At 50.8% G+C, this 127,553-nt stretch overlaps 3 protein-coding genes across 7 annotated transcripts; 2 read left to right on the top strand and 1 right to left on the bottom strand.

Annotated features, from left to right (window-relative positions):
- Window positions 1-5,981: 5,981 nt before the first annotated feature.
- Window positions 5,982-38,476, bottom strand: Acox3 (acyl-CoA oxidase 3, pristanoyl). Of its 4 annotated transcripts, none has more exons than XM_040746957.1 (19): window positions 38,330-38,476; window positions 37,553-37,681; window positions 31,084-31,244; window positions 30,493-30,726; window positions 30,115-30,189; window positions 29,627-29,716; window positions 28,008-28,151; window positions 25,431-25,519; window positions 21,880-21,976; window positions 19,936-20,118; window positions 18,405-18,527; window positions 17,046-17,166; window positions 15,113-15,235; window positions 14,417-14,530; window positions 12,992-13,107; window positions 11,741-11,915; window positions 11,084-11,151; window positions 10,355-10,495; window positions 5,982-7,877 (listed from the first exon to the last, which is right to left on the bottom strand). In XM_040746957.1, exons 3-19 carry the CDS (start codon window positions 31,225-31,227, stop codon window positions 7,758-7,760), a joined length of 2,157 nt encoding a protein of 718 aa, XP_040602891.1. In that variant the 5' UTR covers window positions 31,228-31,244; window positions 37,553-37,681; window positions 38,330-38,476; the 3' UTR covers window positions 5,982-7,757. The 4 variants fall into 4 exon arrangements, with proteins under 4 accessions (XP_040602891.1, XP_040602893.1, XP_040602892.1 ...); XM_040746959.1 differs by having other exon boundaries at window positions 10,355-10,441; XM_040746958.1 differs by having other exon boundaries at window positions 31,084-31,239.
- Window positions 38,477-43,928: 5,452 nt separating this feature from the next.
- Trmt44 (tRNA methyltransferase 44 homolog) lies at window positions 43,929-71,482 on the top strand. Of its 2 annotated transcripts, none has more exons than XM_040746956.1 (11): window positions 43,929-44,431; window positions 48,214-48,328; window positions 49,546-49,759; window positions 51,474-51,542; window positions 52,581-52,688; window positions 53,368-53,439; window positions 56,935-57,041; window positions 62,888-63,071; window positions 64,386-64,815; window positions 66,457-66,573; window positions 70,785-71,482. In XM_040746956.1, exons 1-11 carry the CDS (start codon window positions 43,939-43,941, stop codon window positions 71,012-71,014), a joined length of 2,139 nt encoding a protein of 712 aa, XP_040602890.1. In that variant the 5' UTR covers window positions 43,929-43,938; the 3' UTR covers window positions 71,015-71,482. The 2 variants fall into 2 exon arrangements, with proteins under 2 accessions (XP_040602890.1, XP_005068912.1); XM_005068855.4 differs by having other exon boundaries at window positions 49,546-49,765.
- Window positions 71,483-94,704: 23,222 nt separating this feature from the next.
- Window positions 94,705-114,280, top strand: Cpz (carboxypeptidase Z). The gene is made up of 11 exons (XM_040746955.1): window positions 94,705-94,956; window positions 98,603-98,635; window positions 100,167-100,541; window positions 101,585-101,797; window positions 103,886-104,082; window positions 104,670-104,831; window positions 105,370-105,528; window positions 107,935-108,070; window positions 109,440-109,579; window positions 112,655-112,754; window positions 113,811-114,280. Exons 1-11 carry the CDS (start codon window positions 94,869-94,871, stop codon window positions 114,155-114,157), a joined length of 1,950 nt encoding a protein of 649 aa, XP_040602889.1. The 5' UTR covers window positions 94,705-94,868; the 3' UTR covers window positions 114,158-114,280.
- Window positions 114,281-127,553: the final 13,273 nt, after the last annotated feature.

The following is a 127,553-nucleotide window of genomic DNA, read 5'->3' as shown; positions in this document are numbered from 1 at the left end:
CCATCCTTCAAAAGAATGCCTCTGTGACCCGTTCCTTCTAACTGGGTCCCACCTCCTAATGCTTCCCCTACTTCCCATAATGCTGTCAAACTATGACATCATCAGTGGATCCTTCAGAAGGGGGAGCACTTGAGAGTCAATTGCTGCTCTATTGGGACCTATCCTTCAATCAGGACCTATCCTTCAAAGTGGTAGTTTTCAGGATACAACTCACATTCAAACAGTAATACTGTGCCTCTACATATCCCCAAAGGCTAGCATTGCTGTCCCCAGTGACAAAGGTGAGGACATTGAGCAAGCCTCCTGCAGCATTTCAGGGTCCTCTCCAGTGCTGTCACACTACACAAATTCTATGAAACAGAGATGCCTTTAAGGCCCTCTGGAAATGGCATTGTTCATTTAATAGGTCTAGAAAGGAGCAGTGGCTTTTGGCTTCTCATTTCTTACAATGGTTTTTAAAGAATTTGAATTCCAACAATAACAGGATGAAAAACACATCCTCCCACTGGCCAAACACTCCATCGGGTCATATCTAATTCCAACATTATTCTGAAGCCATCTACACCTCCTGCCCACTGCAGATCTGGCTCCATCCCTCCTTGAGGCAATAGGGTCTACCCTCTACTTACCACTAAACACCCCATCTATGGTCATAAGGGGCAGCACAGACAGCTCTATCCATGGGTAGAGACTACATACAACCCCTGCCCTGCTGTAAAAGAGCCAGCCAGCAAGGGAGGAGGAAGGTATGGTCAAAGCAGTCACACACACACACACACACACACACACACACACACAGAGAGAGAGAGAGAGAGAGAGAGAGAGAGAGAGAGAGAGAGAGAGAGACAGACAGACAGACAGACAGACAGACAGACAGACAGACAGACAACACTCAGGTCTCCCATGTGGAGTAGGGTATGTATTCTCTGTCCTCTCCATGATGAGATCACAGTATACCTAGGGCATAGTGCCAAAGTGGTCCACACTTCTCTCTAGCATCTGGACCCACTCATATCACTCCTCTAGTAATTATGTGTTTATTCATGTGTTCATTTATTTACTCACCCATTCACTCACTCACCACCTAGCTACCCACCCACAAATCCTCCATCAGTCCATTCACCCATCAACCCATGTGTCTACTCATCTACCCATCCATCCGCCCACCTACCCAGTCATGCATCATTGGCTCATTGCCCATCCTATCCACCTACACCCTCTTACCTACCTACCCTTCATCTGTCCATTCGTTCACCCACCCTTCCAGTTTCTCCTTATTTACATGCACTGTCCATGGCTCTGATGTGAGGTGGATGCCAGTCCTCCTTGTAACCCTGCAACCATGGCCACTCAATGCTGCTGAGTGGGGAGTGGAGAGGTGATGAAGGGCAGGTGTCTGTCTGCCCCGAGGTGCTAGCCTAGGCTGGAAAGGCTGTTCTCCAAAGAGCAGTGTAGAGATAACAGTCAGCAACAGACAGAGTTGGGCACCAGGGCCACTGCCCAGGGCAGGCCTCAAGACACAGCCTTCTTAGTGGAAACCACACAGAACCATCCGATGGCAATTCTGGTCCTGGGAGAGGAGGAAGGCATGGGGGAAGCTGAGGGCAGAGCTATGTGCACTAGGCAAGAAGGAAAACAGCACAAGGCAGGGCCACTCATCTCCCTTACTTTGAATCGCCATCAGGTCCAGGGATAGGCCCTCGGCTCTCCCTGTCCCAGAACCATTGACTGCTGACTTCCTCCCCAGATTCAGGTCTAGAAGCCAGAACTGCCCAGTGATGTGGAAAGAATGGGTTACTCTGGCCCAAGATCAGTTCAGTGGGCCATAGATCTTCCCTGTGTCCCAGATTGTGTTGGGGATGCTGATGCATACTGTCTCAATCAGTTCTTATAAGCCAGTAGGAAAGCCTTGGAAGCTTTAATATAGAGGAAGTGCAGAAAGGTTAACACCAAGGCACCAAGCTTGGATTTGGACCTGGGCCTCCTGCTCAAGCCACCTGTCCACTCAGGGGCTGAAAGGAAAGATGCCTACCTGGCAAGTGTCTTGTCATCAGAAGATCAGCTAAGTTTTAAAATTTGAATAAACACTAGGGCTTTTTGCAATCTGAATACAAAGTTCTGCCCAGTAAAGTGGCCAGGGAGGAGGTGGTGAGTGGGGCTCATCCTGGGATTTTGTTTTCATACCCTGAAGCACCCAGCCTTGTAAGTCTATCCATGGTCTCCTCCTGCAAAGCAAACAGTGCACCGGTCCCTGATTGACTGTATTAAAACACCCTTGTGAAACCTATTCTCCAAGCCGAGCACCAGTGGCTCAGGACCAAGCCACCCAGGAAGGAGGGCGGCCTTCAGTGTCACGAGCCCAAGCGTAGGCAGAGGGTCCACCTCATGCTTCAACGTCCCTTCGTGCATGCATGCCTTTCCTGCCAACCTTTCCTGCCCACTGTACTGGAAACTGCTCTGAGCATCACACGGCAAACTGAGTCACTTTCCCAGCAGTTGCTAGGGTGAGGGTGAGGGGCGGAGGAGAAGGTGGTAATGTAGAAACTTGCTCTAGTCAGTCTTTGCACTTGCCTGGGAACAGGGCAGCTGAGCATTCCTGGGAAGCCACGGGGGACTCTGGATGGGCTCTCCCACAGAGCCGCCTTGATCTCTTGGATTTAAGATCTAAGCCCTGAGCCTGAGGGAAATGCCCTGATGTAAGTTTCCATGACAGAAAGTGGCTGCAATGCAGGATCAGGACAAAGCAGAGACTGCCCCAGGGTCACTGGGCAGCTGGGGTGACTGAGAGTAAGGATACATCTATCCCCAAGGAGCAGAGGCACCCCTGTGGGTGCCTGTGCTGGGCTCACCTTCTGAGCAGCTTAGGTGCTGGTAGTCAGAAGGTACCTGCAGGGGAAGTGAGACACAACACTCACAAGCAGGCAGAGAAGTTTTTCTACTCGTTGAAGGCCGTGAGTGTAACAGAAGGCAGGGCATAAGGGCACTGGTACCCAAGGCTCAGTATGCAGCCAGGGGAGATGGGTTCTCTCTCAGACATGACCTTGAATTACACAGAGGCTCTGCGGATGCTCTGCTCTGGCATCACATAGCTTACTGAGCTTAAGAGTTGCAGAATAATATCTGGTGGCAGGGCTACACAACCTGGGGATCTAGATCATCTCGTCTTAGAACACCGTATTCTCTCCACCTTTCACCTGAGATCAGGAGGCAAGCTGGACAGCTAGGCCAGTGAGGTCTTCCAGGACCTACTGCCCGAGCCTCAGCCTGCAGCTGTCCTACTCCCTACGCTCTGACACTCCCAGGCTAGGTGGGTCTTTGCTCTCTGACATCCCACAGACTGGCTCAAGTCTTGGGTTCACAGAGGCGACACAGGAGCTCCTCAGAAGAAATGAGGCCACTTCCATCCCAGCATTGGAGTCCATCTTTAAGGATACCCAGAAGCCCTTATCCTTGAGACATAGTGACCAGAGTCCTTTCAAATTGTTATCTTGTTTCTCACAATGTCACAGGAACCTACCAAATGGTGGAGCAAGAAGAGGTTTTCCACCACTAGATACTGAAGTTAGTCTATACACTTGCCCCTAGAAAAGGCCAAAGAGCTTCCAAGGTCACATGATAACACTGAAATTCCTGAGCACAGCACAGAGAAACAGAGGCTGGACACATGGCTCAGCAGTTAAAAGCACTGGAAACCCCATGTAAAGGACCTGGGTTTGGTTCCCAGTACCAACATGGCAGCTCACAAAAGACTGCAACTTCAGTTCCAGGCATCTGACACCCTCTTTTGACTTCTGTGGGCACATACAGGCCTGTGGCCCACAGACAAGTAGGCAGACAAAACACCCACATACATAAAATAAAATAAAAATAAATAAGACAGCCTGAGGAAACAGCCTTGGATGGAAAGACAACCTTCCTATAAAGATAGATTTTCTCCTGGTGTTGGCCTGTCAGCTAAACAGAACCTCCAAATAAATCCCAAAGAACTCTTTGGATATGTGGGCTGAAGGAGTCAACTTCAATTGCCTAAAAGATTTCTGAATGAGATGAGAGTTGAGCATTTCCTTGCCGCACTGAAAACAGAAAGTTGAGAGCCAGAATACTAGAAGCAAGAGATGCTAATGTCAAGGCAGGCAGATCTCTGAGTTCCAGGCCAGTCAGGGATACACAGAGAAACCCTGTCTCAAACAAAACAAATGAACAACAAAAGAGGGAGTCTCACCTTCAACAAAGCGAGAATTCAGGCCTGTGCATGACTCAACAAGCTAGCCAGCTAAGTCTATCTGAACCCTACCTCACACCAAGCCCCTGACAATGAATCCTGAAATGCAGCCAAAGGCAAAATCATGCAAATGCAAACGATCCTGGCCTGTGATGAATTCCTAAGTGTGAGTTCCAAGGCTGGAGCACACATGCTCTTGGGCTTTAAAGTTAGAAATAGTTCTGATTTTTAAAGCTTAAGCTATTTTAAGTTAAAATGAAAAAGCTAATACATTACAAGGCAAATGACTAATAAAGGAAAATAACTTACAGAGGATATCCAAGGCTTTCCACTTTTAATATGTAAAAATGTTTTACAGATAGCCAGGTGTGGTAGTTCATGCCTTTCATCTCAGCATTTGGGCAGAGGTGGGCAGATCGCTGTCAGTTTGAAGCCAGACTGTTTTATGTAGCAAGTTCCAGAATAGCCAGGGCTATGTAGACAGACCCTTTCTGGAAACAAACCAAACTAAAACAAGCAAACAAACAATTTACAGATACAATACTTGAGTTTAACTTCTCCATTAGGCAAAGAACAAAACTGGGGGATAGGGAGATCCCTCAGTGGGAAAAGGGCTGGTCACACAAGCATGGAGATCTGGGTTCAGCTCCCCAGAGCCCACATCAAGCTGTGTGTGGAAGTGTGTGTCTACAGCCACAGTGCTTCTACTGCAGGTGGCAGGGAGACACAGACATTAACTTTCCTGCTGTGCACAGCAGCTCTAACAGGATGGAAAGCCAGGACGGATCCCAGAGGTCATCCTCTGACCTCTACATGCTCACTGGGCACACATATACCTGCATACACACACACACACACACACACACACACACACACACACACACACCAACCAACCAAACATTTTTAAAATAACCTAAGGACAGATGCCACCACAGGACAGCAAGGACAAATGAGAATGGGTTGTGAGGTGAGAGAGGACATATAGGTGACCCACTCAGGCAGTATCAAAGACAGATGATATGGTATGTCAGCTGCTATGAAATGCTTCCACCCTGAGGACATGAAGTTTCCTGCCTTGCTGGGGAAGCAGCTGGGGAGGAGACTGACCAAGGGCATCTCTTTCCAGCCTCTGCTGATGTTTGTGCTTACACAATGCATGCACCAAGTTGCTTTCCATAAGTGAGACTGCTGCACAGATAGTAGGCTCAGCTGGCCACTGCCCATACTGTCTCTATTCTTCTATGGCAGTTTGGTATCCAAAGTCCTACAGCAGAGCATACAGAGTGAGTCCCAGCCAGAGCTAGCCACATACAGGTGCATATGTGCCACACTGAGATCGGAGTGCAAGCCTCTAGACTCAAGTCTCTCAGGAAGAGGCCGCTAACCTTGTGGTTTGGTGAAGGAAACAGCCACACCATCATTTCAAGTGGGAAAATATGCCCATCCCTCCCCCCCACACACAAAGAAAAGCATCCAATAGGATGCATGCTAACATGACACCTCGTGATACAAAGCCAGGTGATGAGGGGGATCCTTGGGAGAGGCAAGATGACCACAGAACACAGGTCACTCCTACTGCTCAAACTTTTGGGTGAAGGCAACTTGGCAGGAGACAAAAAAAACCACAGTGAATAGGCTCTGTGCCTTGTGACCAAAGTAAATGAGTAAAAGGTGTGAGGTCACCAGAAACATTTGTTTTCCTCTTTTGAACCCTGCTGTTGCTCAACAGCATCCATACACAACAGGAGAAAGCAGGGCCTCAATTTCAACACTTTATTGCAATTACTCAAGTTTTTACTGCTGTTTACCAATGTTTCATTTTTAAGGGCCCTTTACAAGTTTGTGTTAATTATGTGGCCCCTGCCCACAGGCCTGTTTCCCATGCCACCACCCTCAGGACTGAGGAGTGAAGTGCATGCACACAAGCAGAGACTTGGGATGCAGGCTTCATCCCCTCAAGTCATGTGATGCCTGCAATCTAACAGGACAGCCCTCAAACTTCGTGACCAGAGAGCCAGTCTCTGCCCCAGGGACAAAGACATACCCAATGGGTGGATATGAAAACACACATACACACATATTTTTTAAAAACTCCCTCAAGACCACTTTGTGACTGCACATAAACTCTTGGGTATGTGAGCGTGCAATGGAGCATGGTCAACCCACCAGTGGCCATTCTTAGGGAAAACTGACTCTCCGCGCCCCCCCCCCCCCCCCCCGAAGCCATAGCTGCTGATACATTTTTCTATCATTTCAAATCTGTTGGCACTGGCTACCAAGGGAAGCTCTGCAGTCAGACTGCCTGACCCTGGGAACCGTGTGACTTGACTTAATGTAACACTCTTCTGACCTTGGCCACTTCTGTGATATGCTGGCCAGTCTCCGGTCAGACAGGATAGTAAATCAAGCTCCCACACAAAAGTATGGTCAGGTGAACAGGTGGCTGAGGTGACCACTGTGTGGCAGGACCCAAGAAGATCTAAGACTTATTCTTCATTGTTGGGAAAAGCCACAGATCCAGGTGAAGGGGATCATCTGTGAACGCACGGCCCCCATGCTCCACAAGGACTCCAGTTAGGTTAGCGGTCCCCAGAGCCAATCCATGACATTGGGCTGGGGTGGAACTCTGGGGAGTGGGGCTGAGCCAGGATGGGGTGGTGGTTAACTAAGATCAAGGTGGTGAAGAAAGAGGCTTTTGGGCTCAGCAAGCAGCCGGGGCTCAGAACACCCCATCAGAAAGGTTAAGGGTAGAAGATCCTTCCTAAAGCTGGAAGGGATGGCAGCATGGCCCCTGTACCTTTCAGAAGCACAAGGATCTTGCTGTGGCCAGTGTAGCAGGGTCATGCCGTGCGAGTTTGCTGAGGGATACTTGGTGGGGGACAGATGGCTCTGAGCATTTCTCCTGTTATAGAAATAAAAAGGACTGAAACCATTGCCAATCAGTCACTGACACAGTGGGGATGTCATGATGAGTAAACTAGATGTCCCTACCACCACCACACACTTTCTCTGTGGGAGCACGTCCTCAATGGAAACTTCTGGGGCCACCAAAACAAATGATAAAACATTTTCCCCCAAGAAAATCTCCAAATTATGTCATTCTGACGGTCCATGGTATGGAGCCATAAGTGGTTAGTAAAACCAAGGTATAGCCATACCACAGAAGGATTAAAGAATGAGAAGGCAGAATAGAGAAGAAAGCTTTGTAAAAATCTCCCATGGACCCCAAAGTTCACCTGAGCAGAAGCCTTCATTGTGAGCCCTGACTTGACCTTCCTAACTGTGTTCCCAAGAAGGCATGGATAAAATCCTCTGTTAAAATCCCAAGACCTGCAGGGGGACATACATACTGTGCAAACTCCCTGGCCCTGCATGTGAGGCATGGCCTTTCCCCATTTGAGGATGGGTATGACAGGTTGACCAGGGGCAAGGAAAATATAGGGTGTGTGTGTTTTTCAGCATGGGCATCTTGTTGTCTCCCGGGTCCAGGCCACTGGATCGGCTGCTTCTGCTGCGGCCACCTCTCCCACCATGTCTACAGCTGGGACTTCAGCCTGTTGGCCACAGGCTTGTTGGCAGTGAACTCAGGCCACCAGGCGGCACGCTCCAGCACACCGTGCTGCTGCAGGATGGCTGACCACAGGTTTTTATAGAGCTGCAGGTAGAATGGAGGCTGTAATTAGCAGAGGATAAGAGGCCAGTGTGATAGCGTGATAGCCGCTGGTTTGTGACAACAGGAAATTCTTCACTATCTCTTTTTTGTTTGGAGATGTTAAGATAATGTATGTTTGATTTATATAAGCTTTTTTTTCTAGTAGGAAGTAATTAAGAAAATTTAATTATGAAGTACCATAAAAGCGTTTCTGATGGGAACCATCCCGCTGTGAAATGTTCCCTCCCTGGGAAGTCTCTGACTACAGCGGCCACCCCTACAGCAGCATAGGCTCCTTGCCCCCACCCCTACCCTCACCTCCCACATTTGCCAGGACATGTTATCTTTTCTGAGGCCTGTCCCCAGCTACCCTACAGCTCAGGATGCACAAGCCAGGAGACCGGGGCAGGGGCTTGGGTCCCCAATGGCCCCACTAGAGTCTTAGCTGTTCTTAGCCACAGTTCCTCAGTGAAAACAGGTAGAGTGGAAGCTATCTGGGGGGAAGGTACAGACCTGGGGTATGATATGCCAGCTGCAGACATGGACACCTTGGGCGGAGTCAGCTAGGGCAGAGCCATAACAGAGAAGATGGCTTAGAGGGACCCATGGCACACAGCTGCCCTCTCACACTGCAGACAGAGCCTGCTCCCCCATGAGTGTGAACTTGGCACATTTCACAGTGCTGAGCACCGTGCTGCCCTCGGTGCTCTCTCAGACCCCAAGTTGAGTTTGCACATCAGAAGCTGTGTCTACCTTTAAGAGCTGGGTCGGAGCACCTTACTTATGCTGGAGAGTGTGTGCAGTTCATCACCCTGCCAGGCAGTGACTGGGGGCCATGGGCTGAGCTGCAGCACTCAGACCAGAAGTCCCTTTCCATCCAGGGACAGCTCCTCTCCACCTTCAGCAGGTCCTGATCACAGGGCACAAGCTGCCGTTCCTTCTTCAGGTGGCCTGTAGCGTCCTATCATGCAGGTCCTTACGGATGCCAGAGAGGCCTGTCTGCCTGGGGGGATCCAAGTGAGGCCTGCCACACTCCTCAGTGCTCTGTCCATCAACTCTAACACCAGGGCCCAGATCTCTGCCCATGACTGGCTGTGCTGTGCACAGACCACCTGGCAGGCTTCTGGGCACCCTGGGCTCTTATAAAAATGATACAGTAACACAGTGGGCCATTGGCCCTGCCTGCAGATGCTCCCAATGCATCTGGAATGCTTTGCTCAGCCCTGGTTCATATCTGCTCCCTGGATGCCCATCCCAATGCACATGAAGCCTGAGTGTGCCGATCTTGGGATTCAGGCCGTCCCCAGACAGGCTCCTCCCAGGCTTATGCAGCACCGAATCCAAAGGTGCTTGAAGACAGTGAGCTCCATCCCCTCACAATCGCTCTCCATCTCACAGAAGGACCTGTGGTCCTGGGATGAGCTGGTTCCCATGCCACAGCTCACAACCATCAAACCTCAAGCACGTGGCTGGAACACCTTGCAATGTCATGCTGCCAGAATAATGGAGCCCCGTGGGTAGCAAGGTACTGTGGGAATGTCAGGCTATGAGTTTCTCCCTACATGAGCATCACCTTGTGGTAGGGTGTCACACAGGAAGTTACTTCTGAGCTGGCAGGGCCACCTGACAGAAGCATGGGTGCTTGTGCGAGGGGACAGAGATGGTGGGGCTGGAGCCAGGCCCAGTGAGCAGAATGGTACTCCAGACAGTGTCGTAGCATATGCAAGGGCCTTGTGGTGGGAACCAGCCCAGCACACTGGAACAGAGGGGAGAATGGGGCTGGGGCTGGAGGGCCGGAGCAGTACAGTATAAGATGACAGAGTAACGGGGGTGGGCAGGGCAGGAGGGCGCAGCAGGGGCAGAAGACTTCAGGACATCCTGTGGATGGAGAGGTCTAGCCCACTAACTGCTTCTGAAGAAACCATTCTAGAATTTGGAATTGAGTGGGCTAAGGAACTTAAGTGAGGGCTGTGGGGGCTGTTCAGGTAGGCACACAGGGACAACGGTCCCCTCGACTGGGATGACCAAGGGGTAGTCAGCTGCGCTTGGAGGGCAGGCTATGGGAGAACTTGAAGATGCTCAAGATTTTAAAGCAGAGAAAGCAGTGGAGTCACGTCTGACCTGAAGGGCCAGGGCCAGGGCCAGGAGGGGTAATGGTATCTGTGACTTAGCTGCAGGGCCCATGTGGAAAGCAGGCAGGAAGGGGCAAGGAGGCTGAGACCTCAATCCTCACAGAGGAACTGTATGGCACCCCAGCAGTGAAACTTCCTTGTTCCACAGGGTAAAGGGCCCCCAGGAATGGGTACGCAAGACCACAGAGCTGGAGGGGCAAAGAGCTGTGATACCACCTGTTTTTTCTTGGCCCCAGAAGGCCCCCCATTTGAGACAATTTCCAGGAAGGCATCCAAGACTGCTCACTACCTTAGGACCCGCACAGACTCCAGTCAAGCCTCAATGGTCACAGAGGGCACTCGCCTTACCTCACCATCAGCTCTGCCAATTGGGGAGCCCAGAACAAAGTCAGAAGGGGCGATCACGTCCACTAGGGCCACCGCATCATCTTTCAGCTGTTGGGAAACAAAGTCCGTCCACTTGGTAACACCCCACAGTCTCCAGGGCAACTGAGGAGTAACAGAGCCACTCAGCTGGTTGCTACAGAGCACTGGAAACCTGAGCAGGCGCACAGTGCTCCGAGGCCTCACCGGCCTGGGTTGTAGACTCCCTGGGTGTGTGTTTGCATATTTCTACCATGTCGCCATTCACTCGGGACAGCCAGCGCTCGCTGTTGCAGCAAGGCTGCGAAGTTGGCAGAGGTGAGAGTGCAGCTTGTGAGTGTGTCCCCTGAGGCTCATCCCCAGCCTGTGGCCAATCTGGCAACTGCTGTTCTCAAGCAGGAAAGGAAGTCCAGAAGCCACAAGTGCCCCTGTGCCCCTGTGAAAGCTATCACACTTTCAGCTGAGGTGGTGCTTTTGTGACCCCTGCTTCCTCACACAGACTATTATTAAGCCCCATAGAGCAATCTGCTGTGGAGACGCCCAAGGATTTTCTTGAAATGAAAACAGTCTTTATTTCTTCACAAACTCCTGCCAAGCACACTGAAGTTCAAGCTAACGTTTGGGGGATGGCAGAGTGCAGGCAGACAACCTTGGGATAATGCTGGGGGCTGCAGTGTGGACACAGAGGGACCCAACACAGGTGATGTGACTCACCTGCATACACAGTGCCAAGATGGCATCCTCCATGGCTCTTCCTGCTTGCTCACCAGAAATGTAGCCACCTGCAAGCATAGAGTTGTCACACACCCCTCAGCCCTGTGACCACAGCCCATCAGAAGTGGCTTTTCCACTCAGCCTCATTAGGCCTTTTGGACAGAGGTGTCAGCACTGGCTAGCCCTACTGTGTCACACAAGGAATGTGCTGGCTCAGGCCAGCTCTGAGGGTCCTTGTCCCTGGGCGTGTGTCAGTGCTGGTTGAGAAGCTGTGAGGGAGGCCAGGCCCTGAGGCCTATGGCTGGGTGGAATCCTATCACAGGAAGGGCACGGAGTACACAGGTAGGCATCTGTCAGCATCAGACTGCACAGGTGCCCAGATGCGCTGCAGGTGGGTGAGAGCTGGCAGCCAAGGGGGTTCATGGGGGCTGTGGTGTGGGGGGCACACAGGCCTCTGAAGCCACCAGGGGACAGAGTAAGAGACCCAGCCCCTTGGTGTCACTTCAAGCCCACAGCAGCCTTCCTGTAGAATCTCTCCAGTGATTTGTACAGCTGGGAGTATACTGGTGGGAGGAACTACTCTGTGATGGCTTTCACTAGAGAGAAAGGCACCTGGTCACTAGACTTTCTCAGCTGAGGCCTAAGTTCCAGCCTCACCTCGGTAGAGCAGGGCTGTATGCTGGCTCAGGGACCACAGGCCATAGAGTGTGCTGAGCCGCCTCAGCACAGCCTGCAGAGATGGAGGCACGCTGGAGCTGTGTGTGTGCTCATGGAATCGCTGCACCACAGTGAGCTCCAAGAAGACCAGGGCCAGGGGCCGGCAGTAGTACACCTGCAAACGGAACAAAGGCCTGGTGTGTGCTGGAGGTTGTCAATCACTATGACTGTACAACTGGGTCTCCTATGAGGAGGGACCACAGGGAACTGTAGACTCAAATCCACATTCAAACATTCATCCTAGGTCAGTTCTGTGAGGCTAAGCACCATGCACACAGAAACACACACACACACACACACACACACACACACACGCATGCATGCACGCACGCACACGCACATCCTGGAGTGAAGCTAAGCCCTGTGCAGGGAAGGCTATAACATTTACACACTCCAAGACTTGGCCCCATGCCCAACTCTCAAGAGACTAGAGACCCAACAGGCTGTCACTACATTACTGTGACACCAACAAGTGGTCCAGGGCACAGGATCTGTCTTCCTGTGTGGCAGAGGAGCACAGGTTCTACTGGACAGGGGGTAATGCTGCACTGTTCTCCAGGGCTTCTGAAATGCAGTCCCCGTTTCTATACTGCATGTGAGATTGGCGAGCGGCTGCAGGCCCTGTGGGATCCCCTCTCCAGCTACAGACTGATGACCTCCCTAGGGAGGCTAGCCAATAAAGACCCCTTGGGTGGCCTTCTCTGATAACCTAACTGGATGCTGATGGCTGTCAGCACATCTTTCCCTGCTTGCCCCTAATGCACTGCCTCACCTGAACTGCTTGACTATGAACCCAAGCACAGCTGCTTCAGGGGTGGGGGTAGAGGATACCAAGCCAGGTGGCCAGAGAGTAGGAGGTACTGCGGCCTTTCCCAGCTGAGGACGGTGGCTGAGAAGTACTGGACCGAGGGTGAGAAGGGGTGAGGGGTGGGTGTGGAGGCTCTGCCTCACTGACAGCCCTTACTGTGGGTCCAGGTTCTTACGCCTCACGCTCCACTCCAGCTGTTGCTGCTCTGGTTTCCAGCAGCCGCCATTCGGCACTGTAAATACAGCACTCTTCATCTCTCCCACAGGCAGCAAGGCTGGGTATTAAACTTTACAGGGTGTAGGGCCTGCAACTGCCAGGACGTTGACTTCTCCCAACAGACACCAGAGCAAGCTGAACAGGTGCAAACTGTAAAACAAACCTACCTGGCTGTTGTTTCTTGCTTCAAAGTCACTGCCTGTAGACTTTTTCTCTTGACAGAATTTCTGATGACTCCCTTGGAGCAGGTAGCAGACAAGCCAGCGGTATGCTGCCAGGAGAGCTTTGGAGGGGACACAGGAAACAACTGAGGGCACCAGTCATCACCACACCTGTAACCCTGGGCATACAGCACTGCTGGCCATGTATGCCTGACTGGTCTTCATGAGGGTGGTAGAGGATGGGCAGTTTTGCAGAGAGAGAAATGCAGTCACTGAGAGTATCTGCCCGAGGCCCTCTACCAGATGGAGTTGACAGGGTGGTTGTGACTGACAGCATTTCCACACTGTCATTGCAGCTTTGAGACAGCAGATCACAGGGCCACTAAGACACAGTGACTGCTAAGACACAGTGACTGCTCTTTCAGGGGCACTGAGGCCAGCATGGGCATCCGGGTGCTTAGTCGCTAAGGATGGCCAGAAGCTGAGAGGATGGGCACCTGTATTTCCATCCCTAGTCTCACTGGTCAGCTAGAGGGCTATAGGTTGGCACTTGCCCTGCCAAGGCCTCAGCCTGGCATGCTGTTCTCTACAAGCCCCCACTGGCAGCAGAAAGCCAGTCACAGAGGAAAGGGCCAGGGCTGGTTGTTGGGACCTGGTCAGCGAAATGTCAGAGAGGCAGAAGGTGTGTGGGGGGGGCTCATCCTTCCTGCCATACCTGGGCTGACTTCCCACACTACTCAGAACACAGGGCACTGGTGAGTGAGGACACACAGCCTTGAATAGAAAATAGGTTCTGACCAGCTACATGGTGGAGTCCATGCTCTCCACACCCCACATCCCAGGATAAAAAGGCTTAGCACCTGATCCAAAGGACCTGCAGGTTTCAGGGACCAATGAGCAAGGGGACTTCTGCTAGGTACCTGGTCATGGCTCAGAGCCCCTGGGGAGGAAACAGGGGTCTGGCCACATCAGATTGGGCCTATTTCCTCCGGTATCACAGAGCCTGTTCCCAGGATACTCTGATGCCATAGAGTATCTGGCTGTGATAGCCAGGGAAGGGTGGTAGCACTTACACTGGGGTGGCAATTGACAGGGGCAGGTGGTCAATCCTGATGGTCATCCTTGAACCTTAAATGTCATCCTTAGCATGTCAAAAATCTGCATCAACTTCTGGGGGCCATAGTCAAGGCTGGGGAGATGTCTATCCATCCTTAGTTCACATGGCTCACTGTTCCCCAGATCCCCCCAAAGGATCAAGTCATGGGCAGCAGGAAGGTGGGTGCCACAGAAACCTTTCCAAGATTTAGCCAGAAAAGCACTTGCCCCTGTCAATTGCCACCCCAGTGTAAGTGCTACCACCCTTCCCTGGCCAGGCTCATTCCTGGGGCAATGACAGGAAAAGCAGGGCAATGGAGGGGAGGATGCCAGTACCTGCTGAGTCCAACCAGTCTGCTTTGCTGGAGCCCATGAACTTCTGGCCCAAGATTCCAGGGTATGCTTCCAGAAAGTCCACTGTCTTGAGAGGGCTTGTGAAGGCAGCTCCGTCTAGGGCACACACCTCTGTGACTTGGGAGAAAGACAAGGAGCCCCTACCCACAGAGCCTAACCTGCTAGTTCATCCATTTCCGGCTAAGCACCCCAGTCTGCCTGCACCTAGGAAGATCCTCTGCCACCAGGTGATGGCCTTTATTCACCCTGCAGATGGCCCATCTTTGTTTAACTTTTTATTTTTGAGATAAGTTTCCTTCCTTCATTCCTTCTTTCCCTCCCTCCCTCCCTTCCTTACTTTTTTTTTTGTTGTTGTTGTTTTTTGTTTTTTGTTTTTGGAGACAAGGTTTCTCTGTGAAGCCTTGGCTATCTGGAACTTGTTCTATAGTTCTATAGACCAGGATGGCTTCGAACTCAGAGATCCATCTGCCTCTGCCTCCTGAGTGCTGGGATTAAAAGCATGTGCCACCACTGCCTAGTGAGACAATGTTTTGCCCTAACTTGAGAAGCTCCCTCCTTGATGGACTGGCCGCCATGCCTGGTTTGAGGACATATATTGATACAAGCTTGGAATCTGCAGAGCCTGAGAGTCCTGAGTCCTGTGCCCTGCAGAGCTCAGCCTCCCACAGAGGTGCCTACCTTGGAGCCGGTGTTCCAGGAGGCTGAGCAGGTAGTTGCTGGTCTGCTGTAGTAGGACGTTGTTGTCACCCTCATAGGTGCAGTTTGGATCATTGTCATTTCTGAGGTCACCAAGCCGATTTACTGCAAAAAACGCCACAGTGTCATCCAAGGTGCTCTGAGAGGTGCCCCTCCCACAGGCCTACCCATCCAGAGGCAGGAAGTGCTGGCCTCCCTGCCCCTTGACCCACATCTGCTGGCTGTGTCCCCGCTGTTCCCCATCCTTAGGGAAGAAAAGTAACCTCCAGGTATGGGATGGCACAAGAACAGCCAGCACAGGGTTGGTGGCAGTGAGGACCTAGAACTGTCACCTTCCTGCCTAGCAGGGCTTCCCCAGAGTGTTGGGACCACTCCAGAGACAGGATTTGGGGATACTCTTCTATAGCTAATTGAAACCTTAAAAAGCCTATTTCCAGCCAGAGACTGTTCACACCATCTCCTGCTATGTGAGCAGCTAGGGCCTGCGTGCACTTCACGAGATGCCCTAGCTGCCTGAGGCAAGTCATCCAGAACCAGCCTCACAGCCCTTCCTCTCTGGTGGAAAACATTCCCTCTGAGGCAGATGGAGAAGCCAGCCCAGCCCCTCCATGCTATGCTATAGCTAACCCACTAGGTAAAGGCGTGGGGTTAGACCTCCTGGGGACTCAGACAGCTGACATGTAACCTTAAGTTGGCTTTTTACATTCCTGTTGACTTTGGTCCCTGCATCCTGACTGGTAAGTCATGAGCTGTGAGTCAGTCATGGCTGCGTCTGTAGTACTTAGAGATGTAATTTCCTTATTCTATTTAAAACCAGACCAAAGATAAACTTTATGTGTTTTTGTGAGTTACAACAACAAATAAAAGCCCTACCAAGAACACTGTGGAAGGGACAAAAATAGGCAAGCACATAATTCAGCCATGGTCACTGCGAGGCAGTGCTAGTAAGAGAGTCGCGTGTGGAGGGATGGAGGCCACGCCAGAACATGCTGAGTGGCAGGGGCAGGCTACAGGGAGCACCAAATCCAGACCATCTCAGGAGCATCCACGGCTGCACGGCAGCCCGAGTCATCTCTCGGCCACTGACGGGCTGCCGGTTCTGCACTGTGCACAGCAGAGGCCAGCCTTGAGCGGCCAGCTATTGTTAGTCACCTCTGATGGGGATAGCAGAAGTCCCGCAGGTGACAGGCAGCGCGTGGAGGTCTGGGTAAGCACCCTAAATTAATGGTAGAGAAGTATGTCCTGGTCACTGTATACTAGTACTGTATACTAGCTATAGTGCTATAGGCCCGGTCCTCTGTTATATGCACTGACTCCTTGGAAGAACCGACATGCTGAATGTATAATTCTACCATCTTCTAAGAAAGCCGAGGCATAGTGAAGGTAACCTGTGCAGTTACCATGGAGACCACAGCAGGCTCTGACTGGGCAGACTGGCTGTTCACCTGCAGTCATGTACCAGCTGCTTGTGTGATGTGATGCTCGGCACCAGTAAGGCACATCTTGTCCAGGTTTCAGAACTACATTAAAACCAAAGCTGGTTTCCTACCGAGTCATCAGCCAGATGTCTCACTGAAGTAACCTGTTAACTCCGCTCACACATATTTCACATTTCCTCATTATCCCAACTTTTGACCAGGAAGCATGAAGTATCAGAAAGTGGCAACTGGGTAGGACAGGGGTTGGTGAACTTGCCCTGTGCCAGATCAGAGGGTAAATAATTCAGGTCTCTGTCATGAGGACATAGCACTGCTGCTTCAATGTGGAAACAGCCAGAGAAAGTGTGCCTGAGTGAGTATGACCGTATCCCAATACAATCTTATCAGAAAAACAGGCTGCAGTTTGTGGAACCCTGACCTCGTAACCAATGGGAGAACCGAGGATGGAAAACTGCCCCAAACTAACCCAAACTTACTGCCCAGATAGCCGTGTCCCCCGCATGCTTCACGGCACTCCTGGATCCCCCGCTGAGCTGTCCATGAGGCTAGGGGCTTGCCAGCCGATGCCAGTGCATGGATCTCACGTCCAAGCTCTGCCTGTGGGAGACAGCCCAAGGGGAGGTCAAGACAGACCCTGGCCATTCATGTCAGGCCCCAGCTTCAGCACTGGCGAAAAGGAAAACCCACTGCACAGGCTCACAGCATGAAAACAAGTGCATCGCAGTTCTGCATGGAAAACACATCTCAAGGGCAGCATATCCATTGCAGACTGCTGGCAAGTGCCTGTTAGACTTGGCTCCTGCAAGTTCTTGGATGTGTAGTGAACATGGCCATCTGCAGAGAAGACCACAAGATCAGCACAACACTGGAGCCAGTGCGGCCTTCTGAGGAGAGGGAGGTCTAGGGCCATAGTCCTGCAGAAGTTTGGTGATGGCTTAGCGGCACGGGCACCCCCGGGCTTCCTTCCTGAAGCTCGAACCTGCTTCACACACATCCTCATCTCCACTTCATTGAACGCAATGTCTGCTACACAAAATGATTCCTTTAGCCAACTGTGTCTGTCTCAGGTAAGGAGAGTTTCAGTTACCATTGTGCCTGGCTGGGTTCAACCACACAGTTTCAGAAAGACAAACAGGAGAACGGTGTCAGCAGGCAAGTTACAGACTCACTAGGGAAAGCATGTTTGGCTCCTTCGAGTCAGCAGCACCCCTCAGGAGCCTGCTCCTATCCAGGGAGCCATGCCAGCATGTGCAATGCTCCAACCTCTCACTCCAGATGGGCGCTGGGCATCCCAATGCAGCTCATCTGACAGGCTGTTTAGGACAGAGAACATGGCCACAGTCTGTAGCACTTCTAGTCTGCTCCTAGACCCATGTCTTCTGATTGACGTCTGATTTCCACTGAGGGGGCAGCACAAGGAGGGGCCAAGCACTAGCCCCATAGGTTACCAACAGAGAAGTCAGCAACAGACTTCACTGTGCAGAACAGCCGACCCAGTGGGGCTGCATGCTCACTTCTGGCACAAATCCTGGACTGTCAATTCAGAGGGAGTGGATTCAGACCTCTGTGCAGTTGTTTAAGAAAAGACAAGAGCTGAGATAGCCTCTGAGCACGGCAACACGGAGTGTGAAAATCATCGTGCACTAAAGAAACTGTGAGCTCTGCTCTGCCAGCGCATCCCTAAGAAATGGGGTAACGAATGGAGTCCAAACTGCAAGTCACTGGGCAGCTGAAGGAATTCACACAGGCTCTGTTCCCATAGCCAGCTGCTTTTGTTTGGCCACAATGCTGAAACGGGGCTGCTCGACCTCGGCAACGGTAAGCAGATGCCTCACCTGCCTGGCACTGTGGTCTCCCTTGATCAGGCCACTCTGTAGCTCTATCACATCCAAGAAGAGTGTCTTAGAGAAGTGGTCCAAGGCATAGGCAGCTGCCAGGTATGGAAGTAGGCGCCATTGCTGAGGGAAACAAGATACATGACAGATACTCAGAGGGGCTGGCCCAGTTAACCAGTCTACCACTGACCCTGGGAACCTGGAGTCAGCTTCCTTGGGAATGGAGGAAACCCATTGCTGGTGGCAAGTCAGTCTAAGACAGGCACCTATTTTTTATTTTACGAGTATGCATGTTTTCCCTGCATGTACTACATATATGCACTTCATGTATACCTGGTACCCAAGGTCAGAAGAAGGTATCAGATTCCTCAGGAGCTGGAGTTACAGATGGTTGTGAGTCACCATATGGATGCTGAGAACCAAACCCAGGTACTTTGGAAGAGCAGCCAGTGCTTTAAACCGCCAAGCTTTCTCTTCAGCCCTAGCGCCACACTTCTTGAATCCATGAAAGGTGACCAATCACCCTGGGGCGGGGGACACTCACATGCTGGCACTTGACACCCACTGCTGGATGGACAGATGGATGAGGAGATGAATGGATTGGAGGGTTCAGGTGGGGCCTGAAAGGGACCCAGTGAGCCGCCACCGTGGCTGTTCCATATGTGCAAAGTGTCAGATCTTATGTCAGTTGTTTCCATTGCCAACTCTGTAAGCCTTTTGCAGCCCCAGGAAGTGGCAGCACCAATGAGGACCGGGGTTAGAGCTCCTTAGCCACTGGGCTTCCCTTGGCACCCGGAAGAGTCACTATGTCATTGCCATAGAAACAGGGATGATAGCACAGTAGGGCACGTGGGCCACCCAGGCATGGTGGGACAGTTTGTTTTTTAATATCCACTTCCTAAACAGCTCGTTGCCGACATAAGAGGAAAGTGAAGAGAAAGGTCTCATTTCCATAGACTGTCACTCAAACACCTAAGCCAGACTTGGTAACCAGGTCACCTACCTGGTCCTTATCCCCATAAAGTGGGGTCATGACTGCCCCTCTGGCTACAAAGGGCACCCGATCAGAACATGCAGTGGGGATCACAGGAGGTGGCGGTGATGGGCCCTTTTCCACTTAAGGCCTCTGTGCTTTGCCCCATTGCTGCCTCTGAGGATGCAAGGCTGGGTCCCATTTCTACTGCTTTAAAGACCACAATGTTTAAAGGGCTGGGCTCACCTGCTTGACTTCCTCAAGGTCATTTCTTAGGTATGGGGCAGACAAGTCAAAGATGTAGCTTGACTCAGGACAGCATCACCTGCCAAAGCAGGGTGACCTCATCTACACAGTCATCAGGCTCCCACCTGCCACCAGAGCCCCTGGCTCTTCTTCGCCTGTTTGCCTCCTTTTGACGATACATATGCCGTTTTAATTAAAAGTCACCCTAAGGCCCTGGTGCCTGGCAGGCGCAATGTGGCCCATTGTCCTAGTCTCAGGGCATTCCCTGACAACTCTCACCAACTCCCAGGAGCCAAGAAGAGCAAGCAGTACCTGCAGGGGATATTCAAGGACAGGAATTTCTTCCTCGTCTGTGGGTCCAAACTGACACCGTGTGGCTGAGAATCGGAGCGCTATGGACACGGCCAGTTTCAGGTTGGCCACAGAGAAGCCAATAATGGAGATGCGTCCTATGGACAGGCTGCCCAAGGATGCTCCCAAACGTTGCCGGACATCCTGGGAGAGAGAAGCAGGGTCACATGCCAGCCAGGTGTTATGCAGCCTCAGAGAATACCCCAAAGATGAAGGTGTACCCCAGATGCATCGTGAGCAGAGGAGAGGGCTCCCAACTGCCCAAGGAGGGAGCTCTGGGTACAGAAGCACCGTGACTGAGCTTATGAAGCTCCTTTCCTTTGGTGACCTGTGAACTGTCCACCTGAGGGCGCTGTGCCCTGCCTTTTCCTGGGTGGGCACCAGAATGCAGGGTGGTCCAGCACGGGGCTCCACATCCACCAGGCACTCTGCTGGCACATGGCTCCCGGATCCCAGCTGCCAAGCTCCTGTGTGCTCAGCGTTCCGGTCTCACCGTCAATGCCACTGCTCTTTACTCTGTTTGGCACTGGCATGCTCAGGCCCCTCGGTGGTGATGTGGACAGCCTGGTGTCCTTGCTCCTTGTCCCCAGCAGCTGCTCTGGGTTTGGGTCCTTCTTCCAAATTAGTGTAGTGTGTATATGATAGGCTTGCAGACAGGGAACATTTGTCACACTCTCATGTAGAGAACACAGTTTTGTTGGCGTTAAAAATATTTAAATTTGATGGGCGATGGTGGCATGCGCTTTTAATCCTAGCATTTGGGAGGCAGAGGCAGGCGGGTAACGGTGGTGGTTATTCACCTGTCTCCAGCAGCATGATTTCTGAACCTCCTCTGTAATGATCCTGTTTTTCCCTGTGTGTCAGTAGATAGCTTTTCCTCTTTATAACAACTCAGATCCTTTCAGCAGTCTTTCCTGCTCTAGCTGGGGACACTGGTCTGTCACTTCTCTGGACCCTGCTGTGGTAGGCAGGGCGCTCACCTCACCAGGAATTTCCACAGCATTCTTTCTTCCACGTGACGGTAAATTTTACTTGGTTGCTTTCATATTATTCTGTGTCTTATGCGGCTTCTTGGCTCCCAGGGCTAATGTCTCTCAAGTAACTTTGCTGCATTCATTCTCGCTTTCCCACCAGGCAAAGGGTGAAGGCTGTCTGAGGAGTGTCCTTCCTGGGAGTGTCCTCCTGGCACATCTCCTCCTGGAGCTCTGTTCTCAGGGTCAGCCACCTGCCCGTGTACTCACCACTCTCTAGAGCTGTGGGCTGCCCCATGGTTCATCTCCACCCATAGCCTGACCACTCTCAGTTATCACCACATCTGGCTACCCCATCTGGACACAGCTTTCCACGTGACACTCCTGTGGTGCTATTGGTGGAAATGGCCCCCATAGGCTCATATGTTTGAATACTGCCCGTGGAACTGTTTGGGGAGGATGGCCTTGTTAGAAGTGGGCAGGCCTTGGGGTTTCAAAACGCTCACACCATTCCCGGTGTGCCACTCTCTGTCTCGTGAATCAAGACGCAAGCTCCCGGCTGTTCCTGCCGCCATGCCTTTACTCCGCCACCACGCTAACCTTTTGAAACCACGTGTTCCAAATTAAACACTCTTTTAAGAGCTGCCTTGGTCATAGTGTCTTACCACAGCAATAGTAATCAAGGCAGCGAGATGCTCTGGGAGAGTAGCCTCCTACCCAAGGAGACATAGATACCTATCCAGAAAATGCCGCCAGATCCAGGCCACCCTGCCCACCAACACTGCAGTTACGTTCCTTCTCTGCTGACGGTACCAAACCCAACCAAGACTGGTGTGTGGAATTCCCAGGGCCAGCTGCTCCTTGGGTAATCTCCAACACACAGGGACAGACACTTGGGAAGTCCTATCCACAGATACCCACAGTCCACTGGTACCTTAAAGGGGGTGCTGTAAGTGCCCTCGGAGGTGATATTCCCAGTTCGGTCCAGGAGGTTCTGGCGAGGAATTCGAACTTTGTGGAACATGGCGAATCTGTGCAGGAGAAGAGGCGGGCATTCGTCATACAGTCCCACAAGAGCCTGGCACATGGCTCCTGGGCTTTCCTCCTCTCCCCACGATGAAGGCAACATCAGCCTCAAAGACAAGGGGCGTGTGTGATGGGGCCATGTGTGGACCACCATGGTCCAGCTCCTCACTCCCCAGGATGGAGGTGCTCCCATGTTACTGGCTAGAGAAGCCCCACACCCGAAGAGCCTGCAGTCCGGTCTACTGCTTGGGAACTGATCTGCTTCCCCTGAGCAGCTAGGAAAAGAGTCCGACAGGTGTTGCTAGGGATACTGAGCACTGAAAATCCAAGACATTCTGCAAGGTTTAAGGAAGAAGCTTGTACAAAGTTACAAATCTATGTCAACTGCAAAATAAAACGCACTTGAAAATCTTAGTGGCTCCTATAGCAGTGAGTCTGGTGGCTAAGATGCTATACAAACGCAGGACCTCATCAGTCCCCAGCTACCATCTGTGATGATGGTAGGACAGCCTGCTGTTCCTCACCCGCATCTGACCTCCTTCAGTCCCTGGGGATGCAGCCTCACTCCAGCTGAGCTGCCCTCATTAAACAGCAGGCGCAAGCAAGGTATTTCAAAAAGGACACGCCCTAATCAAAACCATGCTGTGACACTTCTACCTGGCCAGGCTCTCTGCTGTCCTGTCTCTTCCCTGGGTCTCCCTCCGAGTGAAGCAAGCTGTCATCTCCGCCAGGAAGTCCACATGTTTTCCACCCTAGCTGCAAGGATCAGAAGGCACACCCATCTCCAGGACACCAGTGGGTAGTCCTATTGAGTGCCATCACGTGGTTGTCCTTGTTCCCCAGCGAGCCATTTTCCTGTTTTTCTTGCAAGTCTACAGTACCTGGTCCCCACCAGGTACTTGATGAGAAGGAACAGAGGTGTTGGAATAGGAGGGAATCCTCCAAGATGAAGGAGTCCTCTCCCCCAAACCATGACCCAGGAAGACACAGCAGCCCTTCCCAGTGCCCACATGACAGAGCTAAGAGGAGGCCCGGGGAGGCAGACGTTAACATAGTACACCCAGCAGCTAACAGAGTGCAGTGTCTGGCAGCCACCTGGCCTGTACCCAGCCTGCAGGCCACACACAATGCCCCGTTTTTAAAGAAAACCCAGCCTCAGTGCCAAGTCGAGGTGCTCCAACTGTTTACTTGAAAGCCAAGGAATGCTTTTCAAGTACAATGTTGTTAATGAAAGCACTTTTTAAGGAGTGGAAAATCTTCACCCTTTTTGCCACAGAGGTAGAATGAGTCTGAACACATTTGTACTTGTGAAGTTTCCTCTAGTTTAAGGAGCAAATGCTCTTTGGGTCAGTTTTATATCCCCAGAAATGGTCAGATGGGTCATGGCACACGAGCGTCAAGTGTGTGTGTGTGTGTGTGTGTGTGTGTACACAAATGGGGGCTAAGGAGGCTTAGGGGTGTGTGTGTGTGTGTGTGTGTGTGTGTGAATAACAGGACGGTGACATGGGGTATCTTTGTGACATAAGGCATGTGGCATGGGGAAAGACGGAACAGGGGCTAGTGATGTGTGGATGACACAGGGCAGTGACACGGGCTATGTATATAACATGGGGCACATGGTGGGAGCATGGCAGGCATGTTGGAAGGATGTAGAGTGTGTGTGTTTCTTCTTCATAACTTCCACCCTGGGTGTCCTGCTGCAAATTCCAGCCACTCAGTTCTGGAGTTATAGCATCCTCTGCTGGTGGCCTATGGTCACTGCAGGCAGGAACCTTAGTTTACTAGTTTCTTCCAAGGACCCTGTGGCCAAGCAGGACAGAGAGGTCACATTAGGCCATTGGATTGGTCTTTGCTTTGCTGGAACAGCTGCACAGGCTGCCCCACAGCATGTCCATGGTGACTCTCAGCCCAGCCTTTGCCACACCTATATTCTGAGGCTTCTGTAAATGTCTGATTTGGTGTCTGTGAGATGCGTCCCAGGAGACTACCCATTTTCTAAAAACAGGAGCTGCTGTGATGGGGCTAAGTACAAGCTCTCTGTTATGCTCCAAAGTTACTCTAACTGCTCTAGTCTGTAGACCAGGAAGAGCAGCAGACAGAGGCACCGGGATCACTAGCTACATGTTACAATGCATTACCAACACAAGCCAAGGTTAGCCAGGCTGCACACAGAGCTCTCAACAGAGGTGGAAACAGCTTTGTGACTTCTGAGCCCTGATCTTTCTCCTTAAGCTTACACCGCTAGGCACTGGTGCTTCTGGGCCCCTCCACACTATCTGCATCTGACCTGCAGACTTAGGAGGCCTAAGCCCTTCCCTGGCCCTGCCCCCAGCCTTCTGGTGATGGGTAGACAATGGGGCATGAGAGCCTTGGGAAGTGCCTGACCCAGGCAGGATTCTCCCTGGAGGTGGCTAGCCTCAGTAGGGAGCCACAGCAGCTGCTTGAGGTGACTCTGAGAGTCCAAATACACATAGAACTGAGACAGGCAAAAACGCATAATACAGCACAGGACACAATACTTGGGGATATCCTGTTTTGGCCTCTTCCAGAGTCATGAGTTATCTTGGGGGCAGAGAGAGGTCTAAGTGCATTGGGCCAGGCATCCTGGAGCTGGGTGGAGCCTGTACACACTGACCAGGGGAGGGCAGGAAGGCAACCTAGACTGCTCAGCAATACATTGAGGGCTAGGCATAGAAGCTGAACAGGAACGGTAGAGATGACAGTGAGCCCTACCCTGTTGGATGCCACTCAGCTGCTGCCAACCTGGGTCTCAAAGACAGATGCTCAGAGTCACAGAGAATCCTCAGGAGCTGGCTTCACCACTGTCCCTCCACCTGGGACACTATAAACCTCAAGCCATCCAGCTGTCCTACTGACCATGGGGACTCCCTGGTTAAGGAGTTAGCAAAGGTCCTTCCGGGCTCAGGCCAGCCCATGGTATTCACTCCCATCCAAGTGCTCCATGCACACTGCTACAGATCAACCCCATTTCTGAGCAGCCCTAGGCTAGGAGTCAAAAGCACCTCGCTGACCATCATATGCCCAGCACTTGGCCAATTACTGCCTCAGAGACTTGAAGCAAATATTCACAGCAGACTCCACAGTGGACAGAGAAGGCCAACCACCAAGAGACCTCACAGAGGAAGGAAGGGCCTATGTAGTTGGGCATCTCCCAGCCTGAGGTTTCCCTAGTGAGTAGCCCTAGACTGATCTGAGAGCTTGGAGAGTCAGAGTCTGAGAAGCTGACCCACAGGGTGCTAGGACAAAGCGGACCTCTGGGAATTGAGACTATGCAGGCCACGGCTGCTACTAAAAGAAATGTAGGTTGGTGTCTACCATAGCCAAGCCAGGCCCTGAGAAGCCTCCACTCCTGAATGCGGCCAGCTGCAGCCTGTGGCTTAGAACAACCCTGGAGCCCCAGGGAGGCAGCATTTGTCTGATGAGGCCAGTGGCACTCACCCATTATCCAGGGCATTCTGCCCCAGCTTCTTCCCCATGTCACCGACCATCACCCCTGGCATGGGAAGCAGGGTCTTCGGGTCCCGAATCTGTACAAAGCCATGAGAAATAAAGGCCAGTTAGTCTTTCAGAAGACAAGGTAGCATGTCCAGACAAGCTAACCACTGACAGGGTGACTCTGAAGAGCTCTAGGTCATACTGGATACCCTGGAGTGACACATCTAGGTCTGGGGATGGAGTCTTCTGTGGAAAATGGACCTCTGCAGCTACAATAAGGGAGAGTCCTAGATGGGACCTAAATCCATGGTAAGTGTGCTTACAAAGGGAACAGATTCGCAGAAAGGCAGTGTGGCGATGAGTCAGAAGTTGGCATGACATGGTGACCAGTGAAGGAAGCCAGAAACTGGAGAAGGTAGGAGAGAGCTTCCTGAGCCATCAAGGAGTACACTGATTCCTGACTCCATCTCCAGAGCCCAGTGACTCTCCTGGCTTAGTCCTGGCTATGACGTGTCACTACACTAGCTACAGGCTGGGTTAGGGGCCCCACACTGTTTAGTGGATGTGGAGAGATCCTGTTCATGCCTCAGACGGAAGACCTGCAGTGGGATTCAGGCATGATGGTAAAGTGGCTATGCACATGTGTGCTGTGGAAAGGAAACCAGGACAAGCTATGTCGATGTCATCTCCCTAGTGGGTGTCCACTAAACATTCCCTACAGGAATGTAGGCATGGTTGGCTATAGACTCCTGACCTAGGGGCTCCGTGAAAAAGACAGGTTTCATTACACGGGAAGCAGACTTGCCAACTGTAAAGCAGAGGCCCCGCTGCCTCCCTTCCCTTCCCTTCCCTTCCCTTCCCTTCCCTTCCCTTCCCTTCCCTTCCCTTCCCTTCCCTTCCCTTCCCTTGCCTTCAAAGGCATGGGGACAATGTTTAGAGATGATGTTGTTCTAGATGGCAGACACTGGCGGCACACAGTAGCGAGGACCAGCCACAGTTGTTGCTTACCCACCCAGAAAGCACAGCACTGGGATGTGACACCCTGCTCTAAAGACATTTGGAGGCTGAGAATGGGTACAGTATGGGCTTAGCATGTGGGAGACCTTGGGTGCAAACTCCAGAACCAAGGGAAGAAAATAGGAAGAAAGGGAGGGAGGGCTGGTTGAATATAGAATTTAGAACTTAGCTGTTTGTAAGAGTCACTAGCTTTTTTTGTTGGTTTGCTTGCTTGCTTTTTGTTTTTGAAGACAGGGTTTCTCTGTAGCTTTGGAACCTGTCCTGGAACTCACTCTGTGGCTCAGGCCTCTGCCTACCGAGTTCTGAGATTAAAGACATGTGCCACCAATGCCTGACTGAGTCACTAGCTTTTTATTTTGTGTATCTGATTCTATTTAAATTTTAATACGCAAGTATCAAGGTTTGGATTGTGGTCCTCAGAGGTAAATGGTTTGGCCTTCAGCCCATGGCGCTGTGGGGAGGTGGGACATGGCAAAAACAAATGAGGCCATTGGGAGTGTGTCCTTTAAGAGGCTACTGAGACCCTGCCACTCCCTGTTTCTTCTCATTTTGTCCCCAGACACAGCTTATTCAGCTACATACTCCTGCCAGGATAGCTGGGCTCCCACAGACACACAGTAGCGCCAGTGTGCCATGGGCTGGCATTTCAAACACTGAGCCAGGATAATCCTTTCCTCCTTTGAAGTTATTGTGGTAGGGAATTTTGTTACAGCAGCAGAAAGCTAACACAGAAGGAGCAACTAACAGGACAAAATAGCTGGTGTTTTATCAAAAGCACCACTAGTGGGAGCTGGAGAGATGGCTCAGTAGTTCTTGCAGAGAACACAGGTTTGGTTCCCAGCTCACAACCAACTGTAATTCCAGTTCTAGGGCATCTGATGCCCTCTGCCACAGGGGCTACATGGACATGCTGCACAGTACCTACGCATACACATAAAGTAAAAAAAAAAAGCAAGCCTTTAAAAAATGCATTGACTACTGCCAGTTTCCAGTTCCATCTGGAAAGAGTTCCAAAGTGAAAGGCAAAAATAGCTAAGGCCATGCTTAACTCATAAATATTAATTGTGCAAATTCATCTTCCATTTCCCATGATATGTAGAAGACTGTCAACCCTGCAGGGCAAGCATGGGCTGTGCCCTCTATACAGGTGCCCTGCTGGAGGGGGAGGAGAGATGTCACTGAGGTGCCCTGAGTACAGGCATCCTGCTGGAGGGGAGGGTGAGGTACCACTGAGCTTCTCTTACGGCAGCTGTTGATTTTGATTTTTGAGACAGGATCTACTACAATAGGCCAAGATTTGCCTCAAAATCATAATGCTGCCTCAGCCTCCTGAGTGCAGGGATTACAGATGTGTGCCATGGCGACAGGCCTGCTGGATGCTTTTAGCACCACTCACAGAGACTCCAGCAGCACTGCAGCCTGTGGTCTGAAAGCGAGGCGTGCTGCAGGAAGCCGGGTGTCAGCACGGTGTCTTCTACAGCAGTGCACATCTGTGCTTGACAACCCCGTGCCTGTGGCTGCAAGTGACTGTCTACCTGGGGGACAGTCCCACCCAGGTCTTACCTGCACCAGGAAGGAATGCAGCCCATGGCACTTGCCATCTGGCATGTACAGCTGAGCAAACACCACCGCGTGCGTTGCTGTCTTGCCCATGTTGCCCACCCAAAATTTGGCAGCCTCGAAATCCGGGGAGTGAATGATGAACTCCTGTGAAGGGAGAGGGCAGCCTTGTAACGGGCAACCGAGAGCAGAGAACGCCTTGTCCTCTGCAGCAGGCTGACTCCTCTGCTCAAGCTTCTGAGCCAACGGTGAGAAGGGACTGAACACTTTTTCGCCTGTGTGGGCCAAGCTGACTTTATTCTTGTTCCAGGGTCACTTGGGGGGAACAGAAAATGAGGCGCAGTCTCTCACACAGTGGACTGCTGGCTGGCACTCGCCTGCAGAGGCTGACCCCGACCACACTCTGTCAGTAGAGGCCTGTTTCCCTTCTTGCCACAACCCCCCTGGACTGCTAATGAAGGGGCCTGCTTTCCTTCTGTTGCTCTGAATGTACTGGCACCCGCAGAGAGCGTCTTTGGAAGTGAACAGGCGAGGCACGCACTGCTGCGTGAGCTGGAGCCGCACGTCGCTGGCAGGGATGTCTGAGGCAAGCTCTGCTTCTGCTGAGTCAGTAACTGCCCCACGGCCTAAAGTATGTCCTTGGGCCCTTTGCTACCAGTCAGCACCAGCTTCCCACCCATAGAAGTCCCACAGCAGTCCCAGGCCCCAGAGCAGAGTAGGAGCAGACAGGGTCAAGGAATTAGCAAGACAAAGAGGAAAATCTTGGTCAAGAAGCAGGCAAGTATGACAGCCTGCATGGCGGTCCCTCCCTCCTTGTCTCTGCCCTTGCAGGGCTGCACACGGTATGATTTGTCCTATGTTCACCATACAGCAGCTCAGGCCAGAGTTCAGTCAGCCATGTGGATGAATGGACAGTGAGCAAGGGCGGAGCTTCCTTTCCAGCACACAGACCCTCTCTCTCCCACATCCCAGGTAACGGGGAGGTTGAGGAGGGTTGAGACTCCCAACTGCACACGAGGAAGGTGCACACGAGGAAGGTGCCCGCGGAGCACAAGCCTTAGACAGTGGAGAAAGGGGGCTTCCACACCCCTCTCAGCACTGACCAACCCCGACGTGTGAGACCCATGTCCCTCCCACCCTGCATTCTAGGAGCTCCTAGAGAACCAGTTGCAGCCTGTCCCCACAGTGGCTCCCTGCAGAAGGCAGTATCCACACAGAACAGTGCCCAGCAATGCCCCAACAGTGGTCGGCAACATGGGTGTCACAAGGATGCCAGAAACGGGGCGAGGAGCAGAGGTCTAGGCAGCAATGGGCGGAGCAGGCTGCTCAGCCACCAAAAGCCCCATGAGCATACAGGCAAGGCAGGCCCAGGACTGAGGCCAGGAAGAAGCACCCTCCCTTGGAACACTTCATGTAGCACGAGGATCTGACCCTCTATGTGTCCGCAAACCCATCTGCTCAGCATGGAAGGTAAAGGCTTCATGCCTCAGCACAAGGCATGTTCTCAGAGGCATCTGACAGTGACCTCTAATGAGAGTGTAAGGGGATAACACTCTTGATTAATTGTTGTTCATTCACAACATTTCATGTGCTGCACCCTGGGTCCAAAATCCAGAACCTACCTGAGTGGCAGGATCGTAGTGAGCTGTTGTTCGCATGGCCTTGGTGTTACTCCCATGACTCAGTTCAGTCAGAGCAAAACAGCCAAAAATCTAAACATCAAAGTACAAAGTGATGCCAGGGGTATGATGCGTTCCTGTGTGTATTCCCTCAGCGGCCATTCCACCAACACGGAATGGCCAGGAGCCCGGGTACTCCTCTCCCTGCCTATGTAACTATGGCATGACTGAGTCCCCCTGCTGCACCAGATACCACTCCCACCTGCTGGCAGCAGCCTATGTTGAGTACAGGCTGCAAAGACTTTTATAGTCAGAGGAGGCCATGGGGGCATTCGGTCAGACAGGAAAGCCAAGTCCACAGCCAAACACAGTGGGCAAGGAGGAGTGCCAGTCTGAGGGCACTTAGAAAAGCAGAGCCTGGCCTCCCAGCCCTCCCCTGTGGCTAAGTATGGCAATGACACTGGTCTCACAGCTCACTGTGGACGACTCACCTCCAAGCTATAGATCTTTTCAAGGTACTTGAGACGCTGCTCAGAACCAGAATTGAAAATTGCGGATCCAAAAACCTGAAATATACCATAGATGGGGGTGTGGGTGTGGGTGTGGGTGGGTGCTGCCACTCCTGGCTCAGGGCAGGCACACCTCACACCTACCCCACATGCTCTTCACCTTGCTGTACTACATTTTGAATGAATATATTTTATCCAAGAACCCATGGATAAACCCAAATTTGCACTGAAAGCTAAAAATCTGGCCTTGTCACTTAATCTTAAATCCTGGATATTTTAGGAGCCATGTGGCTGTAGTTTGTGTCTGATGTGTGTGGCCCAGTGTGGACCTGGGTTCCCTGTTCTCTACCTCACACTCACCAGCATGTGGAGGGCGCATTTGTTAGCCAGGGACCAGTCGTACATGCCCAGGCAGTGGATCAATGCCGGGATCTTCAGGGGCTCCTTCAACAGTTCTTCCACCTGGAAGAAGCCATGCTCCAAGACCCGCTTGCAGCGGAGGAAGTTCAGCTCCCGTTGCTTCTCTAGAGGCAGATCGGTCCCATATGAGCGGGCAAAGAGAGGGTCATTCTCCAAAGTCTTGAAGATGGTTTTCTGTGAACACAGGGCACAGGATGCCAACTTGACGGCCAAAGGTGGGGTTTCACATGCTCTTATGCATTTGGTTTCTCTCAGGGCCATGGCTGCCTGGGACCCAGTCTGACCCAGAATCTCCCACATGAAAACACCCACCCCAGCTGAGAGGAGGATATAAGAATTCCAAAATCTTGTCCACTCCTTCCTTCTGGCATCCTGGGACCCATCTTGGGGTAAGAGGAGACAGACTCACACTGTCCCAAGAACTACCCATCCTACAGAGCCATTAGGGCCAGGAAAGCCACAGGGCTTCAGAACTTCAAAGTCACTTCTGCCAGGGAATAAAGACATGCGCAAACTCTGCACGGACCTCACCTTGAAGTGGAGTACATCCTCACCATCCCAGAAAAGCAGCAGCTCCTTGGAGCTGAAGGAAGCTCTTTCTCTGTAGGCACTAAGGGGGCCCCTGGGGATGTCTGGCCATAAAGCACCGTCTCTTTCTTCTGGTGTAGATTCCATGGTATTGCCAACCTGCACTGTGAACAGCCACACCATATTAGAACAAGAGTGAAACCCCACCTTTGATCTCAAGTTGGCATCCTGTGCCCTGTGTTCACAGAAAACCATCTTCAAGACTTTGGAGAATGAACCTCTCTTTGCCCGCTTGTATGGGACCAGTGCCTCCCAAGCAACAGCAGCAGAGGCAGCAAAGCATCAGTATGGAGGCACTGATGTCCCAAAGGGAGGGCAAGGCAGCACTCCCCTCAAGGATGGCACTGCTCTCCTGGACTGCACTCCTGACCAGGCAGTGAGGACACAAGGCAGATCTGTGCCTCTGCAGAAGGAGTGGGAAGGAGGGCTGAGGTAAACAGGGTGTGACAGACCAGGTAGCTGCAAAGAGTCCATCCCGAGGAAACTGGTCTTTCAGGTATCAGGAAGTTGAGGTCCCTTATGGATCACTGGGCCCAGAGGCAGGGAGCTTCCCCTCTGGAATCTGGCTGCGTACAGCACATGATGTCCCTGCTCACCCAGACACTGGCCACTGAACACAGAGGCTGTGACTAATGTTGGTCTGTACTCAACACTCAGCCATCCCACTCACAATGCAGGTAGATGCTTTTCACTAAAGGACTGTTCTGGAATTCTCTGGACAAATTGGATCCTCTTCCAGAGATCTGATTCATCACATCATAGAGGCAAAAGACCTATGCTCTGGCCAACAAGAATCTGAGAGCTAAATCCAGGCAAGGAGACCCAAACAACTTTGGTATCCATTGGGGTAACTGTTCAAATGGTCTAGGGCTGGCCTCCAGTTTGTGGTCACAGTGCAGGTAGTGTTTTCCTATGTGACAGAGAAAGCAGGGGCATGGCATGGCTGAACACCTGCCCTCACAGATCCAGTCCTACAACACCTTCCCCAACTCTGAGCCAAGAAGGTTGTCCCTACAGAAACGTGAGCTGCTAAATCCAAGGCCAGACGGAGGAAACATAGTCAAAGACTAGAGAAAGGGCCCAAGGAGAGGCAAAGGGAAGGACAACAGAAAGTTCCAGAAAGAAAAACTATGTCCTTGTAAAGACTGACAGGACTGGAAAACTTCCACCATCTGCTCCCAGGAAAGAGAAGGCTCAATTTTGATCAGGGGACATCAAGACCCATCACAAACCAGACGTAATATAGGAATACATAAGTGGGAGTTAGCTCACAGAGTCACTGTGGAAACTACGTTATTCGCATATGCTACAGTGGAAAAGGACGCAAGTTTAAAAGGGAAGGTAAAGGTTAAAACAATGAAGCCAGGGCTGGAGAAATGACCCAGTGTTCAAAAGCACTTACTGTGCTTGCAGAGGACATGGATTTCGTCTCCAGTGCCTACATCCTGGCTTACAAATGTCTCCAGTTCCAGGACATCTAACACTTCTCTGACCTCCTTGGGCTCCCGTACACATGTGGTTCATAGACATACTTGCAAGCACACACACACACACAGAATTATGATTAAAACAAACAAACAATGAAGTGTTATGTACCTGTACACAAGTGGTTCATAGACATACATGCAGGCACATACACATACACAAAATTATATATTAAAACAAACAAACAGTGAAGCTTGCAGTACTACGGATAGAGGCACAATGTCTGCTACTGGGTATGAGACAGTCACAGGTCTGGTAAGAGGCATGAAGGCTCCAAGAAACAAGGCCAATGACAGGGACCAGTGGCTAGTTTCCACAAGACTTTTCCCTGGTAGGGGAACACATGCTGGGCATTTCTGCTTGCTACATATTCTTGTTTCTAACACACTGCTTCTAAAGCAGACAATTATAACTGACTACACTGCAAGTAAGAATGGCTTCTAACAATCCTGCTCCAGTTTAGGAAAGAAACTCAAAACCATCCTGTAGACCAGCATTTCTCAACTCATGGGTCATGACCCCTTTGGGGGTCAAATGACTCTTTCACAGGGAACACATAAGACTATCAGAAAACACAGGTATTTGCATTATGATTCATAACAGTAGTAAGATTATAGTTATGAAGTAGAAATGAAAAAAAATTTTATGGTTGGGAGGTCACCACAACATAAGGAAGTGTATTAAAGGGTTACAGTATTAGGAAGGTTTGAGGACCACTGCTGTAGTCAGATAGCTAAGATTTTGGCAGCTGTGAGGAGAGTGATTAATTAAATGAATATCATTTGGAACACCTCCAAGATCCAAATGAACTACTTCAATAATCAGCCTTCTAGAAACACCAGTCAGTAGCAGTGGCTAGCAGCTAAGGTCAGCAGCAAAGACATCATCAGAGATAAGCAATAGGGGGCTGTGGCCACCTGTATGCACAACATACAAACAGCCACAGGCAATTCTAGTTTGACAAATCCGGTCCACATAAATCTTCTTGCAGTAATATTTTGTTTATGATCTAACAAATAAAACCTGCCTGAAAAGCAGAGAAGCAGAGCAGCCAGCCACTAGAGTTCTCACCTCTACCAATGCTCAGACCAAGGGGTGATCCTGTCCTCAGACTGCGTCTCTCTCGTCTTCTCCTGCCTTATATTCCTCTCTCTGTCCAATCATATCACTCCTGTCTCCATTTCTTTAGTTCTGGAACTAAAGACGTGTCAATAAGCCCCAGCAACACCACTTTTGAGTATATGCCTGGAGGATTGCACACTCACACCACATGGATATTTGCATAATTAAATTCATGGCTGCATTATTCATAATAGCCAGAACCTGTGAACAACCTAGATGCCCCTCAACCAAAGAATGGATAAAGAAAATGTGGTACATTTACACAATGGGGTACTACTCAGAGGTTAAAAAACAAAACAAAACAAAAAACAAAGCCGGGCTTTGGTGGCACACGCCTTTAATCCCAGCACTCAGGAGTCAGAGGCAGGTGGATCTCTCTGAGTAGAGGCCAGCCTGGTCTACAGAGCTAGTTCCAGGACAGCTTCCAAGACAATACAGAGAAACACTGTCTCCAAAAACCAAAAACCAAAACAAAACAATGACATCTTGAAATTTGCAGGCAAATGGACAAAACTAGAAAAAATAATTCTAAGTGAAGTAACCCAAACTCAGAAAGACAAATATAACATGTACTCACTTATAAGTGGATATTAGATATAAAGGAAAGGATAACCAGCCCAGAGAACCTAGGCAACAAAGGGGACCCTAAGAGAGACATACATGGATCTGCCTATGGAGGGGAAAAAGACACGGTGTCCTGAGTCCATTGGGAGCATGAGGGGTATAGGGGAGAGTGGGAAGGGAGAGGAGAGGAGGGAAGGGAAATGGAGAAAAATGTATAGCTCAATAAAAACAAGGTAAAAAATTAAGTACCAATTTAACAAATGTATATTCAGAAGTTCAAATAAAACATAAATGACTGTGACAAAATAATAATAATAAAAAGGCACGTCACTCCAAGTGCTGGGATCACCCTGTGTGGGCTTCATTTCTCTTTTAGAACTGGATCAACGTCCTGTAGCCCAGGGTGGCCTTGAACTAACAGAGATCCATCTGCCTAGGTCTCCCAAGTGCTGGAATTAAAGGTGCGTGTCACCACTGCCTGGCCTCTATGGCTAACTAGTGTGGCTAGCTTTGCACTCTGATCTTCAGGCAAGCTTTATTTGTTAAATCGTAAACAAAATATCACTACATAGTCTTCTCTGTTTTCACCTTCTGTGGTGGTCAAACCTTACTGTCAACTTGACTGGATCTGGAATCTCATAGAAAACTTATCTCGGGGTGTACCTGAGGTTGTTTCCAGAGAGCTTTAACTGAGGGAAGACCCAAGCTAAACATGGAAACATCATCCCATGGACTAGAGTTCCAGACCCCCCAAAAAAAAGCTAGCAAGATGGCTCAGTCATAAAGGCATTTGCTGTCAAGCCTGGAGATCTGAGTTCAATTCTGGAGGCCCACATGGTAGAGTGCAAGAACCAACTCTCCTAGTTTGTTCTACGATGGCACCCCCTCACCCCTGCCTGCATGCATGCTATGGTATGCACGTGAGCCTCTGCCCCAGAGGAATGAATAAATGAATAAAACAGAATTTTTAAAAAATTTAAGGGGTGAAGGTGCAAGGTGGTTCAGTAGGTCAAAGTGCTGGTCATCAAGGCTGATGGATAGAGCTTGATCTACACACATGAAATATATGTGTGTGCTGTTGTTGGCTTTTACTCTTCATTTTTGTTCTTTTGCCTCTTTACTCTTTGGGGGCATGCCACCCAGATCACAAATAAATAACACACAGAGGGTTAATTCTTACTTAGAAATGCCCAGCCTTAGCTTGGCTTGTTTCTAGCCAGTTTTTCTTATCTTAAATTATCCCATCTATCTTTTCCTCTGGACTTTTTCTTTCTTTCTGTAATCCTTTCTTTACTTCTTTCTCCACGGCTCGCTGTGCAGCTGGGTGGCTGGCCCCTGATGTCCTCCTCTCCTTGTTCTGTCTTACTTCTCTTCTCTTTCCAGATTTCTCCTCCTATTTATTCTCTATGCCTGCCAGCCCCACCTGTCCTTTCTCCTGCCTCGATATTGGCCGTCCAGCTCTTTTTTAGACCATCAGGTGTTTTAGACAGACAAAGAATCACAGCTTCACAGAGTTAAACAAATGTTCCACAGCATAAACAAACGTAACACACCTTAAAATAATATTCCAAAACATATATGATATATATTATATATACAGACACACATACATATCTCCCACACCTGTCATGGGCTATACACCTGTAATCCCAGCACTTGTGAGGCAGAGGCAGGAGGATTTGGTGTTAAAAGTCAGCCTTGGTTATCTAGTGAATTCAAGGCCAGTCTGAGCTACATGAGACCCTGACAAACACAAAAAGAACAACAAAGAAACCTTTGCAGTTATTGCCAGTTGCTTGTCTAGAATGCCAGAATAATTGAGTGAGAAGAAGCAGTCTTTTCAACAACTGTGGACAGCTCCGTATGAAAGGACAAGGCTCTCACATACACAAAAATTACTTTCCCATGGCACAGATGTACACACACAAACTAGACCTATCAAATTCTTAGAAGATGATGGAGAAGCTAATCTCTGTTATCTTGTAGTTGCGAAATATTCTCGGATAAGGCATATGATGGCTAATCCTGAGGGCCAGCTTGCCTGCACCTACAATCAACTAAAACACAAGCTTCTGGTCATTCCTGTGAAGATGCTCTTGTTCAGATTCTCTGAAATAGCAAAGCCCCTTCTGGTGAACCCTCCCAGTTGGAGGGACATGGAAGCAACTTTTCTTTTTGCCTGCTTGCTCTCACTTTCACTGGCAAGTTCATCTATTCTGCTGCTGAGGCATTCCTTTTCTGGTGTTGGAACCAGCTTCTTCAGGATTCCAACAAAGGCTAAAGACTAGGAGCTCCCCAGGAATCTCCTAGGACCCCAAACTGGGACTGTTGAACTATCCAGCCTTGTGGACAGAGCAGCGACAGGATTCTTGGCCTCTCGGAGTGAGGCAGCCATTACTATATTATCCAGTCCATATCCTGTAAGCCGATCTAAATATATATATAGTTTATATACATATGTGAATATATATTGAAAGGACTAAAGTCAGCACAGAACACACCAAGACCAAGTTCTCAGCACAAAGGAGATTTTTTTTTGTCCCAGAGGGACAAAGACAGGGATAGGAGACAAGGGGGAGGGGAGAAAGAGGGCAAGGGAGAGGGGAAAGGGATATTTGCCTCAGAGGAACAAAGGACTACCTCTGGATAGAGAGGAGACAGATGTTACAAATGGCACATGGCAGCTTATAAAAGGAAAAGGGGAAACCCCATGTGAGGAAGAGGTGTTTGATTTTAATTGAACAGGTTAACTAGCATAGTCAAAAGGGGGCTTTTGATTGCTGGACTTTGATACTTTGAGAGTTGTACCTTGGTTGTCAGCCTCAGGAGGAGGAAGTGGCTAAAGAAGGAAACAGACCTTGGTGGCTAGCTTTAGGAATGTGAAACGATTTTTTAGCAACAGGGAGAAGGATAAAAGGCAAAACCTGTTGGTATCATGTTTCCCACGCATAGGCTGCAAAAGCCTTCCTTTACATTATTCTATCAGTTTTTTTCCTTTAGAGAACCCTAATGCATGCCATCACAGGCAACAAGAGAGCGTGATTTCATCTTACCTAAAAACATCTGTAACAAAGGAGCAGCCTGCTTTGCTCTAGGTCCCAGATCCTCACCAACTCCCAAAGGTCCCATGCCACCTGAGGTCACCAACACAGCTACACTGTGGTACAGCTGTCACAAACATCCCGCAGAGCCGTGTTGCCTTGGCTCCAATTCCAATAGTTTACCAGTCCAGTGGCCTTACCGAGTTGTTTTGCTACCCTGTTTCTCGGAAGCAAAGATGTGGGCACACAGGGCAATATCTGCCTAGAAAGTTCCTGGGACACCTTGATATGCTTCGGTATTGTTCTGATGTTTCCTTCAGTCTTTCTCTCTATTTAAAACAAAACATGAGACCTTAGTTTTGGTGAAGTCCTGTATGCACAGCCCCAACAGACCAGACCCAACAAACAACAAACACTACACATTTTCTTATCAGACTGTAACTTGCCACCTGGGAGATCCCAGTTCACCTGGCCTTATGGGCAAATTTCCTCTCTGCTTCAGTCTCCAACAAAGTGGAGACTCCACTTGTCTCTATCCCTCGTTTCCACTTCAAAAATTCAGTTTCATGCTGGACATAATGGACTAGCCTATTGTCCTGATTACTGCCAAGACTCCTGAGCCAGGAGGATAGAGTTTAAAGCCAGCCTGGGCAACTGAGACCATTAAGGTCTTGGATATGGATTAGTGGCAGCCCGCTTCCTAAGAATTCCCTATGTCCAGAGTTCAGTGCACCTGAGAAGCATGAATAGTACCCTGCCTAGACCCACTGGGGAGCAGCCCCTAAACACTACAAACGAATTCAATCTACAGCTAATTTTGCTCAAATTCTGTCTTAGGATAGCTCCCTGCGGAGGTGCAGTCTCTAAAAGCTGCGGTCAGCTCTTTCTCTCACTAGAGAGCATGACCTCGGGGCAGAGTGCAAATTCCAGCAAACCCCTGTCCCGTCCTGAATCTCCCGGGTCCCGCAAGTCCTCACTGATCAGATCCAGCTTGGGGTTGGCGGTATTAGTCACTCTGGCGTCCTGCGCACACTGTCGATCAAGAGTGTCCTTGTGTCTGAGGATAAGGCAGGCGAAGCCTATCTGACATCCGCCCGCCCATCCTGGAGTGTGGCGTCATCCCACCGAGACGCTCCCTTCCCTCCCCCCATTGCCCCAAGTAGCGGCTGGCTGCTGTACGTCATCAGTCCGTGCCGACTGGTAACAGGAAAGTGCAGATGTGAAGACTCAGCTCGGATGCGGTTCCGAGTTTGGAGTTACAGGATTTCGTCCCGGTGGCTCTCGGCCTGGTTAGAACCATGGGGCTTACGCCCTCGGCCCAGGTCAAAGCTGTCCTGTTTTGGTCCAGGCCTCTTGAGGCTCTGGAGGGCACTTTCGGGGGGAGTGGGACCGCGGCTCCTTTGAGATGCACTTTACCCAGAATTGCTCCTAATTTCCCAGGGGGACCTCCTTACCAGGAACTTGTACAATAATACTCCTAAAAGAGCTTCTCCAAACTCCAGGAGCATTCTTTGGCACATTCGTGCCTGCACATATTACACAATAATAATAATAATAGCAGCAGCAACTGTGGCAATGGAGTTGGATGGATGGGTGGGGGAAACAGAGCTGTTGACGATCAGTTCTGTGGAGGAGAGGTGTCGTTGCAGTAGGTAAGCTCATAGAGGAAACTTACAAAGCATATACTGTCTCTCCTCCCCAGTGGGGCTCCTCCACCCCAATTCTCCAGTTCTCTGCTTCTGCCCAGCCCTTCCCAGGGCTCGCTCAACATGTTTAGATACCATCATTTCAGTCTTTCTGTGATGGCTGGGTTAAAGACTTGCCCAATCCAGTGCAATGGTGAACTTTTCTTACAATTCTGGCACCAGGGAAACTGAGGCAGGGGCATCATGAGTTTCAAATCAGGCTGGCTGACAAAACAAGATCCTTTGAAGTAAACAAATCAATCTGTCATTCTCAGCTCTGACCTGGTTTAATCCAAGACTTCTTGGTAGCATTCACCCACCTGTCCTCCAGCTCCTCCCAACTCTATGGTCCCCTCCTGGTCTTAGGACACTGCCTAGCCTGTGTGTGACAGAGAACTCCATGGATGCCTCTGTGTTAGACCCAGGGGACAATGAGACTACAGGATAAGTGGTAAGAGAAAGAACTGGACCATGCCTTCCTCAAGTGCAGACAGTGCTAAGGTCACAGAAGGGTCTCATATTGCAGGAAAGAAGGGTTTTGCCCTTGCCTCGTTAGCTACTTCCTGATAAGACTGCCAAAGGTAGGAGGGCTCTTGGGATGACCCAGCTGAGAGCCACCTGGCAGTGTCTGCAGGAGGCCTTCCTGCAGACCCCGCCCCTGCTCCCTGGTGCCTCACTTTTGCCCCCACCACATTCTACTGTCCTGTCATGCCGTCCCCCTTTTTTGGTCACTTGTTCTGTCGGCTGTCACTGGTACCCGTGAGTAGTTGCACATTTTTGTTTGTTGTTGGGAGTGGTGTTTGAGACAGTCTCCTGTAGCATGGACTGGCACCAAATTTGGGATGTAGCTCAGGATTGCCTTGAACCCCTGATCTTTCTGCTTTTGTCTTCCAAGTGTTGAGAAATACAGGTATGTGCCAACACACTTGACTGTATATTGTTTTTTATTGTGTTTTTTTTTTTGAGACAGGGTTTTTCTGTGTATCTCTGTAGACCAGGCTGGCCTTGAACTCACAGGGAACCTCCTGCCTCTGCCTCCCGAGTGCTGGGATTGAAGGTGTGTGCCACCACTGGCTTTGACTATACATTGTTAAAGTTTACTCCCACACTCTGGTCCCTTGTCTCTCACCATACCTTCCCTATCACACCTCTGTAAGTTCAAGACTCACAGGAAAGTGATGGGGGACCGGTCACCACAACACTCAGCAGAGAACATGGCTGGTGACAGCTCTGCCAGGACCATGCTCACCAGCCCCCTTCTAGTTGTAAACTCCTGTACAGTAGTGGGCACCTGAAAAGGGTGCTGGGTTGTAAGATGAACACACAAATGTTGAAGTTTATCATTGTGAATGTTCCCAGTGTGAACCAATGGATGGAGAAATCCCACTATAAACCCAACCATTCAATCCTATGGTTGTTGACCTGAAAAGCAGGCTCATGCTCTCGAGTCAAAGAACTTCTATGGGACTAGGAGAGCATTGCAACCCCGCCATGTGTGTGACTGATCACAGCATATCTCATGATGGAAAGACCAAAGGGAAGTTCACACAAACCATTTGTAACAAGGGCTTGCTGCAGGACTTGGCATTAGCTCACTGGTGAAGACATACATTTGTGTTTGTACAGGCTGTTTAACTGGATTGCTGCAGTCTCAGGCAATCTTCTGGAAATCCAGGTCTAGGAAAGAGGAGGAGCCATGCAATTGATGCAGGCTAGGAAAGAGGAGGAGCCATGCAATTGATGCAGGCTAGGAAAGAGGAGGAGCCATGCAATTGATGTAGGCTAGGAAAGAGGAGGAGCCATGCAATTGATGTAGGCTAGGAAAGAGGAGGAGCCATGCAATTGATGTAGGCTAGGAAAGAGGAGGAGCCATGCAATTGATGTGGGCTGGTGTCCTGGGAAGGGATCTTGTGTGTAGGCTGAATTTTCCCACCTCAGCAGCCGCTTCCAAATAACCAACACAAAGGCTTATATTAATTGCAAATGCACAGCAGTAGCTAGGGTTACTACTAACTAGCTCTTACATTTCAGGTTAACCCATATTCCTTATTTACTCTCTGCCATGTCAGGTTACCTTTATTAGCATGGCACGTTCATCTCCTGCTCCTCTGTGTCTGCCTACTACTGTTTTCATCCCAGCCTTCCTCATCCCATCATTCTCAGTTTGGCTTTCCTGCCTAACTGTATCCTATTCAGCTATTGGCCAGTCAGCTTGTTTATTAAACCAGCCACAGTGACATATATTCACGCAGTGTAAAGGCATTTGCCACAGCACTTGTGGGAAACTATCCCACTGAACCCAGTGTCTGTTCACACTGCCCTGTGTCCTCTCACCCCCAACACCACACTTCACTGTGAGGCACATATAGTCTCTGCCCCATTTCCCCAGGCCCTGGCTTAGCATCCACCAATTTTGGTTTCTTTAATTTGTTTTGGTAAAGGTGGCAGGACATCCAGGCTCTGCTAACATGACCTGTTTGGGCTTCTAGGGCCCAGGAAACTTTGCTAACAGAAAGACCTTGCCTAAAAAAAAACAGACAAACAAATCTCCCAAATAACAAATAACTGCTTTATATTTTAATAGCAACTAAAACGAGGAATAATGGCCAGCTTTCTACCTGCAGTCCCAAGCAAGTGAAGCCTTCCTGATAAACATTCATTCTCTCTGGAAAACTGTGCCCTTTATTTTTGCCAATACCAACAAATATGGGCATGAGCTTGTGTTCCCCACCGTGAAAGCTGTGGTGACCTGGGGAAGCATTTTGTTGGGTTCTGACCCCTTTATTTGGACAGTCAGGTATTCCAGAGTCAAGATTTTGGGAAAAGGCACAGATCATTTCTCTTTAAATCACTTTGTCACTGAATTTTCTCTCTCAGTACCTTTGAGATTAGAGGAGCCACATTGAGTCACTAGCTTCTCTCTGTGTCTCTGCATCCCCCTACACACACACACACACACACACACACACACACACACACACACACACACACCTCCCTTACTTTCCAGGATCAATGGATAGTGACTTGTTGATCAACCTCCTGAATAGGTTGGTATTTGCTATTCAGCAGGCTGAGGCCCTTTGCTCTGATTGTATAGACATCATGAGGAGGCAAAAGGAAAGTTCTTCAAGGACTATCAGGTTTTGATGGCCTTTGTATCCCTTGGCTTATGCTAACATTGAATTTATGACAGCATGCAGCGTGAGCAACAACAAGTTGCACCCTCTAGTGTTACATCTGTGTAGGACTGGGACCCTGAGTCCTACAGTGACAAGTGTAGCTCTTATATGTAGGTCTAGAGTGTCAGAATTCTCCAGCCTTTAACATCACTGGTGTTACAGCTCCCGGGTGTAGGGTGTCTGAGACCCTTGGTTCTCCAGTCCCAACAGCTCTCTGGAATTCTTCATGCAGCCTATAGCTTTTCTTTGGCTCTTTACAGCCTTCCATTCTTCAGCCTCAACTCTGCACACTCTCTTTCTTCCCGATGTTCTGATTTCTGACCTTGCTGCCCTGACTTTTCAGCTGCTTCTTTTGCTATGACTACTGTGATAGCTGCTGCCACTGCAATGCTTTGCTGTTTCTCTCACACTGTCCTCACTGACGTTGCAGCTGCTACCATCATCAACTCTCTGCTACCACCCACTGCCAGCTCCTGCCACCCTTCTGTTGCTGCTCCCACAGCTCCACCATCTCCACTCCTGCAGCTCCCCTGCTGCGGTCATTGCTGCTGCCCCACTGTCACTTTTAGGAGCTGCAATTTGCTTCAGCAGCAAGCAATTGTAATTGTTGTGTAGCTGCTTCAAAATGTCCACGGATCAACCTGGCTCTCTGGGAGTCATAGTTATGTAATCATTTCCACAGATCAGATGGGATGGATGGGGATTCTGGCACTCGGGAGTCACAGAATATTGAGTGTTACAGCTCAGATAGGAAGGTATTTTGGCACCAAGGAGTCACGGAATACTGGATGTAACAGCTCAAATGCAAAGGTCTTCTGGCAATTGAGATCCAAGGAATACCACAGGTCACAGTAAGCATAGCAGCTTACAGCCGTGCTTTAGTGAAAGGCCTCCCTAGTGTACCAGCTCTGCTCCAGCAGGAGAGGGTTTCCCTGGCAAAGTTGTTACATTTCAACTCCAGTTCAGGTTGACAGCAGGGTGTAACAACTTGGCTTCACCAGGGAAGGTTTCCCCAGAGAAAAGTGTTACATCCCTGTTCTGCAGTCTCTGCTCCCGCAAAAGAAGGTCTCACCCAAATCTCATTCAAGAGTTTTCTTGGGAGGGAAGAATCCAGGAGAGTGGCTACCCAAACAGCCAGAAGCTGAACAAGCATAGGGTTTGTATAGGGCTTCTTAGGGGCAGTGTTTTTCTAGGGAGATTTCCAGGGTGGAAATTGGTCAGATTTCAAATCCTGCGCTCAGAATGGCTAGATCTCCTGCTCAGGTATTAGTTGGTTTTCTGCATAGGTTTAGGGTCAGATTTGGCTCTGGTTTCAGGGCCAAAGTGTGTTTCTTTCACTGGTCCTTTTTAACCTTTTGGATTTAATTTTAGGGCCTGGGTGTGTTTTTTTGGTACTGGTTTTAGGGTCAGATTGCATTTATTTGGTTCTGGTTGTAGGGCCAAAGTGTGTTTCTTTGGCTCTGCTCAGCGTGTGTTTCTTTAGCTGGACCTTTTTCTTTACAAGAGTAGAGGGTCAGTGAAGCACATTCAATCGTGCAAGATCACTGGAGATCCCTGTCCATGGAGACCCACGCTCCGCTCAACCCTCATCACCAAAACCCCACCAGCCTCTAATGGGAGGGTACTGCCCACTGTACAAAACAGAAGGCGGGCTTCCGGTTCCAGCCCCGTGGCGTCACCGCGCTGCTAGGCGCGTCATCACAGCGCGCCGAGCGTGCAGACATGGAGCTGGGTAGAGTGGCATTGAGCGATCCCGGTTCTCTTCTGCCCACAGGATTTTGGGCCGCCGTGGCCGTGTGGCTGGAGAGGCCGCAGGTAGCCAACAAGCGGCTATGTGGCGCCCGCACGGAGGCCCGCGGGAGCGCTTTCCTGCCCCGCGCCCAGACTGAGAAAGGACCCCGGCGGGTCCAGGGACTCGGGCTGGAGGGTCGTGATGCGGGGGAACCGGGACAAGCTTCTCCCGAGGCAGAGCCAGGATTAGGACCTAGGGCAGGCCGCGAAAGCGACGTCTCCGCGACTGACCTGAACTCCCTGTGGGACCGAGTCTCCCAAAGCCTCGTCCAGGACAATACGGAAATGCTGGCCTTCCTCTCTGGCCCCGCGTTGGGCTCGCAGCCAGAAGCTCCGCAGCTCGACCTGATTCTCAGAACCGTCATCCCGAAAGCGAGCCCTCACTACCCGCTTACAGAGCCGAAGAAAGAACTGGTGGTGCAAGGTGGGAACGTAGTGGGAAGAACGCCAATAGATTGAAAAGCGTTTGGTTTTTGAGACACGGTCATATATGCCCTGGAATTTGCTATGTAGACCAGGCCTGCCTTAAACTCACATTGATCCGCCTGCCTCTGCCTCCCGAGTGCTTGGGTTAAAGACCTGTGCCAACGTGTCCGGTCGGAAATGCATTTATTCGCAAGGCTCTTAACATAGCTGTAGGGCCCGTGTCTTTGCAACGTGCAGAGGTCGTGGGCATTGCGTGGCTTTGAGAGATATGTGGGAATGTTGTGTCTTCAGTAGAGAATGGGATTGTTGAGCAGTTGCTGGAGGTCTGGAAGGCTTCAGGGAGAGGTGAAGGATGGGCTGCGTGTTGGAGGATACTTTAGCATCTGTAGAGGTAGCTGTGGGGAAGCTGTACCTGGACAGAGTCTACTGAATACCACATGTTCCTGAGTATTAAGCCTGGATGGATGGCAGCTTGTTGGTCATCAGTGGTGGTTTTACTTCAACATGAATTTTATTCCTAGCCTTGAGATTTCAGGGGATCCCTGCCTTGAACTTAGCCCTCAAAATGTGTTGACTTCCCAGTTGTCACTGTAGCAGATCATTGCCAATGTATTGGCTGGTCGGACAAATTGGTCCTTACTCAAGCCCCTGTGGATCAGAACCCTGGTGGCCTGTGCTGATTTCCAAGCACTGGACTCTTGCAAGGCCCAAATCCACAAGCTGGCTGACTGAGCTCTTCCCAGGCGTCCCTGGGAAAGACTGCCTCAGAGCTCATCCAGGCTGTCAGTATCCACTGTTTAGGGTTGTAGAACTGAGGTCAGTGTTTAGCTCCTAGAGGCCTCTTCGATTCTGTTTTTTTTTGGGGGGGGCAGGGTTGGAGACAAGGTTCTCTGTGTAGCTTTGGAGCCTGACTTGGAACTTGCTCTGTAGACCAGGCTGGCCTTGAACTCACAGAGATCCGCCTGCCTCTGCCTCCCTCCATCTTTATGCCTGCAGCAGTGCCTGACCCTTTGCATGCTTTGACTGGATCTCTCTGAGGCCTACCCTGTATCCACATGGAGAAAGTTCTCTGCCAGGTGGCGCTGATGGGATTGAGTTTGGCTAATTGAAAGCCCAGAGTACTTTCCCTTAGAAGGTCTGTAAAGTTCCTCCTGCCACACGATATTACATATTCCTGAGTACTGAGCTTTAGGGTGTGGACATCTTAGGAGACCCCTGTGGGTCTTTTGGGCTATAGTCACTGTAGATGCACGTTACTTCCTACACACTACTGACTGTCTCTCTGCCTTCCCAAGACATCCCAAGTACTGTGTCTGGGTCTTGAACCCTCTGGTCGTTCTTCCACCTGTGGTCGTCAGTGTCAGAACATTAATTCTTTTCCATCATCCAACTGATGTACTGAGCAAGCTTAAATGGGGAGTGTCTAGAAGGGAAGGATGCTGGCTGCTGGGAAGAGAAAGGCCAGACAGAATTCTCCTTCCTTTCTTTGAGAGAAGCACTACCTCTCCATCAGCAGTGCTTGTATTAGGATCGCTTTCTCCTCAGGCGTCTGCAAGGGGACTCTTCACAGTATTCACCTCCATGGAACCCCCATGGCATGGATTTAAACTCAGCTGTACCCATTTTTAGCTGTATGACTCTGTGCCCCAGTTTCTTCATTTGCAAAATTGGATACTCGTAGTTTAGTGGAATTGCTCACTATAAGGTGCTTAAAATAGTTGGTGTACATGATATATATTTCTCAGTATGGACCTGGAACACAAGCCTGTCATTCCAACACTGGGAGGTGGAGGCACAAAGATCAGGAGTTCAAAGCCAGGCTCAGCCACATAGCAAGTGTGAAGCCAGTCTGGAATACATGAACCTCTATTTAAAACAAAACAAAAGAAACAAATCACTGGATGTGGTGGCTCATGCCTTTCACTTCAGTACCCAAGCGGTAGATCTCTGAGTTTTAGACCAACCATAGCTATAGCTACATGGTGAAACCTTGTCAAAAAGAGAAAGACACCTTAATGTAGACAGCCAACTAAGATTAGCAATTGGTGAAGCTTTTACTATTACCTTTTACTATTACTATTGCGTATGTATGATCTCGTTGGCATGCATATGGCGGTCAGAGAACAACTTTGTGGAGTCAGTCACTCCTCTCCACCATTATGTGGGTTCCGAGGACTGAACTCAGCAAGCATCTCACCGGCTCTGTTGCAGGCATGTTTGATCACATGCGGGGATAATGGAGTCTGGGGTAATATTGGGCATCCTGCAGAGAAGTAGTCAGCCCCATAATAGATCTGTCCAGTCCCAAATGACAGGGGTGCCAAGGCTGCAGAGCGCCAATCTGGACCGTGGCAAAAATGACTCTAGATCACAAAGTTGCTATGCGATCTGAACAAGGTGGTTCACGTTCAGAGCATTGGCCTGCTTGCTTTTCGTCTCTCCTCTCCTGGTGGAGCTGCATTTGTGTCAGCTGTGAGGCCCCTTGTGGCCTGCATCCTGGTCCTGGTGCCTTTTGATTTCTCTCGTGTCCACCCTTCACCTGTTCTTCACAGACCGGAGGCCTTGGCAGATGTTCCACTGTCTGAACCCTGTCCCAGGGAATCCATCACTTACTCTGACCTTTGGCTCTGCCCGGAAACAGTGTTCCTGGGGAGGACTTCTGACTGCCCTCAGTGTGTAGCACCCCAGAGTGTCGGTTTCCTGCCCCTCAGCCTGGTGGACTTCTTTTTGGCAGATCCTTCTAATGAAGGTGGATTTCAATTTGCATTCTTTGATATGTTTTCATCCCCCATTTTGATTTGCTGTGAATTTTTAAATTGTTTTTGTAGTTGTTGTTTTTTACCTCAGAGGTAGGCACAATTGATTTTGAAGAAGGGACTGTATACCCTCAGGCCTCTAGTCTCCACATAGATGTATACAACGCAGATGACATTAGTTTAGGGTTCTGTTGTGTTTTAGTGGGAAGATTTATACAATGTCCTTCATGTGGGAGGGCCCTGGAATAGTGTTTGCTGTCCAGAAGCAGCCTGGAATGGTTGAGGGATGTTCTGTGCCACTTATGTCAGAGGTCACGATTATGTGTGGCAGACACTCAGAGCAGGGGCCTCCTTCACTGAGCCTTGTGGCAGGCCTTTCCTCCAGGCTCACTCTTCCTAGCCCTTGGCTGCTGAGAGTGGTTGTCATGACCTTGAACTTTCTTCTTCTTTCTCTTCATTAAATGTGTTTATTGTGTGTTTGAGCATGAGCACATGCATGTGTGTCCCACATCACCCTTATAGAGGTCAAATGACAGCTTACAAGAGTCCCTTCCTTCATTCCATTATGTGAGTCCCAATGATAGAATTCAGGTCTTCAGGCTTGGCAGCAAACACGTTACCTGCTGAGCCATCTTTGGTCCTGACCTTGTTCATCCTCCCTCCCTCCCTCCGTCTCTCCCTCCCTTCCTTTCTGTTTATTTTTTTGTTTGTTTTGGTTTTTCAGGACAGGGTTTCTCTATGTAACAGCCTAACTGTCCTGGAACTCACTCTGTAGACCAGGCTGGCCTTGAACACACAGAGATCCACTTGCCTCTGCTTCCAAGATGCTGGGATTAAAGGAGTGCACCACCACTACCTGACTCCAGCCTTGTACTTTCTAAGTGCTTGCTGTAATAGTACAAAGTGCTCTGGGCAGCCACTGAGGGTTGGAAAGCACCCTCCTCATACTCTTCGCTGCTCTGTTCTACTTCCAGGGGAGCTGTTTATAGCAGCTGTGACCTGTTGGCTTTGTCTTTTTTCCCAGATGTCTCCAATGGGAGTGTCACCTTTTTACCCCTGGAAGAAGATGCTGAGGGGAATTTGGAGGTTAAGATGAGCAACGTTTATCAGCTCCAGGTCCATCACAGTGAAGGAGAATGGTAAGAGCTGGGTACCGCTCTGTTGTGCTGCTATATGTGATGTCCTATCCCTGTGTGACTGGAAGGTTCTTGGGTTCAGAAGAGCCAACGCCTTGTGTTGGTGGGATGGTCTCGCTTGTATATTACTGTCACCGCTGTGCTGGTTTCTTGGTACTGGTCCTTGTTTGGGGGTTGCAAGGTGGCTGGAGTCCCCAGTCTCTACATTTCACAAACCTTCATGGTCTGCAGCAACTAGTTGGGATACTCTTTTAGTCAACTTTCTGTTGCTGTGGCAAAATACAAAGGAGGTCACTTTCAGGAGGTTTCAAGGCCAGTGAGATGACTCCACTCACAAAGGTGCTTGCTTCAAATTTTACAACCTGAGTTTGATCCTAAGGACCATCATGATGGAAGGAGTGAAGCAACGTGTGCTGTGGGTTGTCCTCTGTCTTCTGCACACATGTGCACATGCAAACACACACACACACACACACACACACACACACACACGTATATAATTTTTAAAAGGTCTCAGATGTTTAGTTTGTGCTCACTCCCCTCTTTGTTTTTGGACCTGTAGTGTGGAGCTAGGAGCGTGTGCTTTTGTCAAGCCTCTCACTCAGGGCAGCCAGGAAGCTGACAGCAAGAAGGAGCCATAGGCACATTGTACCCTTCAAGAGTGTACCCTCAGCTCCCTATTGCCTTCAATAAAACCTCACCCTCTAAAGCTCCCACCACTCATTCCCAATAACCCATAAGTTGAGTTCATCAATGAGTTAGCCTGTTGATGAGGTTGGTCCTCTCAGGGTCCAGTCACCAACCAAAGGCCCCACCTCTGAACTTGGCTGAATTGGGGACCAAGCCTTCAACATAGGAGGACCTTTGAAATGTAGACCAAATTCATAGGATCGCTAATCCCATTGCCATGCTGCTGTTTGTATAGCTTGGTGCAGAGGAGTGGGTAGCATATCCTGTCATTGTTTAGAGCCCTGCTTATTATATAGTGCAGGCTTGTCACTCAGTGGTGGAACACTTGCCATTGTGTGCCTCACCAGGCCCTGGGTTTGATCACAATAGCACATGTCTGTACATGCAGCACTCACACACACACACACACACACACACACTGAGAGAAAAGGGATGTTTTAGTTACTGCTCTCTTCTGGGAAATAAACATGTAACTTAAGAATAAGAATTGAAGTCAGCTTTTCTCACTGGTATTTCTCTTATTTTTGAAGGTTCATATCTGTTTTAATTTTCTGTCCAGAGAGGTGGCATTCAGATGGCATTGTCTATCCCAAACCTTCCTGGCTTGGAGAGGAACTGCTGTCCAAGCTGGCCAGGTGGGCTGTGGAGAACAGGAAGAGTGAATTTAAAAGCACACTTTCCCTGGTGTCTATCCTGCGCTACAGCAAGATGTACCAGGAGCTCAAAGAGAAATACAGAGACATGGTAAAGGTAATGCTAGAGGAGTATCAGAGGGCCCCTCATTTAACAAGTGCCTGCCAGGTCAGTGCTGCCAGGGAGACTGTTCCCTGCGGGCCTCCTATCAAGTTCAGGTACTGTACTGGAAACACTGTGAGTGCAGACAATGTAAACCAAGTGGATGTTTCGGTGCATTTTTAAATCCAGGAGTGAACTTTTTTACATTTTTCAGGAACTCAAAAGGGAAATTTGAAACTAAAAATATTAAGCATTGCATTACTATATTATAAAGTTTACATTTGTTTAAATTTTATTTTTGTTTTTTTGAACCGGGGTCGCTCTGTAGTCCAGGTTAGCCTGAAACTCATGGTTCTCCTGCGTTATCCTCCCAAGTGCTAAGGTTACAAGCATATGGCACCATGTGCACCTGGCTTGTTAAAAATTTTCATATTTTTGGTTGTGAGCCTAGCCTTTAACGGCTGAGCCATCTCTCAGTTTCTTATCTAAATTTAAACTGAAAAATAAAAAAAAATTTTTTTCATATTATTTGCATGTGTGTCTGTCTGTGTGGGGATATGTGCACAGGCATGCAGTTGCCCACAGAGACATAATAGGGTGTCAGGTTCCCTGGAGCTGGGGTCGCATGCAGTGGTGGTGAGCTGCCTGACTTGGGTGCTAAGAACCAAACTCTGGTTCTTTGCAAGAGCAGTGAGCTGTCTCTTGCAACCCTGGCCTCATTAACTGAAAAGTATTTCTAAGACAAGTGCTCCAGAAAAATAGCATGCTTCATGACAACATGACCTTGAGTTAGTCCTTGTGCTTATAAGGCAAAGTAGCCAAAGCCACAGGCTTGGAGCCACAGTGATTCTTTACAGAGATGTGGTTGAGGTTTCTCTACACAGCTGGACTCCCTTCTCCTGAGGACCCTGGCCTGGGTCTTCTGTCCTCCTGTGGACTCTCCATACCTTTAAGAAGGTACTCCTGTCTTTCAGATTTTAAATTGTTGCCGAGACATGGTTATCCATCATATCACTCACTGGACCTATCAGTTCAGTATGTGGTTGACTCTCAAGGTGCCTCAAATGTCCTGCCTGTCAGTCAGAGCCTGGCCCTGTGCAGTTGGTCCAGTCTCCTGAGTCCCAGTCTGTGTCTGTCTGCACCACTCTCATCGTTTCTTTGTATGAGTGCATACGTGTATATGATGATGCATGCAGAGTCCAGGGAGAAAGTCATGTGACCTGCTTCATCACTAGGGTTTTACACTGAACTTAGAGCTAGGCTGGCAGTCATCAAGCCCAGTGATCCTAATTCCAGTGTCCCAGGGCTGGGCCTATAGGGGTACACATGGCCATATAAGACTTTATGTGGGTGCTGAGGGTTTGAACTCTTATCTTCATGCAAGGGAAGCACTTTCCTACTGAGCTTCCTCCCTAGCCCTCCTTCATTTTAGTAGTATTGTCTTTATCCAGATAAGCTGACTTTTTTCTGTGTCAGGCATCTTAAACTATATTGTTGATGCTTTGTATCACTTTGTACAGGACACTTGTCTGTCCTGTACACACAGTGTAGTAACCGTATTCTTGTATAAAGTACTAAATTGTAAGAAATCTGTGAGTTCATGCCTTTGACATGAAATTGTGTATTTGCTATATAGTTAGTTTTGTTTGACTTAGGCCATTTAGAGATACTGTTGTTCAAGGCAATTTCACAGCTATTTACATATTCCCTGAAAACATTTTAGGTTTGGCCTGAAGTAACAGATCCTGAGAAGTTTGTCTATGAAGATGTGGCCATCGCTACGTACCTGCTGGTAAGAGCACTAGCAGTGTTCACACTCATGTAGAATGTGTGAAGCTTGCCTCTGGCAGACACTTCTAGCTGGGGATAGAGTAGTCACCAAATCAGGACTCGAGGTTTGCCCTGCTATGACATGGTTTCACATCCTGCACGGCTCCTGCATGAGCACAGAGCATGTGTGACTCGGGAAGGTGGATGCAGGAGGGCAGATGGGGCAGGAATCAGTGAGACACGGTTGTCACTGTGGAGGAACCAACAATCCAGTGCCACCCTGCTCTGGGCTGGTCCTCTCTCCCTAGTCTGTCCTTAACTTGCTGGCTAGCCAGCTCAATTGAGCACTTCTTTAACCCACTGCTCTGGATTCTCTTATCTATAAAGTGTTTAAACTAGAGCTTCCCAGTTTCCCTTTAACTTGTAGCCCTTTTAGTTTAGAAAACAGGGTTATTTTGGTTGTTAAGGCATGCAGGTGTTAAAGGATGAGGAGAAACGTCATCTTGCCATGCTGGTGCCTAGAGATGACCACTGGATGCCATTTTTCTGGTGCTGGGATGAAACCCAGGGCCTCATGTGCTGGGCTCACTCTATCATGGGTACCACTGAGCTATGTCCCAGCCCTAAATTAATATAGCATCAGGGGAGAAGACTTGGGTGGGGGCAGGGGTCCCAGTATCCTCAGGCCAAAGACCCCATCCATATGTTATGCTCATTGTGTCACCTGCCTGAGTCCTGGGGCCTTGAAAGAAGTTTCTCCATCCTTCCCCTCCCCCAGTGGCATTAGTGTTTGGGTCCTTCTTTTTGTTTATAATAGTTGGACTGGAACCCAGGGCCTCACACATGCCAGGCAAGTGCTCTGCCATTGAGCTATTCATCACCAACTGCTTTTCTAAAATCTTGAGGCAGTATCCCACCAGGTTTCCCAGGCAGGCCTTGAGCTTGCAGTCTCCTGCCTCGTCTTCCGAAGATCACAGGTGTGTGCCTTTGCTCCATTATGATTGTTCTGGAACAGAGTGAGTCTACGTGTGGATTGTCTTTACTTTGTCTCTTTCCTCAGATCCTGTGGGAAGAGGAGAGGGCCGAGAGGGGAGTCACCACCAAGCAGTCCTTTGTAGACTTGGGGTGTGGAAATGGCCTCCTGGTTCACATCTTGAGCAATGAGGGGGTGAGCATGACTCTTTTGTCTTTTCTTAAGGTTCCTCTAAGTTAGGCAAAGGGTCCCTCCCCATGTTTCTTATTTTTAACTTTTTGAGGCAAGCTTTCACTGTATAACTTGACTAGCCTAGAACTTACTGTGTAGTCGAGGTTAGCCTCATAGAGAACCACCTATCTTTGACTCCAGAGTATGCAGCCACACCCAGCTCCAACAACATTTCTTGATGCTGCAGCCTGGACTCAGAGTCAGCCTGACTCAAAGTGGTGCTCACAGCTTCAAGCTGGAGCTTTCCCATTGGTAGTAGTGTCCCTGAGAAGACCTGGAAGCTGCGTGTAGAGGTGACAGGAAGGTTCTGTAGCCCTCTACCCAAGTCGGGGAATGAGTAAAGGTTGCAGCCAGGGTGCAGGGACCTTGATACAGCTGATCACAAGCTTGCCTTCCCTGTGTGTTCTCTGGGCACTGCCTTGGGATGCAGGCCACTGTGGTCCCTTTTGAAGATCTACAGTGATCACTGGTAGGTTCTCACTAGCCGTGCAGGTGTGTAGTCATGCCAAGACTTGAGAACTGGCCTCCCACAGATGCCAGGCATATCCTGTCCTTCCCATGTGGCAGTGGCAGTGCCTGCAGATTTCCAAACTTACTGCAGTTGCCCAAACTTAACCCATGATTTTAAAACTACTCATTTCAGCATCCAGGCAGAGGGATTGATGTCCGAAGAAGAAAGATCTGGGACATGTATGGGCCCCAAACTCAGCTTGAGGTACGTCTCTCCCTCCACCCTAACACATTCTCTGTAGCTCTATCAAGATTTGTCTCCTAGAGTCAGCTGTTTGCAAGAGTGCCTGTGAATTCAGTCAACTCTCACTGTGAGTGTTCACTTCAGTTGGAGTGACATAGGAAGGAGAGGGAGACAAGGGATGTTTTCAGCTCTGCACAGCCTCTGGTTACAGTGACCTTGTCTGGAGGTTGTTTTCCCTGAGCTGTGCTGTGCATGTGTGTGTGAGAGATGCATCATGTTGTCTGCAGGGTGGAGATGTCTTTTTCCTCTCTCTGAAGGCCTGCTGCAAGAGCCTGTTCAGACACCTACTCTGAGTGATGACATACAGCAGTTAAACCTGTCTGGAAATAACTTCATAGACCAAGAATGTGTTTCCTAGTGACTCTAAACCCTGTGGAGTTGGTAATCAAGATTAACCATCTCAACATGATGAGCCCCAACTATTCACCAGCAGCTACCACTGTGCCTGTCTGCCCACACTGCTCCAGACACTGTCCACGCATGCTGCAATAATGTCTGCCCCACTGCTCCAGACACTGTCCACGCATGCTGCAATAATGTCTGCACCACTGCTCCAGACACTGCCCATAACTGCTGCAATAATGTCTGCCCCACTGCTCCAGACACTGTCCACGCATGCTGCAATAATGTCTGCCCCACTGCTCCAGACACTGTCCATGGCTGCTGCAATAATGTCTGCCCCACTGCTCCAGACACTGTCCACGCATGCTGCAATAATGTCTGCCCCACTGCTCCAGACACTGTCCACGCATGCTGCAATAATGTCTGCACCACTGCTCCAGACACTGTCCACGCATGCTGCAATAATGTCTGCCCCACTGCTCCAGACACTGTCCACGCATGCTGCAATAATGTATGCCCCACTGCTCCAGACACTGCCCATGGCTGCTGCAATGTCTGCCCCACTGCTCCAGACACTGCTCACAGCTGCCACCTTGACTGCTTGCCCACCCCCTGCCCCAGATACTGCCCACAGCTGCTGCAGTAATGACTGTCCTAGACATTGCCCCTACTGCTGCTGCAACTGTCTTCCCCCCAGTGTCCACAGCTGCCACAGTGACTGTCTGCCACTGCTGCCTAGAAGTGCCCACAGCTGTTACTGCTTCATCTGCAGCAAAAAGTACTTTAAGAGAGTATTGCATTTTCTGTCATCTTGTCTCTGTTGGGATAATGATGGGGAATGTCCTTCTGTGTGCTCTGAATATATGTTTCTCTTACTGGTTGATGACTGAAGTTGTTTCGGCCAGTGGACAGGCAGGATGTAGCCAGGTGGGAAATCCAAGCAGGGATCAAGAAAGACAGTAGGTGAAGTCAAGGAGACTCTGTGTAGCTGCCAAGGAAGCAAGAGGCCTGGGCATCATCAGTAAGCCAAGACAATGTGGAGATACACAGATTAATAGAAATGGGTTAATAACTAAGAGAGCTAGCCAATAAGAAGCCTGAGTCATTGGCCAAACAATTTATAATTAATAAAAGCCTCTGTGTGTTTATTTGGGACTAAATGGCTACCGGTGGGACAGAAATTATTAACAAGATAATATGACAAAGGCTTGAGGGGCAGGGAGCTCACTGGCAACCCCTCAACTCATTCTTCCTTCTGTACTCATGGTTGCTTTCCCAGGGATTCTTACTGCTTATAGATTCACATTATAGGAAGTTTTGCCAAGCAAGAAGGTAAACTTCTGTAATCTGCTACTTGGGAGGTAGAGGCAGGAGGATCAGCTATATAATGAGTTCAAGGCCAACCTGGGTTTCATGAGACCCTGATCTTAAAAAAAAAAAAAAAGTAAAGAAAATTGAGAAATGTGTTTAGGACTGGGCATGGTGGCATATGCCTTTAATCTCAGCTCTTGAGAGACAGAGGCAGGCAGACTCTGAGTTCTAGGCCAGCTAGTGCTAAATAGTGAGACCTTGTGTCCAACAAGAAAGAAATGCTTTTTGAGGACAGTTGGTAAGTTGGCAGGTTCATAGAGAGCCCTGCAGGTGGATGGGAGTCCATAGGTCCTCATGCTCGGTACCTAAGACTCTGAATTGTGTGTGAGACTGACAATCAGCAGGAGTAATTTAGCAGATGCCAGCTTCCCTGTGTCCCTGAATGTTAACCCTCTACTTGGAATGAACTTCAAACTGCCTTACTTATGCCTCACTAGTAAGTCCTGACCAAAGAAAGGGCTGATTGGTGCGCCCTCACATTTAGGAAATTTATAGAGGTTTGAGCTGTTTATTAGGGGTTCCCCAGCACCTGCCTAAGACCTGTCAATGAGTCACCTGACTCAGGAACCCCTTCTAGTCTCAGCGCCAGCGCCACTGGGTCCAATGTTGAGTATTCCAGTGGAAGCTGACTGTATCTGTTGACTTTCTGCTAGAGCCTGTGACCATGAGGCTTCACGGGAAGCTGCATGCTGCTAGTGTATTTCCCAGTAAATAGTTTGTTTCTAGCTGCAATTGTGATAGCTCTGCCTAGAAATCCCATCCATCTTGACTTAAGCTTCTTTCTAATCCCTGTTCAGTGCAAGTGTGTTTGGAATCCCTTGTTAATATGGTGCTGTGATGATCTCAGATCATCTTAAGATTGTGCATCAAACAAGACAGTTGCAATTTGCTATGTTCAGAAGCCCTTTTGTAAAGTAAATCTGACTGTTTCCAGGATGGTGTCATGTATAATGCCAATCCAAAGTATAAATAAGGTCTTGATTCTTGAAGAGACAAGTGGGCAGATTTAAATGCACAGCGAAAGGAATGATGATAAATGTCGCTGAAGATTTGTTCTCCATTGAGGCTATGCACTTGGCAGTTGGCCAATGTGTGCTCAGTGTCTCAGCATCTATGTAAACAGCACCACAGTTTCTGTGATGCTTCTTCTGTGAGGGCTGCTGTAGGGAGCTAACGGTCCTACGGTAAGGACTAGTGTAGAGAGCAGGGCTGGAGAGGTAGGCATGGTCAGAGCGTTCCTCCATCCCCTGGGCTCTGTCCTGCAGCATCTCAGGTTGTGATCCACCTCTTTCCTGTTTCTCTAGTCAGTTCTCTAAGGCATCACTTGTTAATTCTAGACTGGCTACTGACCGTCATGAAGGGTGATATGCAGAAGCTCAGAAGGGCAGGGTGGGGGAGGTGTCATTGCTGAGAGTTCACTGACCATAGCGACAGAACTGAGCAGGCTTTACTTCTTCTCAGAAGAGATCAGTCACCAGCTGTCTCTCAGTTGGTTGCTTTCTGTGTTTATGCAGGAAGCAAGTTTTAGTCGTCATCCAGAAAAATACTCTTTTGTGGAGCCCCAAAAGTTACCAGTGATTTGTGTCCTTGGAGACCAACTATAAGCAGGACATTCACCTCCTTAGTAAGTTGGGCGTGGTGGAGGCCTAGGAGGGTCATGTGGTAGGTGGACTGTGACTATAAGTCATGGCTCAGAGCTTCTGTGCATGTGCTGACTGGTTCATCTTGTGTTTCATTCTTAAGGAAGGTTCCATCACCCCAAGTGACAAGACCCTGTTCCCTGGTGTTGATTGGCTGATTGGTAACCATTCGGATGAGCTCACTCCCTGGATCCCTGTCATTGCAGCCAGGTGAGTAGGAAAGACAGGCAGCTGTTCCTTCCTGTGCATACGATGTCCACAATGGCAGCCCCTAACCACTGTGGTAGTAGGACATTTGACGTGGTGACTCAGAGTATTGAAATGGCAGTAGCATAGATAGATACATTGAGTAAATTTAAATCCACCTGCTTTTCTTTTGAAATTGTGACTACTAGAAAATCTAAGTCACACATGTAGTTCCTCTCATGTTCTGTCAGCCAATGTTGATACCAATTACATCATCTCTGGCATTTATTTTTATTTTTAATCTTTATTTTTTCCCCACTGCCCTTCCCTCCTCTCTCCTCTTCCACCGTGCCTCCTATCCCCCAGGCTCCCAATTTACTCAACAGGTTTTTTATTTTTCCCCTTCCTAGTCAGATCCCTCTTTGTTACCTAGGTTCTCTGGGGTTGTGGCCTGTAAACCGGTTGTCTTTTGCTTTATGTCTAATATCCTCTTATGAATGAGGTCATATTATATTTGTCTTTCTGGGTCTGGATTACCTCACTCAGAATAGCTTTTTCTAGGTCCATTCATTAGCCTGCAGATTTCAGGATACCATTGTTTTTTACTGCTATGTGAAATGTACCACATTTTCCTTTTCTAATCTTTGGTTGAGGGGCATCCAGGTTCTGACTATTAGGAATAATGCTGCTTTGAACATAGCTGAGCACATGTCCTTGTGATGTGAGTGTGCATCCTTTGGGTATATGCCCAGAAGTTGGTATTGTTGGGTCTTGAGGTAGGTTGATTCCCAATTTTCTGAGGAACTGCCATACTGATTTTTCAAAGTGACTGTACAAGTTTGCACGCCTACCAGCAATGGAAGAGTGTTCCCCTTACTCCATGTCCTCTCCAGCATAAGCTGTCATCAGAATTTTTGATCTTGGTCTTGATCTTGGTCTTGGTATAAGATGGAATCTCTGAGTGATTTTGATTTGCATTTCTCTGATGACTTAAGGTTGTTGAACATCTCCTTAAGTGTCTTTTGGCCATTTGAGATTCCTCTGTTGAGAGTTCTCTTTTTAGATCTAAACCCATTTTTATTGGATTATTTGGTAGTTTGATATCTAGTTTCTTGAGTTCTTGTATATTTTAGAGATTAGCCCTCTGTTGGTGAAGATCTTTTCCCATTCTCTGGGGAGCAGTTTTGTCTTGTTGACCGCGTCTTTGCTTTACAGAAGCTTCTCAGTTTCAGGAGGTCCTGTTTATTCATTGTTGCTCTCAGTGTCTGTGCTTGGTGTTCTATTTAGGAAGTGGTTGCCTGTGCCAGTGCATTCAAGGATACGTCCCACTTTCTCTTCTATGAGGTTAGGTGTGGTTGATTTTATGTTGAGGTTTTTGATCCATTTGGACTTGAGTTTTGTGCATGGTGATAGGTATGGGTATATTTGCATTCTTCTACATGTCGACATCCAATTATGACAGCACCATTTGTTGAAGAAGCTTTCTTTTTTCCATTTTATAATTTTAGCTTCTTTGTCAAAAATGAGGTGTTCATAGGTATATGATTCCATTGGTCTGTTTGTTTTTATGCCAATACCAAGCTGGTTTTTTTTTGTTTTTTTTTTTTTACTGTAGTTCTATAGTAGAGTTTGAAGTCAGGTATGGTGATGCCTCCAGAAGTTCCTTTATTGTACAGGATTGTTTTTGGCTGTCCTGGGCTTTTTGTTTTTCTATATGATGTTGAGTATTGCTCTTTCCAGGTCTGTGAAGAATTGTGCTGCGATTTTGATGGATATTATGTTGAATCTGTAGATTGCTTTTGGTAAGATTGCCATTTTTACTATATTAATCCTGTCTGTCCAAGAGCATGTGAGATCTTTCCATTTTTTGATGTCTTCTTCAATTTCTTTCTTCAAAGATTTAAAGTTCTTTTCATACAGGTCTTTCTCTTGTTTGGTTAGTTACCCCAAGATATTTTATGTTGTTTGTGGCTGTTGTAAAGGGTGATGTTTCTCTGATTTCTTTCTCAACCTATTTATCACCTGTATATAGGAGGGCTATTGGTTTTTGTTGTTGTTGTTAATTTTGTATCCTGCTACATTACTGAAGGTATTTATCAGTTGTAGTAGTTCCCTGGTAGAATTTTTGGGGTCACTTATGTTTACCATCATATTATTAGCAAATAGTAAAAGTTTGACTTCTTCTTTTCCACTTTGTATCCCCTTGATCTCCTTTTGTTGTCTAGTTAGAACTTCAAGTACAATGTTGAATAGATATGGAGAAAGTAGACAGCCTTGTCTTGTTCCTGATTTCAGTGGAATTGCTTTGAACATTGAGTTTGATGTTGACTCCATTTAGTTTGATGTTGACTGTTGGCTTGCAGTATATTGCCTTTATAATGTTTAGGTATATTCCTTGTGTTCCTGATCTATCCAAGATCATATTTCAAAAACTGGTTCTCCACAAAATTGAAAAAATTTAAAGGAAGTGGACAATTTTCTGGATTAGTACCAAATACCAAAATTAAATCAAGACCAGATAAACAAATTAAATAGATCTGATGATCCTCTGGATTTCCTCAGTGTCTCTTGTTATGTCCCCTTTTAATTTCTGATCTTGTGGATGTGGATATTTTTTCTCTGTCTATTGGTTAGTTTGGATAAAGGTTTGTCTATCATATTGACTTTTCTTGAAGAACCAACTCTTTGTCTCATTGATTCTTTGTATTGTTTTCTTTATTTCTATTTTGTTGATTTCAGCCTTCAATTTGATTATTTCAGCCTTATACTCCTCCTGGGTGAGTTTGCTTCTTTTTGTTCTAGAGCTTTCAGTTATTCTGTTAATTTGCTAGTGTGGGATTTCTCTAGCTTCTCCATGTAGGCATTTAGTGTTGGGAATTTTCATCTTATCACAGGTTTCATTGTGTCCCATATGTTTGGGTATGTTGTTCTGTCATTTTCATTGAATTTTAGGAAGTCTTTAATTTCTTTCTTGATTTCTTCCTTGACCCAGTAGTGATTCAGTTGAGCATTGTTCAATTTCCATGAGTTTATGGCCTTTCTGCAATTAAGTGGTGTTGAATTCTAACTTTAAGCCAGGGTGGTCCGATAAGATACAGTGAGTTATTTCATTTTTTTTCCCGTATCTGTTGAGGTTTGCTGTGTTACCAAGTATGTGGTCAATTTTTGAGAAGATTCTATGTGGCACCTAGAAGAAGGTATATTCTTCTTGTGTGTTTGGATGGAATGTTCTATAGATGTTTGTTAAGCCCATTTGAGTCATAACATCTGTTAGTTCTTTTACTTCTCTGTTAAGTTTCTGTCTGACAGACCTGTCCAGTGGTGAGAGTGGGGTGTTGAAGTCTCCCACTATTAGTGTTTGGGGCTTGATGTGCGATTTAAGCTTTCATAATGTTTCTTTTACAAATGAGGGTACCCTTGTATTTGGGGCATAGATGTTCAGGATTGAAACTTCATCTTGATAGATTTATCCTGTGACAAATATGAAGTGACCTTCTTCATCTCTTTTGACTAATTTTAGTTTTGTTAGGAAAATCTTTTCCCAACCCTTTATTCTGAGGTAATGTCTGTTTTTGTAGTTGATGTGTGTTTCTTGTAGGCATCAGAAGGATGGAATCTGTTTTCATATCCAGTCTGTTAGCCTGTGTCTTTTTAAAGGCAAATTGAGTCTATTGATATTAAGGGATAATATGACAAATGATTGCTAGTTCCTGTTATTTTTGTTTTTGTTGTTAGTGGTTGCATTGTATGTGCATTTCTCTTCTTAGGGATTTGCTGGTATGGGATTACCTATTGCTTATGTTTTTGTGGGTGTAGCTAACTTCCTTGGTTTGGAGTTTTCCTACTAGTAATTTTTGTAGGGCTGGGTTTATGGATAGGTATTGTTTAAATCTAGTTCTGTCGTGGACTATCTTGTTTTCTCCATCTATGGTGATTGAAAGCTTTGCTGGATATAGTAATCTGGACTGATCCAAGGTCTCTTAGTGTTTGTAGAACATCTATTCCAGGGCCTTCTGGCTTTCGTTGTTTCCACTGAGAAGTCAGGTGTAATTCTGATAGGTCTGTCATTATATGTTACCTGGTCTTTTTCCATTTCAGCTCTTAATATTCTTTCTTTATTCTGTATGTTTAGTGTTTTGATTATTATGTGGAGAGGGGACTTTTTTGTTTTGCTTTGTCCTCTCTATTTGGTGTTCTGTAAGCTTCTTGTACTTTCATAGGCATGCATGTCCTTCTTTCAGTAGAGAAAGTTTTCTTCTATGATTTTGTTGAATATATTTTCTGTGCCTTTGAACTGAACAACTCCTTTTTCTATCCCTGTAATTTTCAGGTTCTATCTTTTCATTGTGTTCCAGATTTCCTGGATATTTTGTGTTAAGAATTTGTTTGAGGCCGGGCAGTGGTGGCACATGCCTTTAATCCCAGCACTCGGGAGGCAGAGGCAGGCGGATCTCTGTGAGTTCAAGGCTGGGCTGGACCGACAGCCTCCAAAACAATACAGAGAAACCCTGTCTCGTAAAAACCAAAAAAAAAAAAAAAAAAAAAAAAAAAAAGAATTTGTTTGATTTAGCATTTTCTTTGGTGAATCTACTGAGATTCTCTTTCACCTCTTGTATTCTGTTGTGCTTGTATCTGTAGTTCTGATTGTTTACCTAGATTTCCCATTTCCAGAGTTCCCTTGTTTGTGTTTTCTTCATTGCTTCCATTTCACCTTTCAAGTCTTGAACCATTTCCTTCACCTGTTTGATTGCTTTTTCTTGGTTTTCTTTAAGGAATTTGTTTTTCTCTTCCAATTTTTTGTTTGTCTTTTCCTCCATTTCTTTAAGAGCATTTTTCATTTCCTCTTTGAGGGCCTCAATCATCTTCATGAAGTTATTTTGGTTGTGAGCCTAGCCTTTAACGCCCTCATGAAGTTATTTTTAATGTTGCTTTCTTCTGCTTCATCTGCGTTGGGGTGTCTAGGTCTTTCTGTTGTAGCACCAGTGTTTTCTGTTGGCGCTGCATTGCTCTTTGTGTTGGGTATATTCTTACCTTGTTGTCTGTCCATCTCTTCCTCCAGTGGATACAGGTGAGGCCTGTGCTTCCGGGGGTCCCTCTTCCTCCAGTTGTTGGGTGCTGTGGCTCTGTTGAGCACTCTTTCAGATGGAGGCAGGCTGAGCTCTGGTGATCACTCCTCGGGTGTAGATGGGCCCAGTTCTCAGATGGTCACTCTTCTCACTGCAGGTGACTGGGGTCACTCCTCCGGGTGTCAGTGGTGCTCTGGCTACAGTGTTCACTCTTCTAGGTGTCGTGTGGACTGAGGGTGAGGGTCCTTTCTGGTGGTCAGATAGTTTCTGGAGGCCTCTGTTGTCACTGTGGCCTGGCTTTTGCTGTCTTTGCTGGCACAGGCTGGGGTCCATGGTGCGCAATGGCATCAGCTTCTGCTGTGTCTCCATATCTGGCATTGCTATCCCATGTTGAAAGTTGTGTAGTTTCTTGGGGAAGATTCTGACTTTAGAGGGTTTGGTTTCAAGGGGAAAATCTTTCCTTAGAGCCTTTACAGCAGTCTGCACCTCTAGACAGCACTTGAAGAGTCTGAGACACTACCTGTGCCTTCAGCCCTTAGTCTCTATGGGGGCCTCTCCTACCACCAGGACTCTGAGCTGTTTGTGCCCCTAGCTCCTCTCCAAGTCTGAACTTACCTTTGCTGTGCCTGTTTTCGTTTCTGATTCCTACCTGAAGTCCCAGCTCCAGAAAGCTGATGTCACGGTGGGCCAGAGTAACTGCACAGGAAAATTATTTGGGTCTTCCTGGGTCTCCTCTGGGCTCCCTGGGTCTTCCTGGGTCTCTGCTGGGCTCCTGAGGATTTCCTGGGTCTCTTCCTCCTCCAGGTCGTCCTACACCTGCCGGTTCTTTGTTCTTCCCTGCTGTTTCTTTGACTTCGTGGGACGATACTGCCGGCGGCAGAGCGGGAAGACACAGTACCGGGAGTACCTGGACTTCGTGCTGGAGGTGGGGCTTTCCTGTGGCTTCCACATGCAGGAGGACTGCCTCAGGATTCCATCCACCAAGCGGGTATGTGGCAGGGCAGGCGCAGGGCCAGGGAGTGTGCTCTGCTTGGGTCTTCGAGTTTTCTTCAGAGCTCATCTTTAGGCTGGCACCTTTCTTCCAAATGGCATCATGTTGGCAAGTCTTGCTCCTCTGGGTTGGAAAAAAAGGTTCAGTCTGGAGTGTGGGAGACCTGTGTTTTGCACCTGCCGTCCCATGCAGTTTCTGACCCAGTGTTAAAGTTGAGTGGTGTGACAGCCTCCAAAACAATACAGAGAAACGCTGTCTTGTAAAAACCAAAAAAAAAAAAAAAAAAAAAACCAAAAAAAAAGTTGAGTGGTGTGGGAAGTGCCCAGTAAGTGCCAGACTAGCCACTCCGCTGGTGGGGACCAAACACATCAGATGCCGCTCTGCTCCAAGCCCAAAGTACATGACAGGGCTGGGAGAACCTAATGGAATTGCATTGACTCCCTTTGCTGGTGTGCACTCTAACTCTGGAGTTAAAGATCAGAGGAAAAGTGTTCCGGAAGTTCCGTAGATGCACTGGACACCCACGTTGTTCTGAGTATCATGCTAGCAGGTTTATATCAGCCTCATTCTCTCATAGATCCCAGGAACTTTCAGAGGTAAACCGTGTCACCCTTGACAAAGGCGGGCCTAGTAAAGACATCCAGAGTGAAGCATTCAGAGCTCTCAGCTGCTGTGCACACTCCACACACATGCTCCCGCATCCCACACACGTGCTCCCGCATCCCACACGCATGCACCCGCACTCCACACGCGTGCTCCCGCACTCCACACGCGTGCTCCCGCACTCCACACGCGTGCTCCCGCACTCCACACGCGTGCTCCCGCACTCCACACGCGTGCTCCCGCACTCCACACGCGTGCTCCCGCACTCCACACGCGTGCTCCCGCACTCCTCACGCGTGCTCCCGCACTCCTCACGCGTGCTCCCGCACTCCACACGCGTGCTCCCGCACTCCACACGCGTGCACCCGCACTCCACACGCGTGCACCCGCACTCCACACGCGTGCACCCGCACTCCACACACATGCTCCTGCATTCCTCACTGGCCTTTATCGTTAGCTGTTTATTTTTAAACTATTTCTGTTGGTATCTGTTTAACAAAAATAAGAATTTCAGGCTTAGGGTAAACATCAGAGGGGAATGTTTCCCAGCATGCACGAGGCCTTGGATTCCATCCCAAGTACAACCAAAGGCTTAAGTAAGGATTTCTTTCTTCTTATGACAGAGTTCTAAAACTTTGGTGTAAATTGTTCTATAGCACAAGAGTGCTCCATGAAGAACGCTGCAGTACAATGTCTCTTCAAACACAGGTCTGCCTCATTGGGAAATCCAGAACATACCTGCCTTCTGCAGAGGTCTGGATGGATGAGCAGAGGACACGGTACCTCCACAGCAGACAGAGCCACCCCCAGAGCCTGGATGGTGAGGGACATGCACCTTCTGCACCCCAGGCTGCTGCCCACGATGCTGGTCACCAGAACAGTCACAGGACCATCGCTGCTGGGGCTGAGAGCATGCCTGATGGCTTGGCTGCTGAGGGCAGGGCGGCCCCAGCCACGGGGCTCTGGATACCTGGGTTCTGCCCTAGAGCAAAGGCCGAGCGTGTGAGGAATTGCGCTGCCCTTCCTCGAGACTTCATTGACCAAGTGGTTTTACAAGTGGCAAATTTGTTGTTAGATGGGAAGAAGTTAAATACGAAGAGCTCTGAGGACGGGAGTCTGAAGACTTGGAATGAAGGAGGTAGGCCCCATCCTCCAGGGAAGGCTCACTAGCCTGCACGGACTGTGGATCTTTGTAGCTCAGCATACCCAGAGGCTGGGAGTTGCTGTCCAGGGGAGGAAGGTGGAAGCCAGGGCTGTTGGTGTTTGATCTTTAGAAGTGATACAACCAGAGAACAGGTCGCCCAGTGTCAGAAGCCCCACTTCCTTGAATGTAAATTCAGTACTTTCATTCTCTGCAGTCCCTAAATACAAGACTGTTGCCATGGAAGAGACAGTTGCATCTGATTGTTCATTGACTGGAACCTACACATTAGAGAGAAAACGGACTAAGTAGGGTTGCTCTTACATGCAAAGTTGAAGCAGTCAAAGCATTCAGATGCACCCCTTCTTTCTACCTGTGACTGCCAGAGGGCAGTATGGGGCCATCTGCTGGTTAGAACCAGCGTTACACCTGAAGCAGTGGATGTTGCTTAGTTCTTACCTTGCACAGGAGCAAGTGGCCCCCAGAATAGCTTAGAGCAGAGTGGCAACACTCTCATCCTCCATGCCACATCCTCCTCTGTCACTTTTGAGTCCAGGTTTCTTCCTGGACATGTGACATGGCAGGACCTTCTTATATGTTCCCCTTCAGAACTAACCAATCCTGGGAGGCCCTCTGGGGTACTGGCAAGAGTGGCCTTGGCTCAGGTGGCCCTGTAACTTTGGGGCTAGCATTGCTGTTCAGATGCAGAGGGAGGCAGGCAAGGTTTCCCCGCAAGGCTGGAAGAACACGGGGCAGCACTGGGATGGTGCTCTGGGTGCGAAAGTTCCTGAGTGTGCTGTGCAGCAGGATCTGGTTTAACCGAGGAAGTGACGGGAACTGGGGGGACTGTTGGGCTGTGTCTAGAATGGAAACCGTGAACTAGCTGGACCCTCCTTCAGACCTAGGTCCCGAGACAGCTCTGGGGCCTGGGTCTCAAACTGCCTGCTACCCGGTGGAGCACCAGAGTACCATACCTTTGCTGACGGGTGTCCAGATGCCTGGGCTCTTTGGAGGCTCCCAGGTGCCCCTGGGTGAGAAGTGTCTCTATGAGGAAGGAGTGGTCCTGGACCTCTGAGCTCACAGACAGCCTCTCCCCACTCTTATCTGGTGGAGGCCTGGGCCTTCCTCAGGAGGACTTGGGCAGCATTGTGAATGGGAGACACCTCACTGTGCTAGCTGTGATTGTGTCAAACCTCCCACCCCAGCTCACCTGTGTGCCTGGCCCACGGGGTCAGTGCCCCGCAAAGCTCCAATGGCCGCGTGGCCAAGAGACACAGTGAAAGGCTTCCCTGTTGGTCCTGTCTCAGCTCTGGGCTGTGTCTCATTTGTGTGGCGCCAAGAATGTGGGGGCTGGGCCACCCTACCAGTTGTTGGTAGACTTGCTTGATGCTCAGCCTGCTCAGTGGAAGCATGTGGCCCTGCATGCTGGCATACTGTGTTACTGTGGCTGGGGTGACTGCTGCCCCCATGTCCTATGGCTATAAGGTATGAATTCATGAAACTGTATGCACAGGATCCGCAGCTGAAGCACACGTGGGTCTTGAAGCTGCAGGATTGGGTTTGGCTTTGGGACCTGATAATCTATGCTGGCTACAGGCTTGTAATCTGTGCTGTTTGTGGTCACCTGCTTTTCCACAGGGAGCCTTTCCCTGGCAGAAGTGGCTGCGGAACTGAACCCAGAGACCCTGCAGCGGCTGAAGCGGGAGTGTGGAGGCCTACAGACCCTGCTCAGGAATAACCATCAGGTGTTTGAAGGTAAAATCTGTGTGGTCACTATATATTGTCCATTCTGCTTGTCCCCAGCATTTCCTCCCTGTGCATTCTGTAGAACTCTGCTTTCTGTCCCCAATGGCTGTGACACTTAGGGGCTACCCAGATGTTCAGAAGAACCAAGTGGACGTATGGCGGCTACCACCAGCTTGTGTCTTAGGGTGAGGCCATAGCTAGCCTTCTTTCTAGTCACTCCAGTCTCGACTCAGGCTCCCTGTGCCTTGGTGCAGGTGGCTCCTGTCTAGGATGTGTCCCTGAACCTCCACTGCTTCTGTGATGCCTGTTCCTCACACAGGGCTGGTAGGTGGTTGCTGGCTGTGTCTTGTGTCACTACAAGAACATTTGTTCCCCTTTGTCTCCTGCAACAAGAAGCACATGGCGCTGTAGAGCCCATCAGGCAGGTTGGGAACAGGCAGGTTGGGACATGAGCCTTCTCCTAGTCTTTGTTTGATGCCTCCACCTTATGGTCCTGGCACAGGGACTTGGGACTCTTGAGTAGCCCTCCTGGTAGACTGAGGCTTGGCTCTGCTCCAACACTGGGTTCCATAGCTCCAGAGATAAAAGGGCCCATTCTCCATGGGTCATGGCTCTGTCCCTGCCCTGCAGGAATGTTCAGTCTAAGCATGTGGAGTGGAGTATGATGGTGTCCACCCAGAGGCCTGAGGTGTAGACAGTACCGTGAGGGCATAAGTGTGTAGACTAGCACAAGACGGGAAGAGCTGCAGGACCTGAGTCCTCTCACCAGCCCTCCCCGTGGGCCACACACTTCATGGAATGTGTATCTCCCTTTGAAGTCACTCCATGTCTGCTGCTGTGATAAACAACTTGGGGAGGAAAGGGTGTCTTTGCCTTACATATCACAGTCCATTGAGTACAGCTGATGTAAGAACTCAAACCAGGCAGGACCCTGGAGGCAGCAGTTGATGCAGAGGCTGTGGATGATTGTTGCTTACTGGCTTGCTCTCAGTGGCTTGCTCAGCCTGTTTTCTTATCTAGAACCCAGGACCCCCAGCCCAGGGGTGGCACCACTCACAATGGACTGAGCCCTCCCCTATCAATCACTGATTGCCTGCAGCCCAGTCTTCTGGAGGCAGTTTCTAAGTTGAGGTTGCCTCAAGTCAGATAACTATAGCTTGTGTCAGGTTGACATAAAGCTGCCAGCACACCGCACCTGGAATGCATTCACCCAAGGTGCTTCCTTGCACAGCATTAAATACAGCAGGCATTGTCTTTTCTTGCTTGCCAGTATGCCTTCAGCACAGGGATCCACTTGGGCTCAGTTACTTAGAAAGGCTTCCCTTAGGGGGTGGTGCTTTTGTTGACCAGGAGGAGAGGAGTCTGGGAAGTCAGGAGGACCAGGAAGAGAGGAGTCTGGGAAGTCAGGAGGACTAGGAGAAGAGTCTGGGAAGTCAGGAGGACCAGGAAGAGAGGAGTCTGGGAAGTCAGGAGGACCAGGAAATGAGGAGTCTGGAAAGTGAAGAGATCCAGGAGAGTTTTAGTGAGTGGGATGGTGTATGTGAGGCTCTGGGTTGGGCAGCAAGCTGCTGTTGCAGTGGCCAGAATACTGTGACTTTATGACTAGCATAGAGGGTTGATTCCCAAGTGGCCTGGGAAGGAGCAGCCTGGCTTTATGTCTCTGCTTCTGGGCCCTGTGGCACACTGGTACTCAGAATGCAGCGTTGAGTTCAGTGGATCTAGGTGATGCTATGAGCTGTTGTCAGTTCACCACTGGTTCCTCTGGTGTGCCGCCAGAAGCTGAGAGGCCAGCAGTGTGCACCTCATCCTAACAGTGTGAGACTTGCAGGTTGGGGTCCATGAAGGGCCACTGACTAATGGCGATGGGGAAGGGAGCCCTGATGAGGACATGGGTGTTGGAAACGGTTGTTCCCACCTCAGCCCACAGGTTTAGACATAGTGTTAGAGAGTCCCTTGTTCCTCTTTGACAGACGTATGCTGTCCAGTGTATGTGAAAAACACATGACAACATGGGTGTCAGGTGCTCCTGAATGATGTATTTGAACATGGGTGTGTACTTGCTGCCTGTGTGTGTACACCTGGGAATGTGGGTGTCAAGTGCTCTCCCATGGGAGGGCATGGCTGTGTAGTTCCACACACCTGCCTGAGGGTGGTCCAGTTGTCCTTGTGAAGTGGAATATGGTTCTCTACAGCTAACTGGCCTTCACTTGGGTGAGTTTTGTTTGTGGGTAGGTGCAAGAATGGCCTAACATGGCCCCTGGAGGTGTTGCTGAAACCAAGAGCCCCATACACAGATGTTCAGATGAGCTGCCCTTGCCTGGAATCTGTGCTTCTTACAAAACCTTATCAGTTAAAATGCTACAGCCTGAGGGGTCTCTCTGTCTCCCACATGTTTTCTTTGATTTCATGAAGGACTGTCACTCCTGTCCAGTGTGAATGTGTGCACAGGGTTGACTGCTCCTCTCTGCAGTTCTCTTTGGAGGGCACTTAGTTTTGGAATCATTTCTGAGTAGAAGACTTGGGGATCCAGAGCCACGTGAGCTTCCTCTTTGCAGTCATGCAGAAAGTATGTGCTGAAGCTGGCTTATCTCTGGATGGGGTTTGTTTTGTTTTAAGCTGATGTGACTCCGGGTCATCTGGAGGAGTGTATGCTCCCGAGGAAGCCAGCTTTCTGAAGGCGTAGGTCAGCTCATGTGAACACTATGTGTCCATGCTGTGTCAGGACTGACTCCACCTCGGCTCCGCCCCTTCCCAGGGCCTGCATGCTTGTCTCTTCCTGTCTGCTGATGAAGCATCCTCCTCATCTAGAGGACCTGGACATAGCTCAGAGGAGTTGGTGATTTATATCCAGGCCAGGCGAGCCCCTGGCACTGATGCTCCTGAAGACCTCAGGGCTCTTCCTGTTCCCTGCTGTCCAGCAGCTTATGAGTAGAGAGGTCTCTGTTTCTCTGCAGTCCCACAAGCCCTCAGCAGGAGGCAGGAGTTAGGGGGTTGGAACACAGCAGATTTGCTCCTGTGGTTCCATTTCAAATTAGTAGCACATTTCCCAGAGGAGAGCTGTTGGTGATTGGCTGGCATGTGCTCTGGAGGGCTGTCCCTCTGGCGCCTGACACCATCTTTCCCAGGGTGTCTGCTGTGGGGCAGACAGGGAGCTGGTATAAACTGGGCACAGTGGCACACTGTGCATATGAGATGCCTGGCTACTGCCCTCTCCAGGCTCCTTGTGTTTTTAGTGCTCCTTTTGGTCTTTAGGCCTGTGGCTGGGCCTGATCACATAACCCTGCAAATAGCAACCAAAAGTGTGGCTAGGCGTGCTGTTAGCTCAAAGCCATCTTGGAAAGTTCTTCTGCTGACCACTGTGTCCATAGAGAAGGCCTAAGCCAGCATCAAGGACAGGCTTCATGTCCACTGTGGCTTGACCTCAGATTGTTTGAACATGTCAAAACTTCCAACAGGGACTCCTGGCCACTTGCAGTCAGGTGTCTTGCTTCTGGAAGATGCCCCGAGGCTCCTCTGAGCACAGTTCAGAGATATCTGGGTGACTTGAGTTGTGTCCTGTGCTGCACTGGGAAGCTCTGCTCTAGGAAAAGTCTGAGTGTCCTGAAGTGACCTCAGCCTGGGCTTTATTTCAGGGAAGACCATCCTCAGTTCAAGGGAGGTGGTTGCGTATGGTATCACTTGATCCTGGAGACGTCGAGCCATCACTGAAGACGAAACTCACTGTGTCCTAGGTGCCATAGGGTCTTCTCAGGACTCATTGCTCAGGTTTCCAAGGGAAATATTTGTTCCCAGGCTGCCGATGGCAGCAGCCAAGCTCACTGGGGCCATACCACAGGGGATCCCAGAGCTGACAGGAAGCTACAGTCACTCACATACACTCAGTTCAGTTCAGGAAGTCAGTGAGCCAGATTCCCTCAATGAGGCACTTTTCTTCCTCCCGCCATGCTGGCTGCAGGTAGTTTTACAGTGCTGGGGAGGCCAGGAAGTTTGGTTGCTTTGGCTGAGTTTCACAAAGAGCTGTTGGCTCCTCAAAATGAAGTGGCAGAGGACAGCTGGCCACCCTGGCCATTTCCTGATTAACATACAGATCCTGTCCAGCAGGACTCACGGCTGGAGCTCCTCACCTTGACCCTGCACCCCTCTGTCAGGACTCCCCATGAGATTGTGCTTTGCAGTCTCTATACACTAATGACATTCAGCCTTTTTGTTCTGAACCTCAGTTCTGAATGGGCGAGTTCACATCCGTGACTGGCGGCGAGAGCTGCAGAAGGAAAAGCCTCCAGAAGCCAAGCGGAGCCTGTCTGCAGAGGTGTTCAAGACGCGCATCTGCTGGTTCTTCACTCACCATCCTGATGGCTGCGTGCTGCCTGCTGCCTGTTGCCCCTTTGCCCATGGGCCTGAGGAACTGCGCCTATCCCAGACCTCAAAGAAGCAGAGGCAGGCTCCCTGAGTCCCTTCCTCAGTGATCTCGAGCTGGCGGCTCTATGGCTCTCCTGCCTGTCTCCCCTGTCCTGATGACTCCCTGTTGGGGCTAACTTAGCTTCAGTGTGCCCTGTCAGTGTGCGTAGCCACTGTCAGTCACTGGCACACACCTCCAGGCTGCAGAGCCTGCTCAGCCCCTCTCAGACTGCCCTGATGTCAGCCACCATGTTAGTTTCTACACAGAGGGCCTTCTCGTTCTCAGGCCTGCATACCCCAGGTTCCCTCTACTTGGGAGCTGGTCACAGGCTCCCGCAAGCAGAGGCACAAGGCTTCCTATGAGGCTATTATCAGAGTCCTAGAGTCAAACCCTGCCACCCTGTTTTCTGAGGCATGACTCAGAGAGAACACTGCCTCGGCCTCACCCTTCTCTTTGGAACCCTATCTGCAGAAGTGTTGGACAGTTTTTCCTTTCAGAAAAAAAATATTTCCATTTAAATTTATTTTTGGTCTTACACAAAAGGAGGCACTCACTGCATCTCTGCTTAGTGTCCTGGGGACCCACCTCTGAAACTTGATGTGGTAGAAGTATCCTGGTGTCATCTAAGGGAAGAGAATGAACTCTGTTTATTCTGAGAGCTGAGAGCTCTGCAGCATCCTCGGGCAAGGCAGCCACCATGGGGTCTTGGTCGCAGCTGATGAGAACCCACAGAGCTTACTCTCACTTCTTTCCTTGCCAGTTTGGCAACCATACTCCCAGAGCAGTGGTGGTGATCTGCACTCAGGCAGTATCGCCTCTACTCTCTTGGACAGACTAGGCTGTGTGTCCTCAGAACCAAGGGCTCACTCAAAGTGGGCAGTCTCTGGCCTCATTGGCCTGGCCCTGCCTGTAATTGCCTTTTTCTCCTAGGTCCATGGGGGCCCAGCAGCTGGAGCCCTTTTCCAACCTGTCTTCCTGTCTGAGGAGGCAGCATTTGGCGCAGGCCCCGTGGGTGCCTGGAAATATAACCATGGTCCTCAAGGGTGTAAGGCAAGGCCCCTACTGGCAGATTTTCCTGGTGCCCTGTGTAAAGACAGCTAGACTGAGGTGGGACAGCAGTCTTAGGTGTCCACCTTTTCTAGTTCACAAAGCCTCATGCTGAAGCCTGGCTTCTGGGAGAAGACACCACAGAAGCTCATTCAGAGTGATCTGTGGGCTCACTCTCTCCCCATGGCTGCATTCAGTGAGGACAACTTCCAGAAGCCCCTGCATGGGAAGAATGTGAGCAGGGTTAGGAAGTGTGTGTGAAGTTAGGCCGTACTTGTGTCCCTTGATAGTCCTGCTGCATTGGGCTTTCTGACAAACCCATATTCTACCATGTCACAGGACTAGAAGAGCAAGTAAACGAGCAAGTGAGCTCAGAGGGGAAGAAGAAATGCCCAAAGTCACAGTGCAGTGATGGCTGGTGAGCATGCATCCCAGGCTAACTACATGCAAGCATACACTTGTGTATAAACATGGGTTTTGCCTGGAGTGTGACCACCTTGGGTCCATCAAGGACATTTGGCTTCTGAGCCTTCAAAATGGTTGTGACCCACAAGATGAGAACTCAGCCTTGGTACTGAGGGCTGCTGTGTTTCAGAGCACTTACCAGTAAGGGCCCTGGGCATCTTCCCTGCCTTGGGTCATCAAGGAGGGACCCTCAGATGATTTGTTGTCTTTCTATGTGCAGCAAATAGCAATGAGCCTGGGACTTAAAGCAGTATAGCAGGGACAAGCACAGCCTTGGTGGGCCTTCGTGCTCAGCTCAGGTCTGTCCTGTCTGCAGCCAAGTTATGGCGCAGGACTGGGTTCGCAGCAGAGACTAGACCAGGGAAGGAAGGGTCTGTGTCCGTGTTCTCGTGGCTCTCTCCACTGACAGCTGGCAGCAGCAGCCAGCCAGTTCCCACCTGTGTTCTATCACCCACGTGGTGGCCTGTGAGAGACAAGCCACCAGCCCTGTCCACATTCAGAACAGACTGGTCAAACACATGAACACCAATGAGTGAGGATCTCAGCCCTGTGTCTGTCAACAACAACCCATGTCCACACTGTTTTACATCTTCCCAAGCACCATCTCCAGCTGGTGACCAAGTGTCAAACACAAGCCTTGGGGGACATTGTACATTTACACATAATAGTCTCCTTTTGACTCCACCTCACTCCCAAGTGGGTCAGTCAGGTCCCTCCAAAGCTTCAAATACAACCTGGTTAGGACATGGAGCCTTCATAAATATGATGGGTTATGTGGGTTAGGGTGGATCCTAACAGTGACAGTGTCCCCGGGGATGAATACAAACAATGGTGAATGAGGGCCACAAGCCAGGGATCCTGACTACCCCTCCTCCCCTAGAGCTGGAGGAGGTAGGAGGATCCCCTAGAACCTAAAATAGCCTCAGAGATCACTTGGGATCAGATGCTGGCTTTGAGCTGGCACAGGTAGGTCACATGAGACTTGAGTGGGAGACTAAGGTCGTTCTAGTACCAAGACTATGGCCTGGTGACCTACCTTCCCAGCATGAACAGGCATGGTCTCAGAGACCCCCAGTGCAGGAGTGTCCAATGTAAAGGCCCTGGAGGATAGCACAGTGTCAGTGGACCTGAGAGGGAGGTGGGAAACACCTACGCTTGCCATTCCAGTCTCAATCCTGAACCAGCTAGATGGCCTAAAAGATAGTATCTTTGCTGTTACCCTTCCATCTCATGAGAAGCTGGAGACAGAGATGGCAGGTCATTTGTTCAAGGCCACACAGTAACCTGCATCACTAGAGCTGGAGCCCACGCCTGCCTGGCCCATGTATGTGCTCTGACACTCAAGTGAATCAGGACCTGCCTGAGACTCAGGTGCAGGGGTTGTGAAGCCCCCTGTGAGCAACCCCAACACCGCTGCAGGCACTGGGTGCAGAGATGACTTTGGAGCAGGCTTCAACCAGAGAGATTCTTCGGGACACTCTAACTTCGATTAGCTAGCATCCTAGCCAGGCCTTGGGTCAGCTAAAACCAAAGTGCAAGCCAGGGCTCTGCATTACTCAGTGCCCACTGACCCAACTTGCCTTCCATTCTGGGCTCTGCCAGATCCCAGGGTCCTCACGTGACCTGACCAGTCCCTTTGACTCCCTTGGCCAAGGCCAGGGACACGGCAGTTCTGAGTTCTGTCAAAAGTGCTGAGTGTGCACTTCTGCTGTGTGAGCAGAGAGGCCAGGGCAGGAGAGGGCTGCAGGCCTGGTTCTTGGCCTCTCCAACAGGGAGGCTCCAATGGGCCCACGTCTGCAGACCTCAAGCCAATTTTTGGATGAGTAAAGCAGTTGCAACTCCAAATGGAGAAGCTGCTAGCCTGCTTGGGTGGGGCCCGCCTGCTCGCTCAACCCCTTGAGACTCCCCTGCAGAGGGCAGCTGGGGGGAACAGGAAAGCTCACTGGGACGGAGCTTCCACATCGTGACCGAAGGGACAGCCAGTCAAGGAGTCAGCCTGTGGCCTGGCAGGACCATAGGCCCGTGACACACCAGCTTCTCCTTGTCTGGCTTGCAGGACCAGCAATCACCCGCCTATCTTGGCGGTACTTCCAGCACCGAGCCTGCCAGGAGCCAGAGACAAGCTATGCCTTCCCATGTGTGAGGCTGGCTTCTACAGTGCACTGGGCCCTGCCTTCCTACCTGAGACCAAAGGAGGCCCCGATGCAGCCAGGCAGCATCTCCAGTGGGAAGTGAACAAGGAAGGACGTTTCTTCTAGCTGCTAGGCTCTCAGAAATCCTGAGCCATGTGGCAGTGATTTGTTCTGCTGTGAACCACTCCAGCACAAACAAGGCGAAGCCCAAGAAGGGGTGTCAGAGGGGGGAGACCCAGAGGCAGAGAGCAGCCCAGAGCCTCCCACTGAGTTCTGAAGCAGTCTCCTGCTCCATATTTCCTCCCCTCTTTTTCTGCCCCTCCCCCCTCCCTCCTTCCCTTCCTCCCTCCCTCCTCTTCCCTCCCAACCTACTTGCAGAGTTGAAAGTAGAATGGACCCACTCACAGCCCACAGGCTGTCCTCTGGGAACGACTGGGATCAGGTCTGTGTCCATGGCGTGCTGTCGTGACCCTGTCCTCTTAGTTGATGAGCTGCAGCTCCAGACAGGACATGGAGACAGGCCTGACTGACCCGGACCTCTAAGAATGTGAGCTGGGATTGCTAACCTGGCTTTTCCAGTCCCAGGGGTGGGGAGCCTGAGGCTGTGTCCCAGCTACAGGGAAGGGAGACAAGCTGAATGTTACTCTAGATTGTCTGAGACCTCACTGCTGGAGTATTCCTTCTTCCTGCCTCCTGTGAGGTCCTATGTGTTAATAATTGTGCTGGCTAGTTTTATATCAACTTGACTAAAGCAAAAGTTACTGAAAATAGGGAACTCAACTGAGAAAATGCCTCCATAAGATTGGGCTGTAGAATATTTTCCTAATTAGTGATTGATGGGGGAGGACCCAGCCCTTTGTGAGTGGTGATATTCCTGGGCCTGGGTTCTATAAGAAAGGTTGAGCAAGTCAGTAAACAGCACCCTCCATGACCTCTCCATCAGCTCCTGACTCCAACCCCATTTGAGTCCCTGCCTTGACTTCGCAACCCTGGAAGTGTAAATTGAAATAAACCCTTTCCTTCCCAAGTTTCCTTGGTCATAGTGTTTCATCGCAGCAATAGAAACCTAACTAAGACAAGTTGGTACCCCGGTAGTGGGGTATTGCTGTGTCAGATTTGGCCATGTTGCTTTTGGGAGATTGTGGAAGGACTTTGGAACTTTAGGCTAGAAAAACCATAGTGTTGAGAGATCAGTGGGTTGAGAGCAGTGCAGACAGTGCGGGGCTGGCTGGTGAAGTTTTAGAGGGAAACATCTAAAACAAAGACTGCATTGTGGAAAGAATCTGTGGTGTCTGATCAGCTGGGGCTGAAGAGTCAGCCATGGTTAACAAAAGCCTGGCACTATTGAAGTAAATCCTCTGAGTTACTGGGATAATGGATGCTGGTAAAGCTGAAGCTGAGGAATTAGCAGTGATTAAGAAGAGACCAGCCTCTGACCTGAACAAAGGGAGCTCATCGCCCCAGACTAACAGCTGGGAAATCAGCATGGGACTGACCCAGACCCCCTGAACATTGGTGTCAGTGAGAAGGCCTTGGTAATCTATTGGGCCCCTGGTAATGGAACAGTATTTATCCCTAGCATATGAATGGACTCTGGGAGCCCATTCCACATAGAGGGATGCTCTCTCAGTTTAGAAACATGGGGGAGGGCCTAGGCCCTGCTCCAAATGATATGACAGACTTTGGAGATCCCCCATGGAAGGCCTCACCCTCCCTGGGGAGTTGAAGGGGGATGGGTCAGTGGGGGGCAGGGGAGGAGGGGAGGGAGAGGGAACTGTGATTGACATGTAAAACAAGCTTGTTTCTAATTTAAATTTAAAAAACTAAAAATAAAAAAAGAGGAGACCAGCCTCACTGAGATGGAATCTTCTGGGAAGTGTTCTTGAGAGTTAGCACACAGAACTGCAGTCTAGAATCAGCCAACTGCCCGTGGTAGCTCACGCTGGCAGCCAAACCTGGTAGTGTGAGAGTCACCCAGGTGAAGGCATGAGGAGCCCCTGAGGCTTGGCACTGTGTGGCGGGGTTGGAGGCCTGGAAAGAGCCCAGGAGAGGCCACTGGTGCAAGTGCAGCCCAGTTGCAGCAGTTGTGGGGATCCCAGTACCACAGGATGACCATCCAGAACAGCCCAGAACAGTGGCAGCGGCAGAGGAGTGGAGCCAGCTGGAGCCTGGAGGACAAGCTGTGTGTGCTTCAAAGGGCAGAACCAGAAAAAACGGCTCTTGAAGCCCTCAGAGAAACCCAGAAGATCTCTGAGTGACTCCCAGACATTGGACATTGAGTTACTCATTTTGCTGTTCCACCCACAGTGGAAGGCAGGGTGGTGGTCCTTAAGCCACCCCACACTCTGTTCCTGTACCAGGACTAGACCTAGGAAGGACCCAAAGGAGCCTCAGAAAGCTGATGGCTACAATATCAAAACTTTCCTGATGTGATTCTAATTTACACCCTGGGGTCCTATGCTGAGCCTGCCCAGTGTGATAGGCAGGTAGGTCCAAGGACACCAGGACAACCTTGCAGGGAGGTCTCTGCAGCCTGTGCTGAGTCCCCCGCTTCCAGGCTCAGGGCTGCTGTAGTGAATTAAGTCTGGGAAGGTGTAGAATTCCCTTCTGGCTCACCATAACCTTATGCCTCCTATGGGGGAGGAAACTTGGGCTTACTTCCCACTGTGAACAGGGAGCTCTGTAAGGGAGAGAGGTAGCTACCACATGATAGGAATCTGGTGTCCTTGCCAAACCCAGGATGCTCCTATAGAAACCATCCTCACTCCATCTTGTGGCTACTCTGATTAGAACACACTGTATGTCCATGGCAGGCTGGGACCAGCACCCATCCCCAGGGAGTGGCCAGAACAATGAAGAAAGTTGACAAGGCCATTACATGAGCTGTGATTGCTCCTGAGACCTTACCACAGGCCCAGAATAATGTACAGATGACTCCTTGATGTGTTCAATGAACTTTGACATACATGCTATTACCTGTGATGCCTTTATGGGGCAGGGGAGGTGAGCAGAGAAGTTAATGGTGGACTGAAGTTCTCAGAATGCCTCTATGATGTTGAGTGACTCATTAGAACTTCTGTGGCTGTCAAAACGTGGAATGATGCAAGTCCAGGGCTGTATCTTAGGCTATCACTAGTCCATTTAATAGCCATCCATTGCCCACATCTGTGTGTGATCTAACAATCTTGTGACTATAAGACAAGCTCTTATACAAGCAGACCCCTGGCTTCCACCAACCCAAAGATGAAGGCATCTGAGACCTGAACCACACTTTCCCACTTTTCTGTAACCCCCACCTACCTGATGCTCCCAGCAGTATATTTGAAGAATCTTCCTTCATTGATGAAGATTTTTGTTCTATTTCTGTAAAAACTTCATGAAGCTGTTACCACACTGGGATACAGTGTTGTGGAGCAACCTTAATTCATGCCCTTGGGCCACAGTCATTCACATTTGAATAAATTACCTCTTATCACCTTTGAAGTAAGAGCTGGGTTTTTCGCCCAGGGTCTCATACAGTTATGAGGGAAGTGTCATTCAAGTTCTGCTGATCGTCCCCATTTTGTCTGAGTTTTGTGTCTGGTGTGGACAGAGGGAGATGAAGAGGCAGGGGAGTCCATAAGTACCAGTCATGAGCCTCCCTAGGTGCTAAGAGCAGACAGCAAGGTTATGAAGGATGAATAGACGTTAGTTAGGGAGAGGAGGAGGGAAGGACATTCCAGGCTTAGTGAAATGACTAAGGTAGTGAAATGACTAAGGTAGTGAAATGACTAAGGAAATGACATCCTATTCTGCCCCCGCTGTGTGTTTGCTTAGACAGTTGTCTTTACCCTGCCACAACAGTCACATCTGATTGACAACACATTTGAAATTTCCATGACCTTGACTATGGCCCAGGTGCGTTAACCAAAATAGTTGCCACGTTGTGTCCTAAAATAACTACCGTGCTCTGCCAGAAGTGAACATTTCAAGGTGACTCTGATACTCATCTAACCTTGATATAGCTGTGATTTGTTTGCCTTTAAAAATACTATATACTGGACTGGAGAGATGGCTCAGCAGTTAAGAGCACTGGCTGCTCTTCCAGAGGTCCTGAGTTCAATTCCCAGCAACCACATGGTGGTTCACAACCATTTGTAATGAGAATTGATGCCCTCTTCTGGCCTGCAGACATATACACAGCCAGAACACTGTATACACAATCAATAAATGAAAATTTTAAAATGCTATATCCCTGAACTTAGACACCAGGAGACTTTTCAGATGCTCAAGTCCACTCTTGGTCTGGCCATCAATTAAATGGACTTAAAACTTCCCTGTTTGTTTTTTGAGACAAGGTTTCTCTGTTTAACCATGACTGTCCTAGAACTCACTTTGTAGACCAGGCTGACCTCAAACTCAAGGATCTGTGCTGGGATTAAAGGCCACCCACACCCGGCACATATCCTTTTTTTTTTCTGTTAAAACTCTAATTGGCTTAGTTGTCATGGTTGTCAATAACTATCTCATGTGTATCATTATACTAGTTAGATAGTTGGCTTGGCTTCCTTGCTCCTTCAGTGTGCATTCTGGTGAATGGGCTAGAATAATTGTTGTCCTAGGGACAATGAAAATACGACATCCATTTCTTTACATGAGGCACAGAAAATAAACTCTGGGTGAATCAAAGCACTAATTGTAAGAGCAAAAACCAAATGTTTAGAAAGATGCCCTGGGGCTGGAGAGACGGCTCAGTGGTTAAGAACACTGGTTGTTCTTTCAGAGGACCCAGGTTCTGTTCCCAGCACCCACACAGTGCTTACAAACATCTGTATCTCCAGTTTCAGGGGATCTGACACTTTTCTTCTGGCCTTCTTGGACACGGCATACAAATGTTGTGCCTACATACATGCAGATAAACACCTATACACATAAACTAGAGATAAGTCTGGAAAGGTCCATTGGAGAAAGTTCTTTCAGTCCTGGTTCAGAGCAGGATTTCCCATCCAGGACCTAAATGCCATCTTCCAGAATTTCCCCATACTGTGGCGAATCCTGGAGTGGAGAAGTCCTGCCACAGGCATAGCTGACAGGCCAGACACAGAGCTACAGAGCGCTGGTAGAGAGCCAGAGAATGTTCTCTCCCCTCCCCCGCCATACCCCTCAGCAGCCTCCTTGCTGCAGAACTCTGCTCTTAGGGAGATCAGGGTGGAGAGAGGCATGAATGACTCTGGCACCCCGAAAGTGAGGTGTCCTGTCAGTGTGAATCCAGCTCACCGACGGTTCTGTCTGTGTAATGTCTGTTACAGGGCCCGAAGAGAGAGACCGAATCCATGCAGTCACTTACAGATCTCACCTTGTTGCACGTCAGTTACTGGAAATCTTGTTGTAACTCCTGCACACATCTGTTTGTGTGGAGAACCCCAACAAATGAGCATGCCTGTGTCCTCAGGAAACTTTAGTCATAAAGCCACAGCTGGCCTTAGCTTGCCAGTCCCTGTTTACTGCAGAGGAGCCCTGTGCTAAGAAGCAGTCCCAACCACACTGGCTTAGCTAAGAGAGACTATGTTAGATTCACAGAGAGTGCCAGGAATGGGTATGGGAAGGGCACATAACAGGGGTGAGGAGGACATTGATCCAGGCCAGCTTGCTGGGGTGGAGGGTCCAAGGAGGGATATCTCTAGGAGACATGCCTTAAAGTCCTTCCTCATGGGCCTCTCCCCACCTCCAGCGTCCCTGGAGTAGAGGTAGGAACCTACCCCAGGGGCCCAGTTTGGAGACCCTCCAGTGCAGAGAACTCTGGACAGTGGGGAAGATGCATTTCAAAGGACGCTCAAGAATTTGCTGGGTAGGAATTATTTCTGTGAAGTTCAAGGGTGCCTTGTGGAATCCAAAACATTCCAGTGTGAGGAATGTAGACTTGGCCTTCTGAAGCAGCAGCTGGAACCCTCTGAGATGGCTAGTTTGAACTGAATTCCTTTACAAGGTTCAGGATAAAAGGCAATAGCGCAGTCTGCAGCATCAGACCGAGTCAGGCAAGCGGGCCGGGGATGTGGAGCACCACATGGAAATTATCACTGAGGGAGGCTGATGCACTTGGGTCTGCTGGCCCTGTTCCTCCTCCATCCCCCGGAGCCACATGCTAGGCACAGCTGTCCCACCATAGGCTCTTAGACAGCTGGGAGCCAGTTCATTCCTCTCTGACCTTGGGGCCAGCACAATCTTGGGGCAGGCTCTCTCCTTTGAGAATAGCCATGAACTCCATTCCTCTCAGATGTTTCCTCATTTCCACACCGCAGGGGCTAAAACTGCTGCCAAAGTCACGGTGACCATGTGTGTGTCCCCCTACTTTCTGAGCCACATCACAGTCTTGTCAAAGGCATTGTATTTTATTTAAACATTTATTTGTTTATTTATCTGTCAATCTATTTCTTTATCCTTGTGAGTTTTACCATACACAGCATGTGTGCTTAAATGTCACAGTACATGTGTGAAAACCAGAGGACATCTTCCAGGATTTTGTTCTCTCCTTCTACTCTGAGTCCCGGGGATCGAACTCATGTCATTGGGCTTGGTAGCAAACACATTTGCCCACTGAGCTCTCTCACTGCCCACCAAAGGTATTCTAAATGACCATGAGTCATCCTGTCTTGGCTGCTGTGAGTGAGGGAGACAGAGGAAAGACATGGAAAATTAGGGGGCCGGGAGAAAGAAGGGAGGCCCTCGGCCCTGAGTCTTGCTGAAGTTTGTCCATGGCTGAGCATCAAGAAAGACAACAGCGGCACCATCTGCTGCCGAGGCTGCCAACACAGGGATGATGTCTGTTTTCTAAGAATGTAAACCAGTAACGGGCCGGGCTTACAGCTCGAGCTGTGTGGCCTTGCTCCATCCCAGATGCCCCTGTCGAGGAATCACACCAGAAACTCCATTTATGGAAAGAGATGCGTCTGAAGTCCCATGCAGGCCCAGGTGGCCCATGGTTTCCTCTTACCAGACTGCAGTCCCCTCTAAGACACCCCAGAGCCATTTGGTGGTCTCAAAATTCCTAGCAACTTTTTAAGATGTAACTTGAGAGCTGCCATCATGGTGCACATGGCTACTGCTGAGCCACTTAGACAGGACTGGCCTGAGACAGGCTGATGTAGCTCATGTCCCTCCAAGTGTCTTTCCTTCTATTAAGCCCTGTGCCAAAACCCTAGGCTTTAAAATGTCTTTTTTACATTCAGCCATTCAGTCATACATTTATCTATCCATTGTGTGTGTGTGTGTGTGTGTGTGTGTGTGTGTGTGTGTGTCGAGAGCAAGTGCACACATGGGTGTGTGTGTGTGTGCTGTATCATGCATATGTAGGTTAGAGGAAGTTGGTTCTTTTCTTCTACCATGTGGACAGAACTAGGTGGAATATTGTAGCATGTGCGTTTCTGCCCCCTCAGCACTGGGGAGGCAGAAACAGGCAGACCTGTGGGGCTCACTGGCCACTTAACTTAGTCATCTTGGAAAAAATCCAGACCAATGAGCCTCTGTCTCAAAAGAGCAAAGTCAGGTTGTCTCTGACTTCCACCGGCTGCGCACACACATGTGCATCTATACACACAAACACACAAGCATCACAAACACTGAAAAAGCAAGCAAGCAGGTATGATTGGGGTAGCACCCCTTCTCCTTTGGAGATCCACAAGGGAAAATGCATGCAGGATCAGAAATACTGAGACTCCATTTTCCCTGTTTGTAGATTGAGTCGTGGTCCCTAGCCTTTCCATACCAGGGCTGTAGAACAGGGCATAGTCTAACTCTGGGCTGCAGAGCCGGGGTGTGGAATTTGGTAGAGGCACTGAACAGAGTCCGGGCCAGGCTGCCCATGTGGCATGGGCTGCCATCTCAGCTGTGCCCAGCATGGCTGAGTCTCCAGAATAACTGCTTCCTGTGCTGACTGCTGCCCTCCCTCCTCTGGGAGAACATCCAGCTCCTGAGGTGGGTAGGAGTTCCAGGCTGGCCCAACAGCCATTGTGGCCATGAGCTGCCGATAGTGGGAAGTGAGGTTCAGGTAAGTCCTCGGGAGTGGTTTGGCCTCCCCTTGACTCCCTGGATTCCCGGGTCCCCACTGAATGGCATTGGCAGGCCTGGGAAGGCTCGGCACTGGCAGCACTTTGTATCTTGGCAGGATGGAACTTTGTGGGCAGCTGTGCAGCAGCTGGGACCAGCCAAGGGAGATTCAAGAGTCCTGGCCGCAGCCCTGCAAGTCACAACAATGTGGCAGCAAACCCAGAGTCAGGGTGCTGAGTGCCGTGGGTGACACTTGACAGGGATGGGGAGCGCTGCTGGTAAGATACGGATGTAGTAGGGAGAGCCGTCCTCTAGTGTGGGCCTGGGATTGCCAACTCCCGGACTGTGGGTGGGACCCACGGACCTGGTGGGATTCTCCTCCTGTGCTACAACTGACTTTAAGAAAGGCCAGGGTTGGGCTGGAGAGATGGCTCAGCCGTTAAAGGCTAGGCTCACAACCAAAAATATAAGAAAGGCCAGGGTTCCTCCTGAGTGGGACTGACCTAATCAATCGAGTCACTGAAGAGCCCAGGATCCTAGCCCAACAGAGATGTACCTGAGGGATATTCTCTGTGCCCCTCTCTGAGGGTGGAAGGGACCCATGGCCAGGATCTGGAAAGGGATTTTGCTGCCAAGGGCAACAAGCTTGAGAAACCAAATCTTGCCCATAGCCCTGGGAGCCTGGAAGAGAACCAGACCACAGCTGCCACTCCCTGACCTGGAGTCCTGAGTATGGAGCTGGCTGAGTCCCACCCAGACTTTGTCCCAAGAGAATGGAGCTGACCCAGTAGGCACTGGCTGTGGTTGGCCATGAGCTTCTCAGCTTGGAGAATGCTTCAGTCAACCTAGGCTCTGACCTCTGCCAAGATGAAGGGCAGAGGTGAGGACTTTCTAGACAACTGTGCCATCTTGCAAGTCAAAGGCTGGGCAGGGTGGTCTGTGGGCCATTTTCTTTCAGAGATAAGGGCACTGAGAGTCCCTTGGCCACAGAGCCCTGACGGAAACTAGTACTCTGTACCTTGTGCTGGTCTAGGTCCTGAACCTCTGTGAAGGTGCACAGAACACCAGCTCATTTTAGCTCTCAAGCAATAGGCAGAGCCACACCTGACCTGGAGGTGAGACTTCATTGGTGAACCTTGGTGAAGGACAGGAGGACAGATGCTGCAGGCACTCAGGGCCACCTCGGTCTGAAGGGTGATGGACTTAGGGTCAGTCAAGCCAGAGTCCTCAGTCCTTGATGGCTGCAGGTAGGGGGACTCAGAAAGGGACCACCAGCCCAGATGTTCTGGGGCAGCTGTGTGCCTTGGCATTTCCTTATGTCCTGGAATGAAAGGGAAGGACAGATGGTAAACAGCCAGATGGATATCACACTTGTCCTGTAAAGTGTCAGTAACACCATCACTGACTGAGCGTGGTGGTAGCCGTGATGTGGCTTTTCTGTGTCAATTTCAGCAGGCACTGGCCTTCCAGCAGGACTCCTTAGGTTCCGTTACATATGTCTATGCACAGGTGTGATTAAGGCCTACAAATATCTGGTTTTAAGTAAAGGAGGTCACTCTGGACCATTTGGGGAGAAGCCTATGTAGAGGCCTCAAGACTATGAAATAGTGTCACAGCCTTTCACAAATTAGCTCCAAGGATGCCTCCCACAGCCAGTTCCAGAGACTCCAATTGCCCTGTGCTCCTGTTACCGCCTGGCACTAGACCCCTCAAATAACCTCAGGTCTGTGTCTCTTGCTGAACCACGACTATAGTGAAAGCCCCTCACCTGAGGACGGGTGCAGAGCCACAGTTGTCAGAACCTGGTGGTGAGCGCACTTTAAAAATACTCTTTTGTTGAGTTTTTATACTATGTAGACTCTGAAAGGGCCCAGAACTCAAGAACTCAGCAAAGATCAGAGTTCACAGCCTTCACTGGCACTTCAGGGGACAGTCTACAATTGAGCCAGCCAGCAGTCCTTGGGGGGAGCGTAGGCAAGATCCACTGTGTTGTCTGGGGGCTGAGATGAACTCTGAGTCCATGCGGGGAGCCGCCTAGGAGCGAGGCATCAGGCCACAGCATGCAGCCTGTATGTTTGTTACTTGTCTCGTGGCTGTGACAGGATACCCGGCTAAAGCAGTTTAAGGAAGGGAGGGGTTGTTTTGGCTCACAGTCTGAGGGTGGTCTGTCATGGCACGGAAGACGCCGCTGCAGGAGCCCAGGGCAGCTTGTCACACTGAGCTCGCAGTCGGAAAGCAGAGAAAGGTGATAGGCTCTCAGGTGACTTTCTCCTGCTTTTTCAGTCTGAGATCTAGGCCATGAAATAGTGTCACCGGCAGTCAGGGTCTTCCCACCCCAACAGTCGACAGATTCCCTCACAGACATGCCCAGAGGTTACTTTCCATGGTGAGTCGACAGTTGAGATTCATTATCACACCTGCAAACCCCTTTCCCTCTCTCCTCCTGCATCTCCCTTCCCCACCTCGCTGAGATGGAGAACCCTTAAGGCTGCACTCAGCAGGTGGTCAGTTTTGTGCTAGGGTGGACACATGGCCTCTCTCTGCCTCCTGCCCACAGAGCTGACGGCTGAGCGGCTGGCTTGCCTCTGGCTTTATGATATTGTAGATGAGGTCTGGGGCTGGTGTTAGGGCTGCATGGGACTGGGAATGAGCTGGCCACAGCTGGAGGGAGGGCCTGTGTGCTGGCTACTGCTTTGTCAGATAGGCGGGAGCTAGAGTTATTTGGGAAGAGGGAATCACAACTGAGAAAATTCCTCCGTAAGACTGACCTGTGGGCAAGCCTGTGGTATATTAATTAGCGATTAATCTGGAAGGCCAGCCCATTACGGGTGGTGCCATCCCTGGACAGTGTTCATGGGTGCTCCAGTAATAAAGCAGGCTGAGCACGCCATAGGGTCAAGTCAGTAAGTGGCACTCTATGTGGTCTCTACTTCAGTTCCTGTCTACAGGTCTTACTTATGTTCCTGTCCTGGCTTCCTTCAGTGATGGACTTAGAAGCTATGGGTAAAATAAATCTTTTCCTCCCCAAGTTGCTTTTAGTCGTAGTGCTTTATCGCAGCGACAGAGACCCTAAGACAGCTGGGGACTGAGTTGCAGTGGGCTTTGTGAATGTGCATTAGGGAACCTGGTTGAGGCAAATAACTCCCCCAGCATATGTTGACTTACTAAGGTCACTGACCTCTGAACTGTTGGGGACAGGTGCAACTACACACTAGGTTTTTTTCCCAGAAAGATCTGGCACCTGGAGTCAGCTGGGCCTGAGCCATCACCTTTAGAACAACTGCCAACAGGAGTCAGAAGCAGGGGAAACCCTTACCTAGGGTGCCTGAAGACTTTCTGCTGAAGGGGCCTCCGCTTGTGTTGGGCTGCTCATTCTGTCTCAAGCAGGTAGGAAACTTCAGGACATGGGACATAATCCCTGTGTGCATCCTGACTGGGTGTTCCCTGGCCCGCTGGCTTTCCTTCCTGTCCTCAGCCCTATAACTATGTTCCCCAAATGCAGACTTGAGTGGATAAGGGGACAAAGGGACTATGTGTTTAAAGTTGTGCTTCTAGGGGAACTGGGCTGGGTATAGGGCCTAAGAAATCCCATCCCAGTAACCCTGCTGTCTTCTTTCTCCTCTCTCTCTGGGGAGTCTTTCTCCAAAGGGTTATGCCCAGGTGGAAGGAAGACAGTGTGGAGGGACAAGGCAAGGGTGCCCACTCTGTTTCTGTTCCCTCCATGAACTCATTTCCATGGAAACAGACCTGCTTTCTGACATAGGATCAGGTTATGTCACCATCCGACTCACACCCATTTTCCATCTGTATTCAGGTTCTGCCACATAATCACAGACCATCATCAAGGCAGTCATCTTGGCAGCATCCAATGAAAGACATTCTGAACTTCCTGCCGGCCTGGCCTCTGCAGGGGGTCGGCAACAGTGTTCCATCCTTGCAGCGCCCTTTAGGACGTGCGACCAGGCCACGTGCATTTGCAGCGTGTGCTCTCACGGGGCCTCTCTCCACAGCTTAGTGCGGCCTCCCTTCCTGGCAGGCAGAAAGCAGTGATGGCTGTCCTTGCACACCAGCATCCGTGGATGCTGCCACTGCAGAGATTTAACAGGCAGTTACTCAATCAGATCCATGACGTCCAAATTTTCTCAGTGGATCCCCTACTTTCCTCCTGACCCTCTGGACCACCTCTGTCCCCAAGGCATCAGACATCCCCAGTCCTGGAAGCAGATGCTTACTGTGACCTCACTGCCCATGGGCGACCATGTTGAGACAGGCACTGATACTCACGACCTCATTTAATCCTCCTGCCAATCTTATAGAAAAGGGTAGCACAGTTCCACTTAACAGAAGAAGATGGTAAGGCTCAGAAAAGCAAAGCCTACACAGCAAGCAGGAAAGAGCTATAAGTTTCAAGCACTCTCTCCTTATGGGCGCTATCAGCCACCCCTGACTGAAGGGTCAGTCCCAAGGGTCTCCCACCCTGTGTCTCCTGCCCAACTGAAGAGTCTAAATCTCCCCCAGCCTCTTACTGCCGAGATCACCACTGGGAATACATCTGGAGATGGAGGATCCACTACACTAGGACCCATATGCCACCCTTGCTAGCCCTGACAGACCCTTATCACACCCCAAAGCTTCTGGGACCTGACATAGTTACTGGTGTCTCATAGCTAGCATGTACTATGGCCTTCCCCCAGCACAGCCCACACCCTAGGAATCTGTTCCACCCACCTCCATCCTTATTTAATTAACCCCTCTGGATCTAACTCCTCTTCCATAATCCCTTGCTCATGGAGACTGGGATGGATCAGATGCCACTGTGGCCTCCACCCTCAAGATAATGGCATGCTCAGAGCCACATGACTAGGAATGGGGAAGGGACACCCTTTCCCACCGTCAAGGTCATCAAGAGCCATGGGCTGAAGGGCTGTTTCCTGAGGTTGTCCCCAGGAGATATCCTTTTAAGAGTGTCCCTCCGAAGCCTCCTCTTTCATTCTCCTCCAACCACTGGGCAGCTAACCACTGGGTCACTGAGGTTTGATGCCAACTGCCATTCCTACCAGCTTACATCTTACCAGCTTAAATTTCAACTCCATACGGTTCAGAACCCAGCAAGCTCAATGGTGGGGAAGGAGTGACTACTTCCGGGTTTTCGGCCTGATTGACAGTAGAAGGGCACAGAGTTCTTTTCCCTGGGCTGTCAGAGGGGTCAAAAAGGCAGGCGGTAGCAAAGAGGCTCTCTAGCAGCTGTTCCCTTTACCCTTCTACTAGCTTGCACTTTGGAATAGAGCCTCAGGCAAAGGGCTGGGCAACCACATTCAGCACCCAGGACAGCACCAGTACCTGTGGCTGTTCATAGCAGTGCCCCTAACCCAACACTACACAATGTGTATAACACCCTTTCTGGGAGCCTAGGCTCCAAGCTTGCTTAATTAACGTGAGCTGTTCTGGACTCTCCCATCATCTGAATCTCTGGGAAGATGCAGTTCTGCTCCACTGCAGGGTTCTCCCTGGACAACTCCTGGATTCCAACAATCCTGCCACCACCTGGGGGGCTCCTGGCAACCTGGTGTTGGTGGTGTTGCCACTGTCCACTGCTCTAGTGCTGCTCTGCCAGGTCCCACCGTGCAGAGCTGCAGGAGATGCTGCCTCTGACCACTTGCTGCTGGCTGCATTGGACATTCCCTTCATGATACTGGATGGGATGTGTTCATTGGCTGCCCCTCATGCCAGACCATTGACTTTGTGGACACTTGACTGGCATCCAGAGCTGACTGTGGCCGTCTCACTGTGCTCAGGGTTGTCTATGGCTGGACTATGCATGGGGAGAGTCTGCCCTTTGCAGCTTCCCACTCACCTGCTCCTGTCCTGCTTGCTGTTGGAGCTGAGCCCTGTGCCTTGCTGTCATTGCTGCTGTGCTTATTGTCACCTGATTTGTGTCACCATAGGTCATGCTCTACATCATGTCACTCAAGGTGTGATGGGTGGGGCCCAGCCACTGCCAGACACATCAGTGCTGTCACTGTGAAGGTGCTGGTAGTACTCATGGGCCAGCATCCAAGGTAGCATATGGCCTGCCACCAGGGGACTGTGCCTGTGCACCAAAACCTCTGGCTGCCAGCTTGAAAGAGTTGGTGGGCATTGTTCTGATAGTGTCACCGACTCCAGTCATTCAGCTGCTCTGAATTTCCATGCCGACTCTTTCCTGATCTCTGCTTGTGGCCATGCACCAGAGGAGCAAGTGCTTCTCAACATCTGTATTGCATTTTGTAATGTATGATATTGCATCTTATAATGTATGACACCAGGAGCTTTAGCAGGAGCAGAGACCTGGGTCAGCAGGAGTCCTCTGGGGCTCAGGCACTCAGCCACCCCTTTCCTGGTCCATGTAGGTATAGGTCTGTCCTGCCCCAGGGAGTGGTCTGAGATGACTTCTCCCTCCCAGGAGATGGAAACCCAGCATGTCTCTCTGCACAAAGCAAAGGGAGAAGTAAGAAGTTAGAGGGGGGTCATAGAGGATGAGCAGAGAGAGCTGGCCAGCATGACAAAGGTGGGGAAGGGTGGCCAGCACGGAGAAGAGGGGGAGCTGGCCTTCCCCATGTTGTACCTGTAACAAGAAGAGAGTCAGTGCTTCCTTCCCATCCTGACCAATGCCATCCTCAGACTCAGCCTGGGTATCTTCTCTAACCCCTCATCCTCCCGCCTCTGTGCTCCAAGCTCAGGCTTTGCCTAGACCCTTCCCGTCACCCTGACCGCTGCCTCCTGTCCCTGCTATGGTACAGCCACAATGTGAATGGAAGGGACACCGCCAACCAGTGACTTGGAGATTAGCACCACCTTTGGGTCCTTCACATCTGCTTTACCCCTACATTGTGACTGGGGTGTGTGTCCAAACTGAAAGGTCCCTGATCTGGGAGTTCTCAGAGCAGCAGAAGGCTCGGCATCAGATGACAGGCCTCACGCATCTCCCAGTCAGTGATCTGGAGGGAAGCTGCCACCCACTGGTCTCTTTCCATGGCTGAGGTGCCAGGGACATCATCTAATATCCTGTCACAGGACAGAACTATCACCAGCCCCATATCTAAGCTCATAAATGACTAACCTTCCTGTCCAGGGAGGTGGAGTTGAACACAGACCATTGTAGTCTATGTGGACAAGCACTTGGCCATTTGTAAGGCGGGATGCTTCTGGAGTCAATCAGAGAATCCAGGGCTACCCATGCTCCAAGACCGTATCTCCCAACATCCACGGGGGGCAGGGGGGGGGAGGGAGCGGACTGTGGGTTGAGGGAACACCATCTTTGCTCCCTGGCTCCGTTTCCTGGAGTCCTTGACCTACAAACCTTTCAGGCCAGGTCTGTGTGAGAGTCACAAGCCTACATGAAGTGCCCACCTGTGCTGTTGTCCCATGCCCACAAGGGCAGCATGGCTCTGCATTCTCCATCTAAGATTCTTGGGGCTCTCACTTGTGACCAGGCCCATGCAGCAGCCAGGACCCCTTGGTGGTTTACCTCACATCTGGCCACAGCAGAAGGTTACCTAGCAGAAGTGGCTCCTGGGAAAGCTGACAGGCCCCAGCCTGCAGAAGCTGGGTTGATGAGGCTCAAGAGGAAGATGTCACAGGGCTCAGCCCCCATCTACCTCACACCCAGGACATGGTACCAGGTGGGCTCTAAGGCATCTTCATGCAGGGTTCTCTTGAGACCGTTGAATTCAGGATGTTATTGTCTGCTTAGGACACTGATGTTACCTTTGGCTGAGAAGGGACATGTGTCTCCTGTGGGCTCCTGAGTGAACATGTCAGGACCTCCTCTCCCATCTGGCTCTCTCTGAACTCTACAATCAGCATCCACCAGGCTTAGGGCCACAGAACAAAGTTCACAGATCATGGGCATGAGTGTTCCTCACATGGAATCTTTGAAGGCCTCTCTCAGGTTGGCTCGTCTTTTAACTTGAAAACCCCTTTCCATGCGTATCCGTCTCAACCAGGGTTTCCATTGCTATGATAAATATCATGAACAAAAGCAACTTGGGAAGGGTTTATTTCACTAACCCTTCCATATCATCACCATCATCAAAAGATGTCATAGTTAGGGGTCTCTGTTGCTGACACGCCGTGTTCAAAAGCAAGCTGGGGCGGAAAGGCTTTATTTCATCTTATAACTTGTAAGTACATCACCAAGGGATCCTAGGAAGGAACTCAAGGCAGGAACCTGGAGGCAGGACCTAAAGCAGAGGTCACAGAGGAGTGCTACTTAATGGTTTTCCCCTTTGTGGCTTGATCAGCCTGCTTTCTTAAGGAACCCCATGTCAACCTGCCCAAAGATCACATCACCCACTCTGAGCTGGGCCCTCCCTCATCAATCAAGAAGAGACCCCCACATGCTCACCAACAGGCCAATCTTGCAGATGCATTTTCTCAATTGTGGTTCTTTCTTCTCAGATAATTCAACTTGCGTAAAGTTGACAAAAAAAAAGCAAACAAGCAAAAAGTAAGAAAAAAACACAACAAAACAAAAACTAGGACAATACCTATATTCGTTGCATAGCAGTGTTTATTCAGACGATCCCTCCTTTGCCTAAGCAGGGGCCAGGGCTCCTCATCAGCCTGCCGCTGACCATTCTGTTCATGCTGGCTTCCAAGCCACACGTGTGAGTCTGCACCCAGGCAGGCCGGCTCCCATTGGTTGTTCTGATCCATTGGAGCTTGGAATGTCAGAGGCTTCCATGGATGGCAGTGAGTCAGGGCAGAATGACAAGGGGATTTATGGGGTCTCAGAGACCAGTGAGGGTGCTGGATCTCCCAGAACTGGAGTTTTAAGACGGCTGTGAGTCTGCATGTGGATTCTGAGAGCCAGGTCCTCTGAGCTCTGTAAGAACAGCCAGTGCTCTTAACCTCTGAGCTGTCTCTACAGCCCTCCCACTTTTAATAAACCTCAGATTGCTTCACATTTGCTTATCCTGAAACTGTTTTCTGTGTCAAACCCAAGGATCCAGTTCTGCCTGAGTCAAGGTCCCTAAAACATCAAGGGAACACTCCTCAGGCTGCTGAGGGCAACAGAGCCGTGTCTCCCTCCTGTCACTGTTGATAGCAGGAAGCAGAGGCACACAAGCCTCTCAGAACCCCTTGCTCAATTGTTCAAGGGTCAGGTGTTGTCACTGAATCTTCTTATCACAGCAGAAGGACCGAGGAGCCAGAGGTGCACTCTTCCTATACAGGCAGTCTTGGCCTTTTGAGACGGTCACTCCCTGTCTCCAAGTCTCCAGTGCTACCAGGGCCTATGGCAAGCACACCTCACCCTGTCTCCTGGTGCACATCACTCCAGCCCTCCTTGGGCCTCATCTGGGGTTTTCATGAATGGTCACAGCCTCCATGGAAACTCAGATAATGTGGGCTGATACCTTGGAGACCTACAAGCTCCTAGTTCTGTCCCCACTCCATTGCCCAGCCTGAAAGCCCTTCCTCTCTACCCGGTGAACTAAAGTTCTCAGGGGAAAAAAGGCACATCTGTGTTAAAGGTTAGAGGATGATTTACTGATTAACATTTAGTGATTTTTGGAGAGTTGGACTGTTGCAGGTACTAAGCCAAATTACATTGGCCTGCCTTTGGCTCCCTTAATGGTTATCCATTGCCTGATTGTGTCTGATCTAGCAACTTTGTGACTACCAGTGAAACCTTCTAGAATGGATTAACAGACCACAAACTTCCACCAGCCCACAGGCTAAAAGGTTAATAATGTCAACAGACAGCATCTGAGACCTACAGCAGAGACTTCCCCACCTACTACCAAGACATGTGGCAAGTGCCTTGATTGGTGGCTTTCTGTAATTACAAAAACATTATGGATCTGTTTCTAATTAGATGTGTTGTCTGAGCCATGGTCACTCAAGTTTGGCTCAAGTGCAATCTCCTTGTTGCTTTTGGGGATAGAGCAATGTTGGGTATGCACACCCCCCCAACACACACACACTCCTGTCCCCCTGGTCCTTCTCTAAAGCGTTTATGGTCGGGGTTTTTGGCCCTCCCCAGGAGCTCTGACTCTGACCTTCTTTGAAGGATCCACTTCCTTCTTCCTGTGTGTATCAAGTCCCTTCCCAGTTGGCCACACTCAGAACCCCCAATCAAGCAGTTCTCATGGGCTCCTGTGCCCAAGCACCCTCCCTCACTGCCTGGTGGCTGTTGTTTAAGGGCTTTCTGCCCCCCCAGGGTTTTGTTTGTTTGGTACCTGCCCTGATATGGGCACTCTGGAGGCCACGTCAGCATCACTGGGGGCCAGGGAGTGACATGACCCACCTCCTACTGGCTGCTATTCTCATCAGTTTAAGTCAGAGAAGGCCACCGACGCCATTGTCAGTGCCCAGGCTGGCTAGGGAAGACTGGGAGTCACTTCACTGGGGGTATGACTAAGCTGAGAGATAAGTAGCAATGTTCTCTGTGGGACCCTGTGGGATCTAACTCCGTGCTCCAGGCTTTGAGTCTTGTGTAGCTTCTGACTACTCAGCTCAAGCCTGGTGGTGTTGCTGTGCGCCTTGAGGCCTGTTGTGACTACCTGGTCTGGTCCAGGGCTTCTGGCAGAGGGAGTGGGTGCAGTCTTCCCCATTGGGAAGGTGTAACCCTGTCTGTGACTTGCCCATGAAGAATCACCTAGTGGAGGATTGGGCTGTTTCTGCCGATGAGCCAATGTTGGATTAGAGAGGAGAGCCTGGCCCCAGGACAACTAGAGTTGGAAGAGTGGTGGCGGCTCCATGGAGCTTATTTCATCAAGTCTGAAGGGCTGTGAACTCTAAGCTTCGTGGGTTCCTGTGCATGACTGAGGATGAAGAATAAGCCCCAAGCCTCCACTGAGGGCTGCACAGCCAGGTCCCATGGCTGCTTGCTTTGTGTGGATGAGAGTCAGACCTGCTGGCAGAAGAGGACAGCAGCAGACCCACAGTCCCCACGGCGCTTAGCCTGCATGCCGCCAGCTGCATTCAGAGATGGGCGGCTGAGCCAGAAGTCTCCAAAGGGAAGGTGGGGTTTCAGAAGGCTGGTGGGCAGACCAAGTGCCCCTGGAGCTGAGCGTAGGTGGACACAGGTGCTGCCTTGCAGGGCTCTGATTTGAACAGCCGTGGAAGTGGATTGTAACCTCTCACCCAAGGCTGAGTGGCTTGTCCACAGCCTCCAGCTGCTCAGGACAGTTGATAGAGAATGCCCACAAAGGCATATGGCCCCTGAAAGTCATCTGAGCCAAATACTTCAGCTGGGGACAGAGCTAAGAGCTACCTTAGTGTCTCACATGTGCCGTCCCCTAGCACACTGACTGGACCACAGCAGTAAGAAGTGGCTGGCAGGCAGATGTGCATGTAGATACAGCTGTGTCAGGGTCTGTCCTGCACCAAATGGTGAGGTCGGAAGGAGAGCATACGGAACGCCAGGCCATGTTTTTTTTTTTTACTTGGGTGTTGGCAGCCCTGGAGGTCTACCGAGGAAGCTACAGGTGGGGAAGGCAAGGGCCAGGGGACAGGCTGTAAAGGAAGGAAGCTACAGCCCCCAGAATACAACCTGGAGTTTGGACACCAATGCGCTGCCTCCCCACCTCATGACATGCCTTCAGGTTACGTTCAGGGGGTAGACACACAATCCTTCAGGGGGCCTCTGTGAGTTACATCCTTGCTGGGCCCTGCAAGAGATGGAGTCAAAGTCAGGGAAATTGCCTGAACCACAGCCCCACACAGAATCGGAGTGGTGCCAGCGCCCAGGTGGGGCCCACCACAGGACCATCACCTTTGCTCCACAAACAGCTTCCCTGGGGGAGAACTCACACCGTGGGACTGGCACCAGAGGCCTGACTGACTGCATTCGTTGGAGCTGACCAAGACCTGGCTCACTTCCAGCTGGGGTCAGCTCTGGGCCAGGACCCATCTCCACTTCTGGTGCAGGCACCACCCACCCACAAATCAAGATTTTTAGGCCAAATCAGCAGGCTTTGATGATCAGCTCCCCAGAGCCTTCCACAGAAGGGCAAGTCCCTTTCTGGAGGAGGCGGGACTCCTGAAGGGGTAGGAGGCAGGTTGGCTTTTATCTGTCTTTCCTCCTCCTCCCCAGCATCCCTTCTCCAGTGTCTGGCGCTGCCGGTTGTAACCCGACTCCAGCGCGGCCGGCTCCTCGCCCCCCCTCCCCTCCAGCCACCCGGCCCAGCAGCGCCACCCGCGCGCCCCAAGTGCCACATCACTGCACCCTTCAGCGCATCTGCGCGCCCACCATGCCTACACCGCCGCTGCTCTTGACCGTGCTGGCCACACTGGCCGCTGCCGCTCACCCCAGCTGCTCTCCTGGACCTGACCCCTCCGGTAAGGTCCCAGCTGCCTCTCTGGATAGTTTTAGACACCCCCCCCAAACCACCTGGGATCTTTTCTTTCCCCGTTGCTCGTGTAACTACCTCCTGGGCAGAATGTCGTAAGGGTGCCACCTTGTGACCCTTAGGCAGTAGACTTTGCTGGGGCACTGGACTTTCTCAGCGGCTGAGCCAGAGATCCCAGGGAGATAGCAGAGCTGGGAGAGACACAGCATCAGCCAGTACAGAGCAGGCACCTGGACTGGTGGGATCTGCAAATGGGTCAGAGTTATCAGTGCCAGGACTGCAGGACAAGGCAGTCCGAGTCCCCTGTCCTTCCAGGAATGGGGAGGAGCTGGCTACAGCAGATTCCTGACTCTTCCTTCGAAACTTCTGGCTGCAATGTGGATAGATTGTCTTTGGAAGTGACCCAGGAAAGGGTGAAATGTTTCTGAGGGTAGGGCAGGGAGAAGGGAGGGACCAGGGACACCCAGGAGTCTCAACTGAGGGTCCTGAGGATGGATTTGGAGTCCTGAACTCCATTCTGGTGCCACTGCCCCTCCAGAAGCTAGGCTCCAGTTTCCCTCTTACTTGGGTGGGGGTGCATCTAGCTTACATTCTTGGGGTCTTTATCAGCAGCAACCACCTGAGTCTAGATGGAGCCTCCAGGGTCTTCAGAGCCCATGGTATCAGATGTAGAATTTTAAGAGCTAGGATCTGTAGTCACCTGAGCCAAGAGCCTGTGTGCTTGGCCAGGTGCATGTTAGGCACACAATGTCCCTTTTCTTTGCTCTCAGCCTGGGGTTTTCTCCCCACCTTGGCCTCCCCTGGCCCTTGATCCATCCTGCTGCAGAATGGACAGTGCAGGCCAAGTGTGCAAGTGTGCATGTGTGCAAGTCTGTGTGGACGTGTGTGCAGCCCGTGCCTGTCTGGCACTGCTAAAACTTGCATAGAAGGGCTCGTCGTCCAAACTCCTGCTGTCTCGGAAAATGCATAGAGTCAAAAGCTGGTTTGGGACCCCTGCTACAGAAAGCCTTTCATGACCCCACGCCAGGAGCACCACCTCCCAGACCCCAGACCAAGGCTGCTTCACAGACACCCGCTTCCTCCCTGGGGCAGGACACGCAGGTGAGCTTTGGACCTGGCTGTCCAGAGCACCATCACAACACATCTGCAGTACTTCAGGAGGGAGGGAGTAACTTCTTCTGGTGCAGTCTTCCTCCCTGGGGACAGGCATAGCTTTCAGATCATAGACACTTCTGGGTCAGCCTAATGGTTTCAGTCCAGCTTTCAAGCCTAAAGACTGCCACAACTCCACCCCAGTCCCACCCTGCCCGCATGTCCCAGGGGCTCGGAGCAAGCCTGGGGTACATCTGTGCCCAGGCTTTTTATTGACAGAGGACTTTAGTTCTTCTCTGAGCCTGAGTTTGGGGGTCTTACTCTGACCCCTTTACCTGGTTGTGTGACTGGGGGTAGCTGTCCTGATCTACCCCAGGGCATTCTGACTTCTCTGTTGAGGGGCTTTACCCAAGAGCCGGATGGGCAGTTGAAGAGGGAAGGTGGGACCAAGGGCAGCTTCCATCCCTGCCTTGAAGAAATGCTGCCACCTTGTGGTTGATATAGGCTAGCTCTATGGACTGCGAGGACAGAAAGAAACAGGTGAGACTGTTTTTAAATAATACAAAACTTAATCCAATAATCTGGAATATTATTTCAATATTTCTTCATTGCCATAAAAATATGAGTAGAATATGTTCTAGTTTGCTTCCTATTGCTGTGATAAATGCCATGACCAAAAGCCCCGTGGGGTTTGTTTGACTTATGCCTCCTGAGGAAAGTCAGGACAGAAACTCACAGCAACCTAGAAGCCGGGAGCAGGAGCTGTTGCAGAGACCATGGAGGGGGTCTGCTTGCTGCTGGCTTGCTCCCCGTGGCTTGCTTAGCTTGTTTCTTATCATCCTAGGCCCACTTGTCCAATAGTGAAGGGAGACTTGTCTAGGTTCCCACTGTGTGAGGAGGGAACCCAGAGCCACCCAGGCCAAGGACTGGGCCCTTTCTCTGTTCTCACTGCACTGGTCATGTTCAGAGTTCCCTACAGCATGATTAGTGTGAGGAGGAGTGTGTTCTTGGGTGCCAGGGGTTCTTGTGGTTTGGGCACACATCCAGATCCACATCATAAGAGTCTGTGAGTCTGTCCCTGTTGGTTAAGAGGGCAAAATCCGGTATGATGTGTACTCCTCCTGTCATCCCAGCATGTGTGAGGAAGGCAGGAGAGTCAAGAGTTCAAGATCATCTGAAGCTACATGGAGAGTACAGGGTCACCTGGGCAACATGAGATCCTGTCTCAAGCCACCAACTCAAAGGTGGTGAAAACCTGAGCTACTCTGTGAATGCCGGGCAGAGGTACGGTATCTCAGATGCTGCCTGTGTCTCATGGAAGCCTGGGAGTAGGATCGGAATTGAGGCCGCCTGACTCATAGTAGGTCCACTGAGCATGGTGGGTTCTGGTAACCACGGTGGGGCTGAGCCCCTTGCTTTCTCTAGAGGTGGCAGGCACAGGTGGCTTAGTCGTGTGTTTACCCTACTGGATGACTCTAGATCTTGTGAGAAGTCTAAAGGTGTTGTGCCCCTGCCAGGCTCCTGGTCATGCCAAGTTCCACCTGAACGGGACAGAGCACAGGCATTTGCCATAGTTCTTATGCCAGCAAAGTCCTTCTCCTCTCCAGTGCATGCGCGCCTGCTCCTAAGAGACTCCACTATGCTTCTGGCCTTTCCCAGCACAAGCCATCAAAGTCCTTCCTGGCCCTACTTCAGGGTCAGCCCAGTTTAAACCTGATGCAAAGTGTCCTTCTTGGCACCTTCTCCTTGTGCACAGGGCGCCCATCAGACCCTTGGCTGAACACGGCTCTTCAAAGGGGTTTTATGACCCTTCCCGGATCTTACTAGAGGAGTTCACGAGGTCTGGCTCTTAGGAGGCCCTTGAGACCCCGCAATTGCGAGGATAGTTTTGTATGTTGATGCTTTTTTCCGGAAAGGGGATCCCCAACTCACACAGCTCTGAGACTCCACACTCTTTCAGTGTCCTTGGGACTGGGGAGTCTGTTTGAATGGCTCTTTGAATAATGCTCAGTCTGAGTATGGTGAGGGGCATGGGCATAGTCTGGGGCTGATGCTCAGGACATTGTGGGAGCTGGTGCATGACTGGCGATGGGGATATGGCCACAGGTCTCTCCAGGTTGGTTCCAGACTGGGCCAGAGAATTGTCAATGCACCCACTTTTTTTGTTTGTTTTTGGAGACAGGGTTTCCTCTGTATTACTTTAGAGGTTGTCCTGGAACTCACTCTGTAGACCAGGCTGGCCTCGAACTCACAGAGATCCGCCTGCCTCTGCCTCCCGAGTGCTGGGATTAAAGGTGTGAGCAGGCAGGGGCTAATGCACCCACTTTCTTAGGCAAGTTGTATGGTTTGTCAGACTCGGGCTGCCGACCCGAGAGACAGGTGTCCTTGCTGCTTCAAGCTCGGATGTCAACCGTGCAGACCAGTGAGGTTAAGATGACAGAGGATATTACAGGGCTGGTGCCCAGTGACTACTCCACAAAGACTGTGAAGGGAGAGATGTGTGCCTGTGTCTGCTGCTAACTCAGGGTTGTCTCTCTTTCCAGGTAAATGTCAGAGGCTGGCCTCCACACACAGTGGTAGGTACTACCCCACCCCTGCTTTGTTTTGTAGGAACTCTACAGTCCCCTGATCTCCATGCTGTCAAAGCAGAGATGCTGACTTCCGATGTGGATAGCAGGGCAGGCTCAGCAGATCCAGTGAAATTAGACTAAACAAAAGGGTAGCCTGACCTGTCCACCCAGCTCTGCCATGGGGCATGCTGGGGGTCTCTCTAAGGCTAGCTCTGCTTTTCTTTCTTGCTGTAAGATTCTTTTTCTTTTCTTTGGGGGCATATGTTATTCATGATGGAGCCCAGGGCCTCCAGCATGTTAAGCACAGGCTATTCTGATCCACTTTCCAGCAGAGAGATGCCATCCTTGGCTTTTGGCTCTGCAGGCCCAGATGGGTTTGTGAACTTGGACATGTCCTTGCCCACAACCCCCAGGTCCTTGATATGAGAGGGGATAGAGCATCTCTCATAGTGACTTAAAAGTTTCTATGAGACACAGCTGTTTCTCTAGAAGAAGCAAACCTCTCTATGCCGGGTGTGTACATCTGGTGTATTCTATGTGGAGAAGATTTGCAAAACCAGGGAACATTTCTCCCATTGAACAACCAGTGCCATATCTGAGATTGGTGGCTCATGCCTGTCATCTCAGCATTTAGGAGGCTAAGGTAGGAGGATTACCACAAATTTGAAGCCAACTTGGGCTACATAGAAGTTCTGGGTCAGCCTGGGCTATAGAGTGAAGGCTGTCTCAAAAAAATCAAGAAACTGGGCTGACAATGTGGCTCTGTGGATGCTTGCTGCCAAGGCTGACCATCTGGGTTAAATCTCCAGGCTACACATGATAGGAAGAGAGATCTGACTTCTACAACTTGTCCTATGACTTCCACATTCTTGCTGTGGTGTGAGCCACCTATAAATAAGTGAATTTTAAAAATCCTAAGAGCAGAAGATGACAAAAAAATCTAAAATGCTTTGAACAGAAAGAAGCAGCTTCCTGGGCTCCTGGAGAAGTTTAGAAGGCCCTGCCTGGCAAATAATGGATTCAGGGGGAAGGACAGTTGGGGCCATCCATACTGGTCCCGCACAAATTGTCCATTATCAGAGGAGCTAGCACCCTTTAGCCTGCACTTACAATGTCCCTGTAAGGGGAGGAACAGAACAAGGCCTGCCAGGTGTATTTCAGGGGGAATTTAACCTTCTCCCGAGAGGGCGGGACATTCCATGTATGATGTGTTCTCATGGACATCTCTCCTTTTGGGCTTTTTGAGGCTTGTTTCTGCTTCTACCAATCTACCTCATGAAGCATCCCCAAGCAGGTGAGGCTACCTGCTCCTATTTTGCTGGTGTCCTTGCCTTCCTGGCCCATTTGCTCGTAGATGGCTAGGTGCGGTCAGTTCAGGAGCCCTCCCTGAGCTCTCCCATAGACCCTGCTTCCTCCATACTAGCCCTGTCCTTGCCTCTCCCCACAGACTGGGTGCTCCATCATTACAGGCCCTGGCCTTAGGTAGTATCTGTTTGGGCATGGGTCATCCTGTGACCCGCTGACTCTCCTTCTCCAGCCACCTGTGTGGACCTGCATCTCAGGACCTGCGCTGATGCAGCCTACAACCATACATCGTTCCCCACTCCCCTGGAGCACCGCTCATGGGAGGCGGTGGAGTCCAGCCCTGAGTACATTCTTCTGGGTGTGCTGCACTTTCTCCTGGAGGGCCAGTGCAACCCTGACCTGCGGCTGCTGGGGTGCTCTGTGCTGGTCCCCCGATGCGAGGGAGGCCATACCCAAAGGCCCTGCCGGCATGTCTGTGAGGGTCTGCGGGAGGCTTGCCAGCCGGCCTTTGATGCCATCGACATGGCCTGGCCCTACTTCCTAGACTGTGCCAGATACTTCACACCGGAGGAGGAAGGTTGCTATGATCCTCTGGAACAACTTCGCGGTAAGGCAAGGCTTTGGGGTGCTCCAGGTTGCACGTTAGCTCTGGGGTTCAAGTTCAGGCGCAGCAGGTGGTGCAACATGCTATGTTGGCAGGCAGGACTGTGTCCGTGGTGGGTTCAGGCATGGAAGTGGCAAGCAAGTTGGTGAGCAGAAAGGAAGCCAACCCACTCTGGCTGAGCCTGTCGCTCCAGGAGATCCCAGGCACTGCTGCTGGAGAGGGGTTATTTGGGGCATGTCTGCCACCAAATTGCTGGTTTCAACTGTTCTTTCTCCTCAGCAATCATTTGGAGCAAAAGAAAACCACAAGTGGGACACTAAGGGAATGGCATTAACTCTTGGTAGCCCTGGGTGGCCTAAAGGGACCTGTCTCAAGTTTCTGCAGCTAACAGGGCTGAGGAGAGTCCCCAGAGCTGCTAGCCACTGGGCTTCCACTCGGGAGAGGAACAGGGAAATAAGCCAGGGGGGCAGGTGTGGTGGGGGTCACACTATGACCAATCACTGTCCCAGTCACATCTTCCTGGCGGGAGTTCTCCCTGTTGAAGAAGCATTTGGGAGCAACGTCAGTAGACTGCAGACTGAGCCGTGCTCCCTGGCTTATGTGAGTGTTATCACAGCGTAGGCCAGGCACCAGTGCAGACAGATGCAGAGCTGTGTCAGGACCACCATAATGGCAGGGTTATGACAGACAACCAAGACTTAAAGGCAGATGATAGCCCCCCATGATTTCTGTAGGTTGAAGATTCCTAAATGCACCTTCTCTTGAGATTTGGTTTGCACGTTTGAAAGCTCCCAGGCAGGCACACACAGCTTGCTGTCACTTGTACACTGGAAGTGAAGACATGCTCCATATGCGTTTCCTGGGCACATCGCTGGCTGTCTTGTGGTGGTGCCATCCAGGAGGTCTATTTGTCATCTTCACACCCCACTTGAATAGCAGTGGGGATGAGGGTTGGGGAGGAGGGTGCTGGGAGAGGCTAGCGGACCATGTGAGACGTGAGCAGATGGGCAGCGCACACCCCAGCCCCAGTTCCCTTCCTTCCCCAGGAGAGCCGGATGCGGAGGAGGCCCTGCCCTCAGGCCTGCCGCCTACCTTCATTCGCTTTGCCCACCACTCCTATGCTCAGATGGCCCGGGTCCTGAAGAGGACAGCAGCCCGCTGTCCCCAGGTGGCCAAGACCTACAGCATTGGACGCAGCTTTGAAGGCAAGGACCTGCTGGTCATCGAGTTCTCAAGCCGCCCAGGCCAGCACGAACTGAGTGAGTGACCATGTGAGGTCTGGGTGTGATTCTGCCCCTGGGAGCAGGGTGCAGGCCCACTTAGCCTTGGGGTGCACAAGCTGGGAGTGACCATTGAGTGTCTCCGCCTACTTACCCACAATCACCTGGGCAGGTGATGCTTTGGGGGCTGTGACTGGCATGTGACCACAGGCCAGCAGGACAGTATTAAAAAGGATTTCTCTAAGCTGGGAATGGTTGTGCACACCTTTAATCTCAGAACTCAGGAAGCAGAGACAGGAGGATCTCTGTGTGTTGGAGGCCAGCTTGGTCTACATAGTGAGTTCCAGGAGCATGGGAATGGAAATGAGTTGGTCTCATCCCAACAGAGACACTGGTCTGAGGAGACTGAGTAACAGTGGTAATAAATCATCCACACAGTTGACAGTATGAATACTCTGTCTTCAGGGAGAGTGAAAGTTTTCTGAGAGGTTGGAGGCTGCAGGGACTAGGGCAGGTCCTGGAGTCAGACGGGGTCAGTGGGTAATGGTTGCCAGAACTTCGGTCCCAGACCTTAATGTGGCATGTGTCACTGTCACCACTGCCCTGCAGTCTACTGAGTCCTAGGTCTGTGTAGGTCTGGGTCCTGGTTACTTCCCCTGTGCTCAGCTCCACATCTGAAGCACATGTTGCTAATGGTGTGGACACAGTGGGTTTTCCATTTCCAAACCAAGGTCCAGTGATGCTGGGTGAGGAGGACTGTTCTGAGATGTGGAAAATGCTCAGGCCCTTTGATGCTTCCTTGCTGTGGTGCAAATTAGGAAATGAAACTTTGTTACAGTGCTTACTAGTGACTGTGAGTTGGAGGAGAGACACCAAGCTGACTGTATCTGGGGCTCTAGGATGTTGTAACAAAGATTTGGCTTGGGCCTCCATCTTCTGTGTTAAAAAATAGGCCATGGCAACCTTAAAAGTGCCTACTGACAGCACCAAGAGCATCATTAAGCCCAGGTCCTCCCTTGTGTCCATCACCTATCCAAGCTGTCCTGCAGCCATGTTGGGGTAAGAGGGCCTATCCTTCCCACCAGCTCCAGAAGTCTCCGAGTCTGTGGACTTAGGACTTTGCTGAGCTGTTCACCCCCACCCAGCTTTCACCTTGTTGGGCTGGGCAGTATGGACATTACAAGCTCAAGGGTCCTGTCTCCCATAAGACATCTAGCCTCTAAGACCAAACCTAAATACCACTCCTACAGACATGCAAAGTTCCTTGTCATTTTATACCCTGCGAAGGGCATGGACATTCACACATACAGCTGAATTATTCTGGCCTGAACAGGCAGTCTGGGAGAGTCTACTTTCCACAAGAGCAATGCTAGTTTCAACAAGTAGGAGTGACTTTCCCACAGCCACACTGAAAAAGGCTGCCAGGTCTAGTCTACTGTTTCTACAACACAGCTGTCATCCACCTTTTCACTCCTTTATCCATCCATACACCCACCCACATCTGCCCTTTCCTCTACCCATAATTCATTATTTTATTCACTCATTTATCCATCCATCCATCCATTCACTCATCCATTTTTCATCCATCCATCCACTCATCTATTTTCCATCCATCCATCCACCCATCTACCAATCCATCTATCAAATCACTCATTCATTTATCTCTTTATCCATTTGTTCTTCAATCTGTCTATTTAATTACCAACCCATATATCCATCCATCCATCCATCCATCCATCCATCCATCCATCCATCCATCCATCCATCCATCCACCTATCCACACACCCATCTGTTCATCCATACATCTGTTTATCCTTCCCTCCCAAGACTAGCTGTTTTACCTATTAAGCACTGATGTGTTTTGACTTGTTGCACAGATATGGACAAAGGATGTCAATAAAAATCACACAAATCAATGACATCATTTATGATTATAGCATTCTTTACCTATGCTAGTAATTGTGGCTAAACATGAGATATAAGTTCAAGAAATGAGTGCCTAGATACCTCAATATGTCCAGAGACTCTTGAGTCAGAACAAGTAGGAATCAGTTCTGGTACACATGACTACCCTTGCTGATCCCAGTCTGTGAGACATCACCCCACGTCACAGTTTCTCCCTGCAGTGGAGCCCGAGGTGAAGCTCATTGGCAACATCCACGGCAATGAGGTGGCGGGACGGGAGATGCTCATCTACCTGGCCCAGTATCTGTGCTCTGAGTACCTGCTGGGCAACCCCCGCATCCAGCGCCTGCTGAACACCACCCGTATCCACCTGCTGCCATCCATGAACCCCGATGGCTACGAGGTGGCGGCTGCAGAGGTGGGAGATGGGTTGCTTCCTCCAATGCTTTTAACCTTTGACTTTACTCATCCTTGTTGAGGGCCTATTTGCAGTCACCTCTCCAGGTGACCAGGACTGAGAAAGAAGCAATACTGCAACATTCTGCTTGATGGGTGGGCATGATGGGTACTGGCAGAGCAGAGAGCTGTGGTCTGTTGTTTTAGGACAGGACTGAGGATGTAGCTCAGTGGTAGCATTCTTGCCAAACATTCGAGAAAAGGGTTGCAACAAGAAAGTGTGCAGGTGGGGGGGGGTTAGGTAAGCTCACGAGGACGGACAGAATGACATGGATGAGAGCCGAGGGAGGCAAGGGGTCAGTGGCATGGGCTGCTATGTGGAGGCAGACATGGGAGAACAGTGTGGGACCATGATACTGAGGAGTGGGGGAAAGGCTGTGGGGGGCGGGGGTAGGAGATGGGAGGGAGGGCAAAGGTGACTCATCTTGAGCTCATCACACAAAGCCACAGAAGCCACAGACCTACTTGACCCTCAGTCCAGCTGAAGTCTGGGCTGGAAAATGTAGGGAGGGAGTTGCTGATCCTTCCCTGGGCCCACATGTTCATCAGGGTGCTGGCTACAACGGCTGGATCAGCGGGAGGCAAAACGCACAGAACCTGGATCTAAACCGCAACTTCCCCGACCTGACATCGGAGTACTACCGGCTGGCGTCCACTCGCGGTGTGCGCACAGACCACATCCCCATCTCACAGTACTACTGGTGGGGTAAGGTAGGAGCTGTGTGGCCAGGGCTCACTCTCTGAGCTAAGGACTCCAGGTGTCCCTCCCTAGGGCACTGACCCCTCTGAGCCTCAATAAATGAGGTAGGCTTATGCCTCGCTGGCACAGGGAGTAATGTATTGAAAGCCCCCAGTCTCCAACAGGGCTGACACAGGTGTGCATCCTGTGGACGCTCTCATGGGCCAGGCACTTTCCCAGAGTCCCTGAGTTCTCCCTCAAGTGTAAGCCAAGCTTGACAGGAGCAGTGTCCTCTGAAGCTAGTACAACCTGCTTAGTGAGAGAACAACTTCTGAAGCTACTGGGGCCTACTCAATGCAGGAATGGGGCGGCCAGGAGCTGAATGGGTGGAATGCTCCTCAGATGCCTGGTGAGGTGACCTGACCAGGAAGGGTGATGCGAGCTCAAAGCTGAAAGACCAGCATGAACTCCGTGGTGACTGGGGGGACTGTAGTAGCTGGGCAGGAAAGGCATGGATGTTGGGTAGCCAGTGGAACAGGCAGAATCCTGAGCAGTCCTCCATCCCGGCAGGTGGCCCCTGAGACCAAGGCCATCATGAAGTGGATACAGACCATTCCCTTTGTCCTCTCAGCCAGCCTGCATGGGGGCGACCTGGTGGTGTCCTACCCCTTCGACTTCTCCAAGCACCCCCATGAGGAGAAGATGTTTTCTCCCACGCCGGATGAGAAGGTGAGAGATGGACACAGTGACAAGCCCGAACAGGTGTTCTCTGCCAGCACAGTCACTTCTGTTCGAGCTCGTGAGGACGAAGGCGTTGCTCGACCCTCAGCAGCCTCTTTGCTTGCTGTCCCCTTCCAGGGAGTGCCCAGTCGAGAAGCAGAGAGCAGCTCTTCCTTCTCGTTGTCCACAGCCGCAGGGAGAAGCTGTGGTGTTTTGATATGTCCGTGTTGTCCCAGACCGCACCAGCAGGGGACAGTGCTACCACATGCATTGCGCCCAGTGGGCTCTAAACTGAGTGTAGAGGTTAAGGGTGCGGCTCTGGCCCTGATGCTGCTCACAGGGGACCATGATTTTTCTTAGGCCTGTTTTCCTTGCTGTGGGTGAGACTAAGTGTCATTGGGACCCCTCCAGGCACTCTCATCCTTAAAGCCACCTTGCTGTGCTACCCAGCCCTGTGTTTGCAAGGGGACTGGTAGCTAATCGCTGTGGATGAGAAAGTGTGTGGGGTGGGGTGAGGCTCATCTGTTCCTGGTGTCCCCCAGGTCTGGGGCCAGCTCTCCATTCCCTCCTGTGTCACTGGCGACTGCAGGCTCCTGCCCCAGGCCTCCTGGGAGTCAGATAGGTGCAGGGAGCCTGGCCTGCCCTCCATAGCAGTTTTCATGACTTAGAAGAAGGGACCTGGAGATAGGGACCTTCAGGACATATGAGGGCCAGACACCAGGCTCCCCGATCTCTGAGCCACCTGGCAAGGGTAACAGCTGCCCTTACCCCCTGTTGGACACTAGTACCTCAAACTGGTCTTATCTGGTCCCTTCCCTGTTACTGGGCTGCAATGGCAGAGGTGGCTACTCCTTCCAACTGTGAGAATCCTCTGTCCATGGAGGAAGACAAAAACAAACAAACAAACAGCCCCCCCCAAAACCAAACAAGCAAGGACAGGACAGCCCAGCCTCCATGAAGGGTCCCGGAGGCTGGCGCACAGGGTATGTAGACATGTGTGAACTCAGGTACATTCGTGTTTGTGTTTGCATGCCATTGGGAACATGTGTATGTGCTTGTGTTTACATGTGTGTCAAGGGAGGAACCCAGCCTAACCTAGACTTAGAAAGTGCTTCCCTGAAGTTGGGGCTTCTCCTAGTGGAGCACAGGGGCAAGGATGACATGGAAATGTCCAGGTTTGGAAGGGTGCTTCAGACACAGGCTGTCAGATACCTCAGTGCAACCTGGCCAGGCTTGGTGCACTCATGCTTGTAGGCTGCAAGGGCTGTGCCGGCAATACCTGTAACCTCTGAATTCTTGGTCCTGCTTCAGCCCATCAGCCTGCTCGCTCACTCACTCACTCACTCCTTCACTCATTCACTCCTTCACTCATTCACTCACTCATTTACCCTCACTTACACATTCATTTACACATTCATTCAGTGTGGAGTCTCAAATCTAGCGCCTTCGTAGAGCAGGCGTATCCCCTGGGTGGGCAGGAGTGCTGTGAGCAGCAGAAGCCCCTCCATGTCAGGCCAGCCCATCAGCCTCAGCATCTGGGAATGTCCGTAGGGGGGAGGTTCACCTCAATGGGTCCCACTAGAGTCAGAAGAAATGAGCCTGCTCCCCAGCCATCAATCCTCAATCAATAACTATGCAGCCTGCCGCCGGCACAGGCTCTGTGGAAACCACAGTCTCAGGAGAGGTGGGGGAGTGTGAGGAAAGGCGCTGGCTGGGCGTCCCTAGATACACCTTTGCCAGTGTTCTATCCTGTCAGAGAGAGCCAGCCCTGCTCATGCCCTCAGCCCTCCCCACGTACCACTAAGATTTGGCATAGCTGCAGCTCACCATAGCACTCCATCAGGCAGCTACTGGGAGAGCGGGTTACTGTGCCCAGTGACTTGCATCCCTGGGTCTCTGGGGCTGCCCTGTTTCTTTCTTCCTTCTTGTTTTCTTGAGACACAGTTTGTTTATGTAGCCCTGGCTGCCCTGAATTGCTGTGTAGATCAGGCTGACCTTGAACTCACAGAGACCTGCCTGCCTCTGCCTCCTGAGTGCTGGGATTAAAGGTGTGCGCCACCACACCTGGCTCTGGATATCTTGTTTCATGTTCAGTTGTCATGTCTGTGACCCGCCCGCTCGCATGGCCTGCAGATAGGCCACTCCTCTGCACCGCATCCTTGCTCTAAGCCTGGCCTGAGGCTCATGTGCCCAGGATTTGGGGGGTGATGGCTACAGTTTCTTTCTAGGCCTCCACCCACAGGACAGTAGATGAGAGGAACATAAGATGCTGGTCCCAAGGCAAGGACGGGAATGAAGGGTGGGAGGGGGTCAGATAGTCCAGGTATTGGGCCTACCCCAAGAGCCAAGTCCATGTTTAGGCAGATGGTGGAGGGCTGCAGAGCCGTCAGCTTCCTTCTCAATCTCCATCCTCAGATGTTCAAGCTGCTGGCCAGAGCCTATGCTGATGTCCATCCCATGATGATGGACAGGTCGGAGAACAGGTGTGGGGGCAACTTCCTGAAGCAGGGGAGCATCATCAACGGGGCAGACTGGTACAGCTTCACTGGAGGTGCGGCCTGCGCAGGCGGGTGGGTGGGGCCTCCCTCCGCAGAGCCCTGGCATTTGGGCAGAGTCTGGTTGAGTTTTAGTCACCATCTTCCAGGAGAGGCAGGACTGGGGTGAGCTGGTCCTGTGACTGTGGAAGCTACTGTTAAGTTTATTTTATAGCCACCCATGTGGTGATTCCACTCATGATCAAGCCCTTCTGCCTGTTAAGCATCAAGTAGGGTTGGTAGGTGCAGTGGTAGAACCCCCAGAGAAGCCGACATTTCAGGGACAATGGAGTTTTGGTTCTGTGTAACAAGTCCTAATGGTTGGGATTATTTACTGTGTAAGATCATGGGGCACTTGTACTCTTACTAAGCTCAGCACTCACTGGGCCCCTGAGTTCTCACTGGCTACTGTGTCCTGGGGGAAGGCGTAACAGGTGCACTGTGGGGCACAAACACTACACATATCCTGGGCATCCACTGAAGGGCCCACATGCACTGGTACAGCCCCCCTTCATCGGACTCCTGCTGTACCCAGAACACCTCCCATCGGGCCCATTCTGCAGATGAGGACAAGAGACAGACTCACAAGGCCTTTGTTAGCACGGCTGGGGCTCACCTTCCACTCCGCCTCCCGCCAGTCCTGCTCAGGTGGTGGAGAGCTACCCCTCTCATGTGTTCCAAAGCTATTACCTGGCTCTTCCATGCTGCCAGGGACTGACACATGACATCTTTTGGAACATGGCAGCATCTCTTCCTCCGAGGCTTCAGATACATTGGCTCCCCAGATGCCAGGCAAGGTCCTACTGCTGAGGCTTACAGCTGTCCTGTAAGGGCCTAACTGGAGAGGCCAGCAGGCTTCCTTCCTGCAGCTGGCAGGGCCATGGGGCGGATGGCCCCACAGGTGGACAGTGGCAGCCGTGAGGACTGTAGGCAGTGATGGCTGCAACAGCAGGGCTCAGGAACTCAAAAGTCCTTAGATCAGAGAGCAGGGGAGAGGACATTGTAGTCCTCACTCGCTCTCCTGGGGAATGGAAATGGTCATGCTTCCCTGGGCTGCTGCTGGAACTCTTGGCAGCTGGATGCTGAGGACGTTGTCAGACCTCTTGGGGCTGCAGGCTCAGTAGCTGGGACACAGAGGCTCATGTGTACCCTGGCTGGCTTCTCTGGGAGAACAAGATTCTAGTCCCATGGACTCTGCTGCCAACCTGTCTGGAATCAAAGTTTGTCTCTGTGGTCTTGCCACGGCCTCTTACTCCTGTGCCCAGGGCTGTGCATGGGGAAACAGCGGCAGAATAAGTCACCTCTATGTGCAAAGCAGTGCTGGGCCCGGGGTCTTGTGCCTGCTCCAGGGTCTCTGTCCTTGACACCCAGCCACCTATCCCACAGGGATGTCTGACTTCAACTACCTACACAGCAACTGCTTTGAGATCACAGTGGAGCTGGGCTGTGTGAAGTTCCCGCCAGAGGAGGCACTCTACGGCCTGTGGCAACACAACAAGGAGCCCCTGCTGAACTTCCTGGAGATGGTGAGCCCTGCCCACGGGAAGCTTCCCATGGTGCGGATGGGGTTCAGCTCCGCCCTTAGTCTCCCTCGTCTCTAGGCTCTGTGGAAGTGTCTGTTCATGACTTCTCTGACCATCCATTCAGGACAGGCAGGTCAGAGTGGGCACAGGGTAGGGAGGTGGGGAGGTTGAGGGGCAGGGCTTCACAACCACTTCTCCCACACACCCGGGGGGAATGCCAGGTGGATGCTCTTTGGGTGAGGATCTCATACCTGACAAAGCATGATTGCCAAAGGGAGCATAGGGGCCAGCAGCTTGTTGGCGGTGGGGGGTGGGGGGGTGGGGGAGGGTGCGGGGTGGGCGGGGGCCAGCTGCTCAGCCTCCAAGCCCTGGGGGTTACCAGAGGGCAGCAGGCAAATCAAGCTGAATCTCGAGAGAAGAGAAGTCAGGCAGGAAGAGGGAACACTCTGAGCAGAGGGGTGCAATAGGGGACTCAATGAGGCACTTGAGCCTAGGTCCCTCGCTGTGACTGGAGTGAGGTGTGGCTGCAGGAGTGATGGGGCATTATGTGTGGGAGGGTCTCAGAGACGATGACTCTGAGCTATATCCTGTTCACCTATCAGGCCTAAGACTGAAGGGTAGACTGTCTGAGAGTAACTGCCTATCTATATCAATGTTATCTGGGCACAGGTGGGCAGGCAGTGATAGGAATGGCTGGAGAGATACCCCTACAACTCCCATTGAATCCTAGAGCTAGGGTCGGCTGAGTCAGGAGAAATGGGTTCCTAAGCCCAATGATTCACCCAGCACAGCTCACATGGGGGCTATAAAATTATGACGAGGCTCTGAGGGTCATAGGGAGATAATACTTCCTGGGGAAATCAAGCACGCTCACGTGCAAGGTGGCTGTGGCAAGTGCACAGTACTTCACAGTCGGTCCCACCCCCGTTGGTCCCATCGCTAGTTTGCCCTGTCCTCCGCAGCCTCGTCCTTAGGTGATGGGGCTTGAGAGAAGAACCACCGTGGCCACAGGGACACACGACTGTGACAAGGGAAGACACAGAGGAAAAGGAGCGACTGTGTGGTGTGGCCTGGCAGCTGCCTGGAGTTTAGGTCTAGACTTTGTATCCCCAAGGCTCTGTCCTTGAGCCCGGTCCTTACTAGAGAGATGAGGAGCCTTCCCCTAGGTAAGAGCAGGCTGAGCCTCGCTAGAGCGGCAGAATGGGAAGAGCACAACCCCAGCTGGCACAGAATGCGGGCGTGTGGCCAGGTATGTCTTCTGTGGTAGCTGGCATGCCTGTCAGCAGGGCGTGTCTCATCCACAGCAGGACTTGGGGCAGAGCTTGGTGCTCAGGCCATCTGCGGTTGTCTGGGGGAAAATGAGTTAGAAGGAGCCTTTTGTGGGGCTGGGATTGCTCCATGGATATTGTACATGAAGCATCAGTGTATGAAGATTTAATGGCGAGCGGAGTGGTGGCCAGTCGGACAGCACTTGGCCTGCTCTGAGACAGATGACCCCCAGGAAAGCGGGCACAGGCCCTGATAAAGATCAGGTCTGTCATGGCCAATTGAGGCCACTTTCACAGTGATCCTAAGCAGGCCCAGGGATGGGGGTGGGAGAGACAGAACCGGTTTCTTCCTGCTACACAGCTCCGGGCCCAGGGGTGGCAGGAGAGGACCCCAGTTGAAGTGCAGATTGGAGACTAGCCCACTGGAGGGAGTGGCTCCCATGGACAGGCCCTGTTCCCCTGAGGGACAGAGGAGTAAGGCCCGGCTGGGAGAGAGCAGCTGAGGCTATGGGGTCAGCAGGAGGTTGAGGAGTGATTGTGTCTGGAGAAGGAGCCAGTCATGGCCGACAGCCAGAACCTTCTAAGAGGGAGAAGGTGAAGGACAGAGGTCTAGGTACACATGTGTGGGAGCCAGAGGTGAGCAGCGACCACTGACTCAAGGGCCAGCTTTAGCCAGGTCCGCTGAGCTGGTGCCACATGCAGGATTCAGCTCCGGTCTGTGGATGAGGAGCAAGGGGGAGCTGGATGGTGTGGTGAGTCTACACCATCAGTTTTCCCCAACACCTCCCATGGTGGAAGCTTTGCATTTGAAATCCCTCCTCTTGCTCCACAGGATAGTTATGTTTCTGGGTTCAGCTGCTCAGAACAGTAGTGCATGCTTAGGAGCAGCCCAGCGGTGGTCGCCGATCCAGGTCACTTGTTCAATTCAGGAGAGTTGAGCTCCTATCCTGTGCTTGTCCCACATCTACGTGCTCCCCTTTCCCAAACGTTCAACACCGGTTTATTGCTAAAAAGCAGGACAGAAGTGACTTGATTGCTATGTCCTCCTTGACACCACTGAGGATCAGGAGTAAGGATGGGAGCTGCCAAGAGCCTCTGCCTCTGACCAGAGGGGACTCCAGGGGACAGTTAAGCTCCCTCCTTTGCTGATCTCAGAGGCACCGTGAGCCCTAGGTGTTGCTGGCAGCCTTGGCTCCGCTTAGACCCATTCTGTAGCTGAAGAGGCTGAGCGTGAAGAAGCAAATGGTTTTCTGGGTCAGGAGGCCCTGAGGTAGGAGTCATTGGGTGCAGAAGGCACAGGGTGTGGCTGGGTAGCCACAGGGCTAGTTTTACAGTAGGCCTGTGAGTGTCCTCCGTGGGTCCTGGGCTTTACTCTGAAGATATGGACAGGGTGTCTGGTGCATAGACATATACGTGCAAGAGTCAGTAGTGGGTTGGGGTCCAAGGTCTGTGTCTTTACCAGGCTTCCTTCCAGAACCTCTTCTAGAGGGAATCATGGATGCCTGCGGAGGCTAGGAAGGTATTGGCGCTCAGAAGCACCTAAGGGTAGGCAGCGAAAGCTGTCTTCAGTGTCTGATGTCAGGAAGGAAAGTGAACAGAACACTTGGGCAGAGTTCCAGTGTCAGTCAAAAAACCCAGAATGTTCTAGAACAGATTGCCCGAGATACCCCCAGAAAGGAAATAAATCCCAGAGAGTAACTTACTCAATTACACAAGCAGAACCCCAACTCAGCGGAGCCTGATAGGGCACTAGGGAAAGTGACCATTGGAGGCAGGTGTCACCTCTGTACCTTCTCTCTGGTGCCTCCAGGTGCACCGGGGCATCAAGGGTGTAGTTACGGACAAATATGGAAAGCCGGTCAAAAACGCGAGGATTCTAGTGAAAGGCATCCGCCATGATGTCACCACAGGTGAGCAGCTGCCTTCACCCAGCTGTGAGTGAGGCCGGTGCGGGTTTCCGTTTCACCAGGTACTCCAGCCATTCTCAGCCAGCTTGGCTAGGGAGGGTGGCAGCATGTGGGGACCCCGCCTGTCCTGTGCTGTGTTCGCCTGGGAAGAGGTGGTTCTGCCATGGCTGCTGTGTTTCCAGAAATGCGCTTCCTTTCCAGAGGTGGCAGCCTGAATCCTGCCACCTCTCTTCATGATCCCTTTCATATAGGTCCCAAAGTTCACACTGGGACCCTGTGTGTGGGGTGGGGTGCTTGGTTATTTGGCTTGCTGATGTGACAGAATGCCTAGGAAGAAGCAACCTAAGGGAGGGAGGTTCATTTTGTCTCAGCTCATGCTGGTAGAGAAAACACGGCTCTACCTCCTAAAGGTTCCACAATCTTCCAAAATGCCACCACTAACCTGGGACAAGACACACGGAGGACACTCCACATGGGACCCACGGCACTCTGAAAAGTTGTTTTTGTCTCACGTGGGCTCTGGCTGTCCTCGGGCCTTTCCCAGCTGGTGAAGGTCATAGTCCACGGTCCTGGAGAGGCGGCTCAGGAAGAATATGTGTTGCTCCTGCAGAGGACCCGGGTTCAACTCCCAGTACATATGGTGGTTCATAGCCACCCGTGACTCCAGTTCCAGAGGATTCCATGTCCTCTTCTGACCTCTGTGGGCACTATGCCTGCGTGAGGTGCAGACGCACACGCGCAGGCAAAAGTCTCATCCACATAAAATAAAAAATAGCCTCAAAAAATTAAAAAAATAGATACCTATAACGGGACTGGCAGTATCACTGTCCAGCGGAAGGTAGACTTGCTGATTAAATAGCTGGGGACAGAGTAAAACTTGCCAGGACGAGGTAGCACTTACGTAGGGTTTTGAGGGATGAATAAAGGTCTGACAGGACATTCTGGGTGGGGCAAATGCGCATTCCACCCTGTGTTAAGGCCTTCTTACCCCCAACTATCACACATCTGCCTCAGCCCGGGGCTGAAGCCCTCTAACGGTTGTTTCTACTCTCTTTGAAGCCCCTGATGGTGACTATTGGAGACTCCTTCCCCCGGGTTCCCATATCGTCATTGCTCAGGCCCCTGGCTACTCCAAGGTTATGAAAAGAGTCTCCATTCCCTTGCGCATGAGGAGGGCTGGCCGCGTGGACTTCATCCTCCAGCCTCTAGGGACAGGACCTAAGAACTTCCTTCCTGGGCCTTCAAGAGCTTTACCCTGGTCCCAAGATTCACAGGGACAGGCTGCACAGCTGGATTTTGAGCCTCCCAGGGCGCGCAGGCAACCAGCTGGTGGGAGCAAGCCGTGGTGGTGGTCTTACTTCACGTCGCTGACCCCATACAAGCCACGCTGGCTGCTCAAGTACTAGCGTCCCCTCAGGCCCTGCTGCCTTGATGTCCACCTCCAGCCTGGACTTCTGGTTCTCGAGTCTCCCGGCCATGGACGTTACATACAGCCTCTGCAGCTTATTAAAACGTGTTCACCACTGCAATGAAAGGCTCCATGCAGAGAGGGGAGGAATGGGGTCCTGGCTACTGAGGGCAACTTGGACTGGTTCTGGGATTAAGACCCTAGATGGTGCTCTCCCTATTCCCGAAGCCTTGATGGCTGAGCTCTGGATCCTGCTGCTGCAGGTTGAGTGGCCAGGAGTCACCTGGATGGGAAAAGTGGGGGTACACAGAGGTGACTCCAAGGCAGGCTCAAGGCCTCAAAGGCGGAAGTGGTGGTTAGCACTGGAATCCCTGCCGCTTGGCTGAAATCTGCCTTTGGGGGTTCACAGGCTCCATGGGGTTCTGATTCTGGGGCCCAATCTTCTTTGGCCCTTTCTTTTTTCTTACACGGCCACCAGCTCAGGTCCAGGGACCGCCCCTGGCCCCATGCTCCCCATAGGTGCCCTTTCTTGGCCAGCTCTCTCATCCTGTAAGGGGATCTGCCAGGCCTGGGGTTTACCAGACTAGTTTCCTAAGGGAGTGCTAGCAAAGAAGTTCTAGCCAGCGCACACTGCGTAACAAAGTCAAACTGGTGTTCTAACAACAAAAGTTGATCATAGCCTAGTCCTGGGAGGGCTGGCCTTTCCCCGCTTGGTTTTAGGTATCTCTCTTCTCCCTGTGTCTTATGGGGTCATGACAACATGACTGTCACCAGTACTAATATGTTCCATGGCCTCTGGGCAGCCTAGGCCATGATACAGGTTTTTTTCCCCCAACCCTCTCGCTCTCTTGAGACAGGGCTTCTCTGAACAGCCCTGGCTATTCTGGAACTCACTCTGTAAACCAGGCTGGCCTCAAACTCACAGAGATCCTCCTGCTTCAGCCTCCCGAGTGCTGGGATTAAAGGCAAGCGCCACTACTGCCCGACTTTTGTTTTGTTTATTTGTTTTTTGCTCTCAAGTTTTCAAGACCGCAGTCTACATGCTTTCCTCACTGGCTTCTGATATGTGGTGGGGCCTAGAGCCATTAAAACTACAATTCACAGCTGCTGAGCAAGGTATGTGAGCTTCCAAGAATGACCTGGGGTCTTTTCAAGTTTGGAGTCTTTGAGCCCTGCATCTCTCCAGGTGTCTGATGGTCAAAAGGTCAGCATTTATTTGGTCTCACTGTGTACAGGACACCGTGCTGAAGTCACGGTATGCTCTGGAGCAGGGACCCCAGTGGGACACCATGTGGGTGCAGTAGAGGGAACAGGCCTAGAATGCCAGGACTGTGGTATGCATTCTTGGTCCTTCTTGCAGGGTATGTATAGGGGGCCCCCTGCAGCCCCCTGAACTGTTCACACTGCCTGGAAGAGCAGGCCTCAATGCAGTGGAGTGTGGAGATGACCAACAGGCATCCTTAGTGACATCTTGTCATCTTCTGGTACCCTGTCCTATGAGCAGTACATGTGGGTGTTTATGCTCGTTGCTTCCAAGCTGCTCTCCACCCTGGACCCTGTTGCCAGGCAGGTTACAGGGAAGCACCTGGGGCCAATGGCGTGTCTAGGCTGCGGATCTAAAGGATACACATTTCCAGTTGGGATACCTAAGAGTGACACATGGGTATGTCCAGATTGAATTCCCCCAGGTGAAGAAGCAAAAACCTTCCGTGAGAGCTACAAGATGCCTGAGGCAGGTCTGATAAAACCTGGAACTTCAAACACACAGGAGGAAGAGATTTAGGGAGAGTCAGACCTTGTGGGACAGAGTTCAAAGGAAGGAAGACTGAATTCAGAGGCTAGATTGAAAAGTCCTGAAAGATCCCTGCTGGGCATTCAAGGATGCTAAGATGGGTCACTGGAGAGCAAGCAGCTATCTGAAGTTGATAATGCTGGAGTTAGACAGAGAAGGGTGACAGCATGATGGGTGCTGTGAGGAGAGTTCAGGTCCTCGGGCCAGAGACAGAAATATGAATGAGGAGAGGAAATTGGCTCATTTCGCAGAAGTGGAGTCTGTTCATCAGGTCCATTCCGAGAATGGTTTCATAGCACACACCTGCAGCCAGGCTTGCTGATTTCCAGGCAGGAGGCAGGGAAAGGGGGTAGGGAAGAGGACGTCAGCCACCAATACCCTCTTGGATATAAACTCACTTCCTAGGTGACCGATCCTGGGACCTGGGGACCTATTATCTAGGAATGCGCAGACAGGTCTCAGAAGGGCACCTGCCAGCACCTATGAGAGGGAAGGGCTTCTGTAGGTTTTGGGGCCTGAGCAAGAGTTAGATCCTAACTGGGAAGCCTCAAACACGTGATGGACATGTAACCCAAGACTCATGGTAAAGGGATTCCTGACTCTGCTAAGGAAGCTTAGTGTGGAGCCACGCCTTTTATACCAGCACTTGGGGTGACACCTAGCACCCCAGAGGGTCAGGATTTCAAGGTTATCCTTAGCTACAGAGTGATCTGGAATCAAGAGCATTCCAAGGGGAAGGGAGACCATGAGAGTGCTGCAGGGAGGGGTCTACTCTGTGGAGACCTGGGGAGGGAGGTCCCCTGGATGCTGCAGAGCACCAGAAATGGGAAGGAGGGTGGGACATGGAGCCCTCGGAGGCCACACTCAGTCAGTTTGCTTATGGAGAGGAAACAGCCTTTGCTGATATGGAGGAAGGGTGGAGGGCCTTCGGTGTCCCCTGGGAATGGGTAGGGACTGAGCCACATCAATAGCACGAGGGCTCAGGATGATGGGCATTGCCATGGTAACGGGTGCTGTCCATCATTGTTTACTACCCATCTGACTGCCCTTGGTCTGAATTGGGGGCTGGAGAGAAACTTGGGCTATATATCCTGGAAGCACCTAGAGGGTCACTTATAGACACCTCTACTAAATACAGTCTCTCTCCTACCCACTGATAGCTGGTCCAACTCTGCTTATGACCTAGGGATGGGAATGGAGGTCATGCCCCTGAAGTGAAGCTGTTGCTATCTGGCATACTCTCTTCTTCCACCAACTCTCTGGTTTTATGATGTTTCACGGACTTCTTAGGAAGTAAATGACCCACATTTGACATGAACAGTTCCAGACACGCTAGGATGTTTCCCAGTGCAAGTCAAGGCTGACTACACTACAGTTGGTGTCAGAAAAGACTCTGGACAGCCACAGGCCATGCATGTTTCCTGCGGTTCCCGTGATACACTGACTGTACAGTGTTTTTCCATGTGAGAAATGCTTCTTTCAAGGCCTCTTAGCCCCTTTAAGCCTTCCGGGCAGTGCGCCCTCCACCCCCCGCCACAGGTGGCCTGGCTGGCCCTCCCCTCTCCCTTGTGGTATCCTGCCATCCTGGGCCGATCCTGTGACCTCACAGTGATCTGCAGAGGTCCACGTGTCCTGTTCCTCAGACACACGATGTACAGGCAATGGACTGCAGTCACAAGACCTCACTCCACCGGGGCACGAGATCATAAACCATTCTCCAAAGACTTTATGAAGGTCATTTTTCCCCTTCCATTTTCGTATACAAATCTAATCTTTTGAGAGCCCACTCCCTTCTAACTCATTCTAACTCACAATATTACAGGCTTTCATCAATAATAATATACGATCAATTACTCAAATGTAATTGATTAGTCAAGAGAACCACATTTCCCCTCTTAGCCCATGTCTGATTGGATGTAAAGCACAGCAATTGCCCCCAGAGGGTGGCCTTGCCCTTGGCTGTGGACTGTCTTGGCTTTTTAGCTGAGATTGAATTTATATACAATTTGCTAATGTTAGCTTAAGAAAAACCCAAAAGGGCACTTTATGTCCCAGCCCTACCGATGACACCATCCCAGGGTGCGATAAGCTGCCCGTGAAGGGGATTAGCGGCTGAAATTGCCTCCTAACCTGGCTCTGAGCTCCGTTTGTCTTTATTTGGTTGCACAGATAATTTTTTTTGTCATCAGAAAGTTGAGTTCCATAAATACAATATCGTCCAATTTAATAATGATAACCAGAGCTGGCTTTGTCCAGTCTGCATCTTTCTTGGCTGAAACAAACCCAGGATGTTTCTCCAAGATGGCAGCAACATACAGAAGATTTCTAGCAAGGCCTATCTGTACAGGGCAGGGACAGGCTACTGCTGCCTGGGCTGGACCCTTTATGTGCTTACCTACCTGCAGACTGCAGCATGATAGCTGGGTGCCGTGGTGGCTGGGTGCTATAGTGGCTGGTGCCGTGGTAACTAAACAGTGTAGTGAGTGGGCATTGTGGCGACTGGGCAGTGTGATCCCATTCAGTGAGGTACCTGGCTTGCCAAAAAGCATTGTGCGAATGGAAGACATGATGGGGTTGGGGGAGGGGGCTTCTCTTCCTTCCTGGAGCAGGAGAGACACTCTGCAGCTAGAGCTGCTGAAGCGCCATTAGATCTGGGGGCTCTCAGCCACCATCCTTCCGTGAAGCCAGCCTGCAGGAAGCTGGCTGCAGGGCCCCCCGCAGGCAGAGTGAAAACTCCTCTTCTATGTTCTGAGCATGTTTCTGCACACCTGCCTCAGCGAGGCCCCTCACCAAAGACACCTGATGGAGACAGAGGTGGGTGTAGGCACGTTGTAGGGCCTGGATGATTGTGACTTAGAGCCTCCGTCACCTTCTTCTACACCCTAACCTTGTGATATTTAGAAATGGAGCTTTTGGGCGTGATTAGGGCCAGATGAGGTCATGGGGGCCCTCGTGAGGGGATTAGGGTTTCATAAAACACACTGGATGGCCCGCTCTTTCCGTCCCCACCACCCAAGGATGAAGATCAGGAACGGAGTCTAGTTGGGAGCAGAACCTCTCAGCCCTGTGGTCTCGTGAAACTGGCAGCACAGGTGTCCTTTGTTCCAGCGGCCATCTGTGGCTCTGGGTGAATGCAGTCCTTAAGGGCTGTGACCCATTGATTGAGGCTCCTGGAACCCCGAGAGCTGATGGCTCTCTGAACGGTATCCAGTGCTGGACTTCTCTGCAGAACTGCTGTCCTATGAGGGCAGGTCAGGCTGGGACATCTACAGCAGACTGGTGGGTGTCACCAGAGGACCTAGAGTAACCACATGGCAAATCCCAGAACTTATGGCTGCCTCCACACTGGCTCTGCGGAAGGGGGCCTCTTTTAACACGCTGTCATGACAGTTGCCTGAACCCCATCTTGGCGGGCCCCAGAGACTGAGCAGCTGGTGGCAGGAGTGTGCAGATCCTCGTTCCTCAGATCTGCCTTAGAAAGGGCCCCGCCTGGCCAGACCTGGACTACAGCTGGCCACCTCTGTGCAGACTCTAGGCATCAGGGGCCACAGCCAGCCTGAGAAGGGAAGCCTCTTTAGAATTCTGTAGTACTGCAGCTTCACTTTTGAGCTACACAGTCTGAAGGTGCTGTGAGGCCCAACAGAGGCTCGCCCTCTCGCCCTCCCTCTGCTTCCGGTCCATTCTTTCTAGAGGCCGCTCGGCTCTCTGCTTCTACCGGTATCCTACATCTTTCCTTTGTCCTCCTGTGCTGTAGCTGAGAAGAAAACCCGAGACAGGCAAATGTCACAGGATGCTGTTCTCCTGCCCTGGGCAGGTCTTCTGCAGGAGCAGTGGTCTCCTGTCAGTCACTTCACTCCTGTGGAGGGGGCCAGGGTCACAGGACCCCACTGTGACCTGAGCAGGGCTCCTGAGAGACCCCCCTGCAGACTGCGATGACTGTGAACTTTTCTGGGCTGGGATTTGTCCTCAGAAAAGCAGATTGACTTCCCAGCCCCAGGACTCAGGAATGTGACCTTACCTGCTTAACTGAGCTGGGATCTCCTGCCTTGGGCCTTCCTGGGGCTGAACCTGAAGGTGAGCGACAATGTGCCCATCATTCAACTTCATTTTGTTTGGTCTTTTTTATTTGTTTGTTTGTTTGGTGGGAGATGTCTTTCTACATAGTTCTGGCTGTCCTAGAGGCTGTGTAGAGGCTGGCCTTAAACTCCTGTCTCTGCTTCCCAAGGTCTGGGATTAAAAGTGTGTACACCTTCGCACCTGGCCAACTTCTTTTTAATGGTGGCAACTTCTATGTTCCAGGACTCATTTAAATGTCACCACAACAATTATCCTCTAAACATCATGGTCAGCTTCACAACCCAGGGAGGAGGCAGAGGTGACAGGGGCTTAGATAAGCGCTACATGGTCACAGGAGGACAGCTGTTCTGTGTTATTCTTGCAGTCAAAACTGACAGTCTCTTGATGTTGTTTGGTGACTGATGTGCCATCCTTGTGTCCCGGCTTCTTCATTGAGGTGCAGGAGGCTCAAGGCGGGAGGCCCAGCATCACCAGTACATACCGGGAAGTGCTTAGGGAGACCTCCAAAGACAGTGCCATCTCTGCAGGAGAGGACCTGAGGGACCCAGGGACTGGACGGGTCTCAGCAGCCTGGCTGTGGCCTGTGGCGCCTGCTAGGACCACTGTTGTGTGCTAGGACGCCCCCCTCCCCAAAGCTGCTTCTAAGGAGCCAGCCGCCTCTCAGCAGCAGCCCATTTCCACAGTTAAGTCAATTTGTCTCCACTGAGTGGAGAGAATTGCAAAGCAAACAGATTATGCTCACACCATTGAGCCGCCGGCACTTGGCCTCCGAGGCTGGAAGGACACTCTACCCTCCTACCCACTCAGCTGCCAGCTTGCCCAGAACAGACTGGGGGTGGGGATGCTCCTGGATTCTGAGGCTCCTAGACCCATTCTCTTTTTCTTATCCTCTGTGGAGGTGACACCTGGCCATTTATGCCTTAGATGCGCCTGGGAACGAGTGCTTAGAAGAGATTGCTAGAGTGCCTGAAATACCATAGGTTCCTAAAATCTGGCAACTACTGTTGGCTTCTTACTTGTGGGACTTCAGAAACATCCTTGGCCATGCCAGGTGGAGTCTGATGGCAGCAAGGGGCACCACGGGTCCAAAGCACAATTGCACACTTCCACAGCTTTGGTTTCATGTTTACCATCCATGGGATCTTGGGACTCGAGTTTTTAGGAATGTCTGAGCCTGCATTCCCAACAGCTTGAGCCAGACAAGGCCAGATACAATTAATAAATGAGAGGATCTAGGCAAAGGGAAAATATGAGTCGAAAAACAGCATAAATTCAGGGTAAGGAAAACACATAAGAACATCAGTCAGAACCCCACGTAGGCTGAGCTTCAAACTGACGGGTAGTAGCATTGCTCACTCAGAGAAAGGAGATCACACCCTTATCCTGGGCATGGAAGAAGTAAGGCAGCAAGAGGCGCCTCACCACTGTGTTTGGCAAATACTGTGGGTCCACTATTTGCCCTGTCGTTGCCTCAGGGTTTGTACCAGGGCCTGGGTGGTAGGCCATAGATGGGCGAGGAATGGTAGGCATAGGCTAAGGATGGGGCATGTGGGCTATAGACAGGGGATGTCGCCTGTGAATGGATCATGTAGGCTGTGGATAAGGGGATGTGGGTTATGGAGGGGGACATGGGCTGTGGATAGAGCTTTGGGTCCACATGTTGCTCATGTTCATCTGTTGTCCTAAGCCTGACACCGGTCTCTCCAGTTGGGAATTCCTAGCCTTGCCTGTAGTCGACAAGTACAAGTGTGACGTTAGGTACAGAGAAAAGAGAGTACTGAGCCCAAAACCCAGCCTCTGTGCACACAAAGTCTTCGGTTGCAGACGCCCTAGCCAGGCCAGGGTCTCAGGGTCAAACTCATGCTGCAGAATTAATGTGCAAGATAAACAGAGCCCCTCGGGCTGCATCACAGTCTGCGGCAGGTCAGAGGTCTGCTCTTAAGGTGTGAGAAAAGGTTCAGAGGGATAAGGTCAGTTGTCTACAGCCCACATTGGCCTAGAGAGGGCTGACTGAGCCTCTCCCAGCAGGTCCCAGGCTGCATGGGGGCAGGGAGCAGTCAGGGTGGACTGATTGCTCGGAAAGGCCAGGAGAGCAGCTGCCACTCTCGGCTGCCTGAACCCATCAACATCAGCACACCCCTCCTCCTGGCCTGAGCTGCCCTGGCCCTGCATCTCCAGCCCCCAACCTGCTGTGGCCTGCGGGAGGGGGCTGGGGCACTAGAGAGTATAAAGGGTTGAATGATAGGGCAGGAGGACTGGGGTCTCCAGGGCCACAATCCTAAGCAGGTACCCTTCCCAGGGCACGTTGGGGGTTCTCAGCTATGTATGACTTATTATGGTTTGATGGGTTTTAGTTCTTACTAGAGTATTGTTAAGTCAGGACAGGAGCTGGGACCAGGAGCTGTGTCTCTATCCTCATTCTATGGCCAGGACCTTGGGGTCCTGTTTCTCAGCCACGAAGCCTGTGAAGAAGGGCAGGGCAGGCAGGTTTGAGCTGGAGGAAGGCCTGGCTTTGCTATTGGGCCTGGACTACAGCTGGAGCCCCAGGGCTGCTCTAGCCTCAGTTGTACGAACATGGGACACTGGTCCCCATCTTCCTGGATCAGCTCTTGCTGTGTGGGAAAGAGGCAGGGGCACGTTGATGAGGCTGGCATAGGGTGCGCAGGGAACCCAGGGAGGAGGGGACGGAGGACAGGAAAGTGTGTTCCTGTGACACATGGTTCTTGGTCATCTTGTTAATTTCTGGTGCACATTGTTACTTGAGAGGCACTGAGAAGGAAGGAAGGAAGCATCCCCTGGCCCCGTCCCTCCCCCAGGGAGACCAGGAAGCTGCACCTCTTATGCCCGCTCAAGCTGGCCACCAACCTCGGAGGCACAGCAGGCATACACTGTGTTCTTCACTGTCCAGTCCCCTATGCTCCTCCCACAGTCAGAGCTGAGATGAGTCTTCATACCAGCTTATCCTGGTCAAGGACTAGATTCTGCCTTGTGGGGCCCCAGACACTGGCCTCTCCCAGTTTCTCCACCTGACTCCTTGGGGAAAGAGGGGTATGAGGATCTTGGAGCAGGACTGGTGTGAGGTAGTAGACCCAGGAGACAGGTCAGGCTCTGTCTGTCTAAGATAGCTGTGAAGTCCAGCCTGGTGAAGCTGGTGAGGGCAGGAGGCATATTTCACAGCTGGATGTCCACTCCAAGGGCCATGCTTGGAATCCTGGCCTGGGGTCCTTGCTCTGCTGGAGCCTGCCCTCATGCCTACCCTGACACATCAAAGCATCTGCCTGTAGGGCTGAGCGAATACCTCCTGCCCACTGACCAGAATGGCCCTCTGCTTCTGACCCTTCTCATAAGGCCTGATGGGAAGCATATTCTGTTTTCCCAAAGCAGGCACTCCAACCCAAGAAGCTGGGGGAGGAAGCCACTTCCTGAGACCAAGGGCAGAGAAGTGTCTGGTTCCTTTCCTGCGAGGGCATCTGGAAGAGGGAGGCTGTATAGACAGAGGCAGGGGGTGGGGAGGAGTGGGCTTTCTCCCTTCTGAAGTCAGCCTCCTTCTGTCTCCCTGATCATACTCAGCATGGTGAGACAGGGGCTCCAAGGTCCCAAGAAAAAGCTCTTCGGATTCTTGGGCCCCTGTGGGGTGTGGAGCATGGTTGGTAATGACAGCTGCACCTTCCTCTTTGGCTGTGCATGACCTCTAGGGGACTCAGGAGCTAAGTGACGCAGCTACAAGCCAATGGGAATCAGCAGCCGCGAGAAGCTGAAAGAGGGCAGGAACAGATGCCTCGAGAGTGCCCACCAAGAACCAGCTCTTCTGATTCTTTGACTTCAGCTCCGTGAGAGTCGCTTCAGATCTCTGATCAGAACTAGAGAGCCTGCATTGCATCTGTGCTATCTGTGCCTCTTTGTGGCAGCAGCCATGGGAATTTGTAGGAGAAGCCTTGTCATCTCCTGTCGTTGTCCATTTGTTTCTTCCTAAACCAGTAATTTAATGAACTTCTCTAAGTCCTCCAGTGCCCCATGGACTAACATTTCCAGCCAGGATCCCATCAGCTCTCCGTGTGGATTGACGTTCACTTCTCCACCATGCCCACAGCATTTGGAAGCGGGCGGCTCGTCCTCCCTCCTATCTGCACCGGCACACAGGCAAACTTACCCCCAAAGCGCCTTACACTTCTCACTCCAGTCAGACCTTCTGTTTGATGCATACATACCAACTCTAGCCAAGTGATCGATGGGCTGAAGACGCTAGGTCCACCCAGCGGAGTCTCCCCTCACTCTCATAATGAGCATTTACAGGGAGAGATTTATGCATACGGGGAAGATTTATTGGTGAGGTCCAGATCAGCAGGACCGGAGTCTGCTGGGTAGACTATGTCCTGGGAAAGCAGCCTGAGCATCTCGGGGGAGGGGTGGGGAGGGATGAGCTGGAGCCCACAGGCCTGGCAGAGGTGTCCCCAGTTGCCCAAACTCCAGGCCTTCCAGCTGGTGTGATGTGAGCATGTCTTTCAGGGCCATCTCCTTCCACGTGAGGTTGAGTTTGAGGTCCTTGGGGTCCCAGAGGCTGACTCTAGCATGAGGGACAGCACTCCGCAGTACGTGGTTAACCAAGCTGCAAACCCACGTGCAGCCAGGTGCTGCCTTCTTTCCTGTATCAGGGCGAACTAGTCCAGGGTCAATTTCACCCACAGCATCACCCCACCCCACCATTACCACCCCCACGGAGACCACAGCAGGGGTTTTGGACCCTGGGGGGGGGCAGGGATGGTGCTGGGTGTGTTTGCCTGCCGGGTCACATTCAGATGGCCTAGGCATCAGCTGGGACTGCTGAGAGGAAAAAAACTGAGGCACAGGGCACCAAGAAGCTGCCACTGAGCAAAGGACCTCATCCCAGAACCTCCTCGATACCCTCTGCACTGCAAGACCAGCCTGGAGCGTTCCCTGTCCCATCCCAATGCACATTCGAGGGTGTCTGGGCCACTCACGGGTCTGCTACTCTCTGATATTCTACAGTCATCGTTAGACTTCACTTTTTCCAATCCTGGCAGTTGAGTTGAGGGTCTGGTGGGCCGGGCAGGCTCTCCATCCCTGAGCCACATTCCCAGCTCAGTATCGTCTTATTAAGTTACAGAGCTGGAGGAAGTTCTGTGTGTTGTGTGTGGAGGGGCCATCCATCAGTTTGAGGAGGACAGGCGTCTACACTCAGGAGCCTTGCCTCTCAGGATTATTGGGGTCCCTGGTGCCTGCTATGCTCCTCAGGCCCTTCCCACAGGGACTGTCTTGAGATTTACGTCTGGATGTTTTGGCTTCGCTATTGCCATTGTGCTGATTAGATTTTCCGTCTGTGAAGCTTAATCTGCTTGTCTTTATTTTATAATTGCATTTATTTATTTACTGTGTATGTTGGGAGGGAGAATGCATGTATCACCGCATTGTGTGGAGGTCAGATGACAACTTGTGGGAGTTGGTGGGTTCTCTTTTTCTACCATGTGGGTCCTGGGAATTGAACCCAGGTCCTTAGGCTTGGCAGCAAGCACCTTTACCTGCTGAGCCATCTCACCTGCCCTGATCTGCTTTTGCGAATCTGCTGATGGAGTGTAGTAATCTGCTCACCCCTCACTTGTCTCAACATGGCTCTGCCTTTTGATATCAAGGGCAACTTGAAGTCTCTCTCTGGGTTTTCACAACCTCCCTTTCTTGCGCTGAGCCAACTGGGTCCTGTCAAGCTCACTTGGGAGGGTTGAGGAGGAGGCACTCTGGCCTGTGCCTGGAGCCAAAGAGCGAACTTCACTAGGCAGGTCAACTTCTAGCATGCTACTTGCCCAGGGTTGAGGGAGTCTTGTAGTTAGCTAAAGAAATTCTCTCCTGGGTTCATTGGTTTAAATGGTTGGAGTGCCAACAATTCTTCCTACGCTGATGTTTTTCTTTATGTGATCTTTGAAATGGGACTGTTCTCACTAGCACACAGAGGTCAAGTTGTCTTTCAAAGGTTGCACACAGAGAGCAGTTTTTACCTGTAGGTTGTCTTAGGTCCTGGTAAGTCTGTACCAGTTGCAGGTGTCCCGGCTTCCCCTGTAGGGAGCCTACTGCTAGGTACCCTCATCCTGGTGCTCAGCAGCAAAAGATAAGATTACACCAGGCTGGAGAATTGGCTCAGTGGTTAATAACACTGGCTGCTCTTGCAGAGGATCCAGGTTCAGTTCCCAGTACACTCATGGAGGCTCACACATGTCTGTAACTTCAGTTCCAAGGGATCTGATGTCTCCTTCTGGTCTCCACAGGCACCAGGCACACAGACATGGAACATGCTCATGCGTGCAGGCAAAAATACTCACAGAAAAAAATCTTACTTTGCATTCCTGCCTGGGAAGATGTTGGCACCCCAAACCCATTGGGTTTCTACTGACTGCCTTGTCACTTTTGTGTTTTGTAAATATTAAAAAACTTCTAAGCCCAGTCATTGTAAGCCAGGAAAGAGCTGCCATTACTGTCTGACCCATCTTGCCACATTGAGAATAAAACAAAAGAAAGGGGATCAGGTGAATCCAGGTCCGATCCTTAGAAAATAGACTCCACACAGACTGCTTGAGGAGAGAGAAAAGGTGAGGTGAGTGACACCAGAAATAGGAGGCCACTGGATGCCACGGCGCCTGGGAAAGTGGTAGAAACCGCCCTCAGCTCCATGCTGTTACTGTTGGAAAAATTGGAGGACAAAGTTGGCTTTTTATTTTTAGGAAAAACATGTCACCAGATTGACTACTTATTTCTTCACTGGGTCATCAAGACCAGGGTCTCAGCTCTTCTTATCAGGTAGGTGAGGAACATATGAAAGGTATTACCCTAGAAGCGTGAGGGGCTGCCTCTGCGAGGAGCAAGCACAGCATGAATTCTCAGGTGCCCCTGGAAGTGTGTGCAGCAGCAGGGAAAGGACAGCATGGACACTGTGCAAAGCTTTGGTGTTGAGTCAGGGTTTCACCATGTGGCCTGTGCTGGTCTTGAACTCACATCCTCCTGTCCCTGCCTTGTGGATGCTGTGGTTACAGGTGAACCCTCCCATCCCTGGCACAGTCATAGCATCTTAGATTAATAACTAGCATGTTAAGTCCAGCAGCTGATCAAAAACACCCATTGTGGCAAAACCAGGATTTGCCTAAGAATGTGCAACTGTTTCTGCCTTAGAAAACTTGTAGACAGAGCAAGGCTCTGCATGGAGAAAATGAAACTGTAAGAAGACAAGATCCAAGGTCAGCTCTGAAACATTGCATTGGGACACTGGAGTAATTGCTGAAGACATCATCAGTATAAACTGCGGGAAAGATGCTCAGGTGCAGAGAGTTGCTGAAGGAGGCGGGACGAGGTGCCATGCACAGAGGCTGGACTCACGGGCTGGAGAGGTCAGAGGGGCCACGGAAATGGGAAAGGGCTGAGATCAGCGGGATAAAGGAGCAGGCAGAGTGGGGGGGGCTGAGATCAGAGATCATCGGGATAAAGGAGCAGGCAGAGTGGGGGGGCTGAGATCAGAGATCAGCGG

The sequence above is a fragment of the Mesocricetus auratus genome, unplaced genomic scaffold (assembly GCF_017639785.1).
Source record: "Mesocricetus auratus isolate SY011 unplaced genomic scaffold, BCM_Maur_2.0 Super-Scaffold_100006, whole genome shotgun sequence".
Taxonomy (NCBI): Eukaryota; Metazoa; Chordata; class Mammalia; order Rodentia; family Cricetidae; genus Mesocricetus; species Mesocricetus auratus.
The sequence above is the reverse complement of the archived record's forward strand: the minus strand, read 5'-3'. Positions and strand labels throughout refer to the sequence as shown.

What these genes read in the sequence shown, in the direction of transcription:
- Cpz (XM_040746955.1), top strand. Translation starts at nt 94,869, where the DNA reads ATGCCTACACCGCCGCTGCTCTTGACCGTGCTGGCCACACTGGCCGCT. An exon ending in TCCTGGACCTGACCCCTCCG is followed by an intron (nt 94,957 to 98,602) that starts GTAAGGTCCCAG and finishes CTCTCTTTCCAG; the next exon opens with GTAAATGTCAGAGGCTGGCC. An exon ending in AGTACTACTGGTGGGGTAAG is followed by an intron (nt 104,832 to 105,369) that starts GTAGGAGCTGTG and finishes CCATCCCGGCAG; the next exon opens with GTGGCCCCTGAGACCAAGGC.
- Acox3 (XM_040746957.1), bottom strand. Translation starts at nt 31,227, where the DNA reads ATGGAATCTACACCAGAAGAAAGAGACGGTGCTTTATGGCCAGACATC. An exon ending in CTTACAGCACCCCCTTTAAG is followed by an intron (nt 20,119 to 21,879) that starts GTACCAGTGGAC and finishes TCTCTCTCCCAG; the next exon opens with GATGTCCGGCAACGTTTGGG. An exon ending in AGACTGGTTGGACTCAGCAG is followed by an intron (nt 13,108 to 14,416) that starts GTACTGGCATCC and finishes TCCCCTCCAAAG; the next exon opens with CTCTCCTGGCAGCATACCGC.
- Trmt44 (XM_005068855.4), top strand. Translation starts at nt 43,939, where the DNA reads ATGGAGCTGGGTAGAGTGGCATTGAGCGATCCCGGTTCTCTTCTGCCC. An exon ending in CATCACAGTGAAGGAGAATG is followed by an intron (nt 48,329 to 49,545) that starts GTAAGAGCTGGG and finishes TTATTTTTGAAG; the next exon opens with GTTCATATCTGTTTTAATTT. An exon ending in ACATCTTGAGCAATGAGGGG is followed by an intron (nt 52,689 to 53,367) that starts GTGAGCATGACT and finishes TACTCATTTCAG; the next exon opens with CATCCAGGCAGAGGGATTGA.